Raw genomic sequence first — 144,179 nt, 5'->3', positions numbered from 1 at the left:
TTTTTTGGTTGTTGTTTTTGTTCTTGTTAATGGGTATTTTTTTCTTCTCCTCTACCTAAATATTTTTATCTTGTACTTCTTTGTGGCTTAGTCTGCCAGAGACCAATGATGCTGCCTCCCGTATGGTTTTAATTTGCCTGAGAGGAACATACCCAATGTCTTATTTTGGTTTCACTTAAACCCAACTTCTGCAAAGGTTGTTGCTACAGCCTGGCTAGAGAGAACTGGGTTGTGGGGTTGCAGATTTGGGGGAAGAAATGTGATAGCATGTAGACTATGGGTGTGCCTTCCAGAGTGCTCTGCTTCTCTATTGAGAAAAAGATTCCATATGCAAAGAGAAGTGAAGGGCCGAACAGTCATACGAAGGAATATGTATCACCCCTCTGATCTAGGTCACAACTAAGTGCTACACTTAATCCAAGGATGGGCTTGCGATCATAGGTCTGTAGGAAAATGACAACTATAAATACCAACATCATAAAGTGTTTACACTTCTAGAAATGCAGAGGATACTTCATTTATTTATATCTGCTCAGTCCCAAGTGAGTTTCAGAATATGCTCTGCTCACTAAACTGCCAATGAATCCCAAATCAACTATTGGTTTGACCTGCATCAAGCAGGTGTGAACGTGATTTTTGCAGTTTCAGAGTCAACCAACACATTCTGCGATATGTAAATGATGGAAAGGAAGTCAGGAAGGGAGGGAGGGGATAGATCCAGCTATTTGCCTAGCTGTCTTATTGCTGGTTAGTTTCCTGCGATGGCAGAACCTAAAGTGTGAATGGCTATTCCCTCCTATTCCTTCCCTCCTCCCCTTTCCCACCTAATATAAAGAAAGGCAGGCTTCTTTTGGCTTTTGACACTAAGACTTCTCCCCCAGATGTATTGGATCCTGATCAACAAGGCTAGTGAGAAAATAAAGACAGATTGCCAGGTTACCCTTCAGACATGATGATAATGATAATTAATAAAAATTATAATAATAATAATAATGCCTAATAATTACTGAGTGATTTCTATATGGCAGACACTCTTCTGCTAAGTGCTTTTACTATATTAACTGGCTTCATCTTCATGATACCATGAGGTAGGTATACTTTACCAGCTAGGAAATTGTTGCATGGAGGAGGTGGACGCCTGCCTAAGGCTGCACCATTAGTAAGGGGTGGAGCCAGAATTCAAACTCAGGCCGTCCAACCAGAGAGGGGTGACTGTGCTACACTGTGGCCCGGAAGGGCATTTACATACACTTCCCCTCACGGGCACTAGACCACATAATTCTTCTTCTTCTTTTTTTAATGTTTATTATTGAGAGACAGATACAGAGTGTGAGCAGGGGAGGGGTAGAGAAAGGGGGGGGGGTGACACAGAATCTGAAGTAGGCTCCAGGTTCTGAGCTGTCAGCACAGAGCCCGATGTGGGGCTCGAACTCACAAATTGTGAGATCATGACCTGCGCTGAAGTCGGTGGCCCAACCAACTGAGCCACCCAGGCGCCCGACCACATAATTCTTCTAAAGAAGGAATTAGGCACCTGGCCACATACACCTTCAATGGCCTCCTCCTGGCAGTGTTTCACCAGTATGAGCCTTTGGTGGAGAGTTACATTTTTGTAGCTCTTCTCTGTGGGCACCTTATGGGTAGAAAAGAGCTGTTCCCCATCTCTCTGTTTTTCATATCTGTCGCAGTATTTTGTTCCTGCACGCATGCCTGCAGGGATGAACACTCCTGGTCAGTTCTAGTGTCATTTATCTAAGGGTTATTTAAAGAGGTGACACATCTTAGAGATTTCATGCTCAGCTGAAGATTCTGAAATTTTGTTCAGTTATACTAGAAATATTACAGGTAAAACACTTTGAGTCTAAAAAGTGTTCAGCTTCATCAAAAACCAAAGCAATTCCTGTGCTGAGACCATTGCTAAATGCAGTCAAAGGGTCAAGGCTTGCACCCAGTCCCAGAAGTTCTAACACAAAAGCTGCTGTACTTTAACCACAGACTGGACATTTATTCTGAAAGTTTCCTTTTGCAGGAAAAACAGTGTGAACTTCAATAGGGCTCTCCTGTCTCTGCTTGCTTGAGTGGCACAGTTCCTGGGTTTTGAATTTAAGACTTGCTGGATTTGGGAAGTGTTTGCGTTTTTCCTCTTTATCTGTGAGGTACAAAGTGGTAACTATTTTAGTTACGTGAAATGAGTGGGTAAAAAAGAAAAAATTGGAGGGAAATGAGAAATAGAAATGACTAAGATATATAAAAGGATTGAGGGGCACCTGGGTGACTCAGGTGGTTGAGCATCTAACTCTCGATTTTGGCTCAGGTCATGATCCCAGAGTTGTGGAACGGAGCCCTGCATTGGGCTCCATGCTGAGCATGGAACCTGCTTAAGATTCTCATTCTCTCTTTCTCTCTCCCTCTACTTCTCATCCCTGCTCACATGTTCTCTAAATAACTAACTAACTAAATAAAGGGATTGAAAAGTGGGCTTGGGAGCATAACTAAGATTGGAAAGTTTGTGGTCATGATCCCAGAGGGACTGTGAAGTCATATGGGAGGAGAAGAAAGGCAGAGAAGACACCCAGTGGGGACAGGGTGAGCAGGTAACTTCAGAAATTCTACACAATGTTCCATATGTAAGTGTTTCATATACCAATTTCACTGAACTGAGATGTTAATGGAGTTTCCATGCCCCCTCCCCTGCCTGCCACCACACGTTTGGGTATGCCTTCTTTGTGGTTTAGTCTGCCAGATACAAATGATGCTGCTTTCCTTTTTTTGCTTTGTTAGCTGTAAAGACAAGTATTTAACAATTTATCACGGTTTCTCTTAAGTGTGGTTTATGCAAAGATTTATGTTCCATCATTCTTCCTCTTCAACCACAACATGGTTTAATAACTACTTCCTATGCCCAGGCAGCTTCTCCCTTCCTACAACCATCAGTTGTGTCAGTTTCTCTGAGGTTTCAATGCACATTTTAGATAGTAACAGAGTCTTTGGTCAGTCCATCAAAAAGCTTCACACAAGATGTGAAGCACGTCAGAACAAACTATAAGTAAAGACATCAAAAGAGTGTAGATTAATACTCCCAACTGTGAAGGCAATTTTCAGTTAGTCACTATATTTTACAGAGCACCTTCTAGGCATATGAAGCCAGCATAGTAGTAACTACACTGCAAAACTTTCCAAATGCAGTTGGGAAACCCATTTCAATACGATGAATCTGAAATTGTTTGGTATGATAGTGAGAGTGTGCCTAGTTATGGACCAGACAGACATAGGGCCACTGTCTCAACAGTGGCCTCAACTCTCTCTCTCAACAAAGAGACAGGTTTGAAGGGAGAGGGCTGCAGTAACCAGGGGGCTGGACCTACAGAGCTCACACTTAAACAGAGATAGGAGCCATGCTGCCTGCCAGCTCAGGGTGTAGGCAATAAAAGGTCCCCTGCTGGAGGCCAGCATATCAGTATATGCTGGCATATGCTGGCCATCAGTACGAACACAAGTATATTTTCCAAACAGTGAGTCCTTCAGGGCCTGGGCTAAATTAACCAGCACTCTCCCAATGGTAAGTCTGATAAATCAGCTCTAATTTGCTTTGTATTTTAGAATTTTCTAAATGCAATAGCTGATAATTTGAGCCACATTGGTTTACACTGCTACTGACTCAAGAGCCATGTTGTAACTCAAGTATAAGAATAGGATTTTGCATTGCTATGCAAATTTATCAGTGACAGTTACTGTGTCTCACTACCCATTCACATACCTGTTCTTTTCTGGTACTGAATAAAAATATATGACATTAAGACATTTATAACAAGATTGATACCATGAAAGGCTCACTTTTAGCTCTCCAGAAGTCTGTCTCTTAGAGTTTGTTATATCTTTCTTACTCTTGCTGAGGCATTATCCAGTAAGCTTGCAAATTCTGTAATCTCTTTCTTCCAATAGATTTACTACATCTAAACTTAAATATAAGTCTAGGAATCCTTTCTGACACTAGGACACTGAAAAGAAGCATCCTTCTATTCCCTTATTTACTCAACAGATCTTTTGATCAACTGGAGAGTCTGGGCTACCCTAGCAAAGGATAAATTTCTCTCCTAATTATCTCAGTTACTGGGGGCTCCTTAATATGGGAGTTTTTACTGTATCACATGGGGAAAATGAAGGATATGACTGACTTTGTGGGGTTGGTTTGGGGAGATCAGCTGCACTGTGTCAAGTAATTCAGTGAAAGGCACTGTCGTTGTTTCCTACTCTGAACATTTTGATCTGAACATTTCCTTCACATCAGAGCTCCATGCACCTCTGATAAATGGTGAAGAGATTCTGAGAATGTTTCTGAAAACCTTTAGCATGACAGAATTTGGCCACTTCATATTGCTATTTCTTCTTGATTTGGTTTTGGAAGTTGGTGACTTTCTTTTTTAATGTTTATTTATTTTTGAGAGAGAGAGAAAGATAGAGTGTGAGTGGGGGAGGGGTAGAGAGAGGGGGAGATACAGAATCCGAAGCAGGCTCCATGCTCTAGGCTGTCAGCACAGAGCCCAACACAGGGCTTTAATTCACAAACCGTGAGATCATGACCTGAGCCAAAGTTGGACACTTAACTGACTGAGCCACCCAGGTAGGTACCTCAAGTAGTTTGTGGCTTTCTAGGCATTAGTCCAATTTATCTAAGTTATCTGATTTATTTGTATATACTTGTTCATACTATTGCCTTTAAAAAATTGATGTATAATTGACATATAACATTATCTTAGTTTCAGGTGAACAGCGTAATGATTCAATATCTGTATATATTGCAAAAATGATAACCATAATAAGTCTAGTAACATCTGTCAACATAGATAATTACAAACATTTTTATTCTTGTGATGAAAACTTTAAAATTTGGGGGCACCTGGGTGGCTCCATTGCTTAAGCATCTGACTCTTGATTTTGGCTCAGGTCATGATCTCACAGTTGGTAAGATGGAGCCCTGTGTTGGGCTCTGTGCTGAGCAGGGAGCCTGCTTGGGATTCTCTCTCTCCTTCTCTCTGCCCACCCCCTGCTCATGTGAGCGCTCTCTCTCAAAATAAATATTTAAAAAAACTTTAAAATTTCTACTTCCTTCACTTTCAAATATGCAATACTGTATTATGAACTATAGCCAACATGCCATACATTACAACCTTGTTATTTATTTATTGTTTTATAACTTTTGACCTCCCCATAACCAATTTCACCCACCTTCTCTGGCAATCACCAATCTTTTCTCTATAATATGAGCTTGGATGTTTTGTTTGTTTGTTTGTTTTGTTCTTAGATCCCACATGTAAGTGAGATCATATGGTATTTGTCTTTCCTTGTCTGACAAATTTCAATTAGCATAATACCTTGAAAGTACACCCATGTTTGTCACAAATGGCAAGATATCATTTTTTATGGCTGAATAATATTCCATTGAATATATACCATGTTTTCTTTATTCATTCATTCATCAATGAGCACTTAGGTTGCTTCTATATCTTAGCTATTGTAAATAATTATGCAACAAACATAAGAGTGCAAATATGTCTTCGAAACCCTGTTTTCATTTCCTCTAGGTATATACCCAGAGTGGAATTGCTGAATTGTATGGTAGATCTACTTTTAATTTTTAGATTCTTTTTCTTTTTTGCTGATCTGATTTGGCTAATTGTGCTGCCATGTCTTTGAATTCGGTGATTCTTTCTTCTGTTTCATCTACTGGTGAACCCCAATAGTGTATTTTTTTTAGTTCAGTTATTTTATTCTTCAGCTTTGTGAATTTTATTTGTATTTTCTTTTTCTTTGTTGAAATTCTCCCTGTGTTCATCCATTTTTCTCCTGAGTTTGGTGAGCACCTATAAAGAACCACTGCTTTGAGCTCTTTATCTGGTAAATTTCTTCTGTCCTTTCCATTAAGGACTTTTATTCTGAGGTTTTATTTCGTTCTTTTGTCCGGAACAGATTCCTCTGTTTCTTCATTTTGCTTGACTCTGTGTTGATTTCCATGCCTTAGATAAAATAGCCACCTCTCCTAGTTTTGAAGGAGTGGCCTTGTGTAGGAGATGCATTTTATTTTTCAACCCTGCTTTAGCTTTTGGTTGACTCAGACTTTTGTGATTATCTAAGCAACTATTTTATTTTCATCCTTGTTCAAAGTCCATGCTAATCTTCGCTGTATTGTTCCAATTTTAGTATATGTGCTGCCAAAGAAAACACAACTTGTTTTATTTTCAGGGCTTCTAGTAGCTTAGGGTATGCCAAAACCTGTCAGTGTCCTAAATGGGAGGATCTCAGTTAACACCAAGATTCAATCTGTTTGGAAGCCAGACCCTCAAGCAGCAGCTTTTAAGGAGGCAAATATATGCAGTGTTGTGAGACTGCAAACATAAGCCCTTCTGGCCACCAGAGCCTGACAATCTGGTGGTGTCCTTTGGGTGGCAGTTGCAAAAATTGTCATGCTAGTGTAGAAGCTCCTTTCTAGGAGATACTGGCTAGTTAGAGCTAGGCAGTGGGGGAGCCCAATGATGGTGTCCACCAGCCTATGTTCCTTGAAAACATCTCTATAGCATCCTAGATATGCCCCTCAGGCTGATGCTCCAGGACAAACGAATAGGCTTCTTTCACAGACAGACTCAGTGTATGTTTCAGTCTGCTGTCTGGGCAGCGCCCTTGAGGCAGTAACCTTCCAAGAATTTTCTTCCTAATTGTTATAGTCTTGTGGGATCAATTAATGCAGCCCCCCCCCCCCCTCCCACTTGGCCACCAGAGCCAGATAACCAAGGAATGCCCTGAGGTCAGTGGTCTTAAAAACTGAGGCAACAGACACATGTAAAATCTCCCCTCTAGGAGATACTGGAACTTTGGAGCATGGTAGAGGGAGAACATAAAAATGTCAACCACCAGCTGGAGCAAGGCAGAAGGAAAGTGTAGCAATGTCTCCTACCAGCCTCTGTCCCTGAAGAATACATCAGCAGGCTCCTAGGTATATGTTAAATTAGATGCCTGCCCCTTAGGCTGATGCTTTAAGAATAAGCAAATGAGCCTCCTTCATATAAAGTCTGGGTGCCTCCCAATTGGCTAGTTCTGTGCTGGGCTCCGGGATGAATGAGTCCAAGTGTACAAACCTTTAAAGAGGCATTTTTCAGTTGAGCGTATCTTTTTTTGGAGGCAGGGTATGGTGTATTTTATTGGTGGTACATAACAAAGGAGGGCTCCCTAAGGCCTTCCCCTTCTTCAAGGGGTCTGGGATGGAAACTGTTTCAAGGTTTGGAGATTCTCAGTGTGCTGGGGGATGAGTTGGGGCAAGCAGCTAAGGACCTCTCTCTTCTTTTTTTGCTTCACTGGGGCTGGATGTTCAGGGGTCTCTTACTCCTTGGAAGCCATGTGGACAATAAGGTTCACCACCCAGTGGCTGTAGCCAAATTTATTGTTGTACCGGGAAATGAGCTTGACAAAGTGGTCATTAAAGGCAATGCCAGCCCCAGCATCAAAGATGGAAGAATGGGTGTCACTGGTAAAGCTGCAAGAAACAACCTGGTCCTCAGTGTAGCCCAGGATTCCCTTGGCCCAGCATCAAAGGTGGAAGAATTCACGTCACTGTTAAAGTTGCAGGAAGCAACCTTATCCTCAGTGTAGCCCAGGATACCCTTGAGGGGGCCCTCTGATGCCTGCTTCACCACCTTCTTGATGTCATCATATTTGGCAGCTTTTTCCAGGTGCAGGTCAGATCCACAACTGATGTGTTGTGGGTAGGGACATGGAAGGCCATCCCAGTGAGCTTCCCATTCAGCACAGGGATAACCTTGCCTTCAGCCTTGGTGACACTGATGTTCTGGGCAGTCCCTCAGCTATCACACCACAGCTTCCCAAGGGGCCATCCACACTCTTCTGGGTGGCAGTGATGGCAAAGACTGTGGTTATGAGTCCCTCCATGATGCCAATGTTGTCATGGATGATGTTGGCCAGAGGGACCAAGCAGTTGGTCATTCAGGAGGCATTGCTGACGGTCTTAAGGGAGTTGTCTCATGGTTAATGCTCATCACAAACATGGGGCCATTAGCAGAAAAAGGGCAGAGATGATGACCCTCTTGGATCCACTCTTCAAGTGAGCCCCAGCCTTGCCAATAGTAGTAAAGACACCAGTGGACTTCACAACATATTTAGCACCAGTATCACTCCATTTGATGTTTTTGGGATCTTGCTCCTGGAAGGTGGAAATGGGCTTTCTATTGATGACAAGTTTTCTGTTCTCAGTCTTGACTGTACCATTAAATTTGCCATGGGCGATTTCATACTAGAACATGTAGTCCATGTAGCTGAGGTCAGTGAAGGGGTCACTGATGGTGAAAATATCCACTTTGCTAAAGTGAAGGCAGCCCTGGTGACCAGGTGCCAAATATGGCCAAATTCATTTTACTCCAACCTTCACCATCATATCTCTTGAAATCAGGAAATATGATGCCTTCAGCTTTTTTCTTTCTCAGAATTGCCTTGGCTCTTTGGAATGTTTTCTGTTTCCACACATATTTTAGGATTATTTTTTCTATTTTTGTGAAAAATGCCATTGGAATTTTGATTGAGACTACACTGAATTGGTAAATCACTTCGGGTAGTATGGATATTTTAATAATATTAATTCTTCCCATCCAAGAATGTAGGATATCTTTCTATGTGTCTGTGTCTTCTTCAATCTCTTTCATCAGTGTCTTATAGTTTTTAGAGTACAGTTCTTTAGATTTCTTTCAAAGACCTGGTTAAACTTATTCCTATGTATTTTATTGTTTTTGATGTTTTGTAAATGGTATTATTTTTTATTTCTATTTCAAACAGTTCCTTATTAGTGTATAGAAATTGCTGCTGATTGCTGATTTTGTATCCTGCAAATTTACTGAATTCATTTATTAGTTCTAACAATTTTTGGTGGGGTCTTTAAGATTTTCTATATAAAAGATTCTGTTATTTATAAATAGCAACAGTTTTACTTCTTCTGTCTGTTTTGGATGATTTTATTTCTTTTCCTTGACTGATTGCTCTGGTTGGGACTTCCAGTATTAGTTTAAATGAAACAGAAAGAATGGGCATTCTTGTCTTTTTCTTGATCTTTGAGGAGAGTCTTTTAACTTTTCACCATTGAGTATGATGTTAGCTGTGGGCTTGTCATATAAGGCCTTTATTATGTTGAGGAACATTCCTTCTATACCCAACCTTTTGAGAGTTTTTATCATGAAATAATGTTGAATTTTGTCAAATGCCTTTTCTACATCTACTGAAACAATACTATGATTTATATTCTTCATTCTGTTAGTGTGGTGTATCACATTTATTTATTTGCATATATTGAACCATCTTTGCATTCCAGGGATGAATCCCACTTGATCATTGTATATGATTCTTTTAATGTGTTCTTGACTTCACTTTGCTAGTATTTTGTTTAGGATATACGCATCTATGTTTTTCAGGGATGTTGGACTGTAATTTTTTGTTTTTTTCTTGTGTCATTGTCTGACTTCAGTATCAGGGTAATGTTGGCTTTGTAAAATGAGTTTGGAAGTGTCCCTTCCTCTTCAATTTTTTGGAAGAATTTGAGAATGATTGTTACTAATTCTTATTTAAGTGCTTCGTAGGATTTACCTGTAAAGTCATCTAGTTTTTTTGTTGGGAGATTTTTGAGTACTGATTCAATCTCCTTTCTTCCTATTGCTCTACTCAGATTTTTTATTGCTTCATGATTTAGTCTTGGTATGTTATGTGTTTTTAGGAATTTATCCATTTCTTCTAAGTTATCTAATTTGTTGGCATATAATTGTTCACAGTAGTCTTTAATGATACTTTTTATTTCTGTGGTATCAGTTATAATTTCTCCTATTTTATTTATAATTGTATTAGTTTGAGTCATCTTTTTTATTAGTCTAGCTAAAGGTTTGTCAATTTAATTTGTTTCCAAAAAACCAACTTTTAGTTTCATTGATTTTTTTCATACACTTATGATTACAGTTTTATTATAAAGGATGAAAATCAGGATTAAACTCAGAGTGATGTTTGGGAGTTTCCCAAATGTGATATGATACTTTTGTGCATTCAGGATGCATTACCTCCTGACACTTTAATGTGTATAACCAAACACTGATCTTTTTTTAATTGTCTTTATGGTCTCTATTTCACTTATGTCTGTTTTAATCTTTATTATTTCATTCTTTCTGCTAACTTTGGGCTTAGTTTATTCTTTTTTTTCTAGTTCCTTGAGGCCTAATATTAGGTTATTTTTTTGGGTCTTTCTTTTTTACATAGGCTTTTATTGATATAAACTTCCCTCTTAATTTTTTTAGTGTTTATTTATTTTTGAGAGAGGGAGAGAAAGAGACAGAGAGAGACAGAGAGATAGAGAGCAAGCAGGGGAGGAGCAGAGAGAGAGTGAGACACAGAATCTGAAGCAGGCTACAGGCTCTGAGCTGTCAGCACAGAACCTGACATGGGGCTCGAACTCATGAACCGCGAGATCATGACTGGAGCTGAAGTCAGACACTTAACCGACTGAGCCACCCAGGGGCCTCTAAACTTGCTCTTAGAACTGCTTTTGTTTCGGGGCGCCTGGGTGGTGCAGCCGGTTAAGCGTCCAACTTCAGCCAGGTCACGATCTCGCGGTCCGTGAGTTTGAGCCACGCGTCAGGCTCTGGGCTGATGGCTCAGAGCCTGGAGCCTGTTTCCTATTCTGTGTCTCCCTCTCTCTCTGCCCCTCCCCCGTTCACGCTCTGTCTCTCTCTGTCCCAAAAATCAATAAAAAACGTTGAAAAAAAAAAAAAAAGAACTGCTTTTGTTTCATCCTATAGGTTTTTTTTTTTTTTCAACGTTTATTTATTTTTGGGACAGAGAGAGACAGAGCATGAACGGGGGAGGGGCAGAGAGAGAGGGAGACACAGAATCGGAAACAGGCTCCAGGCTCCGAGCCATCAGCCCAGAGCCTGACGCGGGGCTCGAACTCACGGACCGCGAGATCGTCACCTGGCTGAAGTCGGACGCTTAACCGACTGCGCCACCCAGGCGCCCCTCATCCTATAGGTTTTGATATGCTGTGTTTCCATTTTTGTTTGTTTCAAGGTACATTTTGGTTTCCATTTTGATTTCTTCCTTGATCCACTAGTTGTTGGAAAGTGTGTTGTTTAATTTCTACATATTTGTGAAATTTTCAGCTTTTCCTCTTGTTACTGATTTTTAGTTTCATACCATTGTGGTCAGAGAAGGTACTTGATATGACTTCAATCTTCTATTTATTAAGAGTTATTTTGTGACCTGACATATGATTTATTCTGGAGAATATTCCTTGTGCACTTGGAAAGATATATATTCTGCTACTTTTGAATAGAATGTTTTGTATATGTCTGTGAGGTACATTTGGTCTAAAGTGTCATTCACTTCCTTTTTTTTTTCTGTTCGTTTTCTGTCTGGATGATCTATCCATTACTGAAAGTGAGATATTGAAGTCCCCTACTATTATTGCATTGCTGTCTATCCTTCCCTCCAGATTTGTTAATAATTGTTTAATATATTTAGGTACTCTGCTATTGGGTGCATATATGTTTAAAATTGTTATATTCTCCTAATGAGTGGACAGTTTGATCACTATATAATGACCTTCTCTGTCTCTTGTCACTGTTTTTGACTTAACGTCTATTTTGTCAGATGTAAGTATAGCAACTTTTTCTCTGTTTTCATTTCCATTTGCCTGGAATCTTTTTTTCCAACCATTCTTTTTTAGCTTATGATTGTCCTGAAAGCTCAAATGGGTCTCTTGTAGACAGCATTTCGTTTTTGTTTTTTTTTTAATATTCAGTTACTTTCTGTCTTTTAATTCTAGAATTTGAACCATTTATTTTTAGAGTAATTAGTGACAGGTAAGGATTTGCTATCCCCATTTTGTTAATTGCTTTTTGTTTCTTTTGTAGTTCCTTTGTTCTTTTCTTCCTCTCTGTACTTCTTCATGAGTTGATTATTTTTTTGTAGTGATATGCTTTGATTCTTTTCTCTGTATTATTTGTGAATTCATTATAGGTGTTTTGCTTTGTTGTTATCATGAGGCCTTCATAATACATCTTATGGTTGTAAATATCTATTTCAAGCTGATAGCAACTTAAGTTCAATTGCATAAAAATGTTCTAACCATTTACTTTCCCTCTCCATTTTTCCTTATCCCAATTTAAATCTTTTGTATTGTGTGTACATTAAAAATATTGTAGCTACAGTTATTTTTAACACTTTTGTCACTTAACCTCTATGTTAGAATTCAAACTGCTTTACCCACTACCATGCAATATTAAAATATTTTTTTTTGAGAGAGAGAGACAGAGAGAGAGAGAGAGAGAGAGAGAGAGAGAACATGTGGGGGAGGAGACAAGAGAGAGGGAGAGAGAGAATCTCAAGCAGACTCTATGTTCAGCATGGAGCCTAATGTGGGGCTTGATCCTGGACTTGATCTCATGACCCTGAGATCACGACGTGAGTTGATACCAAGAGTCAGATGCTTAACCTACTGTACCACACAGATGCCCCAATGTTAAAGTGTTTTTAATTTGACTATACATTTCCTTTTTTAGTGAATTTTATATTTTTATATATGTTTTCATGTTACTCATTAGCATCCTTTCATTTCAGCTTGAAGAACTCCCTTAAGTATTTCTTCCAAGCAGGTCTAGTGGTGATAAATTCCCTCAGCTTTAGTTTGTGTAGGAAAGTTTGTATCTCTCATTCACTTTGGAAGGACAATTTTGCTGGGTAAAGTATTTTTAGTTCAAATATTTTTATTTGAGCACTTAAAAATTTTTTAAATGTTTTGTTTATTTTTGAGAGAGATATAGAGACAGAGCACGAGTGGGGGAGGGGCAGAGAGAGAGGGAAACAGAATCTGAAGTAGGCTCCAGGCTCTGAGCTATTGGCACAGAGCCTGATGTGGGGCTTGAATTCATGGACTGTGAGATCATGACCTGAGCTGAAGTGAGTTGCTTAACCAACTGAACAACCCAGGTGCCCCTTTCTTTGAGAACTTTTAATATATCATCCCACTTGCGCCTGGCTTACAAGGTTACTGCTGAGGTATTTTCATAGCCCTATTGGGATTTCCTGGTTTGTGATGAGTCTTTTTTCCCTTGCTGCTTTCAAAGTTTTTTGCCTTTGCTTTTTGAAATCTTTATTTTAATGTGTCCAGTGAAGAACTTTTTGGGTTGAATATGTTTCGGGATATTTGAGCTTCACATATCTAGATGGCTATATCTCTCTCCAGGTTATAGAAGTTTTTAGCCATTTTTCTTCAAATAAGTTTTCTGTCCCTTTCTCTCTCTCCGTCTTTTGGGATTACCAAAATTGAAAATATTATTCTCCTGATTATACATCATAATTCATGTAGGGTTTCTTCATTTTCTTTCATTCTAATTTCTTTATTTTCCCCTGACTGTATAATATCAGGAAATCTGTCTTCATGTTCACAAATTTTTTTCTTCTGACTGACTGATTCTGTTGTTGAAGATCTCTATTGCATGTTCATTTCATTCATTGTATTCTTTAGCTTCAGAATTTCTGTTTGATTCTGTTTTGTGAATTCTTTGCTGAACTTATTTTTTTCATGTATTCTTTACCTGAGTTTGCTGAATTGTTTGTGCGTGTTCTCTCGGAATCTCACTGAGTTTCCTTAGAATAATTATTTTGGCATTTTGGGGGGATAACTCACAGATCTTCATTTCTTTGGGGTCAGTCACAGGACACTTACTGTGTTCCTTTGGTTCTGTCGTGTTTTCTTGGTTTTTCCTGTTTCTGATGGCTTTGTATTGGTGTCTGCACATTTGAGCACACAGTCACCTCTTCTAGTCTTTTCAGACTGGCTTCACTAGGGAAAGACTTTTACTGAAAGGTGGTTGTGATGCTACAGCTGGTGGGATACAGCATTTTAGCTCCTTGGAAAGTGCAGTGGCATAGTCTCTGTGCAGCTCCATCAGCTGACCTTGACATTGGCCAGACTGTGGTGGTCTTTCATGGTCAAGACTGCAGAATTTCTGTGAATGGCAGTGGTGGATGAGTCTAGTAAGATCCTTGCAGGTGAAGGCTGTTGCAATTTTCTTGCTCTTTTTTTCCCGTGGTTTGAAGTTCTAGCCTAGAGGATCCACAGTAGCACTTGCTCTGGTGTGTTGGCACTCTGAGGAATAACTGGCCCAGGATTCTGGAATCAGGCGCACAAAAACTACCATAGCACCTGGATCCTGGGGCTCAAGTGTGTTTTCTGAGGCAGTGTTACTTGTGTCTACAGTGTGGGTGTGTGGAGATATCCCATGGAATGAGGATCTGGGTCTTGGGGCTCCCTTCAGTGACTCTGGGAGGATAAAAGAGGAAAACACAGAAGCAAGGGTCCTGGGATGACAAGGGAGAGCAGTGGCTTGGGCCCAGGGCCCATGGTGCAGTAGCAGCACAGCCTGTGGTAATGGCTCAAAATTCCAACTCTAGCCCCAGAGAGGGATCATAGGACAGAAGAAGCAGTCCCTGATGATCTCACTGTTGTTTTGATTTGTATTTCTCTGATGATGAGTGATATTGAGCATCTTTTTGTGTGTCTGTTTGTGATCTGTATGTCATCTTTGGAGAGGTGTCTGTTTATGTCTTCTTTCCATTTCTTACCTGGATTATTTATTTTTTTAGGTGTTGAGTTTGATAAGTTCTTTATAGATTTTGAATACTAGCCCTTTATCTGATATGTCATTTGCAAATACCTTCTCATGTTCCATAGGCTCCCTTTTAGGTTTATTGATTATTTCCTCTACTGTGCAGAAGCTTTTTATCTTGATGAAGTTTGCTTCATCATGTTTGCTTTTATTTCCCTTGCTTCTAGAGTCATGTCAAGTAAGAAGTTGCTCCAGTCAGGGTCGAATAGTTTTCTACCTGTGTTCTCCTCTAGGATTTTGAAGGTTTCTTGTCTCACATTTAGGTCTTTCATCTATTTTGAATTTATTTTATAAGAAAGTGGTCCAGTTTCATTCTTCTGCATGCTGTTGTCCAGTTTTCCCAACACAGCTTGTTGAAGAGACTGTCCTTTTTTCATTGGATATTCTTTCCCGCTTTGTTGAAGCAGGATGCATGGGTTGACCATATCGTGTGTGGGTCCATTTCTGGGTCCTACATTCTGTTCCACTGATCTATATGTCTGTCTTTGTGCCGGTACCATACTATCTTGATGATTACAGCTTTGTGATACAGCTTAAAGTCTGGAATTGTGGTGCTTCCAACTTTGATTTTCTTTTTCAACATTACTTTGGCTATTTGGGATCTTTTCTGGTTACATATAAATTTTAGGATTGTTTGTTCTAGCTCTGTGAAAAATGCTGGTGTTATTATTTAAAAAAAATTTTTTTAACATTTATTATTGAGAGAGAGACACAGAGCATGAGCAGGAGAGAGGCAGAGAGAGGGGGAGACACAGAATCTGAAGCAGGCTCCAGGCTCTGAGCTGTCAGCACAGAGCCTGACGCGGGGCTCGAATTCACAAACTGGGAGATCATGACCTGAGCCAAAGTCGGTCACTCAACCAACTGAGCCACCCAGGCGTCCCTGGTGTTATTTTGATAGGGATCGCATTGAATTTGTACATTGCTTTGGATAGTATAGGCATTTTATTTTATTTTATTTTATTTTATTTTTTAAACGTTTATTTATTTTTGAGACAGAGAGAGACAGAGCATGAACAGGGGAGGGGCAGAGAGAGAGGGAGACACAGAATCTGAAACAGGCTCCAGGCTCTGAGCGGTCAGCACAGAGCCCGACGCGGGGCTCGAACTCACAGACCGTGAGATCATGACTTGAGCCGAAGTCGGACGCTTAACCGACCAAGCCACCCAGGCGCCCCTGGATAGTATAGACATTTTAACAATATTTGTTCTTCTAATCCATGAGCATGGAATGTTTTTCATTTTTTTGTGTCTTCTTCGATTTCTTTCATAAGTTTTATAGTTTTCAGAGTACAGATCTTTTACTTCTTTGGTTAAGTTTATTCTTAAGTATCTTATAGTTTTTGTGCAATTGTAAATGGGATCGATTCCTTGATTTCCCTTTCTGTTGATTCCTTACTGGTGTACAGAAATGCCACACATTTCTTTACATTGATATTTTATCCTGTGACTTTGCTTAATTCATGAATCAGGTCTAGCAATTTTTTTTGGTGGGCTTTTCATGTAGAGTATCATGTTGCCTATGAAGAGTGAAAGTTTTACCCCTTCCTTGTCAGTTCAGATGCCTTTTATTTCTTTTTGTTATCTGACCGCGGAGGCTAGGACTTCCAGTACTATGTTGAACAACAGTGGTGAGAATGGACATCTTTGTGATGTTCCTGACCTTAGGGGGAAGTTCTCAGTTATTCTCCACTGAGAATGATATTACCTGTGGGTCTTTTGAATATGGCCTTTATGATGTTGAGGTATGTTCTTTCTATTACTATGTTCATGAGGGTTTTTATCAAGAAAGATCCTGTATTTTGTCAAATTCATTTTCTGCATCTATTGAGAAGTTCATGTGGTTCTTATCCTTTCTTTTATTAATGTGGTGTATCATGTTGATTGATTTGCCAATATTGTACCACACCTGCAGCCCAGGAATAAATCTCACTTTATCATGGTAATTCTTTTAATGTATTGTTGGATTTGATTTACTACTATCTTGTAGAGCATTTTTGCATTCATGTTCATCAGGGAAATTAGTCTGTAATTCTCCTTTTTAGTGGGGTCTTTGTCTGGTTTTGGAATCAAGGTAATGCTTGCTTCGTAGAATGATTTTGGAAGTGTTATTTCTATTTCTATTTTTTGGAACAGCTTCAAAAGAATAGGAATTAATTCTTCTTTACATGTTTGGTAGAATTACCCTGGGAAGCCATCTGGCCCTGGAATCTTGTTTGTCGGGAGATTTTTTATTACTGATTTAATTTCTTTACTGGAAATGGGTTTGCTCAAGTTTTCTATTTCTTCCTGTTTCAGTTTTGGTAGTTTATATGTTTTTAGGAATTTGTCCATTTCTTCTAGATTGCTCAATTTGTTGGCATATAATTTTTCATAATATTCTCTTATAATTATTAGTGTTTTTGTGATGTTGGTTGTGATCTCTCCTCTCTTATTCATGATTTTATCTATTTGGGTGCTTTCCTTTTTCTTTTTGATCAGTCTGACTAGGGGTTTATCAGTTTTGTTAATTCTTTCAAAGAACCAGCTCATAGTGTGGTTGAATGGTTTTACTGTTTTTATTTTTTTATTTTTTTTTTATTTCAATATCATTGACTCTGCTCTAATCTTTATTATTTCCCTTCTTCTTCTGGCTTTGGGCTTTATTTGATGTTCTTTTTCCAGCTCCTTTAGGTTTAAGGTTAGATTGTGTTTTTGAGACATTTCTTCCTACTTTAGGATGGCCTGGATTGTCATATGCTTCCCTCTTAAGACTGCCTTTGCTGTATCCCCAAAGTTTTAGACTGTCGTGTTTTCACTTTCATTTTTATTTCTTCTTTATTTTCTTGGTTAACCCATTTATTCTTTAGTAGGATGTTCTTTAATCTCCAAGTATTTGTGGTCTTTTTAAATTTTTCTTGTGAGTGACCTCAGGTTTCAAGTTGTGGTCTGAAAATACGCATGATATGATCTTGATCTTTTTATACTTGTTGAGGACTGACTTGTGATCCTGTATGTGATTTATTCTGGAAAATGTTCCATGCGGACTTGAGAAGAATGTGTGTTCTGCTGCTTTAGTATGAAATGTTCTGAATATATATGTTAATTTCATATGGTCCAGTATGTCATTCAAAGCTAATGTTTCCTTGTTGATTTTCTGCTTAGATTATCTTTCCATTGTTGTTAGTGAAGTGTTAAAATCCCCCACTATTGTGGTATTATTATCAATGAATATTTTTATGGTTGTTATTAATTGATTTATTTGTTTAGGTTCTCTTAAGTTGGGGGCATAAATATTTATAATTCTTAGTCTTCTTGACGGATATACCCCTTAATTATGATATAGCACCCTTCTTCATCTCTTATTATAGTCTGTGTTTTAGCATCTAGTTTCTCTGGTATAAATATGGCTACTCTGGCTTTCTTTTGATGTCCGTTAGCATGATAGATGGTTCTCCAACCCCTTACTTTCATTCTGCAGGTTTCTTTAGGTCTAAAATGAGTCTCTTGTAGGCAGCATATAGATGCATCTTGTTTTTTGTTTTTTACTTTTATCAATTCTGATACCCATTGTCTTTTGATTGGAACATTTAGTTCATTTGCATCAGAATGATTATTGAAGGATATGAATTTAGTGCCATTGTGTTGCCTGTAGAGTTGGTGTTCTCTGGTACTTTCTAGTCTTTGTTGCTTTTGGTCTTTTGTTTTGTTTTGTTTTGTTTTTTTCTCCAGTCAGAGAGTCCCCCTTAAAATTTCTTGCTGGGCTGGTTTAGTGGTCACAACCTTGTTTAGGTTTTTGTTTTTGTTTTTGTTTTTTGTATGGGAAATTTTTTACCTCTCCATCTATTCTGAATGACAGCCTTGCTGTCTTGGCTCCATATTTTTCCCATTCAGCACACTGAGTATGTTCTGCCATTCCCTGCTGGCTTACCAAGTTTCTGTGGACAGATGTGCTGCAAACCTGTTTTGTCTTCCCTTGTAGGTTAATAACTTTTTTTTCCTTGCTGATTTCAAGATTCTTTCCTTGTCTGTGTATTTTGTAAATTTGACTATGATATACCTTGCTAATGTTCAGCTTTTGTTGAGTGTAATGAGAGTTCTCTGTGCTTCTGGGGTTTTAATGTCTGTGTCCTTCCTGAGATCAGAGAAGTTTTCAGCTATAATTTTCTCACATAAACCTTCTGCCTCTTTTCCTCTCTTCATCTTCTGGGACTCATGATATGCGTATTATTCGTTTTTAATAAGTTGCTGAGTTCTCTAAGTCTGCCTTCATGATCCTTTACCTTTGTTTCCCTCCTCTTTCAGCTTCATTATTTTCCACAATATTTTCTTCTATATCACTGATTTACTCCTCTGCTTTGTCCATCCTGTCTCTCATTTTAAGAGAGAGAGAGAGAGTGCGAGTGGGGGAAAGGATCAGAGGGAGAGGGAGAGAGAGAAAGAGAGAGAGAAAGAATCCTAAGCAGCCTCCATGCTCAGCTCAGAGCCTGATGTGGGGCTGGATCTTATCAATGGTGAAATAATGACCTGAGCCAAAATCAAGGGTTGGATGCTTAATAGACTGAGCACCCAGGTATCCCTAGGTTTTAGGTTTTTTTTTAATCTCTGCAGAAAGGGATTCTCTGGTGTCTTCTATGTTTTTTCCAAGCCCAGCTAATATCATTATAGTCGTGTTTTTAAATTCTAGTTCAGACATCTTCCTTAGATCTGTATTGATTAAATCCCTGACCATGATTTTTACTGCCTGTTCTTTCTTTTGGGGTGAATTTCTCTGTCTTGCCATTTTTTCTGGAAAAGAAAAGAAGAAAGAAAAAAAAAGACACACACATACAAAAAAAAAACTAAGGGAAAAAAACAAAAAGTCCCCCCCCCCCCAAAACTAGATCTTGGGTGTCTTTTGGTCTGTTTGTTAAAATAATCTAGATCATAAAATAAAATAAAATAAAATAAAATAAAAAAACAATAAAATAAAAAATAAAATAATATGTATATGTAAAAATAAAATAATACTAAAAAAGAAAAAAAAGGAATAAAAAATAAGAAAATAAATGAAAAAATAAAAATAAAAAATAAAGAATAAAAGTAAAATGAAGGTTAGATCCTATTTCCCCTAAAGCTGAAGCTTTGCAGCACTCTATGATCAATAGATTTGCTGTGAGCAAAGGGTTTGTGCTGGTCTTCTGGGGGAGGGGCCTGCTGTGTTGATTTTCAGGCTAACTTGTTTCAGTGCAAATGTGCCTCTGGGTGCAGGTGGTGGGGCTTGGTGTGACTTAGGCCTTTACTAGGTCTGGTGTTTTACTCCCCAAAGGCTTTCAGCTCTGAAGGGAGGAATGGATATTGTGTTACTCAGCTCTATAGCCTGGGAGCTGAAAGCTCAGAGTCCCCACCCCCACTCTTTAGGGCAACCTCAAAGAAGAGCAATCAGTAACACCTCTTGGGTCCCCAGTTTCTTTCAGAGTCCTGTGTTCATGCTCCCTGTGTCAGAGCTTTTTTATTTTATTTTATTTTATTTTATTTTGTTTTGTTTTGTTTTATTTTATTTTATTTTATTTTATTTTATTTTGTTTTATTTTATTTTATTTTATATTTTATTATTTTATTTTATTTTTTTATTGCAGATGCACAACTGAGTTTCAAAACTCTAAGTTTTAGGGATTCCTGTGGGGTGGACCCATGCTATTCCTCTGGTAGAGGGTCTTGCCCTGCTTTTGCCAGCTTTTCTGAAAAAAGCAGTTACATGACTGTGCAACAGTTCAGAATTTATGTCAAAAGACAGCAGAAAACTGGCACCCCTGCTTGCTGCCCTCAGCTGGAGTAAGTGCCCACTCCTATGGCTGGAAACAACACAGCGTGTTGGCTTGACCTTTCTTGTGACCCAAGGGATCATTAGATCATGCTGTCACTCCTGGGATTCTGCCTTGTTTCGTCACCTGAGCACCTTTAAACCAGGCACCTCTGACATGGTAGCAGATGGCTAACAGATCAGTTTTTGTGCTCCGATGCTCATACTCCTTTGTGGCAGCCTCTATGAGCACATTCCCTTCCAGCAGCCATACCCAGAGCAATATCTCCCCTGGTAAACTCTCCTCACCTCCTACATTCCAAAAGCGGTCACTTTTCTACCCGTAGACTTGCAGTTTTTGTTCTCTCAGAACTCAGATTGATTTCTTCAGTTTTCAGAAGGATTTAATAACTATCTAGCTGTGCTCAAGAGACAGACAAACTTAGGGTCTTCTTACTCCTCTGCCATCTTAACTCCTTCCCCTCATAATTGTTTTAAAAATAATTGTTATCTCTATTGGTATTTTCTCTTTGACACAATATTGGCATAATACCTTCTTTTACTTTTGAAATCATACTTTCAGTTAAGTCTGTGAACCTAGTTACAATGGCTACTTCTAGAACTTTTCCTATTAAATCCAGCATCTGGTTATTTTCATAGCAGTTTGTTACCTTCCTTTTTTTTTTAAGTTTTATTTTTAAGTAATCTCTACACTCAATATGAAGTTCAAACTTACAACCCCAAGATCAAGAGTCACATACTCCACCGATTGAGCCAGCCAGCTGCTCCTGCCTTCTTTTTTTCTGATGTATTGGTCATGCTTTCCTATTTCTTTGCATGTCTCATATTTTTTATTGGAAACTACACATATTAGGAAATATGTTATAGCGTCTTTGGATGCTAACCCTGCTCCTGGGGCTTGTTATTTTTTCTTTCCTTCTTTTTTTTTTTTTTTTTTTTTTTTTTTTTTTGGTATAATGATTGATTGGATTGTTTCTGTGAAGTCTATTTTTGTTCCCTCACCCCACAGAGCTAAGCCTCTGATGTTTGTTCTCATTGAGGAACATCTATCATTCCAGGACAGTGGTACTGGTAGGACTCTTCCACTGTTTCCTTCATCACATCTAGCTGTTAAACTCCATTAATTGCCATTGCTTTCAATAGTACCCTGGGGCTTAAATTTCTCTATGAACTAATCCAATGAGATTGTGAGTCTTTCTATGAAACAGTTTCTGAGGTCAGTGGCTGATATTTGTTCTGATCCCGAGAGGACTCCTCTCAGGTGACTTATTCCCCAGTTTTTATCTGCAAACTAGCCAACCTACAATCTAAGCTGTATCTTCATTGCTTTCCACCACAAACTCTACTATTCTTGGAAGTGCCTTTGATTTAAACTTCATGCTCTGTTGCAAATGAAGTCACTTTCTCAAGGAATATAGTAGGAGGTATCTGTTTTATGGCCTATTTATCACCCCAGGCAAAATATTTGAGCTAGGATCATGAAGCTAGGTGCAGAGACAATGGTAAGCTTCTCTCTGAGTGATACTTCCACTCTAAGGTCAGAGCACATGGTGCAGGGAGAGGCCAACAGCTTGAAGCTCTCCTGGCTTGACTCTCCTGGCATGGAATCACCACATTATTAGCTAAGGAAAGGGCTAGTGGGGCCCCGTATTCTCAGCATGCCACACTCAAGGTAGATCCTTCATTCCACTAGTGGTGGCTGGGCAGAAGATGAGACTTCTCACCTCTAGACTGTGCTCATTTGGGACTTAGCCTCAGCAACAGATAGCTGAAGACAAGATGAATTATTCTGAAGTTGTTTGTCCTGGGAAAAAGTCCACTGGGGGAGACAAAGTCCTTTATTCTTGGCTGCAACAATCTGGAGCAGAGTCTCTGTCTTAATAACCTGGGAGTGCAGAAGAATACAGTCTGTTTTGAAATACTACAGACTTTCATCTTTCTACTGAACTTTTATAGATTTTCTTGAATAGGTATTTCATCATTTGCTGTTTGCCTGTAACCTCTGAGCCAGAGACTTTAATTTTTGTAAACAAATTATTTTCATTAATTTCTTTGGGAAGCACATCGGTGGATTTCTTCACACTTAACACTGTTGTAAGTTGATCTCCTTACATAAGAAATTAGAAATGGAAAACAATTACAAAAATGAAGAGCAAGTTTGTATTTGCCAGGGGTTAAGGTGAGGGTTGGAGGTGAGCATAGGCGATGGAAAGGAAGTAGATGTGGCTATAACAAGTCCATAAATGGGCTCTTTGTGATTATGGTAATGTTTATACCTGAACTGTATCAATGTTAGTCTTCTGGTTTTGATATTATACTATAATTTTAAGTAGTTATTATTTGACTAAATTGTGTAAATGATACACAAGATCTCTGTATTTCTTCTTACAACTTCATGTGGGACTGCAACTATTCAAAATAACAAGTTTAATTAATAAAACATGCTCCACGTTATAGTAAAAAACTATGATAGACATCTTTATGAATAATTATTTAGTGTTTAAAATGAACATTTATAGAAATACAATAAATGGGGAAATGGGAAAATATTTAAAATATAGTGTTAAGCAATCTATACAGGATAAAAATTCTATATTATAAACTCACTTTAAAAAATATAGATGTATATGTTTTGGAAAAAAAGACTGAAATATTCATTAAAGTGGTGTAGTGGTTATCTCATGATAAAGCAGATTAATTTGTTTCTACTGATTGTATCACTTTCAAACTTCTTTATCAAACTAGCATTGTTATATAATAAGGAATTTGGTGCATTAATTTTATTTTTTATTTTATTTTTATTTTTTTTTTTGAGAGAGAGGCAGAGGGAGAGAGAATCTTTTTTTTTAATTAAAAAATTTTTTTAATGTCTATTTTTGAGAGAGACAGAGTGTGAGTGGGGGAGGGGCAGAGAGAGATAGGAAGACACAGAATCTCAAACAGGCTCCAGACCCTGAGCTGTCAGCACAGAATCCAATGCGGTCCTCGAACTCGGAAACGGTGAGATCATGACCTAGGCTGAAGTCGGACGCTTAACTGACTGACTGAGCCATCCAGGTGCCCTGAGAGAGGATCTTTTTTTTTTTTTTTTTTTTTCAACGTTTATTTATTTTTGGGACAGAGAGAGACAGAGCATGAACGGGGGAGGGGCAGAGAGAGGGAGACACAGAATCGAAGCAGGCTCCAGGCTCCGAGCCATCAACCCAGAGCCTGACGCGGGGCTCGAACTCACGGGCCACGAGATCCTGACCTGGCTGAAGTCGGACGCTTAACCGACTGCGCCACCCAGGCGCCCCCCTGAGAGAGGATCTTAAGCAGTCTCCATGCTTAGGATGGAGCCTGGGGTGGGGCTCAATCTCACCATCTTGAGATCATGTGACAGCTGAAATCAAGAGTTGGATGCTTAATAAACTGAGCCACCCACACACAACTGTACATGATAGATCATCAAAGGCGGTGACCAATTCCTTGCATTCATTCCATGTATATGGAGGTTTCATTCTGGGCCAACTTTTAACTCTATTGCAACTACTGTTATTTTCTTCCCAATGCTGAAGGTGCCAGAATACTTGGTTATTTCTCTTTCTCTCTCTCTTTTTTTGACAGGTAGTCCTATATTCTGAAAATATCAATAGGAAGCCTCACAAATCCAATTTAAGGATATTCCTGTCTTCATGAAGTATGATCTTGTCATTCATATATAAACAAGGATTTCCACTTTTCCACCATTGCCTAGGAATTGGCAAGCCTAGAATAGTATGAAGGTGTCCACCTGTTGTAGAAACAAAAACATCTGTCCCAGGTTTTCAGAGAAGTATTTACAAGGGGGTAGCTACATTATCATAAAATCAGGGAATTGATTGGAAAGTTAGTGAATATGTAGTGATGAAAATTCAGCTACAGAGATTTTTTCTAATTTAGGAGATATGTATTTTCTGCCCAAAGGGTGAAAATCCTGTTCCACAATTCTAGGTTAGGAGGCAAAGAGTGCTAGCAGTGTGCTGGCTAACTCCTGAATTACAATGAACACAGTTATACCAAGAGTAGTTTCAACAAATGATGCCCTATCTCACCATTAAGAGATATTTTAAAAAGAATCCAAAAAGGCTAATATTTTTATTAGCTAATATCGTTTGGCCATATTGGGAAATTATTTTCTTCTGGGACAATTAAAAATTTCATTTTTATTTGGGTAGATACCCACTAGTGGAACTGCTGGATCATATGATAATTTAATTTTTAATTTTTTGAGGAACCTTCATACTGTTTTCTACAGTGATTACCCCAGTTGCATTCCCACCGACAGTGCACAAAGGTTCCTTTTTTCTCCACATCCTCTCCCGCATTTGTTTCTTGTGTTTTTGATTTTAACCATTCTGACAGGTGTGAAGCGATATCTCATTGTAGTTTGATTTACATTTCTCTCATGACAAGTTGATGTTGACCATCTTTTCATGTGTCTGTTGGCTATCTGTATGTCTTCTTTGGAGAAACACCTATTCATGTTGGGGTGTGTGTGTGTGTGTGTGTGTGTGTGTTGAGATGTGTATTTGTGTACTTTCTTTATATATTTTGGATACTAACCTTTTATCAGTTATGCTATTTGAAAATATCTTCTTCCATTTGGTGTGTCTTTTTGTTTTGTTGATGGTTTCCTTTGCTGTGCAAAAGACTTTTATTTCGGTGTAGTCCTAGTAGTTTAATTTTGCTTTTGTTTCCCTTGCTCGAGGAGACATATCTAGAAAAGTGTTCTTATGACTGATGTCAAAGAGGTTACTACCTGTGTTTTCTTCTAGGAATTTTATGGTTTCATGTCTCACGTTTAGATCTTTAATCATTTTGAAGTAAGTCAGAGAAAGACAAACACCATATGATTTAATTCATATGTGGAATTTAAGAAATGAAACAAGTGAACAAAGAAAAAAAAGACAAACATAAAAAACACTCCTAAATATAGAGAACAAACTGGTAGTTGCCATGGGGGGGGGGTGGGTGAGGGGATGGGAGAAATAGGTAAGGAGATTAAGAGTACACTTATTGTGATGAGCACTGAGTGATGTATAGAAATGTCGAATCACTTAATATATACCTGAAACTGATGTAACATTGTATGTCAATTATACTGGAATTTAAAAAGTAAATAAATAAAAAAATTTAATTAATTAATTAATTAGTTAATATAAATCTGCTCTCAAAAAATGTATCCTTCTGTTGAATTTATGACTTCTGTTGAAGTCAGTTTTTAGGACATTTTCTTCCCTTTTCTGTGATTATTTTGTTACTGGAATTATGAATATAAGTGAAGTAAAAATTAAAATTTTATTAATAGTTATCATATTCCAGGAACCAGTTAGGTGTTATGTAATTCAACTTGTAAAATCTAGTGATGAATAAATAGAAGCTCAGAAGAGTAAATCATGGATGAAGGTATAGATCAGTTGCCAGAATTCTAATCTCATGACAATGAACATGATGCTTTTTCTACCCTGCAGTATATACTTCTTAAATGAATTCCAGAATAAGTCTGATAATTGAACTATTGCTTTGTATTGGAGGTATATTGGAAGAAGAAATATTAAATGGAGGTGTCTAAAATTCACAGAATAAAGATGCAAGCTTTATTTCAGATACTTTTCTGATCTCAGATAAACTTAGAGTTTTAATTCCTGGGGTTTGGATTTAGGCAGAACAGAGATTGGATCCTAATAATTATAATCTTATATTTCTTAAACTCAGTAATTCTTAGTATCTTATTTATTTATTAAATAATTAACCCAACATATATTGAGTACTAAGAACTGTTATAGATGCTGGAGATTCAGCAGTTAATAAAAATGCAAGTCTGTCATGATAGCTAATTGAGAGGTGATATATCTGGAAGTGCTGCCTTGCTAGAGCTATAATCAGTATGTGATATTGTGACCTTCCCTCAGGTTGTCATATGATGATCAGCAGGTGATCATGGATTTTTTCACAATTTCCATTTCATCCACCACAGGTACTCATGCGTCACTAGCAGGGAATGGTCGATGTCATAGCCATTTCCTTCTCTTTTAAAACTGAGCAAGGACTTCCCACAGATGCATGGAAAATATCAAGTACCCTCCCCTGCCCCACCCAACACTAAGTACTTAGATCTTCTCTCTCCACTCTGTTTCACAACTATAAAATGTGGTTTCTTGGTTCTCCAACATGACATATCATTTCTTTCCATAAAACTAGGTGGTCAGCTATTTGTCTCACCATGCATCAGTCATCCTGCCTCATTTTCACCCTCTCTCCAAGACCTGGTATCAGATTAGACCTTTGTAGCAGTTACATCTGCTGGAGACAAGTGATGCTGTTTCACTTTCTATCGCTATTGGTTGAAGAGAAATGTCGATAAAGGGATGGGGCTTTCCAGGAAGACTTTTCTTTCTTAAAATACCTCAGTGCCAAGAGCTGAAATACCTTCCCAAAAAGGCATTAACCTGAACCTGAATTAACTGATGAGTCAGATTCTAGGTTTGAGGGCTAAGCCTATAGGTGCTGATTTGAAGGGAGAAAATGAATTCTTTTTAAAGGGGCTCATAAAAGGGGCTCTTCATAAAATGATATTTCCTAGCATGATTATGAAAATTTTAGTGCTTAGCAAATGCAAAAATTCCTTTCCAATTTGTCACTTCCTAGCCTTGTAACTACACTGGAACTACCAAAAGGACTTTTGGATTTGTTTCCTTTTCTATCTGCAGCTGTACAATTCCTTTGCTTTGTTGGGGTGGCTCCACTCTGTATGTCTGTTCTCATTCCTTGAGGAAGACTTTTCTCTAACTCCCTGCCTGCATCTTTTATCCTTTATTGTCCTGTATATTATTTCATCATATTTTCTTTGCCCCTTCTGCTCCTTTAATCAGTCTGAGATATACTTCCTTTTCCTTTTTTATGAGTCTTACTATTTCACATACATAGGGAGCTCCAGTCTTTAATTTGTAAGGTTCTTAAAGTTTGTAAAACATTTAAACAATTTTACCCACTTTTGAAAACTCATAACTGAATGTTAGAAACAAATCTATTGCAGCTCTTGTTGCAGTGTATAATAGCAAGATTTTGTAGGTTCTGAACTCCTAGGAAACAATATCTATAGATCCCATTCATCCTTGTAATGCCTGCACCTCAAAGAATGCTTTGCATGATTGCAACGCTAATACAGTGGTACTAAATTTATATTTCCCGAAGAGAGCATCTTTTTCTTTTTGAAATCAAGCTACAATTCATACATTCTTACTAACATTTCCACAAATAGTATAAAATTTTATTTGTAGAGTTTTATTAAGGTTAAATAAGGTAATACTAAAATGCCTAATTAGGGCCCAGAACTATATCATTGCCCCTGCACTGTCTCATGATAACCAGCCCTTATATCTCTCTTTCTCTCTCTCTCTCACCCCCAACCCTCAATCCTTCCCTCCTCTCTCTTTTCAATCTTCTTTTCACCACAGAGATTAATTTTTTTTTTTTTTTTTTTACCAGCGATGAGACACTAGCATCATAGCAGGTTCCTTTCCATCTAACCCTGGTCAGGGGCTTTCCAATGATGCCTGAAAAGGAACAAGTATCCTGATTTTAGCACTCTACACCCACCTAAATCATGCTTGGAAACCAAATGTGGAGAGTCTTTGACAATCCACACAGCTATATCCTGTTTCTTGCCATGAACTCCAAGTATTAGATCTTTCTCTCACCGTGTAACTCACCTGGTCCTACTCCACTTTCTCACAAGATCTTGAGACCAGACTAACACTACAGCTATTGAAATAGCATTATTTGGTGTAGACAAGTGATGTTACTTCACCCACTGGTTATAGAAAAGCAATCGATAAATAGTATCAATTTTTAGTAGTGCCTTTTTCCAGAAAACTGAACTGTTTCATCCTAAAAGAAAGAACCTAGGACCCAGGATTGAAAAGCACCCTGAGGGTTGAGGACTGAGCCTTTGATGCACTCCTGAAAGAAGAAGCGAGACAGTTCTAAACAGCTTTACATTTTCTTCCCCTACTCATTGAATAGGAGTACTTCATACAAGTTTGTGAAGACATGAGGCATTCAGTAATACCAGCCCTCTAGTCTCACCTTCACCTCCCTAGTCTTGATTCTCTTCCTATGCCTACAAGACACCTGGGTTACCAACAGGTTGATTCTGCTGATTTGCATTTATACATGCATCATATTTCAGTACGTGTCAGTTCCTCACCTTCCTAACATAATAGCTGCTCTGCTCAGCCTCCAATGCCTCTCATGCATATCTGCTCTTATCCCACACTATTCTTTAATGTGAATGTTCACTCCAGTCAGAGCTTCTCCTTACATTAATTCACCCCACCTGGTACTGCTTTTGCTCATGTGGCTCATGACTGTTCCTTTTCCCCTGCTGTTCTTCTGAATCATATCCTCCTTCTCTGCCTCAAATCTCACTTCTGCAAATCTCACTTCTTGCAAATGCAAACTGCATTTTCAAGTTTCCTCTGAATATTCCAAACTACATTAATATATACCATTTCTCTATTATTTTAAAATTCTGTTACTTTTAAATTAGACTTCATTGCAATTTATAAATGCCTATATTTATCCTTAATATATTATTTATCAATTTGATAATTATGACTACCTACTTTGAACCAGGACTTTCTCTAGGAACTGAGGAGAGAATGGTACACAAATATAAAGTCTCTGACTCATGGAGTTTATGTTCAGTGTGTGTTTCTTTTTATTCTGGTTGATATTGATCTTTCTGAGATCTTAATTTTGGTATTCCTAGCCCCTAGCACACTTTTTTTTTCTTTTAAAATTTCTATTTAAATTCTAGTGAGTTAACATACAGTGCAATATTGGTTTCATTAGTAGAATTCAGGTATTCATTACTTACATACAACACCCAGTGCTTATCACAAGTGTCCTCCCTAATGTCCATTACCCATCCAACACATCCCCCCATCCACCTCCATCAACCCTCAATTTATTCTCTATCATTAAGAGTCTTTTATGGTTTGTTTCTCTCTCTTTCTCCCCCTTCTCATATGTTCATCTGTTTTGTTTCTTAAATTCCATATATGAGTGAAATCATATGGTATTTGTATTTCTCTGACTGACTTATTTCACTTAAGCACAGTAGTCTCTAGCTCCAACCACGTTGTCTTAGCACACTCCTTCGAAACAGGAGGTGTTCAATAAATATTTGCTCTTTGAATTTCACCTGTTATACTCCATGCTTCTATAGTTCATATAGTAATTAGCATAGTGCTTGACATTTATAGGTGATCAGATAAAATTTATTGTTTAATTGATATCATTGCATCAAGGAGAAATTTAGATGGACATTAAGGAAGAGTTTTCTCTGACTTTGGAAGTGATCATTAGGGAGTTCATCGCTGATGTGCCACACTTCCTCTCCTCTTGCACATTTCGATTCATCACCTTCCTGAAGGTCCTCTTGTTTCATGGATTTAATCACCCCTTTCCCTTCAGTGATTTCCAAAGTATCTAAAGGTGTGCTCCTCTGTTATCTTATTTCTCTTCCTAACCACAGATATTGAAGCCCAGCCAGTGAGAGGTTTCTGGTATCAGTGTCATATGCTCATCGAAGATCGTTCAGGGGTTTTCCTAGTGTATCCCATGACACTCTCTAGTTGTGTGCAATAATTTCTTGCTGTCCTCATTAAAATTTTTTTAATATTTATTTTTTTTTTTTGAGAGACAGAAAGAGAGAGAGAGTGGGAAGGGGCAGAGAGAGAGAGGAAGACACAGAATCAGAAGCAGGCTCCAGGCTCTGAGTTGTCAGCGCAAAGTCCAATAAATATGGCTCGAGATCATTACCCAAGTCAAAGTTGGGTAACTGACTGAGCCACCCAGGCACCCCTGTCTTCATTTAAAAGTTATACTTGTGACTACTGGCTGATTTTTTTTGTTATGACTGGTGAGCTTTGGATCCTATGTTAAAAACTATTTTTGACATCAAGGTCATAAGGATAGTCTCTATCTCCTGAAGGTTCTATTGCATTGCTTTTTACATACAGAAATACATTTCAGCTGGAATTAATTTTGTATGTGATGTGAGATAGGTGTTAAATTTCATTTATTTTTTTCAATAAAGATTTCCAAGTTCCAGCAGCATTTATTGACAAGACTATCCTTTCCTGGCTGTTCAATTGAAAACAATTAGTGCACAAAAGTGAATGTGCTGTATGATTTAATTTATGTACTGCTACTAAGCATATTTACAGGTAAATAACACATTGTGAAGGTATACCAAAAAGCCAGGATGTGGTCATTATACAAATCTGGATAGTGACTTATCTTGGTGGGGACGTGAAGAGGCACATGATGGGCTTATAAGTTGTTGACCCAATGTTCCATTTCTTGATCTGGGGAGTTTCATGGATGTTGGCATTATCTTAATCAAATAAGTTGTACATTAATTGTCTATTGTCTATTCTAATAGAACTAATTATATTAATTAATTTTTATTAATAATAATAAAATACATAATAAAAAATAAAAAATTATCATTAGTGAATTCTAACTAATTCTAATAGAATTATTGTCTATTTCACAATAAAGTGTTAAAAATGTAAACTATTTAATTTCCTGACTAGATCCTAGTAATCACTATTTATTGAGTACTACTAAGTGGTCAGCATTTTTTCAATGTACTGGGATGTAGCAGTTAACAGATAGTATGAGGTGATACAATATACCTATTGCAATGCTATGAAGATAATTAAATGAAATAAAGCACATGGAAGTACATAGCTCAGTGCCTGGTCGAAAATAAATAATTCATTATTTGCTTCCCCCTTCATGTATATGTGCAACTGGAGTTGGGGTTATAGATCTCTTTCATAGTCCCCATCTCTTTTATAACAGGAATAACAAGGAGATACCAACATCACAGCTGTTTATTCGTGCTTTTTAATCATAGCCAGAGACTTCCTAGATTGGCACAAAAACCCAAGCATTATGTCTCTGTCATTCTAAATGCCTTGTTCCTCTAATCCTCACTCCATGTTTTGTTTTACTCTGCAAGTACCCTTTCCTCACTACCCACCTAATTATGTCCTAAATAATTCCATTAAAGGAAATGTTCAGTCTTTCTTATCCACATCTAACTTAGTCGTCTTGTCCTCCCCTGACTTCTACCTGAGACTTTAAATAAGACCTTCTGGTCAGGTTGATCTGCCAGAGATAAGTGATGCTGTCTCAATCTTTATCCCCATTGGATACAGGAAAAAAAAAACAACAACAGTTATCTGAGAGAGGATAAAGATTTCTAGCATACCTCTCTCTCTTTCTCTTTCTTTCTCCAAAGTGTGTCACCCATAAGCTAACACCTGCACCAATAAGAGGTTTGATCCTTTGGGTCTTATTTCCAAGAAAAGAAAATACATTCTTTTTTTAAAAAAAACCCCTCAGGTTCTTTATTTATTCATCACATACCAATTTTTAATGCATGTCTAGGAATCCAAAAGATGCATGGCATCCCTATCGTCCTTTCCTATACATTCATTCCTATTGTCATCATGTTAATCTCTATGCCCAGTGCCTCATAACTAACCCTAGATTGTTAAATGTTTTCCTAGTTAATGTTTTTTTTTTCTGCTTCCACTCCCATCTTTCTAAAAGATGTTACTTCTTCACCAATTTATCAATGCCTTTCCTAGCATAGTTCAATCCTGCACACTCCCTCTGATCTCCCAGCATTATTTGTGGAGGAATCTAAATTCCTGTCAATCAGGACGCCTTCCTATCTACCACCTCCTGACCACCCCTCACCCCCACACAGGTTTTTCACTATTGTTTCTGGTTCCCTGCTAGTCTCTAACCAACTGGAAGAATAACCCCTTCCTCTATGTTCCTCACTTCCTCTAGAACTCACGTCTATATAAATGCTGTTTCAGTATAAATTATATGTTTTTACTTAATTTTAACCATTTTGTTTCATCTTGAAAATTAATGTCATCAATTTGTGTTCTTTTTAAAAATAAATGTATCTATTGTGGATCTTGTCACATTATTTTATATTAATTTTATATGTCTGTTTTCACTGTGAGTTTTAGTTTCCTTAAAAGTAGGATCTAAACCATATGTATGTATCGCCAGCATTAGAAGTCTGCACACACAGGAAGCCCTCAGTAAACTTTTTGTGAATTGACTATCTCCAACTAAATTGCATATGCATATACATATACATGTGGTGGATTCTCAGCTAAAATTACTGAATGGTGAATGGTTGACATCACTGCAGCAAAAAATACGAGTGATATATATCAGGGATATTTTTCTGATTGTGAGGATATTAGATACGGACAAGCCCTGCCACACAATTCTTTTTTCACCAAAATACTGTTTACTGCTGCCACCCGGTGTGGCTCCAACAATTTTTCCTATGTAGAAAGAGGTAACTATTTCTTTCTGGAAAATGGGAGTATGAACTGACTAGTGAACAACGGTTCACTGTTTCTGGGATCATATACCAGATGATACTGATGCTCCTGATTTCATAATTTAATTATCAATAAAAGATTTTCTAGATGCTGGCTGTTGGGACTTTTAGATGTTCTTTATTTCTATGTGCCCCCACTCCTCAATATATCCACAAAAAGCCTTGTCCAAGGGTAGTATTTCATACAATTATCTATTTCAGACCCTGTTGAGGTTCATCTTCCCTTTCTTCATCTCCCCACATCAAATGCCAGAATCTTTGCAGTAAAAAGAAGCTAACATTAACCATGTGCTTATTTTTGGGCTCTAGTCAAGAACTTTCCTAGAGTCCTGTGGGAATCAGTAACCTTGTCTCAATACTTTCTCATTGTTTTCACATTATTCACTGTCACTATCGTATATCACTACTGAATTATTACTTTTTAAAATTAGATTTTGGCAACTGGCCCAGTGCACTGTATTGGTTCATTCTCTATATGTTATGGTCCTTTTATGACTCACACATGCTACTTTCCATGAACCACACAGGATTTTTATCACAGAAGACAATGCTCAACTTTTCCTCCAGATCCCACTCCTTCTTCTCAACACTTGGACTCAAAGAAATGTTTCCTTTCCACTTTTGTTTTCTGCATTTACCTTCTGTTGTCTGCTCCAATATCCACAAAAACATTCCTAGTTCTCCAAGGCCTTTTGTTTAAAGTATACTGCTTATTTTCATGCATTTAAATATATACATATATATGTGTGTATGTGTGTGTGTGTTTAAATGTTTATTTATTTCTGAGAGAGAGAGAGAGAGACAGAGGATGAGCGGGAGAGGGGCAGACACAGAATCTGAAGCGGGCTCCAGGCTCTGAGCTGTCAGCATGGAACCCAATGCAGGACTCGAACCCACAAACTGGGAGATCATGACCTGAGTTGAAGTTGGATGCTTAACCAACTGAGCCACTCAGGCGCCCCAAATATGTGTGTGTGTATATATATATATATATATATATATATATATATATTTAGTGCTTTATACATACTTGGGAAAAATGTCAGGTTGGTGCCACTCTTGAACCCCAGTTCTCTATTTGGTAACATTCTGCATTTGGGTAGGAGGAGTGAAAGGAATGTTGATGGGCACAGCTGTGAACATGTTTGGTACATATCTCACCTGGGCTATGTCTCTAGAAGTTATTGGATAGTTCGTCTGCATCTTGCTATTAAAAATAAATCTTGGGGAAAAAAAAGAGTCTAATGTGTGATCCCAGGATGCCATCATGAACAAAGATATTAAAAAAAAAAAGATGTATATTGACAGAGTGATTTCTCAGAAAGAATGCCAGAGAGTTCCTGTTTTGATTTCCTTATTTGGAATTAAACACATTTTTGTTGAATATAGAAGTAGAATTTCTTCATACTATTTGGAATATTTCCTATTACAGTATTACTTGGATATAGTTTATTTATACTAAAATTATTGAATTTTTATTATACTTCTCAAAAGTTTACTCTAAGTATAAAGGAAGGCTTATGAGTTTTTGGGATTTGCTTACTCTTTTGTTCCAAATATCTTTCATTGGCTGGAATTATCAGTGCAATACTTAACTCTACTGGTACTAGTTTGCATACATTCTTATTTCATGATCTGAATGCGATCAATCCTAGGAATTCATATATTATATTATATTCATTACTCATTAGAAAGAGAAAGAGAGACTGAGCCTAAGCCTACATTGTTTTTTTTACCTTTTAAATTTTTTTAATGTTTATTTTTGAGAGAGAGGGAGAGAGTGAGCAGGAGAGAGGCAGAGAGAGAGGGAGACACAGAATCTGAAGCGGGCTCCAGGCTCTGAGCTGTCAGCACAGAGCTCAATGCAGGACTTGAACCCATGAACTATATGATCATGACCTGAGCTGAAGCTGAACACTCAACCAACTGAGCCACCCAGACGCCCCTAAGCCTACATTGTTAAGTGTGATTTGGAGTTAGTACTTTTCATATATATGAAATAATAAATAAAATCAATTTCTTTATGCTCTGGAAGATATAGCTGATATGATATGAGAATTATTTCTATTTTTTGAGAATCATTTCTATTTTGAAAAAAAAGAAGAAAAATAATACAATGTTCTTGGAATGATTTAATACCTTATACTCTCTCTCAGTTCATATATTATTGTTTTGGGTATTAAATTGTATATTATTTTATTTTATTTTTAAATTGTATATTATTTTAAAACTCCATAGGATAATCTTAGTATTATTTTATAAGTTGATACATTTTAGCATGGCCCACATATTTACCACTGTCTTTGTTCTTCATTTCTCATTTCATCCCAGAATTTCTATCTGGGGTTACTTTCCTTCTGCCTGAAGTATATAATTTATAATTTTCTTCATTAAAATATATTGGAGACACATGATCTTGATTTTTGTTCATATGAAAATGTTTCCTCATTCTTTTTCTTTTTTCCTCATTCTTTAAAGATAGAATCACTGGTTATAAAATCCCAGGCTGATCATTATTTTTATTAAACACAATGAAAACATCACTGTACTACTTTTGGTTTCCATTATTGCTGATGAAAAGTCAGCAGTTAATCTAAGTTTTTCTCTTTGAAGATAATCTGTACCCCATCCCCTCAACCCCATGCTGCTTTAAGACATTCTTTGTCTTAGGTATTCTATGGTTTTTCTAGAATGTCTAGTATGTTTTCTTTTTCAGTTATATTGCTTGGAATATTCTGAGTGTCTTAAATATGTAAATTGGTGTTTCATCAGTTCTAGAAACTATTTTCAGAAAAGGTAAGCATCATCATCAGCTCTCATGAAGCATTCTTCAAGATTTTCAGTACCTCGTGCTAGAGTCTGGCTGACTGTGGCATAAGTTCAGTTTTTATCAGGGGGGACAACTGACCTATTACACCTAATGGCCACTATGATTACCACAGTGAAATTCTGCACTTTCTAGAGAATGGTGATAGCTGTAAGATATCTGTATAGTAGGCTTTTTGTGCCATTAGGCTGGCTCATGACACCTGTTTGGGGAATGGTTAATGGTAACAAAATTGCATTTCAAGTTACTAGATGTTTCTGTTCATGTTTGGCACATGTGCCATTTTGAACATCACAACATTGTGATCTTGTTGCTTTTGGGCAGTTTCATAAGATAACATCAACCAAATATATGATCTCCAACACTCCATGTTTGAGATGGGGAAATGAATTGAAGATGATACTAACAGACAATTCTTGACTTCAAATTTTCCATAGCAGCTGGGACCCAGAGATACTTCTTGAGGTACTTATATGAAGGTTTCTTTTTGCATAAAGCTCCCAATCTAGAGAACCTTTTGTTACTACCCCACTGTCAATCTTAGAAGATCATTTTCTGGTGGGTCTGGGATAATATTTAGATGCAGTTAGGGGTATTGGCATACCTACCAAGGATATTTTTCATCTTTCTGATCAGGATATACGGAAAGCTGATGTTTACTCTCTGTTGCATCTGGGCAGAGACCACTAGTAAGCACTTGATGGACTCAATTGCAGCAACCTGCCTTCTAGTGGACCTCAACTATCTCTGTCCAAAGGTTACCAGGTCACCAAGATATTTGACATTGAGGATTTTAACAACGTTTTCACTGAACTCTTTGGAATCTATATCAGACTGCACTCTGGAAGACTTCTGAGTTTCTCCCTGGGTATAAACTTCAAATCTGGAGGTCCAATACAGAAAGGACTCTCAATTTGTGCCCTGATGAGGTCAGCCTAAATTTTGCCAATTTCCCTGATTTTATTATTGGTTGAATGAAATTGAAATTGTAGTCACAACTCCCAATACCTCTTGATTAGGAAAGCTGTGGAGAGTTTGAGTATATCTCTTCACTTTCCCAAGAAGTTATTTATTTATTTATTTATTTATTTTGAGAGAGAGACAGGGTGGGGAGGGGCAGAGAAAGGGAGAAAGACCATCCCAAGCAGGCTCTGCAATGTCAGTGTGCAGCCCAACCTGGGACTCTATCTTGCATACCATGGGATCATGACCTGAGCCCAAATTAAAAGTCCAGCACTTAACCAACTGAGCCACCCAAGCACCCCAAGAAGTTTTAAACCTAGACTTCATAGGTGATAAAGCTGTGATCTTCCAGAGGTGTGCCAAAGATTACAGCATGTCAGAAATTTCTCCCAACATTTCATGGCCCACCTAAACTTGCTTAAACCTATCTAGAATTTTACAACTCAATTAAATCTTTGTCATGGTAGTGATTATGTTTTTAACTAATAGAGAGGGAAACTAGAGGCACCCTTAGGAACCTGTCTATGTAAACACTCCAGTGAATTGCCCATACAGGAGCTCAAGAAGGGGTTTGGTTCTGATGTTCTGAAGTAACATGGCTATAAAACTACAGGTAAAAAGACCATGGTTAAGATTAACGATATTACAATTGATATCAAATTATTGATATCAGCAATAGCACTAAAGGAAATGTTGATGGCTAAAATAATTTGGTGTTCAACTGATGTTCTAAAGGAAAATAAACCAACAGCTATGTATTTTGCTTACATTGGTGGAACCAATTGCCTATGGGACTGATCCTTGTTAATGCTTTTGTGGTTTTCATAGCTTAGAAATTGTAAATGCAATAAGGATTCCTCACTTCTGGAGAACCCTAAACTTTCTAAGTGGTCTTATGTTCTCTTCTGCTATGTTACTAGAAAATTTTTTTCCTCTGGTTAATATAGATTTTTAAATAATTAAATCTCCCCTTGGATCTTATTTTTTTAATTAATTAATTTTTTAAAGTTTATTTATTTATTTGAGAGAGAGAGAGAGAGAGAGGGCAAGTGGGGAGGGGCAGAGAGGGAGAGAGAGAATTCCAAGCAGGCTCTGCACTGTCAGTGCAGAGCCTGATGAGGGGGCTTAAGCCCATGAACCATGAGATCATGACCTGAGCTACAACTGAGTCAGGTGCTTAACCAACTGAACCACCCAGGTGCCCCTGCCTTGGATCTTATTTTAACAACTGACATGATTCATCTGAAAACTTTTTCTTTAAGGTCAGGTACTGAATTCTGAACTCTAAAAACTGAGAGGTTGTCATTGCACCCAAATTATCTTTAATATCTCTAGGCAGAGGTGTAATGCACCAAGTTTTGTTCCTTGTGTAAACTATGGAATGAGCATATGACCAAAATATGGATGCCAGCAATAGTGAGGGTCATATGCTCTAATGTTCTCAAAATTGTTCTACGATATTGAGAGAATTGCTTTGAGAGAGTTGCTTTGTGAGATGCACATCAGGTAGGAAGAGACTACAAAGCAAAGAAAGTATCTTTTTCTCTCCCTTGGGGAGAATAATTACTAATAAGTTTACATTTTCAGGGTGGAAACTTGCTTATTTATAAGGGGATAGACTACTGAACTATTAATAAATGGCTAAAATATTTTATTATTAATTTTGAATAAAACAGCTTTCGAGGCATACAACTAGAATCACTGGGCCGTTGACTAGTGCGACAACAAAGCAGAATTTTGAAAAATAGTCTGGCCAATATTTGTACTGTCTGAGAAGTAAATTCTTTGCCATAGCACAGTTAAAGCATGGTCTAGATCAAAGAGAAAGAAAACTAAAACTTTTCTTATGTGCAATATTAATGACAGGCCTGTGAGAATTCTAGTTGTTCTCCCTGTGACTACTCAATGGTAAACATTCTGGTTCTAAAAAAGAGTGCTGTGTTAAAGTATCATAAAACACTTAGATAACACCACAACATAAAGACTGGCTTCATCCAAAGTCTTGGATGGAAGACTCAATGGAAGACATTGCTGAAATCTCACTGGAAAGGGTCTTATCAAGACTTCTAAGTGCTAATATGACCTGTAATTGGGACAGACTTCTGTTAAGGATACATGTCTTTCATTGTAGAAGAAATTGGCCCTGTTTATCTACTTCTTGTTATTAATATTTTTTTTCATAGATAAAGGGATCTCTGATCTGCTTCTCACTTTAAATTCCATATTCATGGTCATAGCTATCTGAGAACTACAGAGAATATTCTGACACTACTTGGACAAGTGATGGACATTCTGTGCTAACTGTAGATTGCTGATACCTGAGAGCTTCCTAGAGGTATTGCAACTTTCCAGACTTAACTACAAATGAGTCCCATTCTATGACAATCAGTGGGACTCAAGACATTCTGTAATGCTACAAATTTCAACCTGCCTGCTGTTCAACAAAAGTCTGTGCTTTTGATGTCACTTGTTTGTTCCCAATGGTGTTTTATTTCCAGTGAAAACAAACCTATGATTTCATGTATCAAGAGCAGAGATGGTAGAACTTCTGTACTGATAAGCACTCTTTTAGAAACCAATTTAACTCTCTTTTCCTCAGGAAACAAGGTCTTACCTGACACTTCTTACTTGATACACAGCAGAAGTTGACTAGGACTGCTTCTTTTGTGTTAGGTGAAGAATTTCAGCGTACACACCTGCAGGATTGATGGTTTGGTAAAATTTGCTATAGTGTTTCACCTGAACTTTCCTAATACTGAATTAATATTGAAGAAAAGTGTGAAATATGTTATATTTAAAGCAGCACATTTTGTTACTCACAAATGTATACAACTATAGAATTTAGCTCATCGTTGCTGGCTTATTCTTTTCAAAACTAAATGGATATGATATGTAAATTGTCAATTTTATATAGATAAGTTTTGATAGTGTTGTCTTTGACATTTCAGTATGTTTAATATTTCAATATGTTCTTGATATAGAATTACTTTTCTTTGCCATTCCTTTTATCCTATAATCTAAGGTGAATTTAAGCTTAGCTCTCTTAGATTATCACTGTTATAACTATTTAATTCTGAATAAATTATGGCTTTCATTTTTGAAATTAAATATGGCATTCTTCTGGTTGTAATTATACAACTTTCTAAGTGGTCTTATGTTCTGAATTATCGCTGGGGTCTAGGAACACAGTTTCTTCTGAAATCCAGGGACAATAATGACTTCTACTCAACTTCTACAGGATATTTTTAAGTTTCCACATTAATAGAAATACATTTTTCCAAGGTATGTGAGATAAAATTTCTATCCTTTTCTGACATGTTCAAATTTGCAATAAATTATTCTGAGAAATCTGAAATAATGATTGAGAATGATAGATTGGATTTAAGAATTTGGAGGCCACTATTGTCTTTGATAGAAAGGATACTTAGGCAGGAGCTGTGGGTGTCATTACTTAAGATAAATGCAAATGTTGTCATTTCCAGAGGAAAGTAACAATGGTGATGAAAGAACTTTTGGAGGAACTAGAATTACTACGTGGTAATTTATGTAAAATGCTGTCATTCATTAAAAGGAGTAGTTGCATTGTTATGGATAAACCATGAATTAAACTAATAACAATAGTTTTAACAAAATGGACACTATTCTCTTCAGAAATTGAATGGGAGGTGGTGAGGTGGTGTGATGCAATGGCTGGCCTTCTGAGTTTGGACTCGCATATAGCTGGGCTCAATCTGGAGTGCGCCATTTACCGCTTGTGTCCTTGCCAAACTTATTTAACATACACCCATTTTATTCTCTGCATCTGTAGGGGTGCAAAGGGTACGCAAATCACTGAGATGATGTGAGGATTAAATATAAATATGGTGTATAAAAAGCTCTTGTATAATTCTGGGTGCAAAGTAAAATGCTCAAAATTTGCTCAGTAAATATTAGTCATTTTTATTGCAATGTGGTTTGTTCTCTGTCACTAGTCCATAAATAAGGACTGCTGATCAGACTGTGGTAGACTGGCAGTTAATGCAGAACTTTAGATAGATAGTTGTCCTTTAAAGTCCATTCTGAATCTGAGATATTACATTTATATTAATATAATACATAATAATTATCTAAAGGTAGAAATATATATATTTAAAACTACATGTTGACATCAAAGGATGTGATTCATAGTATTTCCATTGTGTTCTCTTTCACGGACACTCTATAATGTATCCATTAGCACCAGCTTCTTATTTTCTCCTTAGGATAAAGCAGGAGAAGGTAATATAATAATAAGAGCAGGGAACATAATAAAGGAAAAAAATTCCCAATAAAATGAGGAAATCAGAGTGTGATCCAGGAGTATGGATTGAACACATTTTCCGTATAAAATATTAAAGTTTTTCTAAGCAGAGCTGTTATGTTAGAGGTTGAGTTTGAATCCTTTATTGATCTCTCAGCCCCCTGCATACTTTGATTTGGACAGTGGCCTTATCATTTTGTTAGGTTAAATGCTATACAAAGGAACTTTCAAGACCCTTCATTCCTTACAGATCATGTTCTCTAAGCCCCTTTTTCTATGCAAATTCTGGAGGTGCCTCCAACTCAATGACAGCATCAGCAGACAAACCTGAAGAGCATTTTCACTCAGGTTAAGTTGTGAGTAAATTCCCATTTCCTTTAGTTTATCAGAGACCTTTCTACCCATAAGGAGGTAGAGATTATACTCTCCAATCAACAGGTATAATTCTGCCATGTCATCAGTTACCAGGAGATGCTGCTCCTTGCTTGAGCTGTCCAGAGAATCACACCACTTTTCATTATCCAAGTACCAGAAAGACTGCTGTGCCTTCATTTCAGGGTGAAGGTTAAGTAATTTCCCCAATCTACACTACTGATGGGTGCAATAAGGTCCAGATAAAAGGTTTCTTCATTTGCAATCATCGTCCCTTCACTCCCTCAGCTCCTAAAATCCCTCAGACATACATTAAACAACCCTGTCTTCACTGGAGAGACATGAATACTCCTAAAAGACTCAAACTTTTGTTTAAATAACTGCCCTGCATAGAGCTGGCTTAAAATAGGGGCCCAATCAAATGTTTCACATACATTGGATGAAACCTTTCAAGTACTAAATTAAAATAATCCTTTCAATGAAGGAAGTCAGAGTTTCAGAAGAGGCTCTTGATACTGAATCTCTGACCAGCAACTGATGATGCAGTATATTTGTGATGCTGATTGGGTCTCAAACCTAGATTACCCAATCCAGGAGCAGAGAAACAAATTCCTTGGTTGGTATTATTTGGGAGGTGCCTAAAGGAGGGTCTTAGTTCTCACTGACTGAGACTTGCCTGTTCCCCTGCCCCCTGTCCTCTCTGTTCTCCAGCATGGTGTGCCTGTGTTTCAAGGGAGGCTCCTGGATGACAGCTCTGATGTTGATATTGATGATGCTGAGCCCTCCCCTGGCTTGGGCCAGGGACACCTCACGTAAGTGCACTCCTTGGGTGGTGAGCTATTGTGGAGTGGGGGGAAAGAAAGAAATCAGTTTTGCCACTGTGTCCACGCCATGTGCCTTAGAAAATTGTGACATTTTCTTTAATGATGGCCCACCTTTATCATATAGATCCCCAATTCTATCCAAAACAAGAGGAGGCCGAATGCTTGCCCTCTCTATAAGAGCTGTGTAAGGGGCCTCCACCTATAGAGGCCATTTCTTCTCAACTCTTCCCCAGTCAAAACTCTCCAGATTTGAGTTTCATTCCCTCAGGGTCTTGAGAAGACTCAGAAATAATGATTTCAAATTAATTCCCATAAGTGGTTCCCTTTATAATGTTGAGTTATGGTAGAAAATAAGAAAGTTTCTCAGAAAATTAGACAGAGAGTCAAAAGGAATTAGAAAGGTGTCTCCTAGAAGACCCTGTGTTATGTCTTCACAGGATTAGTTATGTTGGTACCTCTCTGTACCAAGGGTTCTCTCCCATTATCTCCTTTACTTTCTCCGCACCTCAAAGTTTACAAGGCTTTTATCCCTGGACTGAAGGTTCTCCGACCAAAGTTGGGGCTAGTTTTATCTCTATTTCTCACCCTGGAGGTACAGCAGAGATCCTTAGTACTTGAAATGACATTTTAGATGAGAAGCACGTATGGGATGTTCTTGGGAGTCTTAAAAAACTTAAGATATCTTCTGAGAACATGGCACAAGTTAATTTTTCATTATGAATCTATGTTGAACCTTTCTATGGTGTCCGTTTCTCCTGCATCTTTCAGTTCTGTGGTCTGAGCCCACAGATAGGGATTCAACTAGTATAGGATAAATTATATGCAATTATGGCTTTGTAACCCCAAAATAGGCAACATCAGGATTTCATATGGTTCCAACTATCTACCCCGAGCAGAGTACAGAGAGCGTGAAGGTGTTTACATTTCATAGTACTGAAAGCCAATATGCAAGTCAAGGGAATATATTGGCTCACTGAGGTGATGTCCCCAGATGGCATAGGTTTATTCCTCATGTTTTCTGTTTTTCTTTAATAGCCATGTTGGGTTGCCTCCACTTCCAGTTCCTATTCTTTCCCGAGCCATGCTGTCACCATTACTGTGAATCCCCCGTGTATGCAGAGACCTCAGCACTATCACAGATCTACAGGATGAGCTGAAACTTAATGAGATTTTTCTTTTTTCTTAAAATCACCCTTTCCTTACCTGTGATATTTTTTCCAACAGTAGACGGAGAAGGAGGTAGTCTGTGTGAATTTCTCACAGGAAGTGGAGGGGATATAATGTATCATCAGAGTAAAAGAATGTTGGACCTGAGCCCCTTCTTGCTTTCCAGGATCCTCACAATGACTGATTCTCGGAGCCCTGTGTTTATCCGTTGTATCACAGACATTTCTCTGAGCAGCTATGATGTACTAGGCTCTGTTCTGGGCTCAGTGAATTCTATTTGAATAGGCTAAAGATCATTAGCATCATGGATTTTATGTAATGACAGAGGAGAAAGCCCGATAAACATTTAACAATAACAACAAAAATTCTGACAACAATAAGTATGCTGAAAAAAAAAAATACTCCTAGTTGTGAAACAGAGAGAATTGGATGCACCTGACTTCAGTTCAAGTGTGTAGGGAGTTCTCCCTGAGGAAGTGACATTGAGTTGAGATATGACTGGTGACAGAAGCCAGGCAAGTGAAGGATGTACAGGACAAGTGTTGTAGGGAGAGAAAATAGGATAAAGGTCAAGGGCGGGAAGATGTTTGGTGAGTGTAAGGGACAGAAGGAAGGCTGGAGAAGCTGGAGTGTAGGGAGCAAGTTGGGGAGTGCTCTCAGTCACCACTACCATGTTTCCATCACTCAGGGAATGCCCCGTGTGACCCCATCATCAGTGCTCAGTATTTTTGGATCAGCACCTTTGACTTATTTGTTTGTTTGATTGTTTAAGATTATAGGTATACATTTAGGCAGAGAATATCTTTTAAAGTTATTATATACCTTCCATTTGGTTAGCATACAGTGTAATGTTAGTTTCAGATGTACAGTGTAGTGATTCCACACTTCTATACACTACCTGGTGCTCATCTCAAGTGTACATCTTATTCCTTGGATTTATTTAGATAAACTTATACATACATTGAAGTGTCATATAATATTTTCTCATTCATCACATGACAGTTTTCATGTCTTCAGCTGGTAGTTCATTTGCAAACTCAGATGTAGCCCAAAGTCTTGCTAGGCAGTTTTTCAGGTTGGTTTATTAAACATTAGCTTTGTCATAACACTAGCCCTTAACTTATTTCAGAAGATGTGGATTCGTAGGCCTCTGTAAACTGCATCAAGAACAGAGTTTAAAAGTTTTTTATACTTGATCTTCATGGGATGAGAAAACTCCTTGTTCAAAGATTGCAACATAGACGTCATACTTGGTGGTGGGACAGGGGGAGAATTAGAAGCCAAAGCTTTAATTTTTATAAGAATTTGAGGAGTACAGTATGTGGAACAATTATACAAGGACAATTAATTTCCAGGTTTCTCCCAGTCCAGCTTGCGTCTCATGAACGAAGCCCATTGATACAAAGTGGTTTTGAACCAAATAAGATATGTATCTGGTTATCCATACTATCTTTTTTGAAAACTAATGCACAAGTAAAATATTTGTCCCTTTCAGGCATCCTGGATTTTGGCTTTTTCCAGTGTCTGCCCACTTTGATTTGGGTAAGCCTGAAGCATTAGCACACCCAATCATCTTTTGGTTGGAATTCATAGTAACTTTTGATACTCTCTTGTTAGGCAGTATGAATTTTTTTTTCCAGAATCTGGTCTCAGTGAAGAGCCATTTTTCCAGAAAAATAAATTTGTTCAGTATCAAAGGTTTTTTTTTTTTTTTTTTTTTACCAGATATAATATTGGCAAAGTTTTCAGTGTAATTCTCAGCTGACATAGAATTAACATTGGCTTTTTTTACCACAGATTTTTCAGGTGGTGTAACAGTGGTTCTCATATGGGGACTTCAGGGAACATGGCAATGTCTGGAGCCATTTTTGGTAGTCACTTGGGGCTTTTTTCTGACATCTGCTAGGTAGAAGCTAATGATGCTAGTAAACAATCTACAACGTACAGAACAGGCTTCCCACAAAAAATATCTCGTCCAAAATGTCAAGAGTACTGATGTTGGAAACACCAGTTTATACTCTGCTGCTTCTAAAACCTCTAGACTTACCCTTTATACACACACTTACCTCCAATTCAGGTCTTTGTGGTGTAGTTTAGCTTATTTTATTACAAAAAATAATAAGATCAACAGTTCATAGATTGAACACTTTCTCGCTGAGTCCACTCAGTCAATGCAAGCTCGAGATCTTCATCTTTTATTCTTTGTCTTATGCAGTGTTTTATAAGATTTCATGATTTCTTGATCATCAGCATCTCTGTTAACTTTCAACAGCTTGCCTTATGAGTCATCAATTGTGACCGTCACAAGTATCTTTCTGTATCAACTTGTGCAGAAATGCTACATTCTGTTCTGTTGATAATGTCAAAAGCTCCTTTTTTTTGTCTCATTTTTAAAGGCACAGGTATTTTTAAACTATTTTTAAAATGTTCATGTCAATTCCACTTGAATAAAAAATTTTTCTTAGTTCAATTAAACAGAAAATAAAACATCAAAATATATACATACATGTATGTATGTGTCATGTATGTATATGTGTGTATATATATGTATGTATATGCATGTATGCACATATGTTATGATGTGTGTGTGTTTATATATTGAAACTCCAGAAGCCAATGTGACTGACTGACCAATAAGAGGTCTGACATGTTTGATCCTTTACCTCATCAGGTTAGATTTGGCAAAAGAGTTTGGCACCAAGGGGCGCCTGGTTGGCGCAGTCGGTTAAGCGTCCAACTTCGGCTCAGGTTATGATCTCACAGTTTGTGAGTTCAAGCCCTGCCTCGGGCTTTGTGCTGACAGCTCTGAGCCTGGAGCCTGCTTCAGATTCTGTGTCTCCCCCTCTCTGTTCCTCCCCAGCTTGTACTGTCTCTGTCTCTCTCAAAAATAAATAAATGTTTTTTTCAACTTTTTTTTTGGGGGGGGGACAGAGAGAGACAGAGCATGAACGGGGGAGGGGCAGAGAGAGAGGGAGACACAGAATCGGAAACAGGCTCCAGGCTCCGAGCCATCAGCCCAGAGCCCGACGCGGGGCTCGAACTCACGGACCGCGAGATCGTGACCTGGCTGAACCCAGGCGCCCCAATAAATAAATGTTTAAAAAGGGGAGGGGGGGGCGCCTGGGGGGCGCAGTCGGTTAAGCGTCCGACTTCAGCCAGGTCACGATCTCGCGGTCCGTGAGTTCGAGCCCCGCGTCGGGCTCTGGGCTGATGGCTCGGAGCCTGGAGCCTGTATCCGATTCTGTGTCTCCCTCTCTCTCTGCCCCTCCCCCGTTCATGCTCTGTCTCTCTCTGTCCCCCCCCCCCCCAAAAAAAAAGTTGAAAAAAAAAAAGAGTTTGGCATCAAAACTTGTAAAAAGATCTGGTTTCCTAGGTTTCTGGAGTTTGAAAATTCCAGGTAAGGACTTGAGGAACTGTAGTGCAGTCATGGTTTTAATGTCCTTAAAACTCTTCAGTAGTTTCCCATTACGTGTAGTATGAAGTCAAAATCCCAACATCACCTGTAAGGCTTTTACTGCCAGCTCCCCGTGATTTCTCCAGTCTAACCTTTTGCCTTCCTTTGTCCCATTGTGCTTCAGTGAACTCCCTTTTTCCATTTTGTTGAGGAAGTTCATCAATTCTTTCAAGATTTTGCACATTGTATTACCTTTCCCTGAATTATCAAACACACACACGCCCACTAGTTCACATCTAGTTACTCTTTCCTGTCACATCCTAAACATCCCCCTTGAGACCACCTGTCTGGCGCCCTAAGGAAACTCAGATCACCCAGTTATCCCCTGCTCTAGAACTGCAGTCTTGTGACATTTCTCCCCCCAGGTAAATAAAGTCCTGCCTGGCTGGGTTTTGTCCATCACCTTCCCTAAATTTTAACCCGAGAGTGGAGGGGATGTGGGGGTGTTTCCCTTCTCTGGTTCGCAGGGGCCTGAGTCAGCTCAGCCCAGACCAAGTGTTGGGTGGGGGTGGGGGAGGGGGACGCAGGTGGGACGTGTGTGAGGCCAGGAAAGGGCTGTGGGAGGCGAGGAGGGAGGTGGGTGTCTGCCAGCAGGAGGCGTCCAGGAGGAGGCGGTGAGGGGCAAATCCTCAGGCTGGGAGGTCCGCCTCTGAACCGGAAGCCAGTGACCCAGAGAAGCTCCCAGGAGAGGGATCACCTCCCCGCCTCCCTCCGCCCCCACCCGCAGAGGAGAGAAGAGCCATGGGTGCTAGTGGTTTGGGGGTGCGGGTGGGGCCCCGAGGGTTGGCGGCGTCAGTGTCTTCCAGGAGCCCACAGGTGACCGGGTCCCCCTGTCCACACAGCACATTTCTTGTTCCTGGGGAAGGCCGAGTGTCATTATCCCAACGGGACGGAGCGGGTGCGACTCCTGGACAGATACTTCTATAACGGGGAGGAGTATGTGCGCTTCGACAGCGAAGTGGGGGAGTTCCGGGCGGTATCAGAGCTGGGGCGGCCAGACGCCAAGTACTGGAATGGGCAGAAGGACTTCATGGAGCAGAAGCGCGCCGAGGTGGACACGGTGTGCAGACACAACTACGGTGTTGGTGAGAGCTTCACGGTGCAGCGGCGAGGTGAGCGGGGCAGGGGGGCTGGGGCGGCCGGGGCTGCGCGTGTGCGACTGTGAGACAGAGACTGGGTCCCAGTGAGCCTACAGGGTGTTGAGGAAGTGCACGTCACGGGGATCCCTGCGAGAGTGCGACGTCGGGGAGGGTGTGCTGTGTCTGTGGGGTGGGGACAGTGTGGTGTGTCCATGTGTGACTGGGGACAGTGTGGCTGAGTCTCTGTGTGACTGTGAGGACCATATGGTTGTGACCGTGGGGACAGTGTGATTGCGTCCATGTGTGACTATGGGGACAGTGTGGTGAGTCCGTGTGTGACTGTGGGGAAGGCGTGGTTGTGTCCATGAGTGACTGTGGGGACAGTGTCGTGTGTCCTTGTGTGGCTGTGGGGACAGTGTGGGAGGGGTGCCCTGTGAAGTGAGGGGGACAGAGAATGAGTGTGTGGGAAGGGGGGGCGGTGCGTGTGGAGAGAGTGGGTTTGGGAGAGGCAACAGGAGGGGACATCGGGCATCCTTGGTGGCCCCTGGGGGGCTCAGGGGCTCCAGCTGGAGGGCACACTGGGCAGGTGGTTGGAGACCTGGGAAGGGAAGTGGAGGGTGTCCTGGTTGGGGTGAAGGTGTAGGGGAGGGGAGGGGAGGGGAGGGTTAAGAGATTGGGGAGATGTGAGGAGGCCAGTCACCTTCTGTCCCTGACACTCCCCCTTCTTTTTCTGAAGCCCCTGAGATACGTGTGCCTGTGTCTGTATGTGCTACCACTGCAGTGAGAAAAATGGCCAGACTAATCGTTGAAGATTTGGGGGGATTTCTGAGGTCCCTCTGACATTTCTATTTTTTTTTTAATGTTAATTTTTGAGGGAGAGATCCAGTAAGACAGAGTGGGAATGGGGGAAGAGCAGAGGGTGAGATAGAAAAAGTGCAAGCAGGGGAGGAGCAGAGAGAGAGAGGGAGATACAGAATCCCAAGGAGGCTCCAGGTTCTGAGCTGTCGCCCAGAGCCTGCCCCGGGACTCGAACCCAGAAACTGTCAGATCATGACCTGAGCCAAGTGGGACCCTTAGCTGACTGAGCCACCCAGGCTCCCCAAACCCTCCTGATATTTCTGAGGCTTCTTTTAGGTCTCAACTTCCTGCTCTTTGTTCTCTTAGACTATGTATTCTTACATTCTTGAAATGATTGTGAAACCAGGTATCTTAATTATAATTTTGTTACTAAATGTATTGATGTTGCTGTTTTTATAATGATGAAAGTATTTAAGGAGTTGCATATTATTTCTTTATATAGTTGTAACAATTCACCTCACGTTCCCCTTTGTTAGATCTTTTTTTCCCAATATTGCAAATACTCGGTTGAAATTTTATATCTTTTTTTTAATTTTTAATGTATATTCCTTTGATTTTAAGGTCCTTGGATTTTTTTTTTTTTTACATATCTATTGGCTAATTGTTGTTACTGATGTAAAAATTATCTACTATTATCTCGGGGATTCTGGCATATTTCTCAGTGATTTTAGGTGTTTTCTATGCATAAGATTATTAATGCTTTGCTGATAGTCGATTCAGCATTTTCTCTAGTCTGTGGCTTATATTTTGACATTGTTTATTACTTTTCATGCTAGGAGTGTAAACATTTATATTTAATGAAATATGCTACAAAAATTGTTAGCAAAGCTTTGTCATCAATCTTGAATCTACCATTTTACGATATTGTAAAAATGGTTTCACCATATATTTCCTTTCTTAAAAACAGTATTTATTGAGGCTAGTAGTGTAAGGGATTGTCTCTGCACTAAGGATACCCGTTAAATAGTCTCAGTTTCTTCCCTGAACTCAAATGTCAGCTTTCAAAGGGAGACAATTATAAAGCTATAACAATTCCAATAACAGTAATTTTTTATACTGCACAGAAGGAGTGATCATCTGAGTGCAATTATGAGAACTTTTTAAAATCAATGAGTTTCCTTGTTCCTTTCCCTCTCTTTCAGGACTCACACTGTTCTTGCAATTAAACAAATAGGCTAGAGTATCACCTCTGTCTTTCCTGCTTCTGGGGGAGAAGCATTTGTGTGGTGTTGTAAGGTGTGAGTGGAGCATTTCCAGGGTTTCATATTCTATTTCCACATCAACCTCAAGCTGTTCTCCAATTTACCCAGACTGCTTTAAATCATATTTTCTCTGTAATTAAACAGGGTAATAAGTACTTAACATATATTGAAGGTTAAACTCCAATCATCACTTTACATACTTTAGGTGCATTAATCCTCACAGAACTGTAAGAGGTAAGTATTACTATCTCCTTTGATAGAGGAGAAAGCTGGGGTGCAGAGGAATGTAATATTCTTCTAGGATCAATCAGTAAGGAGCAGAGCCTATATTTGAGCTCAGTCAGCCTGCTCCAGAAATCATGCTTTTAATTGAGACCCATTATCTCTTGCAAAATGTGTAAACACTTGAATTCCGCAAGGAATAACTCCCTCACACTATGAAAAACAAACCCCACAAATTTCCTCAACATCTCTCAAACTTAATGGACCCATACTATCAGGATTGAATTCAAGACTCATGAGACTGGCTGGTACTGGGCCACGTGGCCAGCTTTGAGGGAGGCCTTCACGAGATGCAGCCTGGGACCAGAGACCGGAGGCAGGAGGGCAGCCAGCCAGGGAGACTCATTCTGTCGTCCTCACTTAGTCCCGCTACCACTTGTCTTCTAGTTGAGCCGACAGTGACCGTGTTCCCCTCGAAGACGCAGCCCCTGCAGCACCACAACCTCCTGGTCTGCTCCGTGAATGGTTTCTATCCAGGCCACATTGAGGTCAAGTGGTTCCGGAATGGCCAGGAGGAGGAGACTGGGGTCGTGTCCACAGGCCTGATCCGTAATGGAGACTGGACCTTCCAGACCCTGGTGATGCTGGAAACAGTTCCTCAGAGTGGAGAGGTCTACACCTGCCACGTGGAACATCCAAGTCGCACGAGCCCTCTCACCGTGGAGTGGAGTGAGAAGCTTTCTGATCCCATAAATTCCTCGCCCAGCAGGGAGGGGACTTTGGTTTGCCTTTTGTGCTTCTGGCACATCCTCTATTTATAGGGACCTTCCGGGCAGGAGGGGAATACAATCTTGGCTCTGCCTTTTATTAGCTCTGTCACCCTGCACAAGTTACTTGAACTGCAAGGAGCTCCTCATCCATAGATATTGAAGTAGTGGATTTGTCAACGCTGTGGTATTTAAAAAGTTCAATACCTAAACCTTGTATCTATGGAATGGGATTTAAATTTTTCCCCCAGAAATTGCCACTTACTCTATTTCTTCCAAGGCAGGCTTCATTCCTCATTCTCAAAGTTCTCAATCCAGAGTCTCCAGCAGGGGAGTTGGATTTGGGGTAAAAATCACTAAAGCTGCTTCTTCTCTCAGGGGCTCAGTCTGAATCTGCACAGAGCAAGATGCTGAGTGGAATCGGGGGCTTTGTTCTGGGTCTGCTCTTCCTGGTGGTGGGGCTGTTCATCTACTTCCGGAATCAGAAAGGTAAGGCACCTGTTGGTAGCTGGGCCTCCCTATAGACCTTGTGGGAGAGAAATACAGCTTTGATCGCATAAACTCTCTGTAGACCAGTGGCCTTGTAAAGCCTTTCCTTCTCCCTTTGCCCTCAGATTTCCTAGAAATCCAGACAGCAAGGGTCCATGGTTACTGAGTTTCAGCATAAGAGATTATGGGTTGTAGAGACAAGAAAGAGGTTAACAAGATAGATATCTTGGGTTGGGGTCCTGGGCCAAATCAGGAAGAGCTATGAAAGCTAATGAAGCCACAGTAGATTGGTGTGACAGGAACTTCCCGGGTCACATCTCTCCCTTTCTGATCCCATTGGCATCATGCGATGTGGGTTGTGGTGGTAGGTGGGTCTGGGGTTGGGACCTTGTATGTGGGGATAGATTTACCTGTGTCTCTGTTAACTATATGTTTTCCCTTTTCTTTCCCAGGACACTCTGGACTTCAGCCAACAGGTAATTCTCTTTGACCCTCTTTAGAGATAGAGTTGATTATCCTGGAACAGATGGTGGAGATGAAAAGACAGAAACAATGTCAAAGACTTTGGATCTGACTTCTGCTCAGGCAGTTAACTGAAGCTTCTTCTCTCCACTTACTAAAAGGCCTGCACTGCAAATAGCTTTAGATCAAGGATACTTAAGAAAGAATATGTTCTTCTTCCTACTGTGGTGCTTTAACAGGAGGCCCTGGGAGAGTGGAGAGGAAGCTGCTTGTGGAGGTGGGTCTGGGAACAACACTCTGCTCTGTCTTCTGCAGGACTCCTGAGCTGAAGTGGAGATGCTGACACTCCAGGAAGAACCTTCTTTTCAGGCTTCCTCACATAGTGAAAATGTTTCCTGTTTGGCTCGTATTCTTCCACAAACACAGTGCTTCTCAGGATTTGGTTTGCCCTGGGTTCAGTGACCCTGCAGAAACTATCCTCCCTGATGACTCCCTCCACCCTATCTTTGACCTGGAAGCCCCAGTACTGACTGCAGTTCCTTATCTTCATTCTCTCCCAGCTCCCTGTGTATTCAGCCCCTTAATGCTTCCTTTACATTGGAACTCACCTCTGTTCACGTGTCTTTATCAGCTTTTCTCAAATAAACATGGAGTGACAATCATCCGTTGCATATAGTTTCAAGGAAAAGAAGTAGCAAAAAAAAGGGAGAAAGGGAGGATTGCAACAAATTACAATATTGGTTTTTATTTATATTCCAGAATTTGGGTCAGATGTGGATCTGGAAGGTATCTTTGTATCATGTCCTTTTATACTTGGTCTTTTTCTATTCTGTAATTAGGCATGTTTTCTGGAGCTAGGAAATGGAGCTTCATGGCCCATATGATGCTGGTGTCCTACACCTGTGTGTTTTCAAAGACAAACCAGAAGTCCCTTTGCACAAAAGAGGGGACAAAAAAATATCAGCAATCCACTAACTTATAATGATATGACACACCCAAATTTTTGTACTCACTTTGTTTCCTTACCCAGATTTTTTATTTTACTTTTCATATTTTTATTTCATTTTATTTTTAAGTAGGCTCCACGGCCAATGTGGAGCTCAAACTCATGACCCTGAGATCAGGAGTCGAATGCTCCACTGACTGAGACAGCCAGGTGCTCCTTTCCTTGATTTTTCATATTAAAGTGTCTAAACCTATGGAAACCCCTTTCATTAGCCTGATGGTGGGCTGTATCTACACTTCCATCTCTTTCTGTGTCTCTCAGATAAACATCAGTGGCATGCTGACACTTTGGCTTAGGGGACATCCTTCCCCATCCTTCCCCTTAGACTATCAGGACCAAGCCACAACTCCAGTGGAAAAGAGGTATGTCTGAGGCCTTCCAGATTGTAAGCAAATGTATCGTCTGTACGGGAACATCCTGTATGGATCTCATCTTAGAAATCCAAGGCAATGCTGGGAAACAAAGAAGGAAATTATGAATACTGTGATGTGCATACAAACAGTGACATACTATGTAGCTAGAAGAAAAAAATAACCCTTGCTTACAATAATCTCCACTTCTGTACAGGTAAGGAGATTTTGTACAACACACAACATTTTGTTTAATAGGATCCAGGAAGAGAATAGGAATACATAGCTATATCAATTCAATTTATCTGCATCCATCTATCATTATCTCTTTCTCCATCATCTATTAAATCTATTTACTTTTTTATATATGACAACGAAAGGACTTTTAAAAAATGGTTGCCTCTTGGGCACAATGAGGGAATAGATTGAAGGGAATAGGAATGAAAGCTGAACTTTTCTGAAAGTGTCTTATTTGATAGTTTTTTAATTTCAAAAATTTCTTTTAGAGAGAGCGAGCCTTTAGTGAGGACCAGGGGATCAGAGAGAGAGAGAGAGAGAGAGAGAGAATCTTAAGCAGGCTCACGTGAAGCCTGATGCAGGGTTCAAACCCATGAACCATGAGATCATGACCTGGGTGGAAATCAAGAGACGGAGGCTTAACCGACTGAGCCACCCAGGCACCCCTCTTATTTAATAGTACAGAACTGGCAATATTTTACGTAATAAAACTTTACACAATATATACAAATGAACCCAATTTAATGAAAGAAATGTGACAGAGAGTATATGAGGGGAACAAACTAGACAAGGAAACCAAATATTTGTGTCTCCTGCATAAAACAATGTGGAATCATAATTATAAATCAATATACAGTTAAATTTCATAAACTTCAGTAATATAAAAGAGTTAGAAAGGTTTCAGAGAAATGCAACAAAATTGTTTAAGTAGATGATGAGTTCTGTTATCATATTCTGTCTGAAGGGTCAGTGTCAAATGTAAATTAAACCTAAAGAGCAGACAACAGATTCAGAAGTTTATTTCAAGGTAATAGACACTCAGACAATTTCTCCACGATCAGAGACAGCTATAAATTTCAAGCCAACTCAAAGTTTGTGTATATTTCAGTCATATATTATGCACTATTTGTGTGAAACAGGTTATCATCGCCTGGGAAGTTAATAACTAACAGTAACGTATGCAATATTTATATGGTTGGGGTAAGTTCTGTTGATCCCAGGGTTGCAACTTTACTTTGTTTTGTTCCCCAAGATGAATAAGTGAATTGTCTCATTTTATCTGAGACCTATGGTGTGACATTATAATATAGAATTAAAATGTATGGCAGGAGTATTTCAGTGGAGATGCTTTGTGTTGCTAATGGAAAAACCCAATCTATTTGACTTTATTTATCTTTAACTACTTGTCTCACAGAGCAGATAGACCCAAGGTACTTCATCTCCAGACTGGTCAATTCATCAGGCCAGTGGTGTCACCAGTGATGCTGGGTCTTTTGGCCTCATCTCCTTATCGCACACCACTTGTCAGTGTTCCTAAAATGGTAGTAGGATGGTGCAGCAGCTTTATGCTTCATTGTATCTCATAATTTCCAAAGGCAGGAAAAGGGAACTGCTCTTGTATGCTTTTATAAGAGTGACCTATACCTTTTTCAGGTGTCCCCAGTAGACCTACTTCCCACATGTTGAGAGGACCACAGGATTACAGCGATAGGCTCAGACAAATCATGCTTCATCCTTTTCGGCGATGGGCTTGCCTCACCTGATGCGTTGGAAAGATGGGAGCAAATAATTTTCTTTGGAAAGGAAGAAATATTAGATGGGATAGATGAGAACAATTTCAGGCAAGGAAACTATAGTATCTGGTACTCTCAGAATGTTACTATTTTTTAAAAAAAAGATTTTTTAATGTTTATTTATTTTTGAGAGAAAGAGACAGAGTGTAAGCAGGAGAGGGTCAGAGAGAGAGGGAGACACAGAATTGGAAGCAGTTTCCAGGCTTGGACTGTCACAACAGAGCCCCCGAAGAGGGGCTCAAACTCAGGAGTGGTGAGATCATGACCTGAGCTGAAGTCAGATGCTTAACCAACTGAGCCTCCCAGGCACCCCTAGATTGTTAGTATTTTAACTTATCTCCTCATAAAGGATGATACATTGTTGAGGGGAAGCATCAGTTTATGATTTTTTTTAACAGGGAGTATTAAATGGCAGCTATAAACCCAATTACAAACAGCAACTGAAGAAGAAGATTATTTGTTTGCTCTTAGAAATTAACATGCCGAGACTTAATTTTGTAAGGAAAAATATATTTTCCAGAAAATTTTCAAAGATAATGGAGAAGGGATGCTAGTGTCCCTTCGCTTCTCCATTGAATCCTTGGCTATAAATGTGTGCCTGTGATATGAACAGAAATACTGTGTGGTGCTGTACCTGGAAAGCTGTACCATAAAAGGCCAGGCTGTAGAAGGCCGTGTCTTCGTTTACTTTGTTTTGAGGAGCATGCCATGAAGGTCATGCCTTAGTTTCCTTGAAGGCTGTGCCGTTTTTAACCCATGGAAAACACTAGAAATGGTTTACAAGGGGGAATTACCCAATTCTGTAATTTAAGTAGTTACTACAGGACACTGACAGAAAAGAGTAAACATAGAAATCCATCATGATCTAAGAGACATTCCGACACGTATTGTCTTTACATCCAACTTTCGTAGGAAATGGTCCCCGGTTGGGTTTTACTTCAATTGGGTACTGGTTTTGGCAGGCTTCTAGTGGAGGTCTTGTGGCCAGAAGTGGCTAGACTAGGGATGTGGAGGGGATCACATTAGACCAATAAGGAGGAACCTCAACAGGAGTCATAAGATTGGGAGCTGTGCCAGTTTCTTAGGTGGCTGTCCCATGCCCAAGAAAGACAACGTTGTATAAAGACAGGAATAAAGAGAGGGCATCAAGTTTCTGGGTCTTAATACCATTCTGGCTAGGGTACTAACTTCCAGCTGAAAGGCAGGTTTTCTCCTCTCTGGAGAGTAGACGTGGGCTAGAGGATTATAGACTGAGAAATCGACATGAAAGTGTTCCAATAAGAGCCCAGTCCTTGAAAAGCCCCTGAAATGAGAGTAAAGGAAGAAAAGAGAAAGTTCTCACCAAGTTTGAACCAAGGCTCAGAGTACGGATGAAAAGACTCAGAAAGCCTCACATAAGAGTGCCAATATGATGGGGCTCTTGAGCAAATGGCAAGAGGGAATTCTTGAGACATCTTTGGTGCAAAAGTGTGATTTTATTAAAGCACAGCGACAGGACTTGTGGACAAAAAGAGCTGCACTGAGGTTGTGAGGAGTGACTAATGATATGTTTTTAAGTTAGTGGGGGCCAGGGATAGTGTAAGTCTCTAACGAATTTGGAAGCAAGGCTTTCAGGACCTTGAGGGCCTAGCTGCTGTGAAGATAAGTTTACTTTTAGGTAAACAAAAAACATCAAGCAAGTAAGGCAGCCCTGAGTTCCTGGAGCAAGGTCATACTTTGCATGTTTCAGATGTCTATCGGTGGGCAGCAAACTGTAAGGAGATTTCATTTAAGCAAAATTTCCCTGGCCTTTGTTTCCCTCATCACTATCAACAGTAAACAAATTGTAGAAAGAGCTCAAATGTCCATCAACTGATGAATGGATAAAGGAAAAGTGGCATATATGAATATATATAATGGAATATTACTCAGCAATAAAAATGAAAGAAATCGTGCCATTTGCAATAATGTGGATGGACCTAGAATGTATCACGCTAAGGGAAATAAGTCAGTCAGAGAAAGACAAATATCACATGCTTTTACTCATGTGAAATTTAAGAAACAAACGGGTGAACATAGGGGAAGGGAAGGAAAATTTAAAAGATAAAACAGAGAGTGATGCGAACCATGAAAGACTTAAATATAGAGAGCCAACTGAGGGTTGATGGAGGGAGGTGTTTGGAGGGATGGGCTACATGGGTGATGAGCATTAAGGAGGGCACTTGTTGGGATGAACACTGGATGTTATATGTAAGTGATGAATCACTGAATTCTACCTCTGAAACCAATACTAAAGTCTATATTAATTTACTTGAAATTGTGTTAAAAAAGAGAAAAAATCACGTATCAATAATCTATGTTCCCACCTCAATAATGTAGAAATAGCAGCAAAATAGCCTAAAGGAAACTGAAGAAAACAAGTAGTACCTGTAAGAACAGAAAGAAACAAAATTGGGAAAAGAAGACAATAGAAAAACTCCATGACACATTGAGCTTGTTCGTTGAAAAAAAAAAAAAAAGATGTAATTAAGAAACATTTAGGAAGACTTACAACAAAGGAGACAAAACACAAATTCCCAATTTCAGGATTGTTGGTGAGTGGAGGGAGTGTGAAGGCTCCTGCAGACCGTGAAGTTTCTTTGATTGAAAAATGAAGTAGGCAACTCCATCCAGTTTACACAGACTTATTCAGGATAACTTACAGGGAGGAGCGCCAACTTATAGATGGTGATCCAGACAGCTGTGCAGCTAGTCTTTCTGAAGTCTGGACCTTAGTCGATTTTACAGAGTGAGGGGACATGCGGAGGGCATTGTAGTGAGATCAAAGGGTTTGACAAAGTTAATTGGTAACATTTAATAGACCTTGTGACACCATGTGTACAATAGGAAGGAGACAGCAAAATCGAGACTCTCGTGTCAAGCAGGAGCCCAGGTCAAAGCAATGACAAAAGCAGTTAAAGGTACTGCACTGGGAGATATCACTGGGACCAGCATCAGCTGCCACTCCAGAAGTGATAACGAGCAGAAGCAGAGGAGGTCTGCCAGAGCCCAAGGCTAATTAAATCCCTATAAAAAGGGGAGGATTTTTGCAGCCAACTCTCAGACTTTTCGGACATGACCCCTCTGTGTCTGACCACTTTAAAAAGGCAACTGCTGGTGGGGCACCTGGGTGGCGCAGTCGGTTAAGCGGCCGACTTCAGCCGGGTCACGATCTCACGGTCCGCGAGTTCGAGCCCCGCGTCAGGCTCTGGGCTGATGGCTCAGAGCCTGGAGCCTGTTTCCGATTCTGTGTCTCCCTCTCTCTCTGCCCCTCCCCCATTCATGCTGTGTCTCTCTCTGTCCCCAAAATAAATAAACGTTGAAAAAAAAATAAATAAAAAGGCAACTGCTGTCGAAGACTCTGCCCGATTGATCTCCAGGCAGAAGGGAAATCCTTCACTGCTTGAACATAATAAGCAGTAAGTGCTGAGAGCTGACCAGGACCTGACCACGGTCTCTCAAAGGCTTCCCCACAGACGCACTTCATGTGTGGTTTGTTAACTTCCTACACCCTTTTGTTATCTTGTGTGTTGTGTGATTTGTCTCATTTCTGCTGGATGCCCTGTCAGAAGCCAAGTTTAATCACATGGTGAAATGTCATTGAGTTTGGAATTCTGAACCTGCTTATAAATATGATTCACTTTATTTCATGACTGAGTAAAGCTGACATTGTGGAAAGACACAACGGGAGTGTATGCTTTCATAGCATGCTCATGACAAGGGGAGAAACTGTGTTACTTCTAATAGTTATCTAAACAGAGATATACAGGACCGGAACAAATCTCCCTGCATTGTGGTCATGGTCTGCCATTCTAAGGCATATACATTAATGTCCAAGGGGCCTGGGACACGTAGCCCTGAGAGAGGTCAATGGGGGACACGGGCAAGATGGCAGGCCGAAGAAGGAGTATTCTCAGCACTCCTACTCTCCACCCCAAGCAACTTTATAGCCTGTACAGTATTTTATGTGCCATTCTTCCATGATTACCCTAGAGTCGGATATGAGGAAGTGACTTACATACATGGCAACGTGAAGTTGATATACTTAAGACAAAAGAAAATACTTAAGACTATAGTTCCCCAGCAAGTCAGTGAAGAGGTGAACCATCTAGAGAAGGCATCAGCAAAAGAGATCTTCTCTACATGATTGATAATCTTCTGCATATGGGACAACATGCTCAGCATTCCACAGACCTGGCAGTGGGAGCAATTGTGAATTTCAACCTCACTGGTGGCCTTTGACAGGCAACAGGGAGGGACATCAGCAGTGTGAGATCAGGGGAGACAAGACAAATGTTTAAAGGCAATTCATAGATCAAGTCTTCATTTAGCAACAACACAGTAGCTGTTTGGTTCCCAGGAGCGAATACCCTGGCGTAGATATCCTTCCTGGGGGAAGTTAGCAGATATTTTGTCCTAATATTGTCATAGGCTGTGTCTATACACGGGTGTTTTGGGTGCCACTCATAGAAATAATTCCACTGTAGTACCAAATATCAGCTATCCAGAAGCAGTTAGTTGTGTCCATGTTTTGGTCCTGACCAATATAGAACAAGGGGTCAAAGGCAGCACCTGATGTGACCCCTTGGCCCAGTGAGTTAGGACACCAAGCCACCAAGGGTGAGGGGAGGGGGCATTTGGAGCCAATTTCCCATGTACTAAAGTCTTTGCATGTGGAGGTTTCTGGCAAATGCAAAATGAGTTCCTCCTGCCACTGAATAGGCCTCAAGCCTCCTGACAGTCCCCATACCCACAGTGCCCCAGCTCTGAGGGTGTTATTTATTAGATGTTCACATGCTGCCGGTTTTCCTGCTGTTAGTGTGGCCTGAAGGAATCCAAACACCTCTCTTAGTTGTGGAGACCAACCTTTGAGGGAACTATCTGGCGAGAAAGTCTTTAATACATTCTTATGTTAAGCTAGTAAGGTTGCATCTAGGGATTACATCTCTAGCATATGCTGGCTATTTGTCTTATAGGTTCCTTTGAATGATAAGCAAACATTCTTTTGCTTTGAGCCTAGTTGTATGTGTTCCTTGGCAGTCCAGCTGTGCCTGGGGGGATGTGACCTCTACTGCTCATTCTTCCATTTGAACTGACAAGATGGATTCTGGCTTCAAATCCCCACTGTTTTCACCATTCCTCATTGTTGCGGGGTAGGAGTAATGAACACTCTAGCTACTGCCTGTTAACAAAGGGCATGGATCAGGATTTCAGGAATGAAACTGCCTTGCTCCCAATGGCAAATATTCCCTAGCACCAGGCTCAGCCCCCACCCTGCATAGAGCCATTATTTTGGAACTTCCATGTACAGTGTTAGCATCTTATTCCACGATTTATAATGAGGTAAATTGGGTCAGTTCATTTAAACAGTTGTCTCATTTTAGGCGGTGGTCCTGCAGGTGGGCTCTCCAAGTTAGGCCTATGCTGTGAATGCAGACAGTTAGAAAACTAGCCAGAGATTCAGGAGACCAGAAGAATTTAGGATCCAAGCTCAGTTGCATAAACAACAAATACTCAAAGACAAGGAATCTGAACTAGAATCTAACACCCATGGAAGTGTGTTTCAGAAACATGTTTTTTTCTCCCTAAAAATCACCCTCATTTCCATCAAAGATAGCCAAATTAAGACTAATTTTTTATGTAAAATAAGTCCTGTTATAATAAACTTGACCTAATTACTTACTTAAATATATCAAGAATACTGACTGGCCATGTAAGTTTTTTTTTTCTGATTTTTTAAATGTTTATTTGTTTTTGAGAGAGAGGGAGACAGACAGACAGAACCTGAATAGGGGATGGGCAGAGAGACAGGTAGACACAGAATCCAAAGCAGTCTCCAGTCTCTGAGCCATCAGGACAGAGCTCAATGCAGGACCCAAACCCACTAACTGTGAGATTTTGACTTGAGCCAAATGGAGGCTTAACCAATTGTGCCACCCAGGCAGCCCCATAAGTTTTTTTTAATCTGCTTTGCTATGAAACTTTTCCTAAGGAATTTCAGATTGAGCTTAGAGTAGCCTTTTGAGGGTAAGAGTCAGAATAAATACTTAGCATCAGATTCAGTTTCAATCCCTATAGATTTGGGTGATTTCCTCTCTTCTTAAGGTTCTTCCAAATATGCCAGGTTTCTGAGCAGCTAGGTAATAGCTTTACTTGTTTGTGCTACTGGGAACCCTATAAACAAGATACCAGGGTAATTTTTCCAAGGGGTTTCATTGATTCCAAAAATTCAACCTTAGTAACTCAAAGGTGTCTGGTCATATCTGAGTTTGTGCATATCTTCCCCAAATACGACATTCCAGTCAAAGACTTGGTGGTATGATCAATGTTTCCTGTTACAAGGGAAATAGATTCTTACTGACCTTCTGCAAGTAACTATCATTGCCATGAAATTATCAATACTCACGGAGAGTTTCTAAATTATAGAGAAATCAGGTAGGGAGAAAAAGATAAATGTTTGTTTACAAAGGGATATTTTCCCACATTTTTGTCAGTCATAGATTATAGAAGTCTTATTCTATATCTATAGTAACCAAGTAAACCTTTGTGGCATTGGTAGAGAGATGGATATAGGGACCAAGGGACAGAATCTTCTTGTAGAGGATATTGGATGGCAAGGAAAAGAGGTGAAAAAATGTTCAGCATCACAAATTTTAGGGAAATGCAAATTCAGACCACAGTAAGGAATCACTGCACCTATTTAACCAGCTAAGAAAATAGTGACAATACAAAGTGCTAGCAAAGACGTGGGGAAACTAGACCTTTCAAAAGTTGCTGGGAGGAATTCAAAAGTGTATAGCCACTCTGTAAATAGATGGGCTGTTTACTATACATGAAATGTTGCCTTTTTAGCTAAGCTAAAAGCAGCCTACAGAACGAGAGAAGATACTTGCAAATGACCTACATGCTAAAGGGTGAGTATCCAAAATATATAAACACTTTCAAAACTCAACACCCGAAACCAAAAAATCCAATTAAAAATGGGCAGAAGACATGAACAGACATTTTCCCAAAGAAAGACATACACATGCCAACTGACACGTGAAAAGATGCTCAACATCACTCATCATCAGGGTAATACAAATGAAATATCACTGCACACCGTCAGAATGGCTAAAATCAACAACCGAAGAAACATCAGGTATTGGGAAGGAAATGGAGACACGGGAACCCTCTTGCACTTTGGTGGGAATGAAAACTGTGCAGTCACTCTGAAAAGTATTTCGAGGTCCTTCAAAAAGTTAAAAATAAACCTACCCTACAATCCAGCCACTTCATGACTAGGTATTTATCCAAAGGATGCAAAACTACTAATTCAAAGGGATACATGCACCCCTATGTAAGTAGCGTTATCTACATCGCCAAATTATGAAAATAGCCTGAATGTCCATAGGCTGAAGAATGGATAAAGAAGATGTAGCACATGTATACAATGAAATATTCCACACCATAATAAAGAATGAAATCTTGTCATTTGCAGCTAAAATATTAAGTCAGTGAGAGAAAAACAAATACCATATGATTTTACTCATATGTGGAATTTAAGAAAGAAAACATACAGTCATAGGGCAAAGGAGACAGAGGCAAACCAAGAAACAGACTGATAACTATAGGGAACAAGCTGATGGTTAGCAGAGGGGAGGTGGGCAGGGGGATGGGCGAAACTGGTGATGGGGATTTAAGGAGTGCACTTTTGATGAGCCTGGGGTGTTGTAATGAAGTGTTGAACCACTATATTGTACACCTGAAACTGATATCACACTGTATGTTAACTAGCTGGAATTTAAATAAAAACTTGGGGGAAAAAAAAGCCAAACCAAAGAAAAATTAAAAAACTGAAATGTGTACTTACCACATGATCCAGAGACTGCAGTCATAGGCATTATTTCAAAAAAGTGAACATTTACATTTATACAAAGCCCAAAAACTTCTATATAAATATTTACAGTAACTTTTCTTGTAATAGTTGAAAAGTACAAACAGCTACATTTTGCTCAATAGGTCCTGATTAAACAAATGGTGGTACATCCATCCCATGAAATAGCAGTAAAAAAACCAAACCACCGATGGATGCAAAAACTTGGATGGACCCCAAAAGCAACATGCCGGGTACAAAATGCTTGTGTTTGGTACTTTCTTATTTTTTCTAACTCTTTGTTGAAGTTCTTTGTGTGCTTATTCTTCATCTAGTTTGGTGAGCACCTTTATTACCAGTGTTTGAAACTTTGATAAGGTAAATATCTCCATTTCATTAAGGAATTTTCTGCTGTTTTATCTTGTTCTTTCCTTGGGAACATATTCTGTTTCTCCATTTTGCCTGGCTCTCTTTGTTGGTTTCTCTGCATCAGATAAAACAGGCACTTCACCCAGGGTTGCAGAAGTGGCCCCTTGTAGATACACCTTCTCATTCACACCTGCACTAGCATTTGATGGTCTCTCAAACTTTGGTGACTGTCCAAGCAGCCGATTGTATTTTAGTGGTTCCCGGCATTTGAGGGTATGGCAAGCCCTGGGGATGCCCCAGAGGGAGGGTGTCAGTTGGCACCTAGATTCAGGCTGATTGGAAGCCAGATAGGCAGCAGGTTTCAAAGTGTACAAATACATACAGTGCTGGGGGACAACAAATGTCAGTGCGGCTGGCCACTAGCTGTGTCCCCTTGGGTGACAGTCCCAAAGCCATTCCAGTTGAGTGTACAAGTTCCTTTCTGGACAAGAGCAGGAGTCCCTGGAGCGAGGCAGAGGGAGAGGGAAACGATGTCACCCACCGGCCTCTGTCCCCTGAGTGCACCTCCACAGGCTCCTAGATGTCAGCCAAACATGTTTCCCAGACCAAAGTTCCAAGACAAGCAAATGGCCCCTTTCATAGAAAGACTGTGGGTGGGTTTCAGCCTGCTCTCTGCATAGTGCCCTGGGGATGTTAGTCTGCCAAGAATGTTCTCTCCAATAGTTACAGTTCAGAAATGCAAGGCCCCTGGCCACAAAGAGCCAGATGATCAAGGAGTGTCCCCTGGGCAGAAAAGATGGACTCCTTGATCAGTTGCCTCTTGCTGTGCCCTGACCGTGGTAGCTGGCTAAGAACTCTTTCTCCATTGGTTACAGTCCTGTAGGACCCATGAGCAGAAGTCCCACTGGCTACCAGAGTGGAGCAAGATAGGGGTGGACCCTGGCAGCAGCTGCAAACACTGGGGAACCAGACAAAAGCAATAAACTCCTTTCTGGGAGATCCTGGTGAGCTGGAACTTTCTCCGATGAGTATTAGTTACGTACGCTGGGAAGTGTGATTTGGTGTGAGTACTTCCCTAGTTTTATAAAATAAAGTCAATCTGTTCTTAGCTCTGGAAGACCTGATAGCTGATACGGTATAAGAATTATCTCTATTTTGAAAAACAAGAAAAAGAAAATTGATATGAGTCTGATACATTTCCTAGAGGTATTTTAAATGGAAAAAATGTAATTCGTGTTTGCATCTCTATTCTATTTCTGTCATTTTCTTGGATTAATTTAGGCAGTTTTTATTTCCCCACAAAATCATTCATATTACTTTTAATTGTTTGGTGTGATATATTACCTGATACTCTCCTAAATTCTTTAAAACCTCCATGTATCTGTCATATCACTTCTTAAGCACACAATTTTATATGATCTTAAGTGTTTTATTTCGCAATGGATTTGTTTTCATTATAACTTTAATATTCAAATCTCCCTAATTCATGGAGTTGGCTTTATTGTCTTTTTTTAAACTTTGAGGTGAATAATTAGTTCATTGTTTTCACCTTCAGTTTTAAAAAGTTCCATTACAGGGGCACCTGGGTGGCGCAGTCGGTTAAGCGTCCGACTTCAGCCAGGTCATGATCTCGCGGTCTGTGGGTTCGAGCCCCGCGTCGGGCTCTGGGCTGATGGCTCAGAGCCTGGAGCCTGTTTCCGATTCTGTGTCTCCCTCTCTGCCCCTCCCCCGTTCATGCTCTGTCTCTCTCTGTCCCAAAAATAAATAAACGTTGAAAAAAAAAATTTAAAAAAATAAAAAAAAAATAAAAAGTTCCATTACAGCTTTGGTGAATAAAGAAAAACATTGAAATGTAAAACACAATTATATGTAAGACTGTTCATTTAATTATTTGCTAAGTCTCTAACCAGTCAAATTTCAGGAAATATTGTCTTCTATGTAGATGTTATTCACTCTTGGTACAGTTTAAAATCATGTTTAAAGAACATGTAAGAAATTCTCTTTTAGAATGTATTAAGGTTTTTATTGTGGTTTATATATGTTTCATATTGTATTTTATGAGAACTTGGGGACCAATTTGTTTCTCTGCCCATAGAAAACATGTCATATATACTATACTACTCCACATTATAATTTCCATTTAAATTATTTGCAATCATTCTATCCTTTTTCCTTTTTAATGTTTACTTATTTTTGAGAGGGAGAGAGACAGAGCATGAGCAGGGGAGGGGCAGGGAGAGGAGGAGACACAGAATCCGAGGAAGGCTCCAGGCTCTGAGCTATATCTCAGAGCCTGACGTGGGGCTGGACCCCACCAGCTGTGAGACCAAGATCAGAGCCACAGTCGGATGCTTAACCCAGTGAGCCACCCCGGCGCCCGTACGATCATGCTATTTTTTAAACTTTTGTTTTTCCTGTTCTTTTGACTTATCATAGAGGGTATGATTTTTAAAAAGAAAATATTAACATTTGACCTAACATCCGTTTGTGGCAGAAACCTGTGAACATAAGGAAAATTTCAGTGAAGAATTAAAAGTCAGCCATAATCCATTATCCAAGTGTTTCCAAATATCTGGGGGTTTTTAATATGTATTTTGGCAAATTTTTGTCTAAACCATTAATTTTCATGGCTACTACAACATTTTTAAACAATATTATTATAGCAACATTGTACATTTTAAAATACATTATCATTTTTGTCACATTTCCTGTTTGGGTAAAATTGATTTTTTATTGCTTTTGTATTCCTTTACTTTATGTATTATGTGTCATTCCTATTTTCTCTTTTTTAAAATAAGAGAATATCATTGTATCACATTATAGATCATATGTGACTTAATTTTTTAAATTTTGTTAATGTTTATTTATTTTTGAGAGAGAGAGAGAGACAGAGAGACAGAGCATGAGCCAGGGAGGGTCAGAGAGAGAGGGAGACACAGAATCCAAAGCAGGCTCCAGGCTCTGAGCTGTCAGCACAGAGCCTAACATGGGGCTTGAACTCAGAAACCGCGAGATCATGACCTGAGCCAAAGTTGGATGCCCAACCGACTGAGCCACCCTGGCGCCCTTATGTGACTTAATTTTTTAAATCCATTTGCTTTCTCATTTTTTAAGTTTGGAGAGTTCTACCATCTGTATTTTATGTCATACACATATCTCTGATATTTTTTATTCTTTACTTCTTTCTTAATGAATTTCTCCCTTTTTGACCTAAAATGAGAGGGAATTGATTTTACCCACTATGATAATAGACTATACAGTTTAATTCTATGGCTGTTAAGTTTTCAAGTCATAAATATAACACTGAACATACTACTCACCTGAAGGAAAACTACAATCATATACACCACTTCTAGATATTTAAAATTGTCAACAAGGTTCATGTACTGTATCAATTAGGAATGTGACTCACCTAAGAAGATAAACTCTGACATTGAGCCAATCATAATTATGTTTATATATATAGTTTATTTATTTATTTTGAAACAGAGAGAGACAGAAAGAGACAGAGTGAGACAGAGAGCACTGTTGGTGGGAATGCAAACTGCTGCAGCCGCTCTGGAAAACAGTGTGGAGGTTCCTCAAACAATCAAAATAGACCTACCCTATGAGCCAGGAATAGTACTGCTAGGAATTTACCCAAGGGATACAGGAGTGCTGATGCATAGGGGCACTTGTACCCCTATGTTTATAGCAGCGCTTTCAACAATAGCCAAATTATGGAAAGAGCCTAAATGTCCATCAACTGATGAATGGATAAAGAAATGGTGGTTTATTACACAATGGAATACTACTTGGCAATTGGAAAGAATGAAATATGGCCTTTGTAGCAACGTGGATGGAACTGGAGAGTGTTATGCTAAGGGAAATAAGCCATGCAGAGAAAGACTGATTAGGTAGTTTAAAGGGTCCTCATGTGGCCATTTAAAATCATCCTCAGTAAAATCCTCTTAAAATCTTTCTTCTGACTTCCTTCATTGAGGATTTCTACTTTCAACATGAGGAGCATTCAGTCCCCTGGAGCATTTACCAAAGTGTGATTTCTCTCAAAACCCTTTGTTTGAATGCTCCTTCAGTCCTCACCACCGCCAAGACAGAAAGCACTCACTCTTGTTGCAAAGCCTCAAAAAGGGCTGCAAAAAGCATAACCATGAGTGTCCCTGCCTGTACCAGGTATCTTTCCCCAGCCCAGAAAGAAGGACTTCTATCAGCTACTTACCAGCCTGAAAAGCTGCTCTCCACCTGATCCTTAACCTACAGGCTTCCTTTCCCTGTCTGTCTGCCCCTGAAACTATTCAAACAAAAGCATCCTCCTATGGGAACCAGGGGGCACCTCATCTTCTTGTTACTACAAAGCCTGCCTGCCACAGTCTTAATGATTCACTCTGTTCCTGAATGCAACCTTCGTGTGGCTCTACAAGGAATGAAGTGTCCTTCTGTGTCAGGCTGTGAGTATATGTAGTAACTTGCTATCGATCTCATCTGTCCATGTTGAGTGTTATATGTTCAGCTATCACATGCTATTTAGGGAGGGGGACCCCTCTTTCATCAACAGGATGAATGAGAGTTGTTCAGAAGACAGGCACATCAGAAAGGAAGAAATAAAACAATCTTTATGCTCATTTGTTGTGATAGTCTCCATAAAAAATCCCAACAAAGTGTTTTCCCAACATAAAAAAACCTCTGAACTAAGAAGGGAATTCATCAAGGCGACAGGATTCAAGATCAACAGAAAAACTCAGTTGTATCTTTACATACAGCCATGAAGTAAAAAAAACAAAAAATAAAAATATAACACCATTTACAGTCACTCACCAAAAGAAAAGAAAAGAACGGGAACACTGAAGTACAACTCTAGGAGAACATGTACAACTCTTAACAGAAATGCTAAGGAAAGATATCAAAGATGTAATTAAATGAAGAGACTTACCATGTTCATCAGCTGAAAACCGAGAATAGTAAAGATGTCAGTTCTCCTCCCAAATTGATATCCCAGTTTCATGCAATATCCAGATCTCAGCAAAATTTTCATTAGTTGTAGATAGTTATTCTAAAATGTTTATGAAAAAACAATGGAGTTAGGATAGATAAAATGAAATTTGAGGAAAAAAATAGAATTGAATGATCACTAATTGAAGACTTTTCTATACCTCAGGTGATCAGGGCTAATGGGGGTTGTGCGGGGTCAGGCACAGAGATGAACAGTGTAGAGAATTCAGAAAGAGATCCACACTAACTCATTTTTAAAATGTTTTAATTATTTGTTTTTCAATGTTTATTTATTTATTTTGAGAGAGAGAGATAACATGAGTAGGGGAGGGGCAGAGAGAGAGAGAGAGAGCGAGAGAGAGCGAGAGAGAGAGAGAGAGAGAGAGAGAATACCAAGCAGGCCCCGATGCGAGGCTCGAACTCATGAACCCTGAAATCATGATCTGAGCAGAAATCAAGGGTCAGATGCTTAACAGACTGAGTCATCCAGGTGCCCCCAACTCATTTTTGACAAAGGTACAATGCAGCTATGAGGAAGATGGATTGTATTTTCAAACAATGGAGTTGAAACACATGGATATTCATAGACAAAAACAAAACAAACAAAATTGGAGGAAAAAGGGAAAAAAAGGAAAAGAAAAACATTAGATCAAGTCTTAACACTTTTTAAATTTTTCACTCAATGAAATCATGAATTTAAATGTAAAGTGTACAACGTTCAGAGGAAAACGGGAGGAAATCTTTGGGATAAAACCTTTGAGTTTGGTGGAGAGTTCTTAGACTTGACATCAAAGCATCATCCATAAAGGGAAAATATGGATGAATTGGGCTTTATCACAATTAAAGACTTCTATTCTATAAGATATCCTATTGAGAGACAGAAAAGGTTAGCTTCTAAAAGAAAACATTTCACATCCAAAATGCCAAAAGACCATGTGTCTAGAATCTATTAAGAACTCTCAGGACTCCCCAGTAAATAAACATACAGGCAAAGAAACACACGCGCACACACACACACACACACACACACAACTGCTCTAATTAGAAAATGGATGAAAGACATGAGGAGACATTTATCAGAGAGAATATTCATACAGAAAATAAGCTCATTGAATGATGTTCAACATCACTAGCCAGGAGGAAAATGCAAATTAAGAACATGCTGAGATATCATGTACCTACCGAAATAGTTTACATATGAAATAGCGTCAATGCCAAATGATGAGAAGAATGCAGAGAAACTGGAAGTCTCCTGCACTGATGGGGGAAGTGAACTGGTACAACCTCCTCTGGAGGATAGTTAGGCAGTTTCCTAAAAACTACGCATACACATAAAAAGTCCCCACCCAGGAATCACATTTCATGGCTTTATGTCAGAAAATGAAAACTTACATTCACCCAAAACTGTTCACAAATGTTCAGGGCAGTTCCATTTGCTATAACCCCAAACTAGAAACCACCAAAAGGCCCTGCAGTAGGTGAACAGTTAAACAAACTGGTGCGTCCATACAATGGAACACTGTCAGCAATGAAGACTAGCAAACTGTGGGAGCACCTGACAACCTGGATGGCTCTCAAGGGCATTGTGCCCGTGAAAAAGGCCAGTCTCAGGAAGTCCTCTACTGAATGATTCCATCCATCTAACATCCTCAAAATGACAAGTTACAGAGACGGGGCACAGATTAGTGGTTGTCAGGTGTGGAGTGATGGGTCTGAAAGGAAGTGGTTGTGAATATAGAGGGCAGCATGAGGGCGATCTCTGTGGTACTGGAATAATTCTGTGCTTGCCGGTGGTGGCGGTCACACAGAAGCACACATGGGATGAAACATAGGCGTACGACTGGACATGCACATTTTACCGATATGGTTCCTGGTTTGAGACTGTATTATAGTTATTTAAGGTATTTAATATGTAATCACTTGGGGAAACTAGGCAAAAGGATACACAGAATCTGTCTATGTTGCTTTTTCAACTTCCTGTGAAACCCCAATTATTTCAAAATAAGAAGTTGTTAAAAGGTGGCCTTCTGGCTAAAATCGAGAACCCTCACAACATCAAGTGCTAGCCAGCCAGGATGTGGTACAGTAAGGGTTCTCATTCCTTGTTGATGGTAATGCAAAATGGTACCATTGTTCTGGAAGGAACCATGGTGATTTCTTACAAAGCTAAACATGCTGTTACCTTGCAGTCCTGCAATCACACTCATTGGCATTCGCTCAAAGGATTAAAAACATATATCCACACAAAAACTGGCACAGGAATGATTATAGCAGCTGTATTCACAATTGGAAACTTGGAGCTTCGAGAGGTGAATGGATAAACTGTGGAAAAACTATACAATGAAGTATCATTTAGCAATTTTTTAAAAAGTTATTAAACTTTGAAAACACGCAGTGAAACCTTAAATGCATATTGCTAAGTGAAAGAATTCTCTTAGGCTAAAAAGTTCTCACTGTAGGGTTTCAATTCTACGATATCCTGGAAAAGCCAAACAGAGACCTGTATAATGTCAACAGTGAACCTTAATCTAAACTATGGACATCAGTGAGTAATACTGTATCAATGTTGGCTCATCAGTTGCAACAAATGTACCACACTAATGACTCATGTTAATACAAGAAACTGTATGTGGTGGGGGGAGGGGGGAGGGGGAGGGCATGCAAATTAGGAACTTTGTACTTTCTGCCCAATTATTCTGTAAAGCTAAAACTACTCCTCAAAAGGAAAGTATTCAAAATATGTGTTTCTTTATGAGACGATTGAGATGTTTTCTTTTTATTCCATGTGTCTGAGTTTTAGTGTATTCTCTATTGTACACCTGTTTATTTTATAGTAAAAAGTAGGAATATGTAAAAGAAACACCCGTGCCTGTTATCAACTTCCTAAACACAAGGCTTTGATTTGATAACCCATAACTAAAGAAACTTGATATTTTCAATTTTTTTTTAATTTAGAGGGAAAGAGAGAGAGAGAGGAAGAGAGAGAGAGAGAGAGAGAGAGAGAGAGAGAGAGAGAGAAAGAGAGAGCTGGAGTGGGAAAGGGAAGAGAGAGAGGTAGAGACAATTGGAGAAGGCATCATACCCATTGTGGAGCCCCGGGGAGGGCTCCATCTCATGACCCTGAGATCCCGACCTGAGATGGAACCAAGAGTCAATAGCTTACACAACTAGAAACTTACTATAGGGTGTTGAAAGATAAACTGAGGCATGAGATAACTTCCAAGTGCTTGTTCGAGAGCATGATTCAAATCTGGCAGTGCCAACCAAAAATGGTGAAAGAACTCTGGAGATGGAACTCTGACAGGAACTGGAGAAAGGCTTTCATAGAGCAGATGCAGAGGCAAAACATGGAAATTACCTGATTCGCTATATCTTATTCAGTCTGACTTGGAAAAGCCCAGTTGGCTATTGGTGAATTTGGCTGGGATACAAGTGCACTTACAGGAATAGAGTCTGGCTTAGGATTCAGTTTGCTTACGTAAGTTACCAAGATGTTGGAACCATCTCTGTCTAATAGCCTCCTAGTAAAATTACTCCAATCATCTCCCATTTTGGTCATCCTTTCATGCATGAGAGATGGACCAAAAATTTGGCATTAGTGACTCTCTCAGTCACCATCAGGCTTAAGTTATTCTTGTTTCCCTGTGAAACTCTTAGGTTATCAGATCAGGTTCGTGGAAGGTGTTTGCACCTCACCGTTCATGCCATTTCTGCTTCTCCAAGTGCAGTGAGACCATCTGATGTACTGCTGGTGATTATAAACATGTGTTTAAACCCCTTGAGAGAGCACAGCTTCATGACGACTATCAGGAGAATACCAAGGGACTGAAGTATGTCTCTTAGTCGGGACCCCCAGGTACCAAACCAGTTGGTATCAATGTGTTTTAGCCAAGAAGCTTGTTTGTCATTTTCCTGTATTTGAGTTTCTGTAACATTAGAGGCATTGATCCAGGAGCAACAGGAGGTATCTGCTGTGGCACAGACTCTTTCTTCAGCCAATAAGCAATCTAACACAATTTGATTACCCAAGACCACCTTCTCAGCTCTAAAGGATCCTTTTGGCTAAGTGGTATATTTTGGGGTGATGTATTCTGCTACCCTTCAAAGTCATCTTGCCTTGATTTGTTCTTTTCCGGGATTTTTATCATCAGGTATTGAAATTTTGAGAAAAAATAATGGAATTTATAATTCTTGAAGCATTGTTACTTCCATGCATTGTACTTAGTCTTTTTGCAGTTTTCCTTTGATTCTTATAATAATAACTCAGTGTGGGAAAATTGCCATCAGTATCTTCAAGAAAGGAATCAGATAGGTTAGTTAAGCAGGGTACCAGTGAATGCACAGATAAGAAAGGTAGAGTAAGTTGAACCCCAAATTGACATCATTGCAACTGCCCTTATTTGCCACTCTAGCAAACTGTCAGGATAATTAATCTGGAAGGTATTGGCTAGGCCCTGGTAACCACTTAGTAAGAGTTTCATAGATAAAGAGCAATAGCCCTCTGTGTCTCAAACATGTTTTCAGTCCATCTAAATGTCATGTCCTGTCCAACCTCCCACTTTTTACCGGGGGTTTATACTCAGGGATACATATGCAATACAAGAGTCTTCCAGGAATAAGTCAGACCATTCTCCAGGTGATGAAACGGGCATCCAAGACCATGTTAATTAGATGGGTAATGCTGACACGCAATGGCCAATCCTATTTTTCCTTAACCCTGGAATAAGTGTCACTGATACATAAATTCTGTAAGGTATATGACTCCTACTCTTCTCTTCCCTACTCCACTCCCACCTGCTCCCCATCATGAGTCTTATTCATTATCTGAGGCTAAACCCTACACTTTGTATTCATTCTACCAAAGATTCAGATATATCATTGGGTTGGAGACTCAAGAACCAAGACCAGATCCTGAAACCATTGCTAAGTAGAGATCTCCCAACGAACTCTACTCTAGGGTTTTCCATAGGGGGACTGGATCACAGCAACTGAATTGCTTATGGATACTACAAGTGAGGCATGGTCCTAATGAACCTAGATATTTCTGATTACTTACAGAATTTATCACAGACATTCAACATTCACGCATTTCAGAAGAAAGAATCGTATATATTCTCTAGTCTCTGTGAAGAACTGGCTTACACACCAAACCTTCCCTCAGAACATCAAAAGTTTATTGTGTTTAAAAAAAAAACACAATCACAGTTGGGAGAAACCCAAGCAATAAGTGTGAAGAGATGTTTGAATTGAACATTCAAAGTGTTTCTGGGCAGAGAAGGGATCCTCTGGGGTCTATTCCAGAGGCAACACATGGTGATGATCAAATGATGGTAGAAAATGGAGAAAAAAAGACCCAAGAAGGGCAATAAACAGGGAATAACTCCAGAGCAGAGCCTGGACAGATCAGGAAGGCATCATTCTTCTTAGAATAGCTAAAGGGCTGAAAATGCTGAAAAAAAGTTGTCTTCAGTGAGGTGAGTAATTGGGATATTGCCAGGCTTATACAGCTTCCAAGGCACACATTTCTTCATTGATCTTCTCTTTGGGAAAAGCCATTGCCTGTAGAAAGACATACATGGTTACTAAAGATTAAGATGAGTATTTTAAGCTCTTTTTTCAGATCCTTTTTCTTCTCCCTTAATCCTTTGTTTTGGAAAAGCCTCATAACATTCCTCTCACATCTGTCCAGTAAACACAACATGAATGCCACTGTTCCAACATGAACTGCATCCCCTACACTCTGAGTAAGGATGAATGAGCAGAGCACGGCCTTACCTTCTCTTGGAAGTTTCAACATCACTTTTCAGATTAGAGAAGCAAATATAGGTATTGACCTTCAAGAGAATTTCATTTCATGCACTGAATCTGCCCTAAGCCCAAGTGAGCCAAACTCTGGAAACCCTTCTTAACTGAAGGTCTGCTTCAGGAAATACAAACCAGGAAGTGCCCAAATGTTTCCTTGAACACTTGGATTCAATACTCTGATGTGAAACAATGGTCTTAGGTAATGGAGAAAATCTCCAAGACTCAAGTTTTGGTCTAGGTACACATGTACAGAAAGAAATAAGGGATCTTGAAGCTTTGGGATACCAGATGATGTCAATATCTGGCTCTATCCTAGCAAAGATATCCTAGCAAGAGCCATGACTTTTATCACTTTAAAGGCATCACAATCCTCTGTCCCGTGCTGTTTCATACCCTTGGAAAACTCCATGTATGTCTTCCTCTGCCCACATTAAACCCACCTGTGGATGCCTCACAGAGGCCCTTGGCGTTCACCAGCATTGACCTTGCTCATGCCCTTGATGATGAAGATGGTTCCAACAATGATGCCCACCAGACCCACGACCAGGCCCAGGGCACACACCATATTCTCTGTTGTCTCTGGGAGGGGGGTTGGTGCATCAAACTCTGGGGAAAATAAAACAGAGTATGGTACAGAAGTAATGATCATGGTGTGGAAAAGCACTTAGATGCAAATGTAGACATTTAGTCAATGAAGAGTTATTAGTCACCTAAATAAGAGGAAGACAGAATGATATATGAAGGGAATGCAGATTAACAAGTGGGAGCTGAATAATGGGATAAGACAAGGAATAGGATTTGTAGCAATGGTTATGGATGAGTTACAGTACTCTGGGTCTCAAAGCACCAGACAAAGCATCATGGGAATAAACCATAGAAGGAAGGAGATTGACGGATGGTCCATACCCCAGTGCTTGAGAAGAGGCTCATCCAAACCCTAGTGCTCCACCTTGCAGTCATAGACATCCTCCGCCGAGGGTAGGAAAGGGAGATAGTGGAACTTGCGGAAAAGGTGGTCTTCCCGGGGCAGGAAGACGGTCTCTGACACTCCTGTGGTGACAGGCTTTCCATTTCGAAGCCACGTGACATTGATCACTGGTGGGGAGAACTTGTCGATGAAACAGATGAGGATGTTGGGCTCTCCCAGTTCCACAGGGCTGTTTGAGAGCACCGTCACCTTGGGAGGTTCTGGGAACGCATGACAGAAATTAGGCCTCCCTGCTTAGGCTATACCCTCTCCCTCCCACTGAAGCTTTTGAAAAAGCAATTGGAAATGTGTCCCGAGAATCTATGCCACAGTCTCAGATATCTATCTCTGATACTCTCCCCCATGAATTGGAACCAATGTTATGGTATAAGATATATTGGGATACTTTAAGTAATGGGTATAATTTTATTCCTGTCTCTCCTGGCATAGATTTGGGGCAATGACTCACAGTATGAGTCACTGTGGGTGGTGAGGATAAGATGTGAGCACCTCAGGAAAGGAATAAACTCATACATTGTTCTTGGGCCTTTGGCATGAGAGGTAGGGGCTTGCTGATGGCGACTCTAAGCCCCTGGGAGGGAAAGTCAGTCACAAAAATGTAACACAATCCAAAGCATCTGTTTCAACATTAGGATTGCAATGTCTAGCGGTGTAGAAGTTACCATTGGTGTTTGGGGTGTTGTTGGAGCGCTTTATCAAGATGTCCAGGTTAGCTTTGTCCACAGCTATATTGGCCAAGGCACCCTGGGCCTCAAAGCTGGCAAAACGTCCAAATTCTTCAAGCCGCCACACTGTCTCCTTCTTTTCCATATCCATGTGGAAAATCTCATCACCATCAAAGTCAAACATAAACTCTCCTGATGAGTCAGGCTTCAGATAGAACTCAGCCTGGATGATCACATGTTCCTCTGAAAAGGCAGGAAAGGGTGTCAGAGTGGGTACCAGGTGGAAGAGAGTAAGAATAATCCAGTATGTGAGACAAACATGTTGGCAGGGGCAGTGGAACCATCTGGAGTGGAACCATACAGAGTGAAGGAGTGATGGAGGGCAGGGATGAGTCTGAAGATGAGGGTCAGGTGGAGGACATCCAGGCTGAACAGAGTTCTAAGGCAGAAATAAAGGGGCAGAGTTAGAGAGGGTGGATTGAAGGGAAAGAGGGATGAATATCCCTCAGTCTTGTGAAGCTGTTGTTAAGCTCCATGTGGCAAGCTGTGAAGTGATTCACTCTTTGGAAATTCACCAGCAGCTGCTAAAAAGGCTTGATCACTCACTGTATTTTCCTAGCCATTGAATACACTTCAGGCTTAGTTGTGTGAATTTCTCAGACTATTGCAGTTTTAAGAATAGGGAGACACTCTTTAAAAGGCTATGTCCTGAACTCTGGAATCAAATGAAATATTGAATTCTCTTTGGTCAATGGATATAAAATTGACATACAAGATTGTATTCACTTTACCTAGAAAACAAATGTTCTGATATCTATACACATATATACTGCAATTCATATCAGGTACCTGGCATTCTGTCTCCCTGGATAGATTTTTGCTCTGGGGCGATGTTCCTTTCTAGTGATCATCAATATAATATCTGTGCTCAAAATATGCTGATAAGATTCACATGCCAAAATTTAAGCAGCATGTATTCAGCTAAGTACAGGAGCTGAGAACATCTCCAGACTACAATTTGCTATACTTTCAGATTTATAGCAACATAATACCTGTCATCATTTTGCTCACTTCAAAGATTGTCCTGCAAGTGTCTACAGTTCATCTCTCCAGTGCTTTCAGAGCTCATATCCCTAGATTTGATTCTCTCAGCACCTACCTTTGATAGCCCCGGATTCCTGAGGACACATCAGGAAAGCCACGATAAGAAATCCTAGCACCGGGACTCCATTTATGGCCATTTTCTTCTTTGGTGCTTTGATGGGGGCAGTAGAGCCTTAGACTGGGGTAGAAGTGACAAGACTAGAAGAAAAGAGAAGGTCTGACATTAAAAATTCAAATCACTTAAGATACAGCCAATCACAAAGACCTTTTGAGATGGCACATCTGTTACTAAGGGAAGGGCTATTGTAAATGGTTCAGGAAAGGAACCAGTTCATTCATTAGATAAAGAAATAAAGTTCTTAATCAAATAAACACACAACCAAATAACAACACAAAACATCAGGTTTTTAAGAATGTTGTGAAGTTACTCACAGACTCTTCCATTTCAGCCCAAATGCTAGAAAGAGATGTGCTTGAAGCTTAATAGTGAGAGGAGAGTCAATGGAAACACCCCAAAGTGAGAGCTAATGACAGATGATTCCTCTGTGCTGTGACAGCTGGGGATGCTAATTCAGGGCTAATAAACCATCTTAAGAGATGGTAAATTGTCATGCCATGGAGAATGCCTGATTTTGGCAGTGTTGTGTGACAGAGTTTCACTTAAGAAGCCTCTCTTGGGGCGCCTGGGTGGCGCAGTCGGTTAAGCGTCGGACTTCAGCCAGGTCACGATCTCTTGGTCCGTGTGTTTGAGCCCCGCGTTGGGCTCTGGGCTGATGGCTCAGAGCCTGGAGCCTGTTTCCGATTCTGTGTCTCCCTCTCTCTCTGCCCCTCCCCCGTTCATGCTCTGTCTCTCTCTGTCCCAAAAATAAATAAACGTTGGGAAAAAAAATTAAAAAAAAAAAAGAAGCCTCTCTTTTCTTTAAGATTCACCTCCATGTCCTAGTGTCCCAGAGGGACAACTCAGTCCAAGAGCTGGGCATCCATGGCACTGTACCATATTTAGAGAACATCAGAGGTGAAAGTTAGTTTCAACATTCCCCTAACTATACATGGATGTTAGAGATGTCATAGGTGATGGTTACTGGAAACCGTGGACTCTAATCTCTACTATTTGAAATATGACCAGAGATTGGAGTAGACTTGGGGGACACACCTCATTTGAGGAATCAGGTTGATGAATACGGTAGAGCAAATTGGGCAGAGCCTATTGTACTGGCAGTAATAGAGATAAGAAACTACAGGAAAGCTTTACCATAACCTTCCTCATATCATAACATCATGACTGCTGTCCTCATGACATAAATTATTGAAATTCTGTTCCTAAGAATTTATTTTGATATTCTCTCCTGAGAAAACGGAAAGTTAAAACACTCTGGCCCTGATGTTTGTGAACAAACGGGGCCATAATAAGGACAATTAAACCACACATAGAAAGGGCTGGAATCTGAATACAACCAGTGAAGAGAGACCTGTCAGTGAGGCAGGCCATCTGATGGTGAGTTCACTGTTGAATATCAGTCATGACACATACGCTCAGGGTGGATTTCCACACTACTGTGCTGATGCCTTATTTGCCCCACAGCTGCCCTCACAAATCATGAGGGAGAAAACCCTACCATTACTGATTATCTAATCACACCCAAGGGTTTTGAACATCCCCTGACCCTGGTTTTTGGATCACTTGGGAGAGATCCACAACACAGTGTTGCCCTAAAACTGTTTAGAAATACACTTCCTGGAGGCAAAAGAATGGTCCAGATGAGAGTTCTACCATATCAGTCTCTGCTGAGAGTCGGGTCCGATGATTTAGGCTTTTCATCTCCTCTCTCAGAGGAAAAAGCAAATCTGATGTTGTTATGCCTGCCCTTTGCTGGCTGGCATACTAAGTCGTTCTTAAGGTGCTCATAAATATATGGTAAACAGGCATTTTGTATAAAAACATTTTGTATGTTGTAATAGCACCTTCACCCTCAGGTGTTTTGCAGCAACTTATGATATGGCTGAGTTCTAAAGCACTGATTGGTTCTCCTCAGGAAATTACTACATTTGGGAAACTTTAGAAAATACTTTCATTTCCCTTTTCTGTGACAGGAGAGAAGTTCCTATCTGGACTCTACTCATGGTCCCCAGGTCTCTTCCTATACTTGAGCTTCCTAAGTCTGAGGGGATTTCCGAGGACCCTTGAATAAGGTCTTCTCAGTGGCATCAAATGGTGTGGAGCCACTGTGCTAGTAAAAGTCCAGTCTGTAAATAGAAGTCCCTGGAGACACTCTCAACAGAACTGTTTGTTACAATTTTTCTATATAATAGAGACTTCCATCTTTAGACTGTTAGGAAGCCTGAAGGAGCACAGGTCAGTGCAGACCCCTAACTCTGAGGGGTCAAGAACCTGTGGGAAGCCTCTATGGACATCTCAGCTCTTCTAGAGCCCCAAGGGAAAGACTGTCTTGGGAACACAAGGCTGTTGCCAAGACTCCTGTGTGTGAAACCATTGTGTCCACCACCCGAGATAGCTTCAGTCTACCTGCCACCTCCGAAATCTCATACTACTAACTTTCACTTGCAATGTGTAGGCCACATCCAGATCCCAGGGCAAAGAGACTCTTACGTCTATTCCCTGTAGTACCCACAAATCACAGAAGCTGACAGGAAAATTACTAAAATATATTTACATCTTGATACATCTAGATCTCTAGCATCTGTTTATCTCCACCATGGTTCACTCAGGCTCTTACCACAGTGGGTAACCTAGAACCAGAAAAATATTAATTGGGCTCTTAGGGGAGGGTTTGGACATGATAGTTTTCCATGGAGCCAGGTTATGTCTGAGACCTCACCGCTTCATGTGTGTGTGGTTTGTGTTCAACGAACCTCCAGCCCCTTCTTTTGGCTTCCTTCCATGCGTTTTGCCCTCAGCATGCAGAACTTCCTATCAGAGTTGATAGTGGTATTGGGGAGGAATATCAATCCAGGTATGTCCTTCCCAAATCTACATGGAGAAACTTTACTGGTTCTGTTTCATTTCTCCATCCCATCTTGAGAGGTGGCAGAAGCTAGTGTTCTGAAATAAATTTCTTTCAGTGTAAAGACTGCCAACTGTTGATATTAACCAATGTGCTAGAGTGGCGTGGTCGTGGGCCTCCCTAACCTATTCTGTGTGAATAAAGAGACCATGGTGCTTTGGCCCATCTCTAACTTGGGAGAATGACAGTAAGTGAATTTGATTCATTTTCTCTTCACCTGTACCTGAAATATATTCTTAAAAGTCTGAGTTTTTAATAGGCCTTGGGGTTGTGAAATCACGCTTCTCTGCTTGGGTAATCTTTGTCAATAAGAACATGCAGATTAATGCCACACACACACACACACACACACTCATTAGAGGAGTTCTTCTCGTGATGTTGTATAGGAATTATAGCATACCATAGGATTTATTTGCTAAATTTTAATAAGTAGAGCATTCTAAAATTTCTTGTAAATTGCACAAACATATCTGAATTCAGCCATTAAACTGTTTGGAACAATGTAAGAATCAATTGTCCCAATTGGATTTAAGATAAATCCTTTTCTACCCCCTGCTGGAAATTTTTGCAGGCGGAAGTGAGTTGAGTTCATCTTACTCACATTCTAGTTGGGATGGATTCAGAGAGAGGGAGGAAGACGAAAAGGCAGGACACGTCTTAGTGAGAATAAAATGCAGAACCCTCGCTGAGAATTTAAGAAGAATACATGTAGTATGAAGATGAAAAGTTAAGAAACTTGAAGATGAATCACTAGGCCTGCTGACCGACTGGATTAGGATAAGGTGCTAGAGAGTGATTAAAAAGAATGTACCTAGTTCATGTGTCAAGTGAATGTCATAAATGACTGAAGGAAATTTTTACACAAAAATAGACTTTGGTGCAGGAGGTGGGGCTTGTTTGCACCAAGTGTGGTGTGGGTCCAGCACAGAGTGTGAAGGAACATGTCGGTGAACACAAGAGGACAGGGAGAACATGAGTGGACAAATGGCATATCAAGAACAGATCATTGCAACACTCTGTTGGGATAATACATGAGGAGTGGTCAATGCTGTAAACTATTTTAGAATAACCAGGAGTGAAGATGTAGAGTAACCTCCCACAGTTTGGATTTCTGAGGTTACTTTTAAACTTTAAAACTTTTAAGGTAGGAAGAAAGAAGAGAACTAGGCCTGTGGATTGCTATGGGTTTCACTGGAAGGTGTTTTGGTACGCACTTTCTCTCACCAATTAAAAAACCCACAAATAACGACTATATTAGTTCTTACCATCATATCTTCTAGATAATAATTGCATTTACAAATTGTTCTGTGAAATCTGAGCTTTAAAAAATCTTAGGGTGGCACAAAAACAGACACATAGACCAATGGAATAGAATAGAAACCCCAGAACTAGACCCACAAACTCCAGAACTAGACCCACAAACGTGACAAAGCAGGAAAGAACATCCAATGGAAAAAAGACAGTCTCTTTAACAAATGGTGCTGGGAAAACTGGACAGCAACATGCAGAAGGTTGAAACTAGACCACTTTCTCACACCATTCACAAAAATAAACTCAAAATGGATATAGGACCTGAATGTGAGACAGGAAACCATCAAAACCTTAGAGGAGAAAGCAGGAAAAGACCTCTCTGACCTCAGCCGTAGCGATCTCTTACTCGACACATCCCCAAAGGCAAGGGAATTAAAAGCAAAAGTGAATTACTGGGACCTTATGAAGATAAAAAGCTTCTGCACAGCAAAGGAAACAACCAACAAAACTAAAAGGCAACCAACGGAATGGGAAAAGATATTTGCAAATGACATATCGGATAAAGGGCTAGTATCGAAAATCTATAAAGAGCTCACCAAACTCCACACCCGAAAAACAAATAACCCAGTGAAGAAATGGGCAGAAAACATGAATAGACACTTCTCTAAAGAAGACATCCGGATGGCTAACAGGCACATGAAAAGATGTTCAGCGTTGCTCCTCATCAGGGAAATACAAATCAAAACCACACTCAGCGATCACCTCACGCCAGTCAGAGTGGCCAAAATGAACAAATCAGGAGACTATAGATGCTGGAGAGGATATGGAGAAATGGGAACCTTCTTGCACTGTTGGTGGGAATGCAAATTGGTGCAGCCGCTCTGGAAAGCAGTGTGGAGGTTCCTCAGAAAATTAAAAATAGACCTACCTTATGACCCAGCAATAGCACTGCTAGGAATTTATCCAAGGGATACAGGAGTACTGATGCATAGGGGCACTTGTACCCCAATGTTCATAGCAGCACTCTCAACAATAGCCAAATTATGGAAAGAGCCTAAATGTCCATCAACTGATGAATGGATAAAGAAATTGTGGTTTATATACACAATGGAATACTACGTGGCAATGAGAAAAAATGAAATATGGCCTTTTGTGGCAACGTGGATGGAACTGGAGAGTGTGATGCTAAGTGAAATAAGCCATACAGAGAAAGACAGATACCATATGGTTTCACTCTTATGTGGATCCTGAGAAACTTAACAGGAACCCATGGGGGAGGGGAAGGGAAAAAAAAAAAAAGAGGTTAGAGTGGGAGAGAGCCAAAGCATAACAGACTGTTAAAAAACTGAGAACAAACTGAGGGTTGATGGGGGGTGGGAGGGAGGAGACGGTGGGTGATGGGTATTGAGGAGGGAACCTTTTGGGATGAGCACTGGGTGTTGTATGGAAACCAATTTGACAAGAAATTTCATATATTAAAAAAATAAATAAATAAATAAATAAAATAAAATAAAACAATAAAATAAAATAAAATAAAATAAAAAAGAATAAAAAAAAATCTTAGGGGAAGGTTCCACTTAGGGGGTAAACACGGTGGTATTCTCAATCAAGTGTCTGACCCTGTGGCCAGTAAAATGAGTCCATTGAAAACTGTAAAATCACTTCAACATAAGTGCAGTCAGAAGGGATGGCATCGTTTTGTCTTGACATTGTGCCTATAGGTGAATATTCAAAGGTTTTCAGGAAAAAACTTCCCCGTTTTTTTGTTGGTTTGTTTTTGTTTTTGTCTTTTTCATAATGCACAGTAAAAGTGGTACTAGGATATTCTCTTTTGTGGTCAATAGTATTTGACTCTTCTTAGATTTTGACGGAGTATTCAGCGGGCTTGGGAAGGTCAAAGCTCTTAATTTAGAATGCATTACCTAATATTTCTTTTTTTAATTTTTTTTTCAACGTTTTTAATTTATTTTTGGGACAGAGAGAGACAGAGCATGAACAGGGGAGGGGCAGAGAGAGAGGGAGACACAGAATCGGAAACAGGCTCCAGGCTCTGAGCCATCAGCCCAGAGCCTGACGCGGGGCTCGAACTCACGGAGCGCGAGATCGTGACCTGGCTGAAGCCGGACGCTTAACCGACTGCGCCACCCAGGTGCCCCATTACCTAATATTTCTACATGTACATCTGAAATTCTCAGGTATGTTTGACGTAATTAGGTTGTTTAATGATTACTAGGTTAATGACTTTTAAAGTCTTTTTATACTAAGTATCACTGGGTTTTTTGTGGTTTTGTTTATTTGTTTGGTTGTTTATTTTGAGAGAGAGAGTCAGAGAGAGGGAGGAGCAGAATCCCAAGCAGGATCTGTGATATCAGGGCAGGGCTTGAACTCACGAACCCTGAGATCATGACCTAAGCTGAGATCATGACCTAAGCTGAGATCAAGAGTAGATGTTTAAAGGACTGAGCTACCTTGCCACCTCTGTTTATTTTTTTTGTTTTTGTTTTGATAAGCACACAAAATGGAATGTGCTTTTAAAAATACTGTGTTTTGAGGGCTCCTGGGTGGTTTAGTCAGTTCACAACTGTCTGACTTCGGCTCCGGTCATGATCTCAAGTTCGTGAGTTCCAACCCTTCATCGGGTTCTGTGCAGATGGTTCAGAGCCTGAAGTTTGCTTTGGGTTCTGTGTCTCCCTCTCTCTCTGCCCCTCCCTGGCTCACACTGTTTCTCTTCTGCTCTCTCTCAAAAATAAGTAAACATTAAACACATTTTTTTTAAATCCTGTTTTTTGAGGGTTAAAATTATTTTTTAATTTTTAAATTTTTAAAAAATGTAATTTATTGTCAAGTTGGCTAACATACACTGCATCCAGTGTGCTCTTGGTTCTGGGGGTAATTCCCATGATTCATCGCTTACATACAACACCCAGTGCTCGTCCCCACAAGTGCCTAAAAATATTTGTTAATTAAAAAATGTTTGATTGGGGGCGCCTGGGTGGCGCAGTCGGTTAAGCGTCCGACTTCAGCCAGGTCATGATCTCGTGCTCCGTGAGTTCGAGCCCCGCATCAGGCTCTGGGCTGATGGCTGGGAGCCTGGAGCTTGTTTCTGATTCTGTGTCTCCCTCTCTTTCTGCCCCTCCCCCGTTCATGCTCTGTCTCTCTCTGTCCCATAAATAAATAAAAACGTTGAAAAAAAAAATTAAAAATAAATAAATAAATAAATAAATAAATAAAAAATATTTGATTGAACTCCAGTAATATTGTATTAGTTTCAGGTGTATAGCATAGTCATTTCACAATGATATACATTAGGATATGCTCTCCAGAAGTGTAGTTATCATGTATAACCCCACAATGTTATTACAATATTTGTGATATATTCGCTATGGTGTAGGCTTCATCTCCAGGACTTAGTTATTTTACAACTGGAAGTTTGTACCTCTTAATCTCCTTCTTGAATTTCAACCATCCCCCCCATCCTCTCTGGCAACAACTAGTTTATTCTCCACATTTATGAGTGTTTCTTCCTTTTTGTTGTTGGTGTTTGGTCGTTTGTTTTAGAGTCCATATATGTTAAGTCATACAGCTTGGAAAACAAAGGTGTGTTTCAAAAAAGAAAAAGTAAATGTAAATCACTTTGACTCGTAACAGTAAATGTGTAACACCCTTTCTGCTGGTCCATGGCAAATTTAATCTTAGGCTCATTTTCTAGGTCTTTTCTGGAAATCTGATAAAGGAGGAATGCCAGCTAGATTTTTAGAGAAAAATGTCTGGTCAAAATGCCCTTTGCTTGGTAAATCATATCATGTCTGGGAAGAATACTGGATGAAGTCTAACAAATGGTGGGAACCCACAGTTTGCACATCACTAAATGCAGTGACCCTTGTAACCAGGGCCTGGAAGTTATGCTCATGGAGTTGTTATTAGATGTACAGGCTCCAAGGGAGATGAGGATGCTAAGCCAGGGCAGACTCCACTCCCATAGGTGTCAATTCATCTCCCACACCTAAAGTCTCCCTTGGGGGTGGGGTGGGCAGAGACTAGCACCTGGACTGCATTATGGACTTTTTCAAGACTATGTCCCACTGAAGATAAAAATATCTGATGCGGCCCCTTTGACATGCTTTGATTTCTGTCTGTCATCCTACTGAGTGAATCTGAGAGCCAAGTGTTGCCTGGGGCAATCATGTGAATCTGCATTTCAATGTAAGAAAATCCCCTGAGTCTTAATACATGAACAATTTCATTTCATTTCTTTCATATATATGTGTGTGTGTGTGTGTGTGTGTGTATGGGAATGCTGTCTTTTTATCCATTAGAAATATATATATGATATATAATATATATCACATATAAATTATATGAATATTAAATATGTGTATGTATCATATATACTACATCTCATATATAAATTACATTCTTATAAATAAATATATAATTTCATAAGATATTTTTAAAACATTTCATATGTTTACAGCTTTAACATAATCTCACACCTGATATTTTATTTTCCCTTAAAAAAATTAATTCTAGTTGGTTAGCATACAGTGTCACATTGGTTTCAGGTCTATAATACAATGATTCCATACAACACTTGCATACATTACCCAATGCTCATCACAAGTGTCTTCCCTAATTCCTATCACCTATTTCACGCATCCCCCAAACCCCCATCTGGCATCTACATGTGTTCTGCATAATTAAGAGTCTGTTTTTTGATTTGTCTCTTTTTTACCTCTTTGCTCAACTGTTTTGTTTCTTAAATTCCACAAGTGAGTGAAATCATATGGTATTTGTCTTCTTTGACTTATTTTGCTTATTATTATGCTCTTTAGCACCATCCGTGTGGTTGCAAATGGCAGGATTTGGCTTGCAATGGCAAGCCTTAAAAAAACGCTGAATAATATCCTATTGTGTGTGTGGAATATATATATTCCATATATATATATATATAGTGTGTGTGTGTGTGTGTGTATGTATGTGTGTGTGTATATACACCACATCTTCTCTATGTATTCATCAATCGATAGGCACTTGGGCTGCTTCCATAACTGGCTATTGTAGGTAATGCTGCCATAAACATCAGGGTGCATGCATTCTCTTGAAATAGTGTTTTTGTATTCTTTTGGTAAATACCCACTAGTGCAACTGCTGAATCACAGGGTAGTTCTATTTTTAACTTTTGGAGGAATGTCCATACCATTTTCCACAGTGGCTGCACCAGTTCACATTCTTACCAACAATGCTGAGGGTTCTCTTTTCCCCACATCCTCCCCAACACTGGTTGTTTCTTGTTCTCTTTACTTTAGCCCTTCTGACAGGTGTGAGGTGACATCTTGTTAGAGGTTTGATGTGTATTCTCTGATGGTAAGTGATGATGAACATCTTGTCATGTTTGTATTGGCCATCTGTAAGTCTTCCTTGGACAAATGTCTTTTTATGTCTTCCCGTTTTTTAATTGTATTATTTATTTTGGGGGTATTGAGTTGTATAAGTTCTCTATAACTTTCAGATACTAACCATTTATTAGATATGTCATTGGCAGATATCTTCTCCCATGCTGTAGGTATCCTTTGAGTTTTGTTGATTGTTTCCTTCCCTGTGCAGAATATTTTTATTTTGATGTAGTCCCAATAATTTTTGTTTGTTTGTTTTTGTCTTTGTTCCCTTGCCTCAGGAGACATATCTAGAAAGAAGTTGCTCTGGCCAATGTCAAAAAGGTTACTGCCTCTGTTCTCTTCTTGGATATTCAAGGTTTGAAGTCTCACACTTAGGTTTTTATTCCATTTTGAATTTATTTTTGTGTGTGATATAAGAAAATGTCCAGTTTCATTCTTTTGCATGCTGCCGTCCAGTTATCCCTAATCCATTCATCGAAGAGACTGTCTTTTCCCTATTGGATATTGTTTCCTGCTGTGTCAAAGATTAAATGGCCATATAGCTGTGGATTTATTTCCGGATTCTTGGTATTTATGGGTGTTCTGTTCTATTTATCTATATGTCTAATTTTGTGCCTGTATCATACTGTTTTGTTTACTACAACTTTGCAATATAACTGGATGTCTGGAATTGTGATGCCTCCAGCTTGGTCTTCCTTTTTCAAGTTTGCTTTGGCTATTTGGGACATTTTGTGTTTCCATACAAATTTTAGGATCGTTTGTTCTAGTTCTGTGAAAAATGTTGTTAGTACTTTGATAAGGTTCGTGTAAACTGTGTGGATTGCTTTGGATAGTACAGACATTTCAACAATATTTATTCTTCCAATTCTTGAACATGAAATGTCTTTGTATTTATTTCTGTCATCTTCAATTTCTTCCCTCATTGTTTTATAGCTTTCAGAGTACAAGCCTTTTACCTCTTCAGTTAGGTTTATTCCTAGGTGTCTTACTGTTTTGTGTGCAATTGTAAATGGGATTAAATCCTTGATTTCTCTTTCTGCTGCTTCATTATTGGTGTATAGAAATGCAACAGATCTCTGTCCATTGATTTTATTGAATTCATTTGTCAGTTCTAGCAGTTTTTTGGTGGAATCTTTTGGTTTTCTTTGTATAGTAGTAAGTCATCTGCAAATAGTGAAGTTTCACTTCTTTTTCACCCATTTGGATGCTTTAATTTCTTTCTATTTTGTGTACTGTGGCTAGCACTTCCAGGAGAATTTTTTTTAAGTTTTAATTATTTATTTTGGAAGAGACAGAGAGAGAGGAGGGGAGTGGCACAGAGAGGGAGAGAGAGAGAATCCCAAGCAGGCTTCATACTGTTGGCACGGAGCCTCACACGTGGCTCAATCTCAGAAACTGTGAGAACATGACCTTAGCCAAAATCCAGAGTCAGACGCTTCACCTACTGGACCACCCAGGTGCCCCAGGACTTCCAAGAGTATGTTAAACAAAGTGGTGAGAATAGACAAACCTATCTTGTTCATGGCCTTCAGGGAAAAGCTCTTAGTTTCTCCCCATAATGGATGTATTATCTGTGGTTTTTCCATAAATGGCTCTAAGTATATTGAGATCTTCTCTCTATACACAGTTGGTTAAGGGTTTTTTTTTTTTTTTTAATCATGAATGGATTTCACATTTTGGCATTAGCTTTCTCTGTGTCTTTTGAGATGATCATATGGTTCTTATTCTTTCTCTTGGTGCCTGTGATGTATCATGTTGATTTGCACATATTGAACCACCCTTGCAACCCAGGATGAATCTCACCTGCTTGTGGTGAATGAATTATTGAATGTATTGTTGGATTCCATTTATAGTATTTGGTAGAGGATATTTGCATCTAGGTTCATCAGGGATTTTGGTCTGTAGTTCTCATTTTTAATGATGTGTTTATCTGGTTTTGGTATCAGGGTAATGCTGGCCTCATAAAATGAGTGTGGAAGTCTTCCCTGTTTTTAATTTTTGGAGTAGTTTGTGAAGAATAGATATTAAGTCTTCTTTAAATGTTTGGTGGGAGAGGAAGTCGGAAGATGGCAGCTTAGGAGGACGCTGGGCTCACTGTGCGTCCTGCTGATCACTTAGATTCCACCTACACCTGCCTAAATAACCCAGAAAACCGCCAGAGGATTAGCAGAACAGAGTCTCCTGAGCCAAGCGCAGACGAGAGGCCCAGGGAAGAGGGTAGGAAGGGCGGCGAGGCGGTGCGCGCTCCATGGACTGGCAGGAGGGAGCTGGGCGGAGGGGCGGCTCGCAGGCCAAGCAGAGCCCCCGAGTCTGGCTGGCAAAAGCGGAGGGGCCTGACGGACTGTGTTCCGACAGCAAGCGCGACTTAGCGTCTGGGAGGTCATAAGTTAACAGCTCTGCTCAGAAAGCTGGAAGGCTGGAGGACAAAGGGAGGGAGAGCTGTTGAGCCCCTGGACGACAGAGCTCAGTTTGGTGGGGAACAAAGGGGTTCGCCAGTGCCATCTCCCTCGCCCATCCCCCAGCCAAAATCCAAAGGGAACCAGTTCCTGCCAGGGAACTTGATCACTCTGCGCAAACACCCAACTCTGTGCTTCTGCGGACCCAAACCTCCGGCAGCGGATCTGACTCCCTCCCGCTGCCACAGGGCCCCTCCTGAAGTGGATCACCTAAGGAGAAGCGAGCTAAGCTTGCCCCTCCTGCCTCTGTGCACCTTGCCTACCCACCCCAACTAATACGCCAGATCCCCAGCATCACAAGCCTGGCAGGGTGCAAGTAGCCCAGACGGGCCATGCCACCCCACAGTGAATCCTGCCCCTAGGAGAGGGGAAGAGAAGGCACACACCAGTCTGACTGTGGCCCCAGCGGTGGGCTGGGGGCAGACATCAGGTCTGACTGCGGCCCCGCCCACCAAATCCAGTTATACACCACAGCACAGGGGAAGTGCCCTGCAGGTCCTCACCACGCCAGGGACTATCCAAAATGACCAAGCGGAAGAATTCCCCTCAGAAGAATCTCCAGGAAATAACAACAGCTAATGAGCTGATCAAAAAGGATTTAAATAATACAACAGAAAGTGAATTTACAATAATAGTCATAAAATTAATCGCTGGGCTTGAAAACAGTATACAGGACAGCAGAGAATCTCTTGCTACAGAGATCAAGGGACTAAGGAGCAGTCACGAGGAGCTGAAAAACGCTTTAAACGAAATGCATAACAAAATGGAAACCACCACGGCTCGGCTTGAAGAGTCAGAGGAGAGAATAGGTGAACTAGAAGATAAAGTTATGGAAAAAGAGGAAGCTGAGAAAAAGAGAGATAAAAAAATCCAGGAGTATGAGGGGAAAATTAGAGAACTAAGTGATACACTAAAAAGAAATAATATACGCATAATTGGTATCCCAGAGGAGGAAGAGAGAGGGAAAGGTGCTGAAGGGGTACTTGAAGAAATTATAGCTGAGAACTTCCCTGAACTGGGGAAGGAAAAAGGCATTGAAATCCAAGAGGAACAGGACTCCCTTCAAACGTAACTTGAATCGATCTTCTCCACGACATATCATAGTGAAACTGGCAAAATACAAGAATAAAGAGAAACTTCTGAAAGCAGCAAGGGATAAACGTGCCCTCACAAATAAAGGGAGACTATAAGACTCGTGACTGATCTCTCTTTTGAAACTTGGCAGGCCAGAAAGGATTGGCATGATACCTTCAGTGTGCTAAACAGAAAAAATATGCAGCCGAGAATCCTTTATCCAGCAAGTCTGTCATTTAGAATAGAAGGAGAGATAAAGAGCTTCCCAAACAAACAAAAACTGAAGGAATTTGTCACCACTAAACCAGCCCTACAAGAGATCCTAAGGGGGATCCTGTGAGACAAAGTCCCAGAGACATCACTACAAGCATAAAACATACAGACATCACAATGACTCTAAACCCGTATCTTTCTATAATAACACTGAATGTAAATGGATTAAATGTGCCAACCAAAAGACATAGGGTATCAGAATGGATAAAAAAACAAGACCCATCTATTGGCTGTCTACAAGAGACTCATTTTAGATCTGAGGACACCTTTAGATTGAGAGTGAGGGGATGGAGAACAATTTATCATGCTACTGGAAGCCAAGAGAAAGCTGGAGTAGCCATACTTCTATCAGACAAACTAGACTTTAAATTAAAGGCTGTAACAAGAGATGAAGAAGGGCATTATATAATAATCACAGGGTCTATCCATCAGGAAGAGCTAACAATTATAAATGTCTATGCGCCAAATACCGGAGCCCCCAAATATATAAAACAATTACTCATAAACATAAGCAACCTTATTGATAAGAATATGGTAATTGCAGGGGACTTTAACACCCTACTTACAGATGGATAGATCATCTAGACACATGGTCAATAAAGAAACAAGGGCCCTGAATGATACATTGGATCAGATGGACTTGACAGATATATTTAGAACTCTGCATCCCAAAGCAACAGAATAGACTTTCTTCTCGAGTGCACATGGAACATTCTCCAAGATAGATCATATACTGGGTCACAAAACAACCCTTCATAAGTATACAAGAATTGAAATTATACCATACATACTTTCAGACCACAATGCTATGATGCTTGAAATCAACGACAGGAGAAAGTCTGGAAAGCCTCCAAAAGTATGGAGGTTAAAGAATGAGTGGGTCAACCAGGCAATTAGAGAAGAAATTTAAAAATATATGGAAACAGGGGCGCCTGGGTGGCGCAGTCGGTTGGACGTCCGACTTCAGCCAGGTCACGATCTCGCGGTCTGTGAGTTCGAGCCCCGCGTTGGGCTCTGGGCTGATGGCTCGGAGCCTGGAGCCTGTTTCGGATTCTGTGTCTCCCTCTCTCTCTGCCCCTCCCCCGTTCATGCTCTGTCTCTCTCTGTCCCAAAAATAGATAAACGTTGAAAAAAAAAATTAAAAAAAAATATATGGAAACAAACGAAAATGAAAATACAACAATCCAAATGCTTTGGGACGTAGCGAAGGCAGTCCTGAGAGGAAAATACATTGCAATCCAGGCCTATCTCAAGAAACAAGAAAAATCCCAAATACAAAATCTAACAGCACACCTAAAGGAAATAGAAGCAGAACAGCAAAGGCAGCCTAAACCCAGCAGAAGAAGAGAAAGAATAAAGATCAGAGCAGAAATAAACAATATAGAATCTAAAAAAACTGTAGAGCAGATCAACGAAACCAAGAGTTGGTTTTTTGAAAAAATAAACAAAATTGACAAACCTCTAGCCAGGCTTCTCAAAAAGAAAAGGGAGATGACCCAAATAAAATCATGAATGAAAATGGAATTATTACAACCAATCCCTCAGAGATACAAACAATTATCAGGGAATACTATGAAAAATTATATGCCAACAAATTGGACAACCTGGAAGAAATGGACAAATTCCTAAACACCCACACTCTTCCAAAACTCGATCAGGAGGAAAGAGAAAGCTTGAACAGACCCATAACCAGTGATGAAATTGAATCAGTTATCAAAAATCTCCCAACAAATAAGAGTCCAGGACCAGATGGCTTCCCAGGGGAGTTCTACCAGATGTTTAAAGCAGAGATAATACCTATCCTTCTCAAGCTATTCCAAGAAATAGAAAGGGAAGGAAAACTTCCAAACTCATTCTATGAAGCCAGTATTACTTTCATTCCTAAACCAGACAGAGACCCAGTAAAAAAAGTGAACTACAGGCCAATATCCTTGATGAATATGGATGCAAAAATTCTCAATAAGATACTAGCAAATCAAATTCAACGGCATATAAAAAGAATTATCCACCATGATCAAGTGGGATTCATTCCTGGGATGCAGGGCTGGTTCAACATTCGCAAATCAATCAACGTGATACATCACATTAACAACAAAAAAAGAGAAGAACCATATGATCCTGTCAATCGATGCAGAAAAGGCCTTTGACAAAATCCAGCACCCTTTCTTAATAAAAACCCTTGAGAAAGTCGGGATAGAAGGAACATACTTAAAGATCATAAAAGCCATTTATGAAAAGCCCACAGCTAACATCATCCTCAATGGGGAAAAACTGAGAGCTTTTTCCCTGAGATCAGGAACACAACAGGGATGTCCACTCTCACCGCTGTTGTTTAACATAGTGCTGGGAGTTTTAGCATCAGCAATCAGACAACAAAAGGAAATCAAAGGCATCCAAATTGGCAAAGATGAAGTCAAGCTTTTGCTTTTTGCAGATGACATGATATTATACATGGAAAACCCGATAGACTCCAGCAAAAGTCTGCTAGAACTGATACATGAATTCAGCAAAGTTGCAGGATACAAAATCAATGTACAGAAATCAGTTGCATTCTTATACACTAACAATGAAGCAACAGAAAGACAAATAAAGAAACTGATCCCATTCACAATTGCACCAAGAAGCATAAAATACCTAGGGATAAATCTAACCAAAGATGTAAAAGATCTGTATGCTGAAAACTATAGAAAACTTATGAAGGTAATTGAAGAAGATATAAAGAAATGGAAAGACATTCCCTGCTCATGGATTGGAAGAATAAATATTGTCAAAATGTCAATACTACCCAAAGCTATCTACACATTCAATGCAATCCCAATCAAAATTGCAGCATTCTTCTCGAAACAAGAACAAGCAATCCTAAAATTCATATGGAACCACAAAAGGCCCCGAATAGCCAAAGTAATTTTGAAGAAGAAGACCAAAGCGGGAGGCATCACAATCCCAGACTTTGGCCTCTACTACAAAGCTGTCATCATCAAGACAGCATGGTATTGGCACAAAAACAGACACACAGACCAATGGAATAGAATAGAAACCCCAGAACTAGACCCACAAACCCCAGAACTAGACCCACAAACGTGACAAAGCAGGAAAGAACATCCAATGGAAAAAAGACAGTCTCTTTAACAAATGGTGCTGGGAAAACTGGACAGCAACATGCAGAAGGTTGAAACTAGACCACTTTCTCACACCATTCATAAGAATAAACTCAAAATGGATAAAGGACCTGAATGTGAGACCGGAAACCATCAAAACCTTAGAGGAGAAAGCAGGAAAAGACCTCTCTGACCTCAGCCGTAGCAATCTCTTACTCGACACATCCCCAAAGGCAAGGGAATTAAAAGCAAAAGTGAATTACTGGGACCTTATGAAGATAAAAAGCTTCTGCACAGCAAAGGAAACAACCAACAAAACTAAAAGGCAACCAACGGAATGGGAAAAGATATTCGCAAATGACATATCAGACAAAGGGCTAGTATCCAAAATCTATAAAGAGCTCACCAAACTCCACACCTGAAAAACAAATAACCCAGTGAAGAAATGGGCAGAAAACATGAATAGACACTTCTCTAAAGAAGACATCCGGATGGCTAACAGGCACATGAAAAGATGCTCAACGTCGCTCCTCATCAGGGAAATACAAATCAAAACCACACTCAGATATCACCTCGCGCCAGTCAGAGTGGCCAAAATGAACAAATCAGGAGACTATAGATGCTGGAGAGGATGTGGAGAAACGGGAACCCTCTTGCACTGTTGGTGGGAATGCAAATTGGTGCAGCCGCTCTGGAAAGCAGTATGGAGTTCCTCAGAAAATTAAAAATAGACCTACCCTATGACCCAGCAATAGCACTGCTAGGAATTTATCCAAGGGATACAGGAGTACTGATGCATAGGGGCACTTGTACCCCAATGTTCATAGCAGCACTCTCAACAACAGCCAAATTATGGAAAGAGCCTAAATGTCCATCAACTGATGAATGGATAAAGAAATTGTGGTTTATATACACAATGGAATACTACGTGGCAATGAGAAAGAATGAAATATGGCCTTTTGTGGCAACGTGGATGGAACTGGAGAGTGTGATGCTAAGTGAAATAAGCCATACAGAGAAAGACAGATACCATATGTTTTCACTCTTATGTGGATCTTGAGAAACTTAACAGAAACCCATGGGGGAGGGGAAGGAAAAAAAAAAAGAGGTTAGAGTGGGAGAGAGCCAAAGCATAAGAGACTGTTAAAAACTGAGAACAAACTGAGGGTTGATGGGGGGTGGGAGGGAGGGGGGGGTGGTTGATGGGTTTTGAGGAGGGCACCTTTTGGGATGAGCACTGGGTGTTGTATGGAAACCAATTTGACAATAAATTTCATATATTGAAAAAAAAAAGAATCTGGCAGAGAATCTTAATAGACATTTTCCCTAAGAAGGCATACTGATGGCCCACATGCACATGTAAAGATGTTCAACTTCATCAATCACCAGGAAAAAGTAAATCAAATCACAATGAGATATCACTTCACACTTGTTAGAATAGCTTTAATCAAAAAGACAAGAATTAAAAAGGGTTGGCAGGGATGTAGAGAAGAGAACTTTTATGTACTGTTGGTGTGAATGTTAATTGGTTTAGGTTCTATCGAAAGCAGTTTGGAGTTTCTTCAAAAAGATTCAAAATAGACCTATCATATGGTCCAGCAATTCCACTTCTGGGTATTTAACAGAAGAAAATTAAAACACTAACTTGAAGATATTTGCATACCCATATTAATTGCAGCATTATTTATAATAGCCAAGGTATGGAAACAATCTAAGTGTTCATCAAGAACATCAAGGGTTCATAAATGAAATATGTCACAAAGAGAAAGGCAAATTAGAATGATCTTACCTAAATGTTGAACCAGAAATAAAAAAATAAATAAGAAACAAACAAAAATAAATAAACACAAAGGCTAAGCTCAGGGATACAGAGAACAAATTGGTGATTGCCAAAGGTGGGAGGTTGGAGGTGGTAAAATGAGTCTAATGAATGTAGCAGGGTAGCGATTTTCTCTTTGATAAAATACCCTTTAAAAATTTTTTTTTAAATCTAGATATATAGAGATTAAGTACCAATGTCAAATTCTGTCAAATGATATTTTATGATTCTCTCAAGATAGTCACATTTTCTGTCTCCTTCTTTATCTTAATATGGTAATTTGCATTAATTAATTCCCAAACATTAAAACAACCTTGCAGTCCTGGAATAAATTGCACTTAGCCATGATTTGTTGATTTTTGAATGTCACTGGATTCAACTTAGTAATTTTTTCTTAAGAATTTGGCATCTGTCTTTATAAGAGTGATGAGTCTGTTTATTTCTCTTTGTTACAGTGTTCTTGTCAAGTTTTGATATGAAGGTTATTTTGGTCTCATAAAAAGTATTTGAAAATGTTTCATTTCTTTTTACTTTTTTGGAAGTTTGTGTAAATTAAGATAGTTTCTTTCTTAAATATTTTTAAGAATTTACCGGAGAGCTAAACATGGGGTTTTATTGTAGAAAACTTTTTCATAATAGACTTATTTTCTTTATTAGTTATGGGACTCTTCATTTTATATATCATTTGTGAGCTTTGGTGCATGGTACATTTTGAGTAATTTATCCACCACATTTGATTTATTTTGTAAAGTTCATAATATCTATTATTATTATTTCATAATGAGGAATCTGTGGGACTACAACTAAAGAGAAAGTATTTGTTTAATTCAAGTTCCAGAAGGAGATGAAAACTAGGTGATACTGAAAAAGTTTTTGAGGGAAACCTGAATGAATATTTCCAAAATCCAGCAAAATACATGCACCTAAAGATTCAAGAAGCTGTGCAAACTCAAACAAACGGTAAGATTCAAACATAAGCCCTCACATATTAATAATTACCTTAGATGTAAATGATTTAAAATGTTCAGTTAACAGAAAACATGAGATTGGATAAAAATGACCCAACTATATTATGTCTACAACAAACTCACTGCAAATTTAACAATATAGGAAGATTGAAATAGAAGAATGGAAAAAGATAAGCCAGGTAAACAATTATCAAAAAAAAAGTATAAATGGCTATACTAATTAAAGTAGAATTCAGACAAAGACTATCACCAGAGATGCAGGACAGAGTACAATAATCTTCCAAGAAGACATAGCAGTCCTAAATGTGTAGGTACCAAACAACATGATAGCAAAGTAGGTTCAACAAAAAGTGGTAGAACTGAAAGAATTATACAAATACACAAATATACTTGAAGTCTTCAACAGTCCTCTCAGAATAATTAATGAAACAGTTAGACAGAAATTCAGCAAGAATATAGAACTCAACACCATCATCCACCATGATGCAATGGACATTTCTAGACCATCCCACCAAACAATAGCCGAATGCTTTCTTTTCAAGTGTCCATGGAATTTTTGTGAAGATAGATGGTCTGTGGACTATACAAGGAACTTCAACAAATGTTAAAGAACTGAAATCATACAGACTGTGTTATTTACATATAATGGAATTAATCTAAAAATCAATAATAAGAAGATAACCAGCACAAGTCCTAACATTTGGAAACTGAACAACATACTTCTGGGTCAGAATGGATATCTCAAGGAAAATATAAAATGTATTAAACAAAGTGAAAGTGAAAATACAACAACACATTTTGAAAATATATCTAAATTTGTAACACGTAATTAAAGCAGCAGTTATAAAAATTACATAGTATCACCTCACGTCTGTCAGAATGTTTAAAATTAACAACTTGGGGCGCCTGGGTGGTGCAGTCGGTTAAGCGTCCGACTTCAGCCAGGTCACGATCTCGCGGTCCGTGAGTTCGAGCCCCGCGTCAGGCTCTGGGCTGATGGCTCAGAGCCTGGATCCTGTTTCCGATTCTGTGTCTCCCTCTCTCTCTGCCCCTCCCCCGTTCATGCTCTGTCTCTCTCTGTCCCAAAAATAAATAAAAATGTTGAAAAAAAAATTAGAAAAAAATAAATAAAATTAACAACTCAAGAAACAGATGTTGACAAAGATGTAGAGAAAACAGAACACTTTTGCACTGCTGGTGGGAATGCAAACTGGTGTGGCCACTCTGGAGGAGTATGGAGGTTCTTCAACAACTTAAAGGTAGAACTACCCTACCACCCAGCAATTGCACTACCAGGTATTTATCTGAAAGATACAAAAATGCTGATTCAAAGTGGCACATGCACCCCAATGTTTATACCAGCACTACTGAGCACTACTGGCTAAGAAAGAATTCTTGAGACATCTTTGGTGCAAAGAGGTGATTTTATTAAAGCATGGGTAAAGGACCCATGGGCAGAAAGAGCAGCACTGGGGTTGTGAGGAGTGACTGATTATATACTTTTAAGTTAGTGGGGGTTAGGGATAGCGTAAATCTCCAAGGAATTTGGAAGCAAAGCTTTCAGGACCTTGAAGGACTAACTGCTGTAGAGATAAGGTTACTTTTAGTTAAACAAAAAACATCAAGGAAGTAAGGCAGGCGTGAGTTCCTTGAGCAAGGTCACACTGCCTGTTTCAGGTGTCTATCAGTGGGCTACAAACTGTGAGGAGATTTAATTAAGCTACATTTCTCTTGCCTTAGATTTCCTCATCATTTTCACCCCTGAACAACTTTGACACTTAAATCTTGAAGGTTGTTGAAGGTAGAAGTTCTCATCTTCTGGGGCCGCCTGGGTGGCTCAGTCGGTTGAGCGGCCGACTTCGGCTCAGGTCATGATCTCGTGGTCTGTGAGTTCGAGCCCCACGTCGGGCTCTGTGCGGACAGCTCAGAGCCTGGAGCCTGTTTCGGATTCTGTGTCTCCCTCTCTCTGACCCTCCCCGTTCATGCTCTGTCTCTCTCTGTCTCAAAAATAAATAAACATTAAAAAAAATTAAAAAAAAAAAGAAGTTCTCATCTTCTGTAGCTTCCTCCTGCTGAATAGGGGCGTAGAGATGTCCCTACTTATGGGTCATGGTTGGTCAGTTGAGAATTTAATAGGAGTTAGGAAAGGCTAAGGCAGCTGTATCTAGAGTTAATATCATATTGGGAGTCTCCTTGAGCAGAAAGGATCATCTGTTGGCTTGAAGTTGTGGCAGTGAAGGACTCCAGTGTCTGAGTCTTGAATGCTGCCAGTGAGAAGGTTTCTAGATGTCAGACTTTAAGCATCCTCAGATGGGGTGGGAACAGGTTGCAAGAATCAGATGTTTTTGTTATTGTTGTTGTTGTTGCTATTGTTTGTAATTCAAATATCTGTGGTGATCCTTTTCGATGGCCCACAAAGCAACAGGTGCAAAGATTGTCTATACATGTTGTGACAATTTCTGTGAAGTTTACTTCAAGTTTTCTAATTTAGCCAACCAACAAACATTTAAAGACAACCAGAACTAGAATGTAACATCCATAAAGGTACATTATTGGAACATAATTTTTCTCTCTAATAACCCTCATTTCCAGAGATAGCTAAATCAAGACTAATTTGTTTGTAGAACAAGTCCAGTTTTAACAAACTCGGCCTAATTATTTACATAAGCTCAGGAAGAAGAACTATTGTTCATATAGATGTTTTAGAATTTGCTTTGCTGGAACTTTTCATAAGGAATCTCTAGATTGAACTATTAGTAGGCTGTGCAGTCCAGAAACCAAGCCAAGTGCTTGCTGTCAGACATGCCCGCAATACCTGTAGATTTGGGCAAATTCCTTTCCAGGAGGTCCCAAAGATATCCTGAGGTTCCTTCACCTGTCAGGAAGTGACATTCTTTACTCAGCAGGTAAGGCTGCTGGGAATTCTGTAAGCAAGGTATCAGGCCAGCATTTCCAAGGGGTTTCATTGGCTTCACGCTTCCTAAAGTCAACCTTAGTTTCTTAAAACTGTTGGGTCATATCTGAGTCTATCCATGTCCTTCTCAAATATGACATTCCGGTCAAAGCCTTGGTAAAATAACCAGTATTTCCAATGGTGTCCTGCTACAAGGAGAACAGATTCTTATTGAACTTACGCAAATAACTGTAATTTCCATGAAAGAAAGAATACTTACTGAGAGCTTTTGAATCTCAGAGGGTTCAGGTAGAGAGAAAAGTTAAACATTTTAGTTTGTTTACAAATGAATACTTTATCACATTTCTGTATGTCATAGATATCTTAAGAGCAAGTTTTTTTTAAGCTGGAAGAGCACATGTTAGAGAACCAGCAAAATTTCCAACAAGGGTCAGAAAAACTATAATCTTTCTCCGTTTATTTAGTCCAGCATTACTAATTCTTATTCAGTTTGAATGCAGCTTTTTAGTTCTGGAAATTTTTACCCATTTGTTTCATGATCTTAAAGATGTGAAATACCTGTACTTGTCCCAAAAGTCCTTTTTATAAAACTCCTTGAACACAAAACATATTTTGTAAGAGCATCAGAGTAATAATTATACATAACAAAAGACTCAAAAATAGACATGGCTAACAATCTGATATGAGAGTTCATTACGATGTTGTTGACAAGGAAATTTGGTTATTTCTGTGGCACATAACACTTCAGTAATCGGAATATCGAGTGATGACCTTATACCAAAACATATTAAAACTTTAGGAATTATATATATATATGTATATATATACATATATATATGTGTGTGTGTGTGTATATATATATATATATATATAAGCAGTTACAGCATTTACCCAAGCAATACAACCTAAGGTTTACCCAAGTAACACACCAAATAAAAAGGCCCAATTGGTCAGAAATATTTTCTTTATAATTTAAATCCTGGGAAGTTTGTTAAAACCTTAGAAAGGTATAAAGCACTTCCCAAATAGGATAACAGGTCATTACAAATCTTAATTATTTATTTAACCAATGTGGCAATAAAAGATTCTCAAGGCAGGTGTGTAGGGTTATATAGTTGTTAGCAAAACCTGGCTCCTTTAACATTGAGAAGTTTTAACTAAGTAATAGAAGACCTGATAAAGACAAAACATAAAGCTTGGGTTTTCCTGGCAGACAAAAGAGAAAAGACCTTTGTTTACATTTTTCTTTTTAAATCAACAGAGACCAAAAATCCACCAAAAAATTGTCTTTCAACAGGGAGAAAAGCAGAATTCTAATCTTATACCGGTATACCTTTAAAATCCATTCATTTCAATCTGTTTTGACTGCATATAAGGTTCCTTCCCAAAGATTTCCTTTTACAAACCTTCTACAACTCTTTTGCATTCAGATTTTGTTCCAAGCCATTTCTCTCCAACCAGTCTCCTTTAGCAAAATTACCTTCAAGAAACATGTATTCCCATTCCTTATATCTTTTTTACATATCTCCTACATTTCTGCACACAGAGTTGCTTTCCTTATTTTCACCAGTCTTAATTACATTCAGCAGAATTTTAATTCTTAAAAACCTTAGTCTCTGGTGAAAACCAAGTAGTGAGGAATTGTGAACTGTTACACCAGAATTCTTTATATGGCAAATTTATTAATCAATTAGCACAAAGCAGGTTTTCCAACAGGCCCAAATATCTTTAGTTTCTCTGCAATAAGTAAAAAACACAAACCTACATTTAATAATTAATGGTCTAGCATTTTATCCCAGTTGGAAAAGACCTAGATGTCCAATTAATTTAATTTCAATTTTCATCCAAACAAAACCTTAAAGTTTCAGGTTACCAAAGACTCTGAAAGCTATTTTAACAATTACCCATGAAAACTTTTGAGACAGAATTAACTGTCATTTTAAGTAATAGTTTTGTTAACAAATTGCAACAGAGATAACACGAGCTTATTTGAGCCTCAGCAACCTAGGTAAAGAAGTTTTATATTTAATGTTGATAATTCTAAACACAAGTCTATCTTAATTAAACCAACAAGCTTAAATTAGTTCAAACACTAAATACATTCCACTTGGGTCCACTTACAAAGCTAAGCAACTTGTTCATCATTGTCAATTTTCACTTGGGACATTTGTGGGGAAATCTGAAGTGGGCAATGTAAGTCCAAGGAGGTGCTCTTCGCTGCTCTTTGACAGCTAGGGGAGGAGGAGGAGCTGATGGTGCCAGAGGCAAGAAAGATGCAGGACACACCCAAGGTGGTGCAGAAACACAAGGAGGGGAGAGGAGGCAGAAGAGGTGAGGTGCAGCCAGGAAGGCAGGAGGTGGGTAAAAGCCCAGACAGAGGACAGAGAAAGAGGTCTCCTGGTATTAAAGCCTGTCAGCTTGGACAGATAAACAGATGCAGATTTTTTTCCCCATCAACAAGTGGAATTAGGCAGTCCATGTCAGCCCTGAGAAGACAGGGAATTTCCTTCCCCCAAACAAAAGGAGTTTTGGTAGCCCCTTGGGAATATTCCTTAAAGTCTCCTTCCTAAGGTAGACTAACCAGAGACAATTGTCTCTAATTATCATAGTCATTAACCCAGGAAATGAATGAGGGAGAAGCCCCTGTGTATAGCTAGAGTAACCTGAGTCTATTAGGGGGGAGGAACAGTGAGAGAGCGTTTCCCTTCATTAGGGATAGCCTGTATTTCCTCCAGCAACCTGGGTTTATTCAGAGGAGACCTGTTTAGACAATGATCCAATATATCAGGAGGTTATCAGCCTGGTTAGTGGCCAAACACATTCTGCAAGAGGCCCTCCATTCTGGATCCTGATTTAGGGCCATGAAAGCTTGGACATAGGGTACTTCAGTCCATTTGTCCTGTTTCTTGTAGAAGAGATGTAACTGATATATCCTATTAGGCCCATGCAGTGTTACAGAATATCAGTCCTTTCCTAAATTTTGCAATCCAAAATGATTCCAGTGGATTAAAAGGCATACCAAGGGAGAGTCAGGGACTCAAGAAGACCCCATGCTTCTAGAAAAGTAGAGAAGGTCTATTACCAAAAATCTCCCCCACCTCCCAACTCCCAGGTGGCATCCCACACATGATATGTCTGAGGTTCCTGGTGTCAAAGAAACTGGAGGCATCCCTTGAACCAACTCGCTGTGACCACCAGCAAGCCCCTAGGGACCCCCGGAGAAGGGAGGCTAGCGTCCCTTCACTTCCCCCATTGCATTCCAGGCAACAAATGTGTGTCTGGCATATGGATGGAAATACTGTGCCATGCTGTGCCTTGAAAGCCATGCCATAAAAGGCCATGCTATAAAAGCCTGTGCCTTAGTGTACTTTGTCTTGAGGAGCATGCCATGAAGGTCATGTTTTAGTTTCCTTGAAGGCTGTGCCATTTTTAACCCATGGAAAACACTAAAAATGTTTTACAAGGGGGAATTACCCAATTCTGTAATTTAATTAGTTACTAGAGGACATTGCCAAAAAAAGAGTAAACACAGAAATCCATCATGATCTAAGCGACATTCCGACACATATAGTCTTTACGGCCAACTTCCCTAGGAAATGGTCCCCAGTTGGGTTTTACTTCAATCGTGTACTGGTTTCAGCTGGACCCCAGTAGAGATCTTGTAGCCAGAAGTGGCTAGACCAGGGATATGGAGGGGATCACATTAGACCAATAAGGAGGAAACCTCACACAGGAGTCATAAGATTGGGAGCTGTGCTAGTTTCTTAGGTGGCTGTCCCATGCCCAAGAAAGACAACATTGTATAAAGACAGGAATAAAGAGAGGGCATCAAGTTTCTGGGTCTTATTACCATTCTGGCCAGGATACTAACTTCCAGCCAAAAGGCAGGCTTTCTCCTCCCTGGAGAGTGGCTGCGGGTTAGAGGATTGTAGACTAAGCAATCAACATGGAAGTGTTCCAGTAAGACCACACTCTTTGAAAAGCCCCTGAAAAATGAGAGTAAAGGAAGAAAAGAGAACGTACTCACCAAGTTTGAACCAACCTCATTGGTGACCTATGACAGGCAGATGCTTCCTGAGGCAACAGCCAAGGGACATCAGCAGTGTGAGGCCAGGGGAGGTAAGGCAAATGTTTTAAAGGCAATTCATATATCAAGCCTTCATTTAGCAACAATGCAGTAGCTGTTTTGTCCCCATGAGCCAACACGCTGGCTTAGGTATCCTTGCTGTGGGATGATAGCAGATATTTTGTACCTAATGTTTCAGATGGTGTGTCTATATTATACATGGGTATTTTGGGTGCCACTCATAATAGTAATTCCACTGCAGTACCAAATATCAGCAATTCAAAAGCAGTAATTTGTAGGAGAGTTGAGCTCTGACAATATAGAACAAGAGGTCAAAGGCAGCACTGGGTGTGAGCCCTTGGCCTCAGTGGGTTAGGACACCAAACCACCAAGGGTGGGGGGGTGGGCATTTGGATCCAATTGCAAGTGTACTAAAGTCTTTGCATGTGGGAGGTCTTGTGGCAAATACAAAATGAGTCCTTCTGCTATTGAATATGCCTCAAGCCTCCTGACAGTCCCCATACCCACAGTGCCCCAACTATGGGGGTGTTGTTTGTTAGATGTTCACATGTTGATGTTTTTCCTGCTATTGGTATGGCCTTCAGGAGACACATGACCTCTCTTAGTTGTGGAGACCATTCCTTGAAGGAACTATCTGGTGACAAAGTCTTTAATGCCTTCTTTATGTTAAGCTAGTAGGGTTGCATCTAGGAATTATATCTCTAGGATAGTGCTGGCTAACTATTTGTCATATAGGTTCCTTTGAATGACAGGCAAGCATTCGAATCCATTGAGACTAGGTCTATGTGTTCCTTGGCTGGTCAGAATGTGCCTAGCGGGGGTGGGGATATGACCTCTAGTGTTCATTCTTCCATTTGAACTGACACAATGGATTCTGGCTTCAAATATCTACTGTTTTTCACTGTTCCTCATTTTTTAAAAATGTTTATTCTTGAAAGAGACAGAGTGAAAGTGGGGGAGGGGAAGAGAGAGAAGGAGACACAGAAACTGAAGCAGGAGAGCCTGACTCAGGGCTTGATCCCACAGACCAGGACATCATGACCTGAGTCAGAGTCAGACACGTAACAGACTGAGCCACCCAGGCGCCCCCACCATTCCTCATTTTTGAGGGATGGGGCAATGATCACTCTAGCTACAGCCTGTTGACAAAGGGCATGGATCAGAATTTCTGGAAAGAAACTGCCTTGCACCAAATTGCGAATATTCCCTAGCACCAGGCTCAGTCCCCATCCTTCCTAGAGTCATTATTTTGGAACTCCCATTTATAGTGTTAGCATCTTATTCTACATTTTATAATGAGGTAAATTAGGTCAGTGCACTTGAACCATTGTCTCATTTTAGGAGGTGGTCCTGCAGGTGGACTTTCAAAATTAGGCCTATGTCGTGCATGCAGACAGGTAGGAAATTAGCCAGATATTTGGGAAACCAGAAGAATTCAGGATCCAGCCCAGCTGTATAGATAAACAACAAATACTCAAAGACAATTCATCAGAATTAGAATACGACACCCATGAAAGTGTGTTACTGAAACATAATTTTTTCTCACTAAAATCACTCTCATTTCCATCAAAGATGGCGAAATTAAGACTGATTTTTAGGTGGCTCAGTTGGTTGTGTCCAACTTCAACTCAGGTCATGATTTTGTGGTCCATGAGTTCAAGCCCTGCATGGGGCTCTGTGCTGTCATTTTTAGAGCCTGGAGCCTGCTTTGGATTTTGTGTGTGTGTCTCTCTCTCTGCCCCTCCCCCATTCACGCTCTGTCTCTATCAAAAAATGAATAAACGTTAAAGAAAGAGTGATTTTGGGGCGCCTGGGTGGCGCAGTCGGTTAAGCGTCCAACTTCAGCCAGGTCACGATCTCGCGGTCCGTGAGTTCGAGCCCCGCGTCGGGCTCTGGGCTGATGGCTGGGAGCCTGGAGCCTGTTTCCGATTCTGTGTCTCCCTCTCTCTCTGCCCCTCCCCCGTTCATGCTCTGTCTCTCTCTGTCCCAAAAATAAAATAAAACGTTGAAAAAAAAATTAAAAAAAAAAAAGAGTGATTTTTGGGGCGCCTGGGTGGCGCAGTCGGTTAAGCGTCCGACTTCAGCCAGGTCATGATCTCGTGCTCCGTGAGTTCGAGCTCCGCATCGGGCTCTGGGCTGATGGCTCAGAGCCTGGAGCCTGTTTCCGATTCTGTGTCTCCCTCTCTCTCTGCCCCTCCCCCATTCATGCTCTGTCTCTCTCTGTCCCAAAAATAAATAAAAAAACGTTGAAAAAAAAAAAAAAAGAGTGATGTTTATCTAAAACAAGTCTAGTTATAACAAAGTTGGCTTTATTATTTACATAAGTACAGCAAAAATAGTGACTGGCCATATAGGCTTTAAAAATCTGCTTTGCTGAACTTTTCATAAGAAATTTCATATTTTGAGGCTAAAAGCAAAGCCAAATTTCTTGGCATGAGGTTCAGCTGCATACCTTAGATTTGTGTGAATATCTCTTCTTGAGAGCCCCCAAGTATCCCCAGTTCCTGAGCCTACTAGGAAGTGTGACCTTCCTTACCACCTGGTAAGGCTACTGGGACCACAGTGAACAAGGTACCAGGCTGACTCTTCCAAGGGTCTTTACTGACTCTAAAATGTCAACCTTCATTCCTTATGACTTCTGGTCATATCTGAGTTTATGCATGTCTTTCTCAAATAATGACATTACAGTCAAAGTCTTACTAATATGACCAATGTTTCCAAGGATATCCTGTTACAAGGAGAACAATGAGCTTCTGCAAATAAGTATAATTGCCATGAAATTGGGAATCCTCACTGAGAGTTTCAAACTCTGGAGAAATCAGATAGGGAGAAAAAGATAAATGTTTGTTTACAATGGAATATTTTACCACATTTTTGTAATTTTAGATTTTATAAGAAAAAAATTGTCCTTAAATTTGGAAAAGCAAACCTGATAGAGAACCAGAAATGTTAAACAAGAGTAAAAGAAATTATAATATTCCTCCTCAATTCTTTCAGTCCCATGTTACTAATTCTTATTCTATTTGGATGCAGTTTTTCCATTAGTTCTGGAAATTCTTACTCAGCTTAGTTTTATGATCTGAAGGTTATCAGAAACCTGTATTCATCAGAAGTCCTTTCCATGAGTCTCCTTGAAGATGAAAAACATTTACAAGAGCATCAGAGTAAAACAATAACTGTAAATGACAAAAGACTTAAAAATAGCCATGGTTAAAGATCTGAGGAGAGTTCGTTATAATGCAAGTGACAAGAAATCTGGTTATTTCTGTGACAAACACTTCAATAATTAGAATTACAAGTGATGACCTGATACCAGGACATATTAAAACTTCAGGAATTTCATATATTTTCCAGAACAGTTATAACAGTCACCCTGTGATATAACCCAAAAGGATTTATCATCACTTATCTAATAGTGCTTCCCACGTAATTTAACATACCAAATAAATAAGTCTAATTAGTCAAAGAGAGTTCATTTAGAATTGAATTTTTGGAAATCTTGTCAAAAATATCAGAAGTTTTTTTTTTATTATTTTTTAATGCTTATTTATTTTTGAGAGAGAGAGTGAGACAGAGTGTGAGCAGGGGAGAGGCAGAGAGAGGAAGACACAAGCATCAGAAGCAGGCTGCAGGCTGTGAGCTGTCAGCACAGAGCCCAATGCAGGGCTCAAATCCACAAACCATGAGATCATGACCTGAGCTGAAGTCTGACGCTTAACCACCTGAGCCTCCCAGGCACCCCCAAAATAACAGAAGGTTTTAAAGCACATGACTAAATAGAGTCAGGGATTATGACAAAATTTAAAACTTAATTATCTATATAACCAAGGTGACAATAAGAGATTCTAAAGGCAAAAAAAAGGTTACATAGTTGTTAGCAAAATTAGCTCTTTTAATATTGAGATTTAACTTTCATAAGTAATTGAAGACCTGTTAAAGACATAACATAGAAATTGTTTTCCTAGGCAGATAAAGAAAAGCCTTTGTTTATTATTGTAATGGGACCGAGGTTCACACAGAGAGTTGTGACACTGAGGCTTTTCTTTCCAGGAAGCAACTTTGTGCCGGTACAGGCTCAGTGGGTTTGTACCCGAAAAACTAAGCTTGGAGTGCAGCGGGGTGTAGCCTTTTATACGATTTCTATTTCTTTGTCTCCCATACATGAAAACATACAGACATACGATCTGATTGGGTGGTATTATGTTACAGAGTTGTGAAGTATGTCACCTACTCACACATAGCCAGGTTGCCTTCCCTTATCTTGGGATTTTTCACCACATTCCTTAGGGAGGGGACTCCACCACACTATTTGCTATCAAAAGCAGACCAGCAATGCAAGAAAACTTTATCATCTTCACAGAGAAAGAAACCAGATTTCAATTTTGTGCTATTGTACTTTCCATATTAAAATTCATTTATTACAACCTTAGTCCTGACCACTCATAAAATTCTTTTCCAAGGATTCCTTTTCTACCACTTTCTACAAGCTTTTTAAAAAAATAGCTGTCCCAAGTTTCTCCTCTCTAAACAACCAGTCTCATTTTAGGACAAAATTACTGTCTTTTCCCTGAACAAATGTATCTCTATCTCTCATAATTTTTTTAACAAGAGCATATATCTTATTCTCTTTGCCTCCAGAGATGTTTTCCTTGTTATTTCTGGTTTTTTTTCATTATACTCATTAGAACTTTGCTTAGAAACATTACTGTTTTGTGAAAACTAAGTAGTGAGCCATTGTGAACTCTCTGTGACATCAGAATTCTCTAGATTGGCAAATTTATTAATATATTTCACAATTTCTAGAAATATGTGCTTTTTCATAATACAATCTTCCAATAAGGCATAAAATATATTTACTAACACACCCAAATTTATCTTTCACATCTTTGTAATAAGATAAAGTAAATAAACCTATGTTTAATAATCAATGTTATAATATTTTATCTTATTTGGAAAAGACTTAGATATCCTATGAATTTAACCCAATTTATCATTTGACCTAGCAAAACTTTAAAGTTTTAGGTAACCAAAGATTGTGGAAGCTATTAAAGTTTTACCTACAAACCTTTTAAACTTAATTACATTGATACAATTTACTTGTTCCTGACAATTATGCTCAGATTACCCATAAAAGAGTTAGTCATTCTCCTGAGCTATACTCTAAAAAGACAAAACAAAACAAAACAAAAAAACATTTTGCAACTGAAAGCATATAAATTTATTTGACTTAAGTAAATCCAGGCAGAATAAATGCTTTAGTTGTAATGCTGATAACTGTAAAGCCATGTTTATTTTAATTAAACTAAGCCTTAATTTAGCTTTAACATTGAATATTTTTCTAGAGCACGTGACCTTGAGAAACATTTGGGTTTAATTTCTATCTTTCTGAGTTTTAGAATGCTTAATTCCCCTAAATGCTTGTCTTCAACCAACTAAGAAGAGCTCTTTTACCAATTAATTTTAGCAATACCATCTGGAGGTAGAACAGTATGTCATATTTATGACATACATATAAACACACAGATATAAAGACCATATAGTTAAGATTTGTATTTCCTTGACAAGTAACCTGGAAGCTGTGGGCTAGATTTTGAGCAAGAATGCTTGTCTAGACATTTGAATTTTTAAAAGCCCCTCCCCCCCTTTTTTCTTTCCACCTTAAAAATAGAGAATCATCTAGATAAGAGTTCCCAGAGAGGTTGAAGGATTTTTAATTCTTTCTGGGTCGTATTTCATATTTTGCAAATTATTTACAAGGTAAGGACAGTTGCTTTCAATCTCTCAAAGAATTGGGTTGCAACATAAAAGCCATGATGGGTTGATCTATTCGTCTGACCACTTTACCTTCAATTTTCTTCTTCCCTCCGGATACAGAGTTCTAATTTGAATTTAGGAGAGAAGTCCTTAAATTGCTATCCGCCTCTGAATATCAGCTTCCAATCTGGACAGCTTTTGACTACAGCATTATCATTGCCTTAGCATGGTGAGGAGAAGGAGGATTTTTATTTTAATGCCTCAATCACCAGCATCTCATTTAAAGGATAAGAAGAAGGGGCACCTGGATGGCGAAGTTGGTTAAGTGTCAGACTTCAGCTCAGGTCATGATCTCACAGTTCCTGAGTTCCAGCCCACGTCGGGCTCTGTGCTGTCAGTTCAGAGCCTAGAGCCCACTTAGAATTCTGTGTGTATGGGGTTCTTGGGTGGCTCAGTTGGTTGAGCGTCCAACTTCGGCTCAGGTCATGATCTCGAGGTCCGTGAGTTCGAGCCCCACGTCAGGCTCTGTGCTGACAGCTCAGAGCCTGGAGCCTGTTTCAGATTCTGTGTCTCCCTCTCTCTCTGACCCTCCCCCATTCATGCTCTGCCTCTTTCTGTCTCAAAAATAAATAAATAAATAGACGTTAAAAAGAATTCTGTTTGTGTGTGTCTCTCTCTGCCCCTCCCCCACTCACACTCTGCTCTCTCTCTCTCAAAAATAAACATTAAAAAAATTTGTTAAAAAGGATAAGAAGAAGGTAGAATACTAGGAAGTATGATGGAGTTGATATTTTTTAGCTCAATTTTGTTACTGTTTCAGAAAGTTCCTGAATGGAGAGTATCTTGTCAGTGTTCTTTTAGAAACTTCCAAATACCAATTAAAATATGCATCTCACACAGGTTGTTTAGTTTAATGACACACAATCTCAACCTGGGTGTGCAAATAGACTAATTAGGTAGTTTAAAGTATCCTCATTAGGCCTCTGAACATTCTAATACTCCTCAGTATAATCCTCTTAAAACATTTTTTCTGATTTCCTTCACTGAGGGTTTCTAGGTTCAACGTGAGGAACATTCCATCCCTTGAAGCATTACCAAAGAGGTCTTTCTTTGAAAAATCCTTCATTTGAGGGGAGCCTGGGGAGCTCAGTTGGTTGGGGTCTGACTTCAGCTCAGGTCATGATCTCACAGTTTGTGACTTCGAGCCCCATGTTGGGCTCTGTGCTGACAGCTCAGAGCCTGGAACCTGCCTCTGATTCTGTGTCTCCCTCTCTCTCTGCCCCTCCCCTGTTCATGCTCTGTCTCTCTCTGTCTCTCAAAAATAAAGAAATGTAAAAAAAAAAATTTAAATCCTTTATTTGAGTGCTCCTTTGGTCTTTGCCATCAACAAAATAGAAAGCAGTAATTACTGTGGCAAAGGCTCAAAAGGGTCACCAAAAGCATAACCACAAGTACCCTGCCTATACCAGGTATCTTTCTCCAGCCTAGAAGGAAAGACTGCCACCCAGCTACTTATAGCCTGAAAAGCTGTTCTGCACCTGATCCTTAACCTAACGGCTTCAGTTCTCTACCTGTCCCTGGAACTATTCAAACAAACCAATAGCATCCTCCTGTGGGAACCAGGAGGCACTTCATCTTCTTGTTGCTACAAAGTCTGCCTCTCACAGCCCTGATGACTCAGTCTGTTCCCAAATGCAACCCTCGTGTGGCCTTACATGAAATGCAGTGTTCTTTTCCCTCAGGCTGTGAGTATATGTAGTAAACTGCTATCAATCTCTTCCGTCCACATTGGGTGATAGGTAATCAGCTATCTCATGCTGAAGGAGGGGGACATCTCATCAAGAGATGAATAGGAGGTGTTCAGAAGACAGGCACATCAGAAAGGAAGAAATAAAACTATCTCTATGCTCATTTGATATGATAGTCTCCATAAAAATCTCATGGAATTTTTCCTCCCCAACACAAAAAACCCTTGTAGAACTAATGAGGGAGTTCATTAAGGTGACAGGATTCAAGAGCAATGCCACTTATAATCACTCAAAATAAGAAAAGAACAGAAACACTAAATTAGAACTCTAAGAGAACATGCACAAGACTCTAAACAGAAATGTTGATGAAAGAAATCAGAGATCTAAATAAATGAAGACTTACCATGTTCATCAGCTGAAAAACTGAACATAGTAAAGATGTCAATTAATTGATATGCCAGTTTAATGCAATTAATATCCAGATCTGAGCACAATTTTTAATAGCTGTAGACACAGTTATTCTAAAATGTATATGGGAAAGCAATGAAAATTAGGATAGATAAAACTAAATTTGATAAAGAAAAACAAAATTGAATGATCACTCCAGCCAAATTGAAGACTGTTCTGTACCTCTGGTAATCAAGACTAATGGGGGTTGTGGAAGGACAGGCACAGAGACTGATAGAACAGTAGAGAGAATCCAGAAATAGACCCACACCAACTTATTTTTAAAATTTTTTAAGTTTATTTTTTAATGTTTATTTATTTATTTTGAGAGAGTGAGAGAGAGACAACATATGAAGGGGAGGGGCAGAGAAAGCAGAAGAGAATCCCAAGTAGGGATTCTCAAGCAGAGACCCCAGGGCTCAAACTCACGAACCGTGAGATCATGGTTTGAGCAGAAATCAAGAGTCAGATGCTTACCCAACTGAGCCACCCAGGCGTCTGCCAACTCATTTTTGACAAGGTGCAATGCAACTCAGTGGAAGATGGGTTGTCTTTTCAAACAATGGTGTTGGAACACATGGATATCCATAGGCAAAAACAAAGCAAACAAAATGGGAGAAAAAAAGGTGTGCCTGAGTGGCTCAGTCGGTTACATGTCTGACTTTGGCTTAGGTCGCGATCTCACAATTCGTGGGTTTGAGCCCCACATCTGGCTCTGTGCTGACAGCTCAGAGCCTGGAGCCTGCTTGGGATTCTGTGTCTCCTTGGCTCTCTGCTCCTCCCCTGCTTGCACACTGTCTCTCTCTCTTTCTCTGTCACAAATATAAATAAGCATTAAGAAAAATGGGAGGGGAAAAAGAAAAGAATTAGACCAATTCTCACACTTTTTATAAAAATTCACTCAAAAGAAATTATAAAAGTCAAGTGTAAAATTAAAAAAAAAACAAGAGGAAATCTTTGGGACAAAATCTTTAGGCCTGGTGAAGAGTTCTTAGACATGACATCAATTGGGCCTTATCAAATTTAAAGACTTATTCTGAAAGATATCCTATTGAGAGACTGAAAAGGTTAGCTACAGACAAAGAGAAAACATTTGCACACCCAAAATATCACAAAGAGCATGTGTCTAGAATCTGCAAAGAACTCTTAGGACTCCACAGTAAACACACACACACACACACACACACACACACACACAGAGGAGACTACTCTAATTACAATATGGATGAAAGACATGAAGAGGCATTTATCAGAGAGAATATTCATATGGAAAATAAGCTCATTGAATGATGTTCAGCATCACTAGACAGGAGTGAAATGCAAATTGAGAATATGCTGAGATATCACTCTTTACCTACAGAAACAGTTAAAATATGAAATAGTGCCAATGCCAAACGATGACGAGAATGCAGAGAAACTGAAGTCTCCTGCACTGACAGGGGACGTGTACTGGTGCAGCCCCCTCTGGAGGATAGTTTGGCAGTTTCTTAAAAAATACACATACACTTCCTTCCTAACCCAGGAGTCACATTTCATGGCCTTTATGTCACAGATGAAAACTCACATTCACACAAAACTGTTCACAAATGTTCACAGCTGCTGTATTTGCTATAATCTCAAACTAGAAACCACCAAAAGGCCCTGCAGTAGGTGAACAGTTAAACAAACTGTGGTGCGTCCATATCATGGAACATTGTCAGCAATGAAAACGAGCAAACTGTGGAAATACCTGACAACCTGGATGGCTCTCAAAGGCATTATGCTCGCAAAAAAGGCCAGTCTTGGAAAGTCCCCTACTGAATGATTCCATCCATCTAACATCCTCAAAATGACAAGTTATAGAGACGGGGCACAGATTAGTGGTTGTCAGGTGTGGAGTGATGGGGTCTGAAGGGAAGTGGTTGTGAATATAGAGGGAAGCAAGAGGGAGATCCCTGTGGTACTGGAATAATTCTGTGCTTGCCGGTGGTGGGGGTCACACAGAAGCACACATGGGATGGAACATAGGCGTATGACTGAACATGCACATTTTACCAGTGTGGTTCCTGGTTTTCATTTTATATTTTTTTAAGATATAATCCTTTTGGGAAACTAGGTAAAGAGGTACACAAGGTCTTTCTATGCTGTCTTTTCAACCTCCTGTGTAACTATAACTATTTCAAAATAAAAAGTTGCCAAAAGGTGGCCTTCTGGCTAAAATCGAGAACCCTCACAACATCAAGTGCTAGCCAGCCAGGGTGTGGTACAATAGGCAAGGCACCATGGTGAATGTTTACAAATCTAAACACGCTGTTACCTTCCAGTCCTGCAATCACACTCCCACGTATTTACTCAAAGAACTGAAAACATAGGTCCACACAAAAACTGATACAAGAATGATTAAAGCAGCTGTGTTCATAATGTGAAAGGTGGAAGTAACCAAGATGTCCTTCGATAGGCGAATGGATAACCTGTGCAACAGCCATAAAATGAAGCATTATTCAGCAATTTTTAAAAAGCTATTAAGCTTTGGGGCGCCTGGGTGGCACAGTCGGTTAAGCGTCCGACTTCAGCCAGGTCACGATCTCGTGGTCCATGAGTTCGAGCCCTGCGTCAGGCTCTGGGCTGATGGCTCGGAGCCTGGAGCCTGTTTCCGATTCTGTGGCTCCCTCTCTCTCTGCCCCTCCCCCATTCATGCTCTGTCTCTCTCTGTCCCAAAAATAAATAAAAACGTTGAGAAAAAAAAATTAAAAAAAAAAGCTATTAAGCTTTGAAAAGACGTGGTGAAAACTTAAATGCATATTGCTAAGCGAATGAATTAGTCTAAGACTAAAAAAGCTCTTACTGTATGATTTCAACTCAGGACATCCTGGAAAAGATTCCTATAATATAAAGAGTGAACCCTAGGCACCCACCCCCGCTGGCAGCTTGTCTGGGGAACCCTCCAGGAGGGGCCAGCTAGTGGTTGGAGTGGCACAGAGGCCAGCCATGTGACGGAAGCTTCCCCAAGCCAGGCTGGCTCCTCTCTCCCACCCCCCTACTTCCCCCCACTCCCATCCACTCCTGCCCCTGCACCTCCTGTCGCTGGCTGGGACTGTGACCAAGACAGAGGCACCCTCAAGTGGAAATAGGTCTGGGACCGAAGTGCTAGGCCCAGAGCAGCATTTATCGGGGGACATCTGCTCTGAGACTCTTGAGTAGTTCAGTGTTCCAACTTCAGCCCAGCACTTTGAGCTGAATTTTCTAACCATCTTGGCCTCTAAGCCCGAAACGGAATTAGTCTCACGACAGCATTAAGGATGAAGATGAGTGGAAAGAATTTGAGCAAAAAGAGGTTTATTACAGTGGCCTCAGAGTTCAGGCAATGCCAATAAGTGAAAAGGAAGAAGATAACGAGAAAAGAGAAGATGCAGGTGATAACCGGGAAGAAGGTGGAGGTGGTGATGGTGGTATAGAAGAATCTTCAGGTCCCTGGAGTAAAACCGCTCCAGTACAAGCACCTCCTGCTGCAATAATCATTACGGAAACCAGCAATGACCAGTGGTGTGTATACGCTGCCTGGAGCCAGGTTAACCACAACGAGGAAAACACTGCAAGGCCCACCAGAAATCTACAGTGCCACACAGTGTCCGGTCCCTGCAGTCCTCTGCCAAGCATGTAGGAAGCTGGGAAATACCGAGCCTTGGTAAGGGCTGACTGCCTCAGGTTTGCTGCCCTGGGTGCAGACTTCATGTGCATCACACCTTCTGAACGCGAAGATTACAGCTAGTTAAGTGTGGTTGTGGAGCTTGAAACCAGCTCTCCTGGATTCCTATCAGAAATCCTGCAGAAAGTCAGCCATCTGGGTTCTGATCTGCTGCAAAAAATGAAAATTTAAGTGACCTTAATGTTAACCTGTCCTGTGCCCCATCCTTAAGGCATACTCTGTAGTGGGCTGTGTTAGACTTCCTGGAATGGGAGCTCTCAAAAGAACTCCTGTGTTCAATAATCTATGTAGGGCTGTGATTTTATAATTTAAAGTGGGAGTTGTATTCTGAGGTAACCACAAGTTAGAGTCAACCGTACTTGGGTCTATCAAGTGGGAGAGGGGGTAGGAGGGGCGTGATCTCATTTCTTTTAGTGATTTTTTTTTTAATTTTTTTTCAATGCTTATTTATTTTTGGGACAGAGAGAGACAGAGCATGAACAGGGGAGAGGCAGAGAGAGAGGGAGACACAGAATCGGAAACAGGCTCCAGGCTCCGAGCCATCAGCCCAGAGCCTGACGCGGGGCTCGAACTCACGGACCGCGAGATTGTGACCTGGCTGAAGTCGGACGCTTAACCGACTGCGCCACCCAGGCGCCCCTCTTTTAGTGATTTTTTATTTGGGTAGTGCTTTTTCTGTTCCGCTAATGTGGAACAGGCCCCTTTTTTTTTTTTTTTTTTTTTGACTTAGAATAAGTTCTTTGACAGAGCATATTGCTTGGTTGAATAAGTAATCTGAAATATGCATTAGGATTGTGACACATCTCATGAATTTTCCAGTCCCTAGAGTGGAACAAAATAAAAGGGCAGTGGATGCAGGGGGCTCTACTTCAGGTGCTGCCAAAGCCTCCTCTAATCAGTTCTACATTGTACAGTAAACTGCAGTGGAAAGAGTGTGGGTTCTGCTCAGGCCACGTGATTCGCTGACCTGTCCTTATAAATTCAGAGCAATGTGATCAGAACCTTAACCTAAAACCCACTTAGGTTTTCACAGATCTTATATGATCTTTGAAAAGATTACCAGACATGCTTGTGCCCCAATTTTTAAGGTATTGGACATTCTGCAGATGCAATGACCATGCCAGCTTAGCTCTGTTCTCAAACTTCTGGTATGTCTATGTTCATTTGAAAAGTCCAGGGCGAGAGAGACAGGTGACATAGCCCTTCTGTTTTTAAAAATTACAGCTTAAACTATCCAGTAATTTTTAGTCCTTAAAGGGACTTCAGGAAGCTACCCAGGATTACTGAAAAGCTTTTCCATCTAATGAGATAGTCTAGTAATTTACTAGTTTTGTATCTTTGGGTCAATAGAAATATTGCAAAGTGATGCATGACCGCTCAGTGCAGAGTCTGGGTTTCTCTATAATAAATCCCTTTGCCAAATGCAAGAGTTGCAGACTTGCTACTGGCCAGAGTGAAGCAAATGAGGGAGTAAAACTGTTCCTGTGGGGGGGGGAGGGGGAACCCCTATGGGAGTTTAGTCTTGATGACAGTGTCAGTGCAGGAATCAGCTCCTGGGAGTTGACAGGATCTCCTGACAGGACCTGCCCACCACACCTGAGCCATAATGGTGTGGTCGGAGGTGGCAGGCAGGATGCCTGGCCTCTGGTGTATTGGGGTGAGTAGCTGAACCAGCCAAGGAGAGGTTGGATGATTAATCAAGAAACAAGAGATTCTTGGTCAAACTGAAGACTTCATGTGGGAACCAAAATTCTTAAATAAACTCTTGGACCTTGAGCCACATATTTCCCCTGAAAAGTATACATTTTTTTTCCAGCAAAATTTTGTTTAGGGGTTATGTTATTGAGGAATGAACTGAGATGAATGTGTGGAACTTTTATTTGGTGGCATACTATACTAGAAATCTAAAGGCCTGCGGGAGATAAAAAATTCCAACTCTTGTTATAACTTTTCGAAAGATTGTGAAATTATAAAAAATGCACATGAATCAAGTTTCAATATACTGTATGCTGGGTAGCTGAGGCAGTCCACTGTATCATCTCTTTCTTTGAATTCTCAGGCATGGTTTGGCAGTGCAAGGACTCTGTAACATTAACAAATTCAATAAAAAGTAAATATATGCAAAAAAATACAAAGAGTGAACCCTAATCTAAACTATGGACATCAGGGAATAGTAATGTATCAGTGTTGGTTCATCAATTGTAACAAATGCAACACACTAATGACAAATGTTAATAAAGGGCGAAACTATTTGTGAAGCAGGAGGAAGATGCAAATTCTGAACTTTGTACTTTCTGCCCAATTTTTCTGTAAACTTAAAACTACGCTTCAAAGGTAAAGTATCCAAAAAATGTCTTATTATATGGAAGTATAGAGATGTTTTCTTTTTTATTCCACATGTGTCTGAGTTTTACTCTATTCCTATTGTACCTGTATTTATAGTAAAAAAATTGAGCTTTGTAAAAGAAATACCTATGCCTATTTTCAAATTTCTGAAGATGTGGCTTTCATTATTTAAGCCATAGGTACAGAAACTTGATAGTTTTTAGTAAGTCCTATAAAGTGATAAAACAGAAACTGAGGCATAAGATAATTTTCAAGAGTTGTTTTTTTGTTTTTGTTTTTGTTTTTTTGAGAATTATTCAAATCTTGCAGTGCCAACCCCAAAATGGTGCAAGTTCTCTGACAGGAGCTTAGGGGAAAGGATTTGATAGAATAGATGCAGAAACAGAGCACAGAAATTACCTGAGTGGCTATACCTTATTCATTGGCCTGACTTGGAAAATCCCAGTTGGCTATTGGTGAATTTTGCTGGGGTATGAGTGCACTTAAAAGAACTGACTCTGGCTTAGGTTTCAGTTTGCTCATGTAAGTTACCAAGATGTTGGAGCCATCTCTGTCTGATGGCCTCCTAGTAAAATTACTCCAACAATTCCCCCATTTTGGTCATCCTTGCACACATGAGAGGTGGACCAAATTTCGTATTAGTGCCTCTCTGTCACCATCAGGGTTAAGTTGTTCTTGTTTCCCTGTGAAACTCTTAAGTTATCAGATCAGGTTCGTGGAAGGTGTTTGCACCTCACCGTTCATGCCATTTCTGCTTCTCCAAGTGCAGTGAGACCATCTGATGTACTGCTGGTGATTATAAACATGTGTTTAAGCCCCTTGAGAGAATGTAGCTTCATGACGACTATCAGGAGAATACCAAGGGACTGAAGTATGTCTCTTAGTCGGGACCCCCAGGTACCAAACCAGTTGGTATCAATGTGTTTTAGCCAAGAAGCTTGTTTTTTTTCCTGTATTTGAGTTTCTGTAACATTAGAGGCATTGATCCAGGAGCAGCAGGAGGTATTTGCTATGGCACAGACTCCTTCTTCAGCTAATAAGCAATCTAAAGCAATTGTATTACCCAAGACCACCTTATCAGTTCAAAACGATCCTTATGGCTAAGTGGTATATTTTGGGGTGATCTATTTTGCTACCCATCAAAGTCATCTTGCTTTGGTTTTTCTGAGATTTTTATCATCGGGCTGTAGAAATTCTGAGAAAAAATAATAGAATTTATCACTTTTGCAACATTATTACCACTAAGTGGTAGACCTCATTACTCTTCTTGCAGTTTTCCTTTAATTTTTTTTTTAACATTTATTTATTTTTGGGACAGAGAGAGACCGAGCATGAACGGGGGAGGGGCAGAGAGAGAGGGAGCCACAGAATCGGAAACAGGCTCCAGGCTCCGAGCCATCAGCCCAGAGCCCGACGCGGGGCTCGAACTCACGGACCGCGAGATCGTGACCTGGCTGAAGTCGGACGCTTAACCGACTGCGCCACCCAGGCGCCCCTCCTTTAATTTTTACAATAACTCAGTATGATAAAAATTCCCACCAGTATATTCGTGAAAGGAATCAGGTAAGTTGAATTAAGTAAGGTATCAGTGAATACACAGCTAGTGAATGTATAGCAAGATGAACCCCAAGTTGACATCAATGCAACATCCCTTATTTGCCACTCTAACAAACTGTCAGGATAATTAATCTTTATGGTTTTGGGTAGGCTCTGCTAGCCATTTAGAAATAAAGATCAAGTAATAGTTTCACAGATAAATGAGCAATATCCCCCTGTGTCTTAAATATTTTTTCCTTCCATTTTAATGTCATGTTCTGCCCAAACTCCCACTTTTTACTTGATTTTTCTACTCAGGGATACATATCCAATCCAAGACTATTCTAGGAATAAGTCAGACCATTCTCCTGGAAATGAAATAGGCATCCAAGACTATGTCAATAAAATGGGTAATGCTGATCCACAACGTTCGATCCTATTTTTCATTAAACCTGGACGGATGTAATTGATATGTAATACTGTAAAGTATATGAATCCTCCTCTATTGTCTCCCCACTCCACTCCCATCTGCTCCTCATCATCAGTCTCACTTATTATCTAACGCTAAACCCTAGGCTTCCACATTCATCCTACCAGAGATCCAGATATGTTATTAACTTAGGGACTCAAGAACCAAAATCAGATTCTGAAACCATTGCTAAGTAGAGATCTCCCAACAAACTCTACTCCAGGGTTTTCCTAGGGGGACTGGACCACAGCAATTGGATTGCTTATGGATTCTACAAGTGAGGCATGGTCCTAATGAACCTCGATATTTCTGATTACTTACAGAATTTATCACACACATTCAACATTAACACATTTCAGGAAGAAAGAATCACATATATTTCCTAGTCCCTATGAAGAACTGGTTTAGACACCAAAACTTCATCTCAGACTCATCAAAAGTTTATTGTGCTCAAAAAATCACAATTACAGTTTGAAGAAACCCAAGCAATAAATGTAGAAATGATGTCTATATTGAACATTCAAAAGGTTCCATAATAGAGAAAGGATCTTCTAGGGTCTATTCCAGAGGCATTACATGGTGATATTAAAATGAAGACAGAAAATGGAGGAAAACATACCCAAGAAGGGGCAACAATCAGGGAATAACTAGATGTCAGAGTCTGGACAGATCAGGAAGGCATCATTATTCTTAGAATAGCTAAAGGGCTGAAAATGCTGGAGAAAAGTTGTCTTCTGTGAGGTGCACAATTGGAGTATTGCTGGGCTCATGAAGCTATTAAAGCACAAATTTCTTCATTGATCTTCTCTTTAGGAAATGCCATTGCCTGTAGCAGGACACACATAGTTACTAAAGTGTTAAGATGAATACTTCAAGCTCTCTTTTCAGATTCCTTCCTTTCTCCCTTGATCCTTTCATTTGGAAAAGTCTCTTTACATTTTTTTTATTTGTTTGTTTGTTTGTTTGTTTTTATGGGGCGCCTGGGTGGCTCTGTCAGTTAAGCATCCAACTTCAGCTCAGGGCATGATCTCACAGTTCACCAGTTTGAACCCTGCATCAGGCTCTGTGCTGACAGCTCAGAGCCTGGAGACTGCTTCAGATTCTGTGTCTCCCTCTCTCTCTGACCCTCTCGTGCATTCTCTCTCTCTCTCTCTCTGTCTCTCAAAAATAAATAAAACATTAAAAAATAATAAAATATAAATATTTTTTATTTTAGAGAGAGAGAGAGCATGAGTGGAGAAGAAGGGTAGAGGGAGAGAGAAAGAGAGAGAGAGAGAGAGAGAGAGAGAGAGAGAATCCCAAGCAGGCTCCACACTCAGCCTGTAGCCTGCTGTGGGGCTCAATCCCACGACCCTGAGATCATGACCTGAGCTGAAATCAAGAATTCGATACTCACCTGCTGAGCCACTCAGGAAACCCTGATTTGGAAAAGTGTCTTAATATTCATCTAACCCAAGTAATAGTAAATACAATCTAGTAAATATAACCTTTCCAACATGAACTGCATCCCCTACTCTCCAAGTAAGCATGAATGAGCAGACCACGGCTTACGTTCTCTTGGAAGTTTCCACACCACTTTTCAGATTACAGAAATAAAAACAGGCAATGGCCTTCAAGGGATTTTCATTTCATCCAGTGAATTTATCTTAACCCCACAAGAGCCAACCTCTGGAAATGTTTCTGAACTGATGTACCGCTTCAGAAAATATAAACCAGAAGTGCCCAGATCCTTCCTAGATCATTTGGTTTATAAGTATTATGTGCATCAATGGTCTTAGGTAGTAAAGATAACTTCCAAGATTGAATTTGTGGTCTAGGTGTACATGTATGCGAAAGAATATGGGATCTTAAAACCTTGGGATACCAGATGATGCCAAAGTCTGATTCTGTCCAGCAAAGATAAATCAAGAGCCATGACTTTCCTGTCATTTTCTGTTAAAGACATCACACATCCTTTTCTCCATTCTGTTTCCTACCCTTGGAAAACTCCATATATGTCTTCCTCTGACCACATGACACCCACCTGTGGATGCCTCACAGAGGCCCTCTGCGTTCACCAGCATTGACCTTGCGCATGCCCTTGATGATGAAGATGGTTCCAACAATGATGCCCACCAGACCCACGATCAGGCCCAGGGCACACACCACATTCTCTGTTGTCTCTGGGAGGGGGGTTTGTGCATCAAACTCTGGGGAAAATAAAACAGAGTACAGTACAGAAGTAATGACAGTCATATGGAGTAGCACCTAGAACCAAATGTAGGGTGTTTAGTCAAATGAATAGTTACTAAACAATTAAATAAGAGGAAGACAGAATGGTGGATGAAAGGAATGCAAATTAACAAGTGGGGGGAGCTGAATAATGGGATAAGACAAGGAATAGGATGTGCAGCAATTGTTATGGATGTGTTAGAGTACTCTGGGTCCCTAAGCACCAGACACATGCATCACGGGAGGAAACCATAGAATGAAGGAGACTGAAGATAGTCCATACCCCAGTGCTTGAGAAGAGGCTCATCCAAACCCCAGTGCTCCACCTTGCAGTCATAGACATCCTCCGTCGAGGGTAGGAAAGGGAGATAGTGGAACTTGCGGAAAAGGTGGTCTTCCCGGGGCAGGAAGACGGTCTCTGACACTCCTGTGGTGACAGGCTTTCCATTTCGAAGCCACGTGACATTGATCACTGGTGGGGAGAACTTGTCGATGAAACAGATGAGGATGTTGGGCTCTCCCAGTTCCACAGGGCTGTTTGAGAGCACCGTCACCTCGGGAGGTTCTGGGGACACATGACAGAAATTAGGCCTCCCTGCTTAGGCTATACCCTCTCCCTCCCACTGAAGCTTTTGAAAAAGCAATTGGAAATGTGCCTGAGAATCTATGCCACAGTCTCAGATACCTATCTCGGATACTCTCCCTCCTGAATTGGAACCAATGTTATGGTATAATATATATTGGGATATTTTAAGTAATGGGTATAATTTTATTTCTGTCTCTCCTGGCATAGATTTGGAGCAATGACTCATAGTATAAGTGACTGTGGATGGTGAGGATAAGATGTGAGCACCTCAGGAAAGGAATAAACTTATATACTGTTCTTGGGCCTTTGGCATGAGAGGTAGGGGCTTGCTGATAGCAACTCTAGGCCCCTGGGAGGGAAAGCCAATCACAATAATGTAACACAAGCCAAAGCATCTGTTTCAAAGTTAGGATTCCAATGTCTAGCAGTGTAGAAGTTACCATTGGTGTTTGGGGTGTTGTTGGAGCGCTTTATCAAGATGTCCAGGTTAGCTTTGTCCACAGCTATATTGGCCAAGGCACCCTGGGCCTCAAAGCTGGCAAAACGTCCAAATTCTTCAAGCCGCCACACTGTCTCCTTCTTTTCCATATCCACATGGAAAATCTCATCACCATCAAAGTCAAACATAAACTCTCCTGATGAGTCAGGCTTCAGATAGAACTCAGCCTGGATGATCACATGCTCCTCTGAAAAGGCAGGAAAGGTGTTAGGGTGGGAGAAGAAAGGTGGAAGAGAGAAAGAAGATCCAGGATGTGAGACAAACATGTTGGCAGGGGCAGTGGAACAATATGGAGTGGAGCTATATGGAGTGAAGGAGTGATGGAGGGCAGGGATGAGTCTGAAGATGAGGGTCAGGTGGAAGACATCCATGTTGAACACAGCTGGAGGGCAGAAATAAAGGGGCAGAGTTAGAGAGGGTGGATTGAAGGAAATGAGGGCTGAAAATCCGAGTCTTGTGAAGCCGTTGTTTGGCTCCATGTTACTAGCTGAGAAATGACTCCCTATTTGGAAATACAGCAGCAGCTCCTGAAAGAGAATTGTTCACTCACTGCATTTTCCTGGCAATTAAATACACTTAGACAAGAATTCTAGGGCATCTCTCAGAACATTGTAATATAAGAAGAGGGGAAAACTGTTTAAAAGGCTGGGTTCTGAACTGTGGAATCAAATTAAATCTTTAATTCTTATTCAGCTACTTAGTAACCTTGAATTGATTAGTTTATCTACTCATATGTTATTTTCCTACTATACTTTCCTGTGGTTTTGCTTCTACCTTGGCTTTGTCTTTGGAATTAAATGAGGCAAGCAAAGTAAGTAATTTCTTAGTACATTTTTAGGCTTGTAACAAGCATTTTAGGGTTAAAGTTGCTTTGTATTTAAGGAACAGAGACACCTCTAGCTTCCCCTTCCATCCCAAGGGAAGAGACTCTATCTTACAAGGTATGTATCTCTATATGTGGCTTTTTCTAGGCAATAGAAACTTAAAATTTCTATCATGGGTCTTGGAGTTGGATTATTACATTACTTATTTCCAGTGTACCTGCCACCCTCTGTGGGATCAGTCTGAGTGAAGGATACTTTTTCATAATACATTTTCACAGAAGTAAACATTTCGTGTGGAGATGACAGAGAATAATAGCAGAATCTCCATATTCTTACTCATTGTTCTACTCTTTTGTGAAAATCACTAAATGATAGTGACCATAGATCATTGTAAAATCTACTGAAGGGGTGAAGGGGATATCCCTCTCCCAAGAGGAAGTAAGTTAAATGCATTTTGTATCAGCATACATACCTGCCCTTACCCTCCCTTGGATAGATTAATTGCTTTTGGTGACTTCCCTTTCTGGTGATCTTCAGTACAATGTCTGTGCTTAAAATATGCTGACAGGATTCAATTGCCAAAACATAACTACCATGTATTTGGCTAAGAACCAATGGTAAGAACTTCTCAAATTTTTTTCCTCATTTAATCATACAAAATTATGTGAGATTTTTAAATTTACTTATTTTCCAGAAAAAGAAATTAAAACCCAGACGTTAGCTTACATTAATGCCTCTCAGAAAATATTTTCACTTCAAGTCTGGCTGATCTCAAAGTCAATGGTATTAATCAATACTCAGCTTTTGTTCCTCTCAACTAAATGTGACTGACTTCAATTTATGATAAGATATTCAAACTATAATTTTTATACTTTCAGATTTAGACCACATGAAGACTGCCACACTTTCCCTTCAGCCCAAAGATTGTCTTGCAAATAGTTACAGTTTATCTCTCAAATGTTCTTAGAGCTTATATCCAAAGTTTTGTTTCTCTTAGCACTTACCTTTGATAGCCAATGATTCCTGAGGACCCATCAGTAAAGCCATGATGAAAAATCCTAGCACTGGGACTCTACTTACGGCCATTTTCTTCTTTGGCGATTTTTTAGGGGTCAGTAGAGCTTAAGAGTGGGGTAGAACTGACAAGAATAAAGGAAAAGAGAATGTAAGGTATGATAGAGTCTGACTGATTAAAATTCAAATAAATTGAGCTGAAGCCAATCAGAAAAACTTTTGAGATGACACATCTGTTGCTAAGGAAAGAGCTCTTGTAAAGGGTCAGGAAAGGAAACACTTCGTTCATTAGATAAAGAAGTAGAGTTTTAATCAATTAATCAAAACAAATAAACAAAAAGAGCAAAAACTCAAGTTTTTGAGAATGTTGTGCATTCAGCCATAGACTGTTTCATCCCAATATAAGTTCTAGAAACAGATGTACCTGAAGCACTGAGAATAAAATCTATGGAAACACCCTGTGTGACAATTAGTGACAGATTATGCCTCTGTGCTGTGATAGCTGGGGAGTTATTTAAGGGACAACAAATCATCTAAAGAGAAGGTAAATTGTCATGCTATGGAGAATACTTGATTCTTGACAGTACTGGGTGACATAGCTTCACTTAAAAAGCTCCTTATTGCTTCAGGATTCTTCTCCAGTTTCCTAGACTCCCAGATGGACAACTCAGCCCAAAATCTGGGAATCCCTGGCACTGTACTATATTTACAGAACATCAGTGGGGAACTCTGGTGTCAACACTCCTCTAGCTGGAGAGGGATGGAAGAGATGTCATAGGTAATGGTTACTGGAAGCAGTGGACTGTAAGGGGGGGGGTACCTTTTCCTAATCCCCACCATACTAAATATGACCTGAGACTGGAGTGGACCGCTGGGGATACACCTCATTTGAGGAATCAAGGTGATGCATAGGGTGGAGTAAATTGGGCAAAGCTTATTTTACTGGGGGCAATAGAGATAATAACCTGCAGGAGGGCTTTACCATAACTTTCCTCATGTCATAACATTATGAAAGTTCTCCTCATGACATAAATTATTGCAGTTCTGATTCTAAGAATTTATTTTGATGCTCACCATTGAGAAACTTGAAAGTTAACACACTCTGGCCCTCATGTTTCTGGACATACAGTGCCGTAGGAAGGAAAATTAAGCCATACATAGAAAGGGCTAGAATCTGAATACTTTCAATAAAGAGAGAACTGTCAGTGAGACAGACCACCAGATGGTGAGTTCACTGTTATTATCAGTCATGACACATATACTTTGGGCAGATTGTCTATACTGTTGTGCTAATGTCTTATCCGCTGCTGGATAAGATATCCACCCACTGCTGCCTTCACAAATCATGAGAGAAAAAACTCTACACATTACTGATTATCTGATCATATACAAGGGCTTTGAACATCCTCTACCACTGACTTCTAGATCACTTAGAAGAGACCCACAGCAGTTTTGCCCTAAAATTGTTAAGAAATACACTTCCTGGAGGCAAAAGAATGGTCCAGATGAGAGTTCTACAGTATCAGTCTCTGCTGAGAGTCTGGTCCTATGATTTAGGCTTGTCATCTCCTCCTCAGAGGTCAAAACAAATATAATTTCTCTATGACTGTCCTTTGCTGGCTGTCATACTCTTTGGTTTTTATAAGTTGCTCAATGAATATATGGTAAACTCAAAGACAATTTACAGAAAAATATCTTAAATGTCATAACAGCACTTTCAAACTAAGGTGTTGCTCAGCAACTTATGATATTGCTTAGTTCTAGAATGCTGATTGGTTCTCCTCATGAGATTACCAAATTGGGAGACGTTAGAAAATACTTTCATTTCCCTTTCCCTGTGACAAGAGAGATGTTCCTATCCAGACACTACTCATGGTCTCCTGTTTTCTTCCTATACTCTAGCTTCCTTAGTCTGAGGGGATTTCTGAGGGCACCTGAGTGAGTTCTTTTCGGTGACATCAAATGGTGAGGAGCCACTGTACTAGTCAGAGTTCAGTCTGTAAATAGAAGTCCCTATAGACACTTTAAACAGAATTGTTTGTTACAATTCTCCTGTATTACAAGGACTTATACCTTTAAAGTGTTAGGAAGACTGGAGGAGCAAAAGTCAGTGTGTACCCCTAAATCCAGGAGGTCAGGAAACTGTCTCCTCTAGAGCCCCAAAGAAAGGACTGTCTTGGAAACACAAGGCTGTTGCCAAGACTCCTGTGTGTGAAACTCTTATGTCTACCACATGAGATAGCTTCAACCTACCTGCCACTTCCCAAATCTCATAATACTAACTTTTACTGGCAGCATGTAGACCATGTTCAGATCTTGGACAAAAAGAGCCTGTAATAATCTTACTTCTATTACCTGTGATACAGACAAGACATAGAAGTTAATGGGAATTTTTCCTTAAATTACTAAATGCAAATATGTACACCTTATCTTTGGTTCCTTCACAATACCAAACCTATAACCAGAGGAGTATTTGGGGGTAATAGGTAAGTAAGGCCTGGAAATGAGATAAGTTCCATGGAACCCAAGGCCACAAGTGTGTGTATGTGTATGTGTATGTGTATGTGTTGGGGCAGGGGAGGTTGGTAATTTAGGACCCACATCTCAGAATATTTCCCTGCCATCCAACCACAGTTTCCATTGTTATGATTTGAACATCTGTAGTCAGGTTGTTTTATAGTACCCAAGTTCTGTTCTAAAAGGCACAAGCTGAACTCGATAACTAAGAAATTCTAAAGGAATAGATTCACCACAGAAGCCTAAGAGTGTTTGCCTTCAACAGCTGTCCCCACATGACCAATTAATGGTTTGACTCCTTACTCAGAACCTCCTCCTAATTTTAGACATTCTGCCACCTTGTTTTCAGAAGTCATTTCCAACTCCACATGCCATCTTTCCCACTCCATATCCAGCACAAATCCCAGAAATGTAGGACATTCCAATGCAAAGTTGTTTCCATCTTCTGAAAATGTGCCTGCCCTCACCTGTGAATCCTCCTTTCACCTCTTCTTCCAGGAATAGAAAGTGATTTTACTCCACAGTCCAGGTAAGAAAGTCAAGAAATGGCATTCTTAAATATTATTCTCTATTGCATGAGATCTAAAGTGTGGAATTTATCTAATTCCAAATGATCTTATAGAATACAGATGTGTTTGCATACATATACCTGTATTGTGTGTGTTTGGGGGAAGGAGAGCTGGAAAAGTCTTCATTTTTAATTGGTCACATTAATATATATTTTTGCTTAACAATTACCTGTTGAAGATGTTTTGTTTAAGGAATTTGGTCAGCAATTAGGGCCAGAAGTTGGCTGTAGGTCAGCCACTGCAAGGTAACAGACCCAGCATCATTTACTTGCAAGGCTCAGAGGTTTCTATGAATATATTTGTCAGGTTGGATGTGGCCCATTTGGTTGTAAGGCAGGGTTGTGTTGGACAATAGGGAGGGGTATATGGGTAAGATGTGGAGAGGAGTGCAGGTGGTAAATTCAAGCCTAGAGGAGGTGTCGGTAGTGGTGGTGGAAACAAAATGAGGAACAGAATATGTTGTGGAGGTGTTAGGTGGAAAGCAAAGCTGTAATCCAGTACATTTAGCAGTGAAAACAGCATGGAGAGGTCCCTGATCACGGAGTTGAGCAGGTCATACTGGGGGTATTGTGAGGAAGTACTTATGTAACTAGGATGGTTTAGAATACATTGTTTGGCTTCATTGACATAAAGATAAAATGCTGTTTAGTCCTTCCAGGCAGATGGCAGGGGACTTATGGTTTATAAGCATTTTGCTAAAGGTTAGCTTTCTGAGGCAAGTGCTTAGCTCTTTCAGAAAAAAAAAAAAGTACTCTCTTGGGTCCTCATTGTCAATCATTTGGAGGCATGTTTGCAAATAAGCCTCCAGGTTGACAGTTAATATAATCATTTCCCTCCTTGTGTGGGAAAAAATGAGAGGAAAAAATTCCAATGTCCCACAAGTTTGGGGCACATTGTCTTCCTTGTTGCTCTCTTGGGTTGTGGTGTGGCCATCTGAGGTAAAATCATCTCCAACAGTAAGCTCTCAGGAAAGGGTGATGTTGTCTGTGGAGTTGGTGTGCTTGGGAGTGGTGGAGGCCAACCTGGCGGAGGGTGGCCTTTCCATGAAGAGATCAATGAAGGGTATAAGTGTCAGGCTGGTGCTGAATTCTGAGTATATGTGCTAGAGGCCTGGCCCAGGATGGAACCACAGGTATGGGCTCTACTTCTACTGCTACATGAGCAGTCTCAGTGAGCTCCATTGGATCAGGAGGGGTTTACCTTGCAAAGGAGAATGCAGTGTCCATGACCTCATATTGTGGGGACTCCATTAATAATATATATTCTCGAGGGGCACCTGGTTGGCTCAGTCAGTTAAGTGTTCAACTTCAGCTCAGGTCATTATCTCACAGTTTGTGGGTTTGAGCCCTGAATTGGGCTCTGGGATGACAGCTAAGAGCCTGGAGCCTGCTTCAGATTCTGTGTCTCCCTCTCTCTTAGCTCTTCCCCAGCTCTCTCTCTCTCTCTCTCTCTCTCAAAAATAAATAAACATTAAAGAAATTAAAAAATCCTCAACAAAATACTATCCAACTGGATCCAACAATACATTAAAATAATTATTCACCAAGACCAAGTGAGATTTATACCTGGGATGTAGGGCTGGTTCAATACCCACAAAACAATCAATGTGATATATCACATCAATAAAAGAAAGAACAATAACCACATGATCCTCTCAATAGATGCAGAGAAAGCATTTGACAAAATACAGCATCCTTTCTTCATAAAAATCCTCAAGAATGTAGGGATAGAAGGATCATACCTCAAGATCATATACGGAAGACCCACCACTAATATCATTCTCAATGGGGAAAAAATGAGAGCTTTCCTCCTAAGGTCAGGAACACGACAGGAATGTCCACTCTCACCACTGTTATTCAACATAGTACTGAAAGTCCTAGCTTCAGCAATCAGACAATACAAAGGAATAAAAGACATCCAAATTGACAAGGAGGAAGTCAAACTTTCACTCTTTGCAGATGCCATGATACTCTATATGGAACATCCAAAAGACTGCACCACAAAACTACTAGAACTGATCCATGAATAAAGCAAATGTGCAGGATATAAAATCAATGCACAGAAATCAGTTGCATTCCTATACAACAATAATGAAACAACAGAAAGAGAAATCAAGGAATCAATCCCATTTACAATTGCACCAAAAGCCATAAAATACCTAGGAATAACCCTAACCAAAAAGGTTAAAAAATATATATACACCAAAAACGATAGAAAGCTTATGAAAAAAAATTGAAGATGACACATGCACACACACACACACACACACACACACAAATCGAAAATATTCCATGTTCATGGATTGGAAGAACAAACATTGTTAAAATGTCGATACTACCAAAGCAATCTACATATTCAATGCAATCCTTATCAAAATAACACCAACATTCTTCACAGAGCTAGAACAAATAATCCTAAAATTTGTATGGAACCAGAAAAGACCCCTAATAGCCAAAGCTATATTGAAAAAGAAAACTGAACCTGGAGGCATCACACTGCCAGACTTCAAGATGTATTACAAAGCTGTAATAATCATCAATACAGCATGGTACTGGCACAGAAACAGACATTCAGATCAATGAAACAGAATACAGAACCCAGAAATTGACCTACAAACATATGGCCAACTAATCTTTGAAAAAAGCAGGAAAGAATATCCAATGGAATAAGGACAGTCTCTTCAGTAAATGGTGCTGGAAAAACTGGACAGCAACATGCAGAAAAATGAACCTGGACCATTTTCTTACACCATACACAAAAATATACTCAAAATGGATGAACGACATAAACATAGGATAGGAAGCCATAAAAATCCTAGAGGAGAAAGCAGGCAAAAACCTCTTTGACCTCAGCCACAGCAAATTCTTACTCAATACGTCTCTGGAGGCAAGGGAAACAAAAGCAAAAATGAACTATTGGGACCTTATCAAAATAAAAAGCTTCTGCACAGCGACAGAAATAATCAGCAAAACTAAAAGGCAACCAATGGAATGGCAGAAAATATTTGCAAATGACATATCAGATAAAGCATTAGTATCCAAAATCTATAAAGAACTTATCAAACCCAACACCCAAAAACCAAATAATCCAGTGAAGAAATGGTCAAAAGACATGAATAGCTACTTTTCCAAATAAGACATCCAGATAGTTAGCAAACATATGAAAAAATGCTCAACATCACTCATCATCAGGGAAATACAAATTAAAACCGCAATGAGATACCACCTAACACCAGCCGGAATGGCTAACATTGACAACTCAGGCAACAACAGATGTGGGCAATGATGCAGAGAAAGAGGCTCTCTTTTGCACTGCTGGTGGGAATGCAAATGGGTGCAGGCACTCCGGAAAACAGTGTGGAGGTTCCAAAAAAAATTAAAAATAGAACTACCCTATGACCCAGCAATTGCGCCATGAAGTATTTATCCAAGGGATCCAGGTGTGCTGTTTCAGAGGAGCACATGCCCCACAATGTTCATAGCAGCACTGGCAACAATAGCTTAAGTATGGAAAGAGCCCAAATTCCCACCAACAGATGAATGGATAAAGAAGATGTAGTATATATACACAATGGAAAACTACTCAGCAATCAAAAAGAATGAAATCTTGTCATTTGCAACTACGTGGATGGAACTGGAAGATATTATGCTAAGTGAAATTAGCCAGAGAAAAACAAATATCATATGACTTCACTCATATGAGGAATTTAAGATACAAAACAGAAAAACATAAGGGGAGGGAAGCAAAAATAATATAAAAACAAGGAGAGGGACAAAACATAAGAAACAAACAGAGAACAAACAGGGTTCCTGGAGGGGTTGTGGGTGGGGGGGATGGGCTAAATGGGTAAGGGGCATTAAAGAAGACACTTGTTGGGATGAGCACTGGGTGTTATACACAGGAGATGAATCACTGGAATCTACTCTTGAAATAATTATTGCACTATATGCTAACTAACATGGATATAAATTAAAAATAAATAAATAGGGGCGCCTGGGTGGCGCCATCGGTTAAGCGTCCAACTTCAGCCAGGTCACGATCTCACAGTCCGTGAGTTCGAGCCCCGCATCGGGCTCTGGGCTGATGGCTCAGAGCCTGGAGCCTGTTTCCGATTCTGTGTCTCCCTCTCTCTCTGCCCCTCCCCCGTTCATGCTCTGTCTCTCTCTGTCCCAAAAATAAATAAAAAACGTTGAAAAAAAAATTAAAAAAAAAAATAACCACTAATCCTAAAGAAAGTTTTTTAATAAAAAATAATATAGATTCTGAACACATTGATAAGCTAATTATAGGGACATTTATGGATGCCAGCTTTACAATCCAGGCCTCATCCATTAAACTTATAGTAAAAATATTAGAACACAAATTGACCAGCCAGATGAGTCTGATTTGGTCACGCTGGGAGAGCCTTTATGCTTGGGATATAATTTGAGAGTGGTATAAGGACAAACTGACTCATTTGGGCATCACTTCCATTGGTGCCATTTAATGCAGAAGAAAGTGAACTCTTGGTCAGAATCTATGGCCAGAATCCATGACACACAGGCTGAAATCCTTCCAACCAGGCAGGCAAGTGCTTGATGCTCAGCCATCCTGTAGTACAGTTGTGTCCCTGCTGAATGTGTTTCAGCACACTTCCTGAGAGAGTGTTAGACACACGGGGTCTAGTAGCAATCTTATTATCCTGCACTACATAGTAAGAGTAATAACTGCAACCAAAGAGTGTACTTGCATTTGAGTAGTTTGCGAGGCCTCCTTCAGGGTGTGCAATATGGATACTGAATGAGGGCAATGTATACTTCCTTTGGAGCAAAAGATCCTTTACTTCTTCCTCTAAGGAGCTGCAGGGACCTCGCCCACTTATGCTGAGAGCAGCTGCTAGATCCTGAGGTTCCTATATGAAGTTCATTTTCTAATGTGGCTGTGCACTAGGTGCTTCTTTTCCTATCTCTGAGATCCATACAGTTCCACTAGTGGTTCCTGGAGCTATAATTTCAATTTTCTGCAAAATTTTCAATGAGTTTTATTTAATTAACCAGGCTTTATAACCTGAGTTGTGACGCAAACCCAGTGGCTTTAGAGTCATGGCTGGTACCGGGCCATCATCTGGGCCAATAAATCTGTATAATCATGATCTCCAACAAATTTGGTAGGGGTTTGTACCCTTGGACTCTGTATTAGAAGAGGATCATACTGCATAATTCACCCTTGATTGGCTTGCTGGGATGTAGAAGATGGTGAATGATCAGACAGCAAAAGGTGAAGGACACATTCATCTGGTGAGTACATATGAATGGCATTCTCTCTGACATCATATGAGTAGGGGTTTACAGGGAATTGGTATATTTTTATATTGTGTATGAAAATAGGCACCCTTGTAAGAATTTTTTGGAAATTATTAAAAATTAGAATTGTTTTATTTTATCCCCCATTCCCTTTCTTTCTCCTTTGACCCCTTTTACTTTTCCTCCCTTTCTCTCCCCTTCCTTCCTCCCTTCCAAATCTTGCTTCCTTCCCTCGTTCCTTCCATCTTTTCCTCCTCCCTTCTTCCCTTCTTTCTTTCACTCCATACATTCTTTTTCTATACCTGCTTCATATTTTTTTACTTAAAGGTCTTGTCCAGATGAGCATTTCAGAAGGCAGGGGGAATGTACATGATGGGGGTTGAAACCAGTCAATGAACACAGTACTGAGACAGCTGCAATCACCCAACTCAGTGTGGGAAGGAAAAGAGAAACAGCCTAAGTCCAGAACAACTTGCTACAAAAAGTGATTATTCCCTCTAGAGGTTAGTGACCTCTTTAATCTATACCCTGCTTTTCCTAAAACCTCCATCTCTTTCATTCATTACCTATAAATAAATAGCAGGTAGAAAATATTATGGATGACACAATTCACACAGGATTAATCTTTTAAACTATAACTAAAACTCAACTATACAAATTCATTTGTCATTATGGAATGGAAACTTTGTCTACAGAAAAGTAAAGTTTACAGCTCACTTCCTAGGCAAGGCTCAGATCCAGCAGATGACTCTTGTAGACTTATGCAAAGCAGCCTGGAGATGGCACCAACTATGGGAACAGGCCACTGCCTGGGTCACATCTGGGGATATCCATAGGCTCCTCTTCCCTACCCCATCTTTATCCTGGCCACCAGAAAATTGAAATGGCCCAACAGTGGATAGTGCAGACTGAGAAGTAAAGCTCTTAGACCCATGGAAGACAGAACCATCCTTAAATTGCCTTGGAATCATAAGGAACAAGAAAGAGGGGAGGGAGTAGAGACATGCAATAGGGTATGGAATAAACAGAAAACTTCAGCTAAATGGGGTAAAAAGGCTGATTTTAAACAAGTTGCAAGTGTTTTGATTGAAGGGGAAATGGAGGAGGTCTCAGAAATGACAATGTTACGCTCACATTTCTAGAGTGAAAATACCTGATTTACTTCATGTCTTTTCAAAAATCTACGTGAATAATACACTAGAGTGTATTAATGCTAAGCAAAATAAGCCAATCAGAGAAAGATGACTATCGTATGATTTCACTCATATGTGGAATTTAAGAAAGGAAACAGATGAACGTAGGAGAAAAGAAGGATAAATAAAATAAGGTAAAAAAAGAGAAGGAGGCAAACCATAAGAGACTTAAATACAGAGAACAAACTGACAGTTGCTGGAGGGGTGGGGGTGGGGGATGGGCTAAATGGGTGATGGGCATTAAGGAGGGCACTTGTGATAAGCAGTGGGTGTTATATGTAAGTGATGAATCACTAAATTCTACTCCTGAAACCAATACTACAGTATATGTTAACTAACGTGAATTTAAATTTAAAAAAGAGAAAAGATCACATATTAATAATCTATGTTCCTACCTCAACAAACAGTCCATGTAATTTTCTATGTCACCCTCTATTCCTTTTGTTGTTGTTGTTGCAAATGGCAAGATTTTACTCTTTTTGATCCCTGAGTAACATTCCATTGTGTATGTATTTTCCATTCATTAGTTAATGGACATTTTAGCTCTTTCCATAATTTGGCTATTGTTAATAGCGTTGTTATAAACATTGGGGTGCATCTGCCCCTTATCCCTTTGGGCATGTATTGTCCATCATTCGGAAGATCTAGTCTTGGGTAGGAGCTTTAACAGCCCCTGGTGTGAGTCCTGATGGTGACCCCACATGAATGGTGGTGGCATGTTCCATTCATTTCTGCTTGCACCATGCCACACATGGATCATGCACAAGCATAATTATTAAACAACAGTGCATCATTAAACAATCAGGCACTGATTATACTGTCCTCGTGTGCACCAGGTTGGTTTCAATAGCACTCCTTTCCTATTGCAGCTTGGGAGAATTTCTGTCAAGCTTTTGTGAAATTGATGTCATGTGTGGGGAAAGAAGTCCACATATCCAGCTACAGCACCTGTCTTTGCCATGGACAAGATGGCAAAGCAATGGATGGTCATAGCCAGCAGCTAGAAATTCATACCCGCTTTTTTATGCAGAGCTTGGTATGTGTGTCTGGAGACCAAGAGGGAAAGTCAACGTGACAATCAGGTACTTAATCAAACTGCACAGACTCAGAACATCTGCTGTAAGCTGGCTCCCACCTAGCAAAGGTACAAAGATAAAGTTTCAAGCCAGGATGAATGTGCAACGGCTGGTGGTGAGATTAGAAGGAAGGGAGGTGATAGGGCTGCTGATGGCTCCCGTCCCCACCCAGCCTGCTCAGACCTCAAATCTGAAATTGTAAGAATAGATGTCACCAGGGATCCAGTACCACAAAGCAAGAGACACTGGAGAAGAGATGGGAGACTCAGACATACATTCTCTTTTTCTTTTGTGAAGGGTTTGGTACCTTGTTGTGAGTTTCCCTAGGAGAGAGGCCTGTTCTTTGGATAGTATTCAAGTTCTGGAGGCATCTTTCACCCCTGAAATCTAAGAAGGAAGGTGGCACTACCCACATGCTCAGCAAATGTTAAGGTAAGTGGCTTTGGCAAATTGGAGCAATATTGGTGCAGAAAGTCAGAGTCCATAGTCCATGAAAAAAACTGACTCTAAGATTGGCCCCAATGTGCCAGGGTGCATGCTAGGGTTTGAGGGAGCTCCACTATTCCTGACAAAGTTGTCTGCCATCTCTCTTATTTTGTTTTATTGCTTCTCAGCCTACTACAGTGACAGCTGCCCAAGGTGCATGTGGAGCTTTTCATGCAAAATTATGTGCAACAGGAAAAGACTGAAAACAATCCAGGTACCCATTACAAGTGACTGGTTGAACAAATGGAGGACTGTCACACAATACAGCATAGTGCGGCTGTTAAAAGTAGCCAACGAGGGAAGGGACGTGAAGCAGAAGGTCTTCAGATAGAAGACTTTGGGCCATGCTCTGCAGCTACTGGTAATGGGAGCAGCAGGAGCTGCAACGGAAGTCAGAAGCTAGAACTGGTTCCAGAAAGAAAGTGTGGCAGTACTGGAGCAAAAGATAGAACTTACCATGGAAAGGTGCCTAATTTCTCCAACCACTGCTGAACCCCTCCCCCTCCCGCCCCCCCCCCCCCCCCCCCCCCCCCCCCCCCCCCCCCGCATTGTTAATCTCTGCTTATTTAGATGTTTCTTCATGATCCCCATCTTCAGTCACCAATTCTGCTGAGGCCCTGAGGAGACTGAAGCATATTGGGCAGCAGCAAGTTTCCTACACTTGCCCCGTTCCACACAATTTATGAAAAGAAGAGGTTGGAAGTTAAAATCTGGGATGTTTTAGGACGCAACTCTGTACAGCCTCCCTCACTCCATAGTCGTTAAGCCTGCTGAAATCCCCGTTCTTGACAAACCTGCCATCTACCGGTGACATGAGGAACTACAGTAGCCTGCTTCAGAGTGGCATGGAGGGTGGAATACAAGAACCCGAGAAGTTTGGCAGGGCAAGAGGGTGCAAATGCGGGGGGGGGGGGGGGGGGGGGGGTGAGTTGGTAGGCAGATAGCCATGCCTGGCTATCTCTGTGAGTGCACCCTCTGGGGTCCTGGGAGGAGTGGAAGTGCATTAACACACATTCGTGATTTTCCTGATTCCCCAAGTGCAGCATCGGCTCTGGTTTGCTAGTCAGCTGGTGTGAGTTTCACCCGTGCTTGTAGCTCTTCTTGGCACTTCACTCCTACGAGCTAAACCCCACAGTGGAATCAATTTATTGTAATTTTTATCATTTTCAAAAAATCATGGTTGCTATTAGTGATTGTTTCTACACTTATGTAACTTTTTGGTAAAATTAAATTTAAAAGTGCATTAAACTTTTTTAAATGTGAGAGGAATTGGTTTTTCAGACATGTTTTGGATTCAGAGACAGTGATTGGTCTGACAGTACTAACAGCTTTCAGACTGTAGGTCCGTCAGAGCTAGGAATTCCCCCAGTGCCCCATCCCTAAACGTTTGGGTACTTCAAGTACACTCTGAAGAAGTTCTACTGCTTTTTAAAAAATTCTACTGACTTCTGGTAGCAAATCTATAATGTGAGGAGATTTTGCTAGGAAAGCTGCATCTGGACAAGAGTCCTTGAGGCAACTGCAGTTACTCTATTCTTGTGGCATGAACTTTAGGAATCACAATCTTCATTCCTCTCTCAATGACTATTCAATCCATAAGATCTCACTTTGCCACTGATTCTTTGCCTTCCTTGTCTAGATGACAATACTCTGCTCCCTATCATTTGATGGAACATTGTCACAGTCCTAAGCCCTAGAGGTCTCAGGAGAGCTTGCCACAATTCCATGCCCATTGTGTCCCCTGATGAGGCCAAAACGACACTGGATAAGGTAGGTAGGATGAGGAGAGTCATACATACCAAGGAGCCCTCCTAGCTGTTTCCTGACAGTTTATTCTCATACCACCTTCATCTTGATGGACCTGAGGTATCACAGAGGGACTCCAGTATAGTCATGAACACAGAAGGGCTTGTTTCTATTCCATCAGGGCTTGAGTTAATCCTCAGGCTATTTATACCTTGGAACACACCACTGTGGGGTGCAAGCTTCCCAGAGGTCAGGGTTGTTGACATGCTTCTATTTAGTCAGCTTCCTTCTGCACACATGGCCCCCTGTAGACCTCCATCCTTACTGATCCTGTAATGGGCAGCCTGAATTCATCATTTAAGCCTCAAATATTACTTTAAAGTGAGGGAACCATTCCTCCTCTCAAAGCCAATTATCTTCTATCTTGTGTCAGAAAAATACATTTTCAAGAGGAACAAATACAAGAAATATTACTGTAAAACATTATTTCAAAGCCTCAGGCTTCTTCTAAACAGCAATAATGACAGTCACACTTTCTTGTCTGTTGTTGTTCCCAAGTTTAAAGGGTGATGGAGGAGGGGGACAGAGAAGGACCACACCCCCCTTCCCAAAGTGCCCATTGAACTTGTGAAGAGAGGCCACGCTCCGCTTCTGAGCAGCAGCTCCCCATCAGTGCTCTGGGGAAGCCATCTTCTGGGTGGGATCTTAGGGCTCTGCCAGTGCCGTCTCCCCTCCAATCAGAGAGAAGACCAAGAAGACTATGAAATGATATATTGGTATATCACCAGAATATAAGAATTGATTATTTTTCTTTCTTTTCCTGGAGAGAACTCTGTATTTATAAGACCCATTGCTATGGGACTCCGTGAAATAAATTATCTTTCTGGTGAGTTGACCTGACAATTCTCAAAAAAGGTTTCCATTAGGAGCCCCAAGAATAGGAGCTGATGGTCATCACCTGAATGTCTCCAAATTCTTAACAAGGCTCCTGACTCCTCTTACATTACTCCTTTCTTGTCATTTCTCATCTCCTCTACTGTTGTAGTCTCCCTTTTTTCCACAACTCCACTCCCAATAATGAAACCTATACCGAAATAGGAATTGTATGTCATGATTATATTCTCACATTACCCTTTTAGGAATATTTTAACATGAGTAGTGCACGTATTATCCTTATCCTTATTTTAAAGCTAAGGAAATTGAAGCCCCCAAAAGAGACTTATCCAAAGTAAAGCTTATCCAAATTTATAGCAAAACCAGAGTTAAAATCTCAGACATCCTAAGCTCAGGGCTCCTTTTATCATACTGGCTGAGGGAGTCGTGAATGACAGCAGCATTTGGAGGAAGAAACAGCTGAGTGAATCATGTGTTGAAGAAAAGCCCTTGAAGGCCTAATAGTGAGTGTGTCTCTGCTGCCCTCTGGTGACCAGGTAGATGCATGACTCTCCTTTCCTTCTGTTCTCCCTCCCGCCCTCTCTGGGATCCTTGCCTGGTCCCAGATGCTTAGTCTCTTCAGTGCTTCCTGACTGTTTCTCCCACATGTCAACATATCCCTACACAAAATGGACATCCATAGTTCACATAATTCAGGACACAGTTCTTACTTCCAAACTGGTAGGCCCTTGAGAAAGCATATGTAAGGGTTTTTTGAGAAGAAATGCACAAACATTTAAATAAGCTTCCTCAAGTTGGCAGTTACTACTACTGAGACTGACCATAAACAAAACGTATAAAATGGGTGCTAAAGACTCCTGGGAGAATCCCAACAATCTATATCGAGATGATACAGAATATGTGCAATGGGTAGAATATTTTCACACCGCAAATTTCGGTGTAAAAAATTTTCTGTGTTTACTTACTGATCCTAACCTTTATGTCAAGCACTATTATGTCTTATAGTAGAGGAATTAAGCTAATAATTGCAAGTGAAACTCAGTGGCATTCACAAGAATTAATCATTTAAAAACAGACATCTTCCCAGGGTTATTTCTAAGTCCTGAGGTAAGGATGATGCAGTGTTGGTATGGAAGGTTGTCCTCAAATTTCCACCATTGACTCCCACTATATGCCTTGATGATGACTATTCTTTTCACAACATCACTCTCCTCTTGCTATATCATTCCACGCCAGCATTTTAGGTAGCAAAATTCCTTCCAATATTTGAGCCTTACAAGGCCTACCTCTTCTTACCTTGGGTGACTTTCCTTTGCTGCTTCCGTGTTATTTTGGGAGAGGGAAGTCTGTGGCACAGCAGCCATTCTGGGAACCAGAGGTAAAGTGGGGCACTTGCCACATTTACCTAACAGATACATAGAAAGAGTAAAGAGATGCTTGGCAATGTTTAATTATTTTTCTCTCTTCTTCGAAGCTCTCATTCTCCACAGTGGGAAGACTCTTCATCTACACTGAAGGATGAAGGGGAAAAAATCTTATATTAGAGATAACAACATCAAGTTAGGTGCCCAAATATGGGCTTATGATAACAGGGGAGGAGAAGACACTTCAGGGAAAAAAAAAATCAGCTCAAATCTTGTTATATCATAATATCAGAAATGCTTATATTTTATACTGAAATGAACATCTAAAATTAAATTTTAAATTATTCTGGAGAATTCCTGAATCCCTGAGAATGTCTCTGCAGAACCCCAGGAGGACCTGTACTTTGATTAAAAAACTGACTTAGGAAAATTTAAAGGAAAATCTAACCTAAACAAGAATACACCCCCCCCAAAATGTGCTTGTAGCCTTTATCGTTATAATTTTTGTGCCCAAGCATTTGGTTGAGAAGCTTATTAAATTTCCTTAGTATCTGAGAGTCAATATCTGACTCAGCAAAAAGGGACAAAGAACAAAGATGAAAAGAGCAGTAAACTTGCACATAGGAGACCTTGGCTGGGTGCTGTGAAGCTGGGGAGGGTAATCCCTTTCTGGCCTCTGTTTTCTCCCCAGGAAAACGAAGGATGGGACATTTGCTATTCAGTCTTTCTTCTAACTCTAAGCCCTAGCAAACTGCATTTAGGTGCAAACTTGACACTAAGGGGGGGGGGGGGGGAGGGGGACCCCTGATATATGGGAGGTGGAAGGAAGGGTGAGGACAGACCACCAGTGCCAGGGGCTGTGTGAGGACTTGCCGGAGACAGCGCACACTTAGTGTGTCAAATGGGGCCCAGTAGTAGTGCCATGGCTTTCAGGGGTTGGTGGAGTGCTAATGTCACAGTTTTGGCTGCAACTAAACCCAGTCAAAGTCCACTCATCTGAGTTTCACTTTTCCGGGGATTACAGCTGGTAGGAGGTGAAAATGCTATTCTGATTGCAATCCATTTTCAGGGTGGGCCTCCAGGACCCGGCTGTCCCTTGAGCTTGGGTGAAGTGGCACAAATCCCCCTTCACCCTAAGCCAGGGGTACCCGGGCCACCTCCATGCCGTCTGGCTGTCCCTCAGTTCTCCCTCCGGTCAGCACCCCAGGACCCTGACCTGCCTTTGGACACCTGCACGTGGATGAAGGGTACACCTGAGACCAACTGAGAAGACCCAGCAGCTCCCAGTCTCACCCTGAAGGAGAAAAGAGACACGTGAGTGGCTTGCTGCGTCCCTGGCCAGGATGGCCAGGGGAAGTTGGGGAAGTCGACTAAGATGAGGAAATGGGATATGTGGACAGTCAGCGCCCACAGCGAAATTCTGCCGCTTGCCCTAATACCTTTCACTTGCATCTGACACTCATACCCAACTCCGTGCTTTTCAAAGTCCTGCTGTAGTTTATGTGATCCTCATAGTACTGCTGTGCCGCAGGCTGGGTGAGGGCACTAGATTAAACTCAGAACAGCAGGATCACGTTATTAACTTGTGCGTGATGTTGTGCTTGTGTCTCTGGGCCTCACTTGTCTGTCGTGGCGATGATACAGCTGAACAAATGTTAGGAATGAGTATCTCCATCAGAGAGGAGAGAATGGAGAAGTTCAAGACAATAGAGTGAGATTCTCAAGGTCATAGAAGTAAACACAAAGTCACTTTGTCTCCTAGAATTCTTATTTTACCTTGCTTTCCCTCTATAAAAATGTGTAACATATCATCAGTTATATCTATTTTTAAAACTTACATAGATATATAAACTTCAAACTTTGTGGACTGAATACATTTATTCTCACCAGTTAATTACTGTAATTACTTGGCATTTTGCGAATTTAACATTTGAGGTCTTTTACTGAAAAAAACCAAACCAAAACAAACAAAAAAAAACCCCTAATGATCCAAATATGTAGTAATTTGTCATTTTCTTTGGTGTGAATTTTAATAGTGCACACATAGGTCGCAGAATTCGGAATTGTTACTCACCAAATTCCTCAACACAAACCGCCACTTATCACTCATTTATCATTGCAGCTTAATACTTATACTTTATCCAGAAAATTAAATGAAACATAGGCTTTTAAGAATTCGATGATACATACACAAATTAGACCACATCTCTTGGGAATACCAAAGTTTACCATATTTAGTAGCAATGGCAATTTCAAAAGATTCCTGGCCTATGTTGGAATGGTAAAATTGAGATGTAAAAAACCTTGTAATAAAAATGTTTTAATTTAAAGTTTGCAATGTAAGTCCATGTATTTATATACAAAAAATCTGCCAGAGATTTTCCGCACACTGACAGCAGATGGTCCATGACAGTGTTTTCCCTCGTCACTGTTGACATTTTAAGTTGGATAATTCTTTCCTGTGAATTGTATGATGTTTAGCAGCTCATCGGGTGCCCCCTTCCCCAGTTGTGACCACGAAAAATTTCTGCAGACATTGCCAGACTCTCTAAGGGCGAGATTGTTACCTTTCCCATTCAGAACCCTGGTCTAAGGCAGTCATTCTCTCCATTTATACTCGCTCATGAATTTCTCTCTGAGCACCAGTGAAGGTTAAGACACATTTTCACCATTCTCTTCAAAAGTCTCAGGGGCATCAGGGTGTCTCAGTCAGTTAATCATCTGACTTCAGCTCCGGTCAGGATCTCGTGGTTCGTGATTTCCAGACCTGCGTTGGGCTCTGTGCTGACAGCTGGGAGTCTGGAGCCTGCTGGGGATTCTGTGTGTCCCTCTCTCTCTACCCCTCCCCCACTCACGGTCTGTCTCTCCCTCTCTCTCAGAAATAAATAAACGTTAAAAATTTTTTGAAAGCTTCATTAATTTGGGCAGTTTTTTTCTAGTTGCATTTGTAGGTTTCCCCCCTGCTTTAACGTGAAAGGCCTAAAGGAACACAAATCTATAAACTGATTCGTAGCAAGTGCGGGTCCTTCTTAGTTCACATGACTGAGCCATGGTGCTTAGCATGAACTTGACAGGTTTTATTTGCTCTTTCTTGGCGGCACAAAATGTATCTGCTTTTCACAAGAGGGGGCATAGGCAATCTCCTTCATTCAGAGGGGAAGTGACTGATAATGTTTCAAGCAGCGAGCAACAGATGGTCCATGCTGTCTTCTAACACCTGGCCCCATTTTCATATTGATACTTGAGTGCTCTTTTAGATCTTCATGTTGTGACTGGGCTTGTATCAGTTTCCCTAAAGGTATTTACATTTTTTTAATGTTTATTTATTTTTGAGAGAGATAGAGACAGAGTGTGATCGGGGGAGGGGCAGAGAGAGAGAAAGAGAGAAAGAGAGAGAGACACAGAATTTGAAGCAGGCTCCAGGCTCTGAGTTGTCAGCACAGAGCCCACAGCGGGGCTTGAAGTCACAAGCCCGAAGAGCATGTTCTGGGCCAGAGTCTGACACTTTACTGACTGAGCCAGCCAGGCACCCCCTCCCTAAAGATGTTTTAGATGAAAGTGTGCATCATTTTAAACAACGAGCAGTCATAATAAAGTATAAATCATCTCCGGAAACACTTGGTTTATAATCTCTATTTGAGTGAATGTTGCTTTCCCTGCCCTGTAGAATCTTAACTGGCATTAAGAGAAAGAGAAGCAATAACTAGTTTATTGTTGCTCCTAAGCAGGTTCTTCCAGTTTGGTGTGAAGCAATAAGATATTTGATGTATCAGATGGAATGAGTCTTATGCTGCTTTCACTCTGAATTTTTCAGTTTTCAGAACTAAAGCTAGCCTTCTATTTTTGTCCTAGTAATTGTAAAGCTTTTTAGTTGGTGGAAGTATTTTTATAATGCTGGTATAATGGGCATGTTGGGTTCGCCAACCTCTGCAGTCGCGCTATTTCTTATACTTATTCCTGTGTATTTCAAGATGACACTGAAAGGCCATTTAGGGTGGTTTCCTTGGCGGTCTCCTTCTGTAGCCCTATTTCCACCACTCTGTCCTTCATTTTCCAAAGCATGTCCTGCCCCTGGGTTCTCCCAAGGCACTAGCAATGGCTTCCTGGCTGCAGAGTGAGGATGCGGAGCCCAAATGTCCATCGATGGATGAATGGATAAAGAAGCTGTGGTATATATATACAGTGGAGTATTACTTGGTAATCAAAAAGAATGAAATCTTGCCATTTGAAACTACGTGTATGGAACTGGAGGGTATTATGCTAAGTGAAATTAGTCAGTCAGAGAAAGACAAAAATCATACAACTTCACTCATATGAGGACTTTAAGAGACAAAATAGGTGAACATAAGGGAAGGGAAACAAAAATAATATAAAAACAGGGAGGGGGACAAAACATAAAAGACTCATAAGTATGGAGAAGAAACTGAGGGTTGCTGGAGGGGTGGTGGGAGGGCGGATGGACTAAATGGGTAAGGGGCATTAAGGAATCTACTCCTGAAATCATTGCTTCACTATAAGCTAACTAATTTGAATGTAAATTTAAAAAAATTAAAATTAAAATAAAAAAAAATTTCTACATGCTCAGAATAAATGGACGTTAGGAGATTTTTTAAAACATGGAAATATTATTGTCCCTTTAGCTCAGGAGGGCTTTTCATTTCAATCAGAAATCTTCCCTCAGGCCTAAAAA

General features: G+C 40.0%; 3 protein-coding genes, 1 non-coding gene and 1 pseudogene across 5 annotated transcripts; 1 reads left to right on the top strand and 4 right to left on the bottom strand.

Moving 5' to 3' along the window:
- Positions 1-6,110: 6,110 nt before the first annotated feature.
- LOC122490676 lies at positions 6,111-6,222 on the bottom strand. Its single transcript, XR_006299217.1, has one exon. It is a non-coding gene; the product is annotated as a U6 spliceosomal RNA (small nuclear RNA).
- Positions 6,223-7,371: 1,149 nt separating this feature from the next.
- LOC122489366 lies at positions 7,372-8,437 on the bottom strand (annotated as a pseudogene).
- A 33,603-nt stretch (positions 8,438-42,040) lies between these two features.
- Positions 42,041-52,586, top strand: LOC122489367 (DLA class II histocompatibility antigen, DR-1 beta chain-like). Its single transcript, XM_043591085.1, has 6 exons — positions 42,041-42,212; positions 47,688-47,957; positions 50,654-50,935; positions 51,352-51,462; positions 51,915-51,938; positions 52,240-52,586. Exons 1-6 carry the CDS (start codon positions 42,113-42,115, stop codon positions 52,251-52,253), a joined length of 801 nt encoding a protein of 266 aa, XP_043447020.1. The 5' UTR covers positions 42,041-42,112; the 3' UTR covers positions 52,254-52,586.
- Positions 52,587-73,474: 20,888 nt separating this feature from the next.
- LOC122489369 (HLA class II histocompatibility antigen, DR alpha chain-like) lies at positions 73,475-77,085 on the bottom strand. Its single transcript, XM_043591088.1, is given in 5 exon segments — positions 73,475-73,881; positions 74,568-74,733; positions 75,034-75,315; positions 75,778-76,023; positions 76,940-77,085. Coding segments are annotated over 4 exon segments (765 nt in total). The 5' UTR covers positions 77,022-77,085; the 3' UTR covers positions 73,475-73,881; positions 74,568-74,578.
- LOC122489368 (HLA class II histocompatibility antigen, DR alpha chain) lies at positions 73,475-124,510 on the bottom strand. Of its 2 annotated transcripts, none has more exons than XM_043591087.1 (5): positions 124,353-124,510; positions 122,466-122,711; positions 121,723-122,004; positions 121,252-121,417; positions 73,475-73,881 (listed from the first exon to the last, which is right to left on the bottom strand). In XM_043591087.1, exons 1-4 carry the CDS (start codon positions 124,432-124,434, stop codon positions 121,263-121,265), a joined length of 765 nt encoding a protein of 254 aa, XP_043447022.1. In that variant the 5' UTR covers positions 124,435-124,510; the 3' UTR covers positions 73,475-73,881; positions 121,252-121,262. The 2 variants fall into 2 exon arrangements, with proteins under 2 accessions (XP_043447022.1, XP_043447021.1); XM_043591086.1 differs by lacking the exon at positions 73,475-73,881 and adding an exon at positions 119,647-120,054.
- Positions 124,511-144,179: the final 19,669 nt, after the last annotated feature.

This window comes from Prionailurus bengalensis, chromosome B2 (genome assembly GCF_016509475.1).
Source record: "Prionailurus bengalensis isolate Pbe53 chromosome B2, Fcat_Pben_1.1_paternal_pri, whole genome shotgun sequence".
Classification (NCBI taxonomy): domain Eukaryota; kingdom Metazoa; phylum Chordata; class Mammalia; order Carnivora; family Felidae; genus Prionailurus; species Prionailurus bengalensis.
This window is presented reverse-complemented; position numbering and strand designations above follow the sequence as displayed.

Excerpts from the sequence above, each read along its gene's own strand:
- LOC122489367 (XM_043591085.1), top strand. The coding sequence starts at position 42,113 with ATGGTGTGCCTGTGTTTCAAGGGAGGCTCCTGGATGACAGCTCTGATG. Across the intron at positions 50,936-51,351 it reads CCCTCTCACCGTGGAGTGGA|GGGCTCAGTCTGAATCTGCA; the intron begins GTGAGAAGCTTT and ends TTCTTCTCTCAG. Across the intron at positions 51,463-51,914 it reads CTACTTCCGGAATCAGAAAG|GACACTCTGGACTTCAGCCA; the intron begins GTAAGGCACCTG and ends TTTCTTTCCCAG.
- LOC122489368 (XM_043591087.1), bottom strand. The coding sequence starts at position 124,434 with ATGGCCGTAAGTAGAGTCCCAGTGCTAGGATTTTTCATCATGGCTTTA. Across the intron at positions 122,712-124,352 it reads GGAATCATTGGCTATCAAAG|AGGAGCATGTGATCATCCAG; the intron begins GTAAGTGCTAAG and ends CTGCCTTTTCAG. Across the intron at positions 121,418-121,722 it reads GCCTCTTCTCAAGCACTGGG|AGTTTGATGCACAAACCCCC; the intron begins GTATGGACTATC and ends TATTTTCCCCAG.